We start from the raw sequence: 131,061 nt of genomic DNA on the forward strand, positions 1-131,061 counted from the left end.
CCTTAGATAGTCTAAAGTAACAACAAAGAAATAAGACACATAAAAAGAAATATATTCTGTGAGTATGCCCACTGTATTCGATAACTGTACACGCCACACCTCTTTTTCTTTTTCAGTGGGGACTCCCTAAAACAGCAGGTCCATGGATGTGAGCGTGGACAAGAACTAGATTAAACATGCATATGCAGGGTATAAAGAGTGCAATGGGTGACAGAGTTCACAAGGCCAGCCTGCAGAGCGTAGCAATGCCATTGCTGAAGCTGGTCCTCCTGCTTCTTCTGATCAGGAGGGTGACTCCTGTGTGCCGGCTGCAGGGAAGGGGACAACCACCTGAGCTGAGCAAGGCTGGAGACTTCATCTTAGGTGGCATTTTCACCTTTCGCACTGGGTACAGAGGCAAGGTGCCCACGTTTCAATCATTACCCAATCCTCCAACATGCCTGCAGTAAGTATGTGATTATGTGGTTTTACTTTGATTTTGTTCAATTATGTGCTTTTTTTAAATAATTTGTGCAAATTAATTAATTTCATATACTTTTTTTTTTCTAGCATCAATGTAAGAGAATTCAAATTTGCCCAGACCATGATCTTTGCAATTGAGGAAATAAATCAAAATCCTGCAATTCTCACAAACCACAAGCTTGGCTACAAGATATACAATTCCTGTGGAATGACAAACATTATGAAGTCTGCTATAGATTTAGCCACTGGGCAGAGGGAGATCGTAGACGAGAAAAACTGTACAAAGGCTGATACTGCCCAGGCTGTACTAGGCCACTCTGGCTCCGCACCCACGATGGCATTTGCTCGGATTATAGGAAGATTTCAGATACCAGTGGTGAATATTTTACTTTTGTTCCACATTTACATAAGTAGTCCACATGAGTATTTTTCTATTTGATTTCAAAGAGCTTCTCTATTAACTTGTCTTATAATATAGTAATAATTACTTAATTTGGGCTATTTCTTGACGATTAATGTGTAATAAACAAATATCTGTTTTGTTAAACTTCTTTGCCACAGCTCAGCCACTTTGCAACCTGTGCATGCCTGAGTGACAGAGAGGAGTTTCCATCCTTCTTCCGAACCATTCCTAGTGATCTCCACCAGAGCAGAGCCTTGGCCAAACTGGTCAAGCTCTTTGGCTGGACCTGGGTTGGGGCAATAAGTAATAAAAATGACTATGGCATCAACGGTATCGCCACATTTATACAAGCTGCACTGGAAGAGGGAGTGTGCATTGAGTATTACCAGGCATTTGAGCAAACAGGTCCTCTTCGTGAGTTAACAAAAGTAGTTGAAACTGTGAAGTACTCCACTTCTAAAGTCATTGTGGCCTTCATGTCCCACAGAGAGGTTAATGTTCTGGCGACTGAGTTGTACAGACAGAACGTTACAGGACTGCAGTGGGTTGGCAGTGATGCCTGGATCACAGATCACTCTCTGACTGACAGCGAGGGACACAGCATCCTGGTGGGCTCCCTGGGCTTCGCTGTCAGCCGAGCTCACATCCCGGGGCTGGAGGAGCACCTGAGGCTGCTCCACCCCTCGCAGTTCCCTGACAGTCCGTTTGTCAGAGATTTCTGGGAGGACACATTCGACTGCTCTCTGAGTGACACCAGGGACGCACAGAGAAAGTCATGCAGCGGCTTTGAGAGCTTACAGGATGCAAAATCGTATTTTACAGATGTTTCAGAGCTGAGATTCACAAACAATGTGTACAAGTCAGTTTATGCAGTGGCTCATGCTCTCCACAATCTGTTCACATGTGAGGAGAAGAAGGGCCCTTTTTATAATGGGAGCTGTGCTGATACCGAACACATTCAACCATGGCAGGTGAGATATTTAAAGAAAAAAAGGGGGTTTATATCCCATAAAACTCAGTTGTAAATTTAAACTGTACAAGATTACAAAGAAAAAAGGCGATCTGCTTTCCTCTCTCCTCTTCTCTACAGGTGCTACATTATTTACAGAATGTCAACTTCACAACAAATCAGGGGGAGAGAGTGACTTTTGATCAGAATGGAGATTCACCTGCAAGATATGAGCTCATAAATTTACAACATGTAACTTCAGGGACAATGCAAGTTGCCACAGTCGGTGTCTATGATGCCACTCTGCCCCGTGAACGTCAATTTACAATGAATGGCATGAAAATAGTTTGGGGTGGAGAAGGTCATACGGTACATGTTCACATTGCTTTGTTCTCACATTTCTGGGTTGTCAGTCACAGTGCCATACTGCATAATATTTCATAATCTACTCGAATAAAATGTGAGGGGAAAAATAATTTCAGTTAATGTCTCTAAATGAAATTTAATTGACATATCAACACCAGTAAAATGAAAAACTGTACACACTGTAGGTCACATACAACTCCTTCACATATTCATGCAGCAGGTGCCTGTGTCAGTGTGCAGTGAGAGTTGCCCCCAAGGAAAACGCAAAGTCCTGCAGAAAGGGAAACCTGTTTGCTGTTATGACTGCATACCGTGTGCAGACGGAGAATTCAGCAACATCACAGGTTTGATTTAGAAACACATACATTTTGCATGTTAAAGTACAAAAATTACCAAAAGATCTACTCATCTTCATTGTCTTTTTCCAAAACAGACTCTATGGAGTGCCTCAAATGTCCCATTGATTATTGGCCAAATACCAGAGGAGACACATGCATCTTGAAGGAAGTTGAATTTCTGTCCTATGCAGAGATCATGGGGATCATTTTAACATTCTTTTGTTTGATGGGAGCAGTTTTGACAACCATGATAGCATTAGTGTTCTTCCACTTCCAGGAAACTCCTATTGTCAGGGCCAACAACTCTGAGCTGAGCTTCCTGCTGCTCTTCTCCTTGACCCTGTGTTTCCTGTGTTCTCTGACCTTCATCGGCCGGCCCTCTGAGTGGTCCTGCATGCTGCGACACACTGCGTTCGGTATCACCTTTGTCCTCTGTATCTCTTGTATTCTTGGGAAAACTATAGTGGTGTTGATGGCCTTCAGAGCTACACTTCCAGGCAGTAATATGATGAAGTGGTTTGGGCCTGCACAGCAGAGACTCAGCGTTGTGGCTTTCACTCTCATACAGGTTTTAATTTGTATACTTTGGCTGACAATCAACCCTCCATTTCCCTTCAAAAATATGAGCCACTATAAGGAGAAGATTATACTCGAGTGTGCTTTAGGCTCAGCTGTAGGCTTCTGGGCTGTGTTGGGATACATAGGGCTCTTAGCTATGTTATGTTTTGTGCTCGCTTTTCTGGCTCGAAAGCTGCCTGACAATTTCAATGAAGCTAAATTTATCACCTTCAGCATGTTGATATTCTGTGCAGTCTGGATCACCTTCATCCCAGCGTATGTCAGCTCTCCTGGGAAGTTCACTGTGGCTGTGGAGATATTTGCTATTCTGGCCTCCAGCTATGGAACGCTGTTTTGTATTTTTTTGCCCAAATGTTATGTTATTTTACTGAGACCAGAACGAAATACCAAAAAGCATGTAATGAGCAAAACGAAAGAGATTCAATATTAACTTTACATTTATATGATTCCTTTCCCTTTAAATGTTCCCTATTTTTTGTATTAGTTATTAAATACCATGTGTCTATTAAAGTTCTGAAGTCATGTTTTGTTTCCATTATGTCAAGGAACCTACCACTCTGAAATACTATAATACCCAATATTAAAAATGTTGTATATTATATGTATTCAATAATCAATGTATGATCTCAATTTGCATTGCATATTTATTTGAGAATTCCTGAACTGTTTCTATCCTTATTAAATCAGTTTGTCAGGAAAATAAAGTTTTCTGTACCTTTTGACTGTCTCACTTTGGCTAATTTCTGCCGCCATACCTCTTAGCATTTATTCTATCTTCCAATAGCTACTTCCGACATGATGATGCACCATGCCACAAAGTAAAAGTCATTTCAAACTGGCTTCATGACCATGACAATGAGTTCAGTGAACTTGGCCTCCCCACTCACCAGATTTGAATCCAGTACAAACACCTTTGGGATGTGGTAGAACGGGAGATTGGCGACGCGAATGTGTGGCTGACCAATCTGCAGAAACGAAGTGATGCAGTCATGTCAACAAGGCACAGAAACTCCAAGGAAAGTTTCAAACAAGCTGTGAAATCAATTCAGTGAAGAACTGAGGCTGTTTTGGAAGCAAAGGGAGGCCAACGTGTTCAATGAGGGTATATGCTTGGTGATTACTGTATTTTTGACTTACATGACTTACATGACTTACATGACTTACATGACTTACATGACAGTAAAATACATGATTTCTTTCAAAGTTATTCAATACTTATTTGCACTGAACAGTTATACACACACACTCACTATTTAGTGCTGGTTTACGGAATCAGCTGTACAAACCTAAAGGCCTTAATAAGCCATGTAAACAGTAATAATTGATAATCAATGGAAACGGGGCTCATGGGTATTCTTGTCAGATTTATTCTGCATGCTTGACATCCTTCAGGTCTTACACAAACAAAAAAATTTGCATGGACCTCTGAGAATGGCCCACTAAGTTGCCTCCTACACCTGGGAAGTATAAAACACATCCTTCCAAGAAACGTGACCGTGCCAAAGGCGAAGCTCTGAGATGACAACAGTCACATTTGTCTTCTTAACACTGTTCACTTGGATGGTGTCCTCTGGCTCATGGCTCAGCCGGGACCAGTGTACTGAGCTCAGTCAGTATGGGCATGATGCAGAGACTAAGGGCTTCAGCTCAAATGCATCATATAAAAATGCTATTATTCATGGCAAAACAAAACTGACACTGACACGTGGAAGGTGAGTGAATTGTTTGTAAATTATGGTGTTTTACCTTTTCCCCATTTCCTCCACTTGAATGTTACTGATTAACTTGCCTTTTTTTTGTCAAGGATACCCCCAGTGTGGTTTACCACAGATTCAGCAGCAATTAGCTTGTAATTTAATGATTTCCTCAGCAGGGACCCTGCCTGAATTACATGGGGGCCTAAACACCATATTGATAGACCCCTCAAAAGACAATTAGACGATCTCTTGAGGAGCTTTTATGAGGCCATTGCAATTTGAAGTCATCTTACTGTAATTATAGGCAAAAATATCAGTCGCACCACTGGGTTCTTATACTTTTCATGTTGCATTGTTAGATTTGAAGACGTTGTTTTACCAGCATTTCACATTGAAATGTCAGTTTAGCTAATGTACAGCTTATAATGGTGAGCAGTTGGGAAAAACTACATTGTATGACAGTAATCCGGTGTTATGAATATGTCACAGTTTGCTTAACAATGTAATCGTGCCCTGGTATTTATAACTTTTTTTCTGTCCTGTTTAGATCTTATGAAATGCGTGCAGCCTCAGAGAGGATTTTAACGCAGGACAGGATCAGAGACTGTATTCTCTTTCCTCATGTGCCTTTGAACTTAATGTTCTTTAATGGTTGTGTGGACCCTTTTGAAAGCATGAAGGAGACTATGAATGGAGAGGAGCAAAACAAGTCTGTCTGCAAATGTAAAATTCAGCAGTTGCTGGTGCATTTCTGCTTCAGGACCAGCTGTAGGCCTAATCTACTTACAACACATGTGAGCAGTAGTCATATTCACCATGCATGTGAAATTGAATCTGAATTTAGTGCAGTGCACTCAGCAATTTTTGCCATTTTTGTGTAGAAAGTCTATTTCTGTTCATGCCAATTTATTATGAAATGTATTAATGAGTCTGTAAATTTCTTCATACAGATGAAGACTGGTTATCACAGCACATATTTGAACTACAGAAGTATCTGTCCTTCATCTGTTCTCCTGAAATATGCAGCACACTGCTCTCACGTCATTGTTCTAGTGGACCACTGGGAAACAATGGATTGTATCTGCATCTGTAAGATACACAACCTTAAGGTTGAACTTCTGCGAGGTGTTTTGTACAGAGAAGTTGATCCTGCATTTCCAGAATCCCTTATCTTCATACTGTCTGAGAGCCAAGTGAGTCTGATGTCCTCTGAAGAGCCAAGAGAGGCTTACATTAGGATCTGTGCACAATGCACTATGGATAAAATCTCACTGTATTAAATACTTCGATATAATTATATTAATATATTGTGATGTAGTACATCTGTCGGAAATTCACTTGAGAATCCCTTTACAGATAAAACAACAAGGTAGGAATGTCTATTTGGCTAATGCTAATTTTTATATCATCAGATGCCGTCAAAGTACTATGCAAAACAGCGTCCAAGAGAAGCATTTCCAACACAAGCAGGTAACATAAAAAAGCAACACAGATGTGTCCTTCAGTACAAAAAGAGCGTACTTAAACTTTTTTTTTCCTGCTGATGGCATCAAATTCACTGTCTACACAGGCGGGGTGGAGAGTGTGCAGCCTGACACCAGAAGATGGGCTGGAAGATTTTTTCTGGCAGCGGTGCTACTGCTTGGAATCTACATGACGAGAATAAAAATATCACAGCACAATGTAAGACCTGCTCATGACAGTAACTCCACGATGGTGATGTTGTTTACCCTGACATTGCAATGCTTTTCACCATTACTCACTGTGCACCAGACCTCTGATTGGTCCAACATTGCTGTTGGGATCTCTTGTGTGGTCTACCTCTCTTGTGCTCTGGGTAGAACTGTACATGTGTTACTTGCCTGCAGGGCTGCTCATACTGTCATGAAGGTGTTTCATCCGACATATCAGCAATTTAGGGCTCTGCCTTTTACCGTGTTGTTTCTCTGGCTGACTTTCAGTCCTCCTTTACCAAATAAGAACATGGAACACTGGTTTGAAGACATACTTGTTGAGGGTAGTGTGGGATCATCACTAAGATCTTGGGCTGTGTTAGGGCAGATAGATCTACTGGCTGCTTTGTACTTCCTGTTTGTCTCACTTCCTGCTTTGCTACAATCCATCCTGACTAAAGTAAATGTTTTGAGTGTCCTCTTACATGTGCAAATGGTAACTTCACTGCAGAATTCAAGGGTACCAACAAAGTATGTACTGGTTATCAAGATCAACAGGTTAATTTAAAGTTACCTTTCAAGCATCTTTCTTTACCATCAAAGCTGTCATACCATATGCAAATTTGAATATGAAGTGAAAAAATGTTGATTGAAAAAAAATCTAAAATATAATCCGTCAATGTCACCCCCACCCCCCTTTTTTTTGTTCCTTGTGATATTAAACATCTAAGCTCCCTGCTTTAATAACCCAGTTTCTTTAAACTTATTTAAAAGTCCTTATCAAATATAAAAGACAAATGAAATAGGAAGCAGAAATATAAATGTGTACCAGTCCCATTAACATCCTCAGTGGCTGAGGTGATGGTACTCTTTATGAATAATTTATTCATTTTTTCTGACACAAAATAGCAGGCAATGATTGAAGTTCATGACAGTTTGATACAGGATGTATTAAGCATCTGTAGCTATGTTTTCATCAGCTCTGCTACATGTTTACACATATTATGCCTGCAAAGAACACTTGTACAAAGTTCTTTATAAGATTATTCAAATTTTTGTTAAATAAATGTCTCCTGTGTGTTCATTTAGGGTCATCTCTTATCATGGTGTGGTAATGTAAAACTTGACAGTAAGCACGCTGTGGGTGACTGTATCTGAAAGTGAAATTTCAAATTCAATTCAAATGTTTGGAAATTCATATAGAATTCTTATATCCCACTAAAACATTAAATCAATGTACACCAGACCCAATTCAACTATGTAAATAAATAAAAAAGAAGATAGTCACTTCTAGGCTCCCCTATAATGCTGAGAATTAGCTTTTATCATGCAAAGGAAAGCTGTTCCACAGTGCTTCTTTGTTTGACATTATGGTTGCAGGAAATTAGATTTGTGACAACTTTGTTTGTCACAAGTGTTTAAAAGCCTTATTAAAACTATTTAGTACTATATGATCAATGTTTTTTTCCTGTGATTAATTACAATCCCTTAATAAAACAATCTTTTACAAGTTGTAAATTTGAACTTTAATGATTAAGTTTAAAAAACTGATTCAGATTGAATGTGTAGATCGATTCGCTTTTACTCTCTATGTCATCAAACAATGACTAAGTGTCTGCATAGATGAGTTGATGTGTCTTTCAATTGCGTTACACCTTACAATGCATTCTCTCTTGTAGCTTAAATATTTGTGATTGAAGTTAAACAATTGAATTTTCTGTTCTGTTTATGTGCATTAATTAAATCAGCCCCCTTTAATTAAGACAAACATGGGACCAATTAATTAAGTGTAAAGCAGTTGCTGCTGTTACATCTCTGTGTTTGACACACTAGCTGCATGATGATAAAAGTGAACCATATTTAAATTAGCAGTTACAAATTAGAAATTATAATGAAGAGGAGGAGAATGAATGGAATAGATAAAAAATAAGAAATAAAAGCCCTGGCCTTAGATTAGGCAAATTTTTTAATTGTTTTTTCAACCATTTTAAAATTTAAATAATAATAGAAAATGAATAATTAATTATAACAATTAATTATGTTTTTATTTAATTGTAATCTACCACTGCAGACCCCATGCATACTGACAACAAACTTATGAAAAACTTAATGTCTTTAATGTCACCATACCTGAAAGGAGCTGTTTGTCATCATGAGATATGACGGCTGTTATAGTGGTTGTTATATTTACAAGCGGAACAGATTCACCCTGTGTTTCAAGTTTATTGGTTAACTTTTACAATGAATCAACCCTGTAGTAGATCATGTCTTTGTCAAGCTTATAATGACACAGACTGAAAGGTTTGGACAAAGTTTGTGATGTATTAAACTACATGAACACAACAACAACAAAGACAAAATGGTTCAGTGGACTAGTAGAGTGGATGTGTTATTAACATATGAAAAGCAGATAGGTACATTAGAATCACTACAGTGTATGTGAAATAACAAAATCAAGTGTGACCAGGACACAAGGCAGTCATGGATTCACTGTAGTTGCTTATACAATTTCATGTCAATGGAAAGTCGTGTATTGTTAGTTGCAGAATTCTTATTTAAGTACATCTGACTCATTATAGATCATTTCTTCCAGCAGTTCTGTGTCTGTCTTGTTGGAATGTCTTTTCATCAGCTAGTCATAGCAATGAAAGTGATTACCTACAATTATCTACCCTAAAAGTGAAGCATGACCAATAGCAATATTCTTCTGAATATTATGTATTGCATGATAATGATAATGCATGAGACTTGCTCTTGAATCGTGTTTCAAGAGCTATTTTACATCAAGAGATGCAGGGAAACTTTGGAAAACTCACATACTTATGGCAGCTGTGAGTGTGACATCCAGTGATCAAAGGATTGGCTAATCGATCCCCAGTGATCACAAGCTGCTTTGTCTAAGTCTCCCTGAACAAGACACTTAACGATTAGGTCAGCTCCTTGCATTGTAGCTTCCTGCCAAAGGTGCGTGAGAGTGTGTGTGTGTTTTGTCACAAACAAACAAAAGTTATGTTTACATTCAGTGTTAATCACCAAAACACATTGTGTGTATCCCTGAGTTCTGATAAACTTCATAAATGCATTTACTTCCAAATAAAAACATGTGCAAAGCTGATTTTCCTTGAAAGCTTGAAACCTGTGTGTTAATTAGCTTGCAGTCCTCTTCCCTGCTTTACTGGCCAGTGGAATAGATCAATGTGTGTCCTCATGCACGAGACAAATGAAACAGACCCTGCGCTGCTCCACAGTGCTATAAGACTTCAAAACCAACCCTGTGTCGTAGCAACAGTATATATGTTTTGAAGTTAACACACTGCTGACCAGATCACGTTTGACATAATGAATAAATGTTGACAAATAATGTCTTTTAGCAAGCTGCAAATATGTAGATGAATGTATAAAATATTGATTGACAGTGTATTATTTTCTGGCAAAAGTACAGTACAGCATCGAATGGAGGAAGTCAGCATTATTAAACATTTTTAGTAATGTTTAGGCACTCACAGCACATGGTTAAGTTTAGAGAGATTGCAGATCTTTAATGCAAAAAAAGTCTGTAGTAACTTTGTTATGTTTAACCAAAGCCACAAACTTACCCTAAGCTTATCCAAAGTGGTTTTGTTGCCTAAACTTAATGATAGAATGACAAACCCTAATGACAAACCCTGTGTCTGGTGTGACAATCCAACACGCTGTAGGCCTGTCATCCACCATAACCATCTCCTGGTGACTCCACCCCAGTTTAACAATGGGAAATCAAAAGTCCAAGATCACTTTCCCATTCACTTGAATCTAGCCAGCAATTTTGCCTGTCATCACAACATAACTGGGAAAACTATTTAGTATATATACAAGGTAATTTTAGAGTGTACCTTTAATCATCAGAGATTGAGACTGAAAACATTTTTTTTCATTTTACCTCAGTTTAAATATGAATAAAGCAGTTTTTAGGAATAATAACCACAAAAATGACTTCCTTGAGTGACTGTAAAGTCTAACAGTTACTGTACAATGCAGCATGTCTCCAAAATGCATTCAATACTTTAGTAGCTTAAAAGTGTGTAGAAAAGTGAAATCAAGCCTTCTTTCTTCCACGTGTCAATCAGCAGGATCAATTTCTTAGAAGTGCAGCGACATAGAAGAAAAACAAAATAATCTTCAGAGAATTGGGAGTATGCTCACATTGGCTGGTGATGTTTCTCTAATGGCACAAAAAAACAATAAAAGTCAGCTCCCAGGTCGGAGTTGCTTTAGTATAGGGTGGAGTGGCTCGTGATGGGTTGGATCACTATTATCTTACTCACTCTGGTGGCAGGGATAAAGTCAGAAAACCAAACATGCAAAATGATCGGGCAGACAGGGTTCGTGGAATTTTCTAAAGATGGTGATCTTATTATAGGAGGAATTTTCTCTATGACTAGTACACGCAAATTGGTTGATAAGGGCTACCAGGCACTTCCATATGCATACTGCAAAAAGTAAGTGAATATGCTTAGAATATGTAAGAACTTTATAAACTTATATAATAGGAAATGTTTTATGTGTGTTATCTGATGTGTTGCAAAATGATTAGCTGTAATGACTTATTTATTAGTCAGCACAAGAATCAACACTTACCACTGTTTGCAGGTTGAATGACAGGGAATTGAAGTTTGCCAGGACAGTGATTTTTACTGTGGAGGAGATCAACAGAGATGCTAAGCTTCTTCCCGGAGTCAGACTGGGCTATAAGCTGTACAATGGCTGTGGGAGTGAAAACCTGATTCGAGCAGCTGTAGAAGCTGTAAATGGAGAGCCTTCAAATGGCTGCAGTGGTCAGGTACAGGCTATCTTGGGCCATTCATCCTCTGGAGTGAGTGAGGACATAAACATCATACTAAGCTCACTATCCATTCCACAGGTTAGAAGACACCATTGGGAAATAACTGGAAACTGTGACAAGATTTATTCATATTTCCATCCTTGAAAAATATACTGCCTTGTTGTGTTTAACATGCTCTCTTTCTTTGAAGGTGAGCTACCTCTCTACCTGTGCTTGTTTGAGTGACAAAAGAATATACCCCACGTTCTTCAGAACTGTGCCAAGTGACCGCTTCCAAATCATCGGTCTGGTGCAGCTTATGAAATACTTTGACTGGCGCTGGGTGGGGATTATTCATTCTGAAGGCTTGTACTCAGCGGAGGGTACAAATGAGTTTGTTAAGGAAGCAAAGAAAGAGGGCATATGTGTTGAATACAGATTGCCTTACTCAAAGACATCTCAAATCCAATTGGATACTATTGTGGAGACACTGAGGGAGTCCTCGTCAAAGGTGGTCCTGCTGTTTGTGTCCTTGTCTTACACCAAATCATTCTTGTCAAAAATAGAGAGTTACAACATAACTGGAAAACAGTGGGTTGGCAGTGAGTCTTGGATCACACAAGCAGAACTGGCCTCTGATGAGAGGAAGAACATTTTACAGGGGGCAATCGGATTTGCTCTCCCTCAGGCATCCATACCAGGTCTTCGTGAGTTCTTACTCAGCTTGAAACCGTCTGATGAACCACAGAGTGATGTAATTAAAGCTTTCTGGGAGAAGTTCTTTGACTGCAGCTTCTCTCCATCAAATACCTCTACCATGTGTAATGGCACAGAAGATCTCCGGACGGTCTCCAGTGACTACACAGACGTGACATATTTCAGGGCTGAGAATAATGTGTACAAAGCTGTATACTTGGTGGCATATGCCCTTCATGCACTGTTGCAATGTCGAAATGGCTCAAATCCCATCACAGGAAAATCCTGTGTGACCAGGAATGACGTTCGGCCTGATCTAGTAAGTTCTGTTTTTTCTAAACAGGGATAGAATACTTATTGTTTGACATTTCTATTCTTGGCAGCTGATGCAAAAGGTAAAATGGTAGGCATTCATTTAGGATACCATTTAAATACTAAATATAATGATTGCTTCTCTTTTGCTTGCACGTTGTATGTATGCTATGATGTTCTGATTGTCTCTTTATAGGTGTTGGAGTACATTAAGTATGTGAATTTCACAACACAGAATGGGGCAAAGGTTTTCTTTGATGAAAATGGTGACTCGGTTGCCCAGTATGACTTGGTAAACTGGCAGATGAAAGAAGATGGCTCTGTCGAGATTGTAAATATTGGTCAATATGATACTTCTGTTCCAGAGGGGGAAAAATTCAAACTAAAAGAAAACACCGAAATAGTTTGGGGAGGAAACAGCATTCAGGTGAAGTGAATGTCATTTCAATTAACTTAACTTTCACAGCTGAATTACAGTCTTTTGCATTATTGAGTTTTTTACATGTTGTGTTTTGCCTAATCAGGTGCCGAGATCTGTCTGCAGAGAACCGTGCCCACCGGGGAGTCGAAAGGCGATAAACAAGCGTAAGCCTGTGTGCTGCTTCGACTGCTTTGAGTGCCCCGAGGGAACAATTAGTAATCAGACAAGTGAGTGGAATTCATTCATGTGCATTGGAGTAAGGAAAAATTAAGAGCGTGACAGAATGAAAAAAATTTTTTTTTCATTTTGATTTCATCTTATGTTTGTATTTTTGTATAATTTCAACAGATTCTCCAGAATGTTTCGTCTGTCCGCCTGAATTTTGGCCAAATGAAAAGAAAGACCAGTGTTTTCCAAAACCTACTGAATACCTTTCCTACAAAGAGATCATGGGGGCACTTTTAACTGGATTTGGCTGTGTTGGCATATTTTTATCTCTCCTGACCTCAATAATCTTTTTGACCCATAAAGAGACACCCATTGTTAAAGCCAACAACTCTGAGCTGAGCTTCCTGCTGCTCTTCTCTTTAAAACTGTGTTTCCTGTGTTCTCTGACCTTCATCGGCCGGCCCTCTGAGTGGTCCTGCATGCTGCGACACACTGCGTTCGGTATCACCTTTGTCCTCTGTATCTCTTGTGTTCTGGGGAAAACTATAGTGGTGTTAATGGCCTTCAGAGCTACACTTCCAGGCAGTAATGTGATGAAGTGGTTTGGGCCTGCACAGCAGAGACTCAGTGTTCTCACTTTCACCCTCATCCAGGTTGTAATTTGTATATTTTGGCTGACAATCAACCCTCCATTCCCAAAAATGAACATGAAGTACTATAAAGAAAAGATCATCTTAGAGTGTGCCCTGGGCTCAGCTGTTGGATTCTGGGCTGTGCTTGGTTATATTGGACTTCTTGCTTTCTTATGTTTTATACTTGCTTTTCTTGCCAGGAAGTTGCCAGACAGCTTCAATGAAGCCAAGCTGATCACCTTCAGCATGTTGATATTCTGTGCAGTCTGGATCACATTCATCCCAGCATATGTCAGCTCTCCTGGGAAGTTCACTGTGGCTGTGGAGATATTTGCCATTCTGGCTTCAAGTTTTGGTTTGTTGGCATGTATTTTTTTCCCGAAATGCTATATTATAATCTTCAGGCCAGAACAAAACTCAAAAAAACATTTGATGGGGAAAATACCACCAAGAACTCTTTAATATATAACTCAAAAGTGTCCCCTGAAGCAAATGTCCCAGGTGTGACCACAAATAAAACAAGTTTACTGTGCAGTCTGACAGATGTTGTAGATGCACAAGCCACCTGTTGACTTGTTGTGATGTGCTGAATAAAGTGAATCCACTGAATCAGGTCTCGTCCATTTTTATTAAAAACATTCTATAAAGTATAAGCAGGTTTACTTTGAATGAGTTCATTATATTCATGTTGGACATAACATTTTGTTTATGAAGGCACATGATCATTACAAACACATTCAACAGAAATCTTCATACCTGCAATAGTTTATTGAGGCTTCCACAGTGTAGAACAGGCAACATAATACTGTAAAGAAGAAAAAACAGCTGCTGTTAAAATATCCTTTAGAAAGGAAGCATAAATAAACTCAGTGGCTCCTAAAAGATTTGTTTTTAAGATTGTACATAGACGTAGACATTACCTTTCCCATTGAGTGCAGCATCCATAAGGTACCTCAATCAATATTGTTTCTGTATTCGTCTTTACAGAGGCACCCCTTCATTACCATGGACTTCAACAAGATCGCCGTGTAATCTTATCACCACTCATGGTCACACATTTGAGTTAAACTTTTTCTAGATGTTTTTTTCTGGATTTATGCGTTGACGTTGCCATTAAATCTTTTTATAATTTTATGTTATTGACTAACATATCAAAGACAACAGGGGTGAGGTGATTTATATTTTGAATCACTGTTTCGCAAGGTGTCTGAATTAATCCTCTCATAAATGTACAATCAAATGTTGCCCAGCAGATGTCACCATGTTAACTGTATCAAGGATGTCAAAACAATGAACCTGTTTCAGTAGAGTTCCTTCAAAACGATACAGAGATCTGGAAATCTTTGCTCTGCCATCACTGCTGTGCACATGTACAGGTAGCTAGAATAGCCTATAACCTGCATGGGAAGAGGAATCAGATGAAGTGGTGCCATGTGCAGCTCTTGAGATATAAATAATGTTACTGCTGATCAATCAGACACTCTGGTCAGATGAGTAGCAGTAAGAAATGTTTTCTTTATATGTACCTAACAATGATTAATATGTTCATTAATGCTTATAAAGCCAGGTATCAGCCACTTTAGCATAGATCCCTCCGAATGTATTATGTTTTATGGATGAGTTAGATTTGAATCATTTCATTATCCTAAGTTTCACTGTTCACACACTCCCCATCCTCAGGCCTCTTCTTTATCACCTATAATACAGATTCATAAATATCATTGTCATTATGCCATTATTGTCTCTAATAACTATATTGATAATCACATTTACATACAATGTGCTTTCAGATGACACTTTTCTGCTCTGTGGCTGCTCTGCTGAGTTTCATGCTGGCATTTGTGTGTGTTGCCAACTGGGTGATGATATTGTCCCATTCTATTCACCAAAACCAAATTTTCATTTGTTCCACAAGCCATTAAATGTAATGCCTGACCAGACCTCTCTGGTGCAAGGTGCAAAATTAAACTCATCAACATAATCAATTCTCAACAAGTACAAATGCACTCCTGAACCAGAATCTCCATATTTTAGAAGTAAACCTATGTGTGCAGCTTTTGGTGGGATTTACCAGTACTATCTACGTTGCCAAATAATTTGTACATAAGATTGTTCATGGCCTTTGTTTATGCCATAAATTAATGACAAGCACCTAAAAGTCAATGACATCATTTTTATTTCATGTAATTTATTATAACTATATTGGGCCAAATTTACCCATTTGCATTGGATGGGACAAAGCTTTCTTGGCCCTGCACCTAAAAATCCTCCAAGTTGCGGCTGTTTTAGCACATTTTTCCAAAAAGACAACATGAAAGAAAGAAAGAAAGAAAGAAAGAAAGAAGAAAGAAAGAAAATAACTTGTACTGTAGCACATATTTTTACTGTTACATGTTTTTGTTTTAGAGGGATTTAGTCCCAATTTTGTATATGTAGCTCTTGCTAGTGACTTATAACATCACCAAAAGTAGTTTTAGGTACTATACTCAATACATTGCTCACATTAACACTATAATATGTATGAGTGGGTTTGCCAAATTATACAATTTGTGAGAGATCGTGTGTGTATCTGCATTTTAGAAAACATATTGCTGATGCCATGAATATGGCAATATTTCCCTTCCCTGCTTTACTAGTCCTACCAATCTAAGATTGCTGTGTCCTGCGGGAAATAAATCAACCTTTTATGAAGAGACCATGTCTACCTGTATTTGACGCAGCTGTTATAATAGCTGCGTCCTCGTTCCTTTGAAAAAAAAAAAAAAAAAACTGCAGAGCAAACATGCAGAGAGCTATTCTCTTATCTTTGTCTGTTCTCTCCATGAACACAGTTTCTGGCTGTGAACTATTCAGCAGCTTTGAAATGCCAAGTTTGTTCAAGCAGGGAGAAATAATGATCGGGGGGATTTTCCCAGTTTTCAACAAAGAGATCAGCAGCACTTCTACGTTCAAAAGGGAGCCACCTGGAGTGAAGTGTGCAGGGTAAGTTTTAACACAGCTGCTTTTTCCATCCTTAACACTTGCTTCTTCACTCTTGTAAACTTGCCTTTGCATGTACATGCACAGCAACAGCTCTTTGATTTAAGACCTGTTTCAATCTCCCAATTTTTTTTAGTTTTGACCTGCGGGCTTTTCGATGGACCCAAGTGATGATTTTTGCGATTGAAGAAATCAACAAAGAGTCTGCTCTGCTGCCAAACATATCTCTTGGCTACAGGATCCTTAACTCTTGTGCATCTCCAACAAACACTTTACGAGCTGCACTAACACTGGCTAGTGGACCAGAGGAGATAAAATCAACTTCACCTTGTCCTCCAGCTATATCTGCCCTCATAGCAGAGTCAGGTTCGTCTCAGTCGTTAGCTGTGGCTGGAGCTCTTGGACCATTTCAAGTGCCAGTAGTAAGAGATTAAATGATGTTTTATTGCATTTGTGATTTACAATATCTGGTGCTTATGCTGAGTTTGCTTGTAGTATTCTTTCAGATTTCTTGTGATGATCTCTTTCTAGGTAAGTTACTTCTCAACATGTGCCTGCCTGAGTGACAAAGCTAAATACCCTACTTTCTTTCGGACAATCCCCAGTGACTACTTCCAGGCAAAGGCTTTGGCAGCACTGGTCAAACGTTTTGGCTGGCAGTGGATCGGGACCCTACAGTCAGACAATGACTATGGTCGAAATGGGATCCAGGCTTTCAGTGACGAGGTGAAAAAGCTCGGGGTTTGTATTGCATTTGTCGGGACAATTCTACGCACGTACCCTATGGATAAAATTCTGGATGTTGTGGAAATGATCAAGCAGTCAACTGTCAAAGTCATTCTTGCTTTTGTTCCTGAGGGTGACTTTTATCCCCTGATGAAAGAGATAGTAAAACAGAACATTACTGGAATTCAGTGGATTGCTAGTGAGGCCTGGATAACAGCACCACGGCCCTCCACACCTGAAATCTACCAAGCTTTTGGTGGAGCCTTAGGATTTGTGGTGCAGAAGATGGCTATCCCAAATCTAAAACCTTTCCTCACAGGCATTAGCCCATACACAGATCCAGGTGCAGCCTTTGTGAGGGATTTCTGGGAAGTTATGGTGGGCTGTAGACCAGTTTTACCTGGGGAGCGCACAGGTACTGAGGCAACGAATGACAAATGCACAGGCAATGAGACATTACTAAATTCCCAGGATGTGTTCTTCAATGTCACAGAGCTCAGAGTGTCCTACAATGTGTATACAGCAGTTTATGCCACTGCACATGCCCTACACCAGCTGGTATTCTGCCAACCAGCTGGAGAAAAACCAGTGAGGCCATGTTTGAATATATCAGAAATTCAGCCAGAACAGGTAAGAAATAAATCAAATAACTGTCTGCAAATACTCAAAGAGAAGTTAATATGAACACTTCATCTTTTTCTTTTGCTCAGGTCACTGCTCACTTGCAAAAGGTACATTTCAGAAATCAGTTTGGGGATAATGTGTTCTTTGATGAGAATGGTGACCCTCCTGCTTCTTATGACATTATTAACTGGCAGCTGAGAGATGGGCAGGTGCAACATGTGACACTGGGTCATTTTGCTTCTGCTGCTAATGGTGATTATAAACTCAGCATCCGGGAGGAAGAGATAGTGTGGAGGACAGGGAAAATGGTAATCATGAAGACTTTTTTTTTCCTGTAATGATATTTTAATTAATATCTTCTCAACTATGTGTCCCGTTGAATTATAAGAGACTGAATATGGCTGCTCTAAACTTCTTTTCCTCAGGTTCCGTCATCAGTGTGCTCCAATGTTTGTCCAGTTGGAACTAGGAAAGCTCAAATCAAAGGAAAACCCACCTGTTGTTTTGACTGTATCCCATGTGCTGATGGAACTATAGCCAACTCAACAGGTAGACAGACGTGTGTCAAAAGCATGTATACCATACTAAACCAAACATACAGAATCCAGTATCATGTATATAGTGTTTGCATATATTTTATGTTTACAATATAAGGGTCAGTGTTACTGCATCATGGTGAATTTGCTTGCTTTAAAATTCATCGCATTTATTCACTATTTAATAATGTAATTTCCTGCAAGCATGAAATCAAGATGCATAACTCATACTTTCTATTTACTCTCAACAGGTGCAGCAGACTGCACACCATGTCCACAGGAACACTGGTCCAGTGAGAGGAAAGACGAGTGCATTCCCAAAACAATTGAATTCCTGACCTATCGTGAGCCAATGGGAATAGCGATCACAGTTGTTTCCCTGCTAGGGGCCTCCTTGTCACTGGCCACGATGATGGTTTTTATCCAGTACAGAGAAACCCCAGTGGTAAAGGCCAGCAACTCTGAGCTTAGCTGTTTCCTGTTGTTTTCTCTTTTTTTGTGTTTTCTCTGTCCCCTCACTTTCATCGGCAGACCCACAGTCTGGACATGCATGCTACGCCACACAGCTTTTGGTGTGACATTTGCACTTTGTATTTCCTGTGTCTTAGGAAAAACTATTGTTGTTGTTACAGCTTTCAAAGCCACGTTTCCTGGCAACAAAGTTGCAGGAAAGTTTGGTCCTGCACAGCAAAGAATTATAGTTTGCTCCTGCACTTTAATTCAAATTGTGATATGTATATTGTGGCTTAAATTAAATCCCCCTTTCCCAGACATGGTTTTCAGACACAGCAATAAAAAGATTGTTTTAGAATGTAACACAGGCTCTGAGGCTGCTTTCTATGCAGTGCTGGGGTATATAGGGATCCTTGCAATAATTTGTCTGGTCCTGGCATTTCTCGCTAGAAAGTTGCCTGATAACTTTAATGAAGCCAAATTTATCACCTTCAGCATGTTGATATTCTGTGCAGTCTGGATCACCTTTATCCCAGCGTATGTCAGCTCTCCTGGAAAGTTCACAGTAGCAGTGGAAACATTTGCAATTTTGTCTTCAGCATTTGGCTTATTAATTTGTATTTTTGCACCTAAATGCTACATAATATTGATCAAGCCAGAGAAAAATACCAAGAAATATGTCATGACAAAAAAAAATATGATTTCTTGATTTTAAAAGATGATGCTATAGTTACTTCCAACTTTTATATGAAGTAGAAACAGTACTATGAGTAAAACAAGATTTTCTTTAGCACTTCAAGAGGACGTTGTAGAATCCACAAGATGTTCTGTACCATCTGCAAAAACCATGGATGGAAATGATTTCTATGATCTTCACCAGTTTTCACTGAATTCATAATTTATCAGTTATTGATGAATGCAACTTAATTATTAAATCCTAATTTTAATTGCCAGGATAATTAAATGTGTATTATGCATTGTTTATAACACTGACTTTCATCGTGTGTACAGTATATAAGTGTTTTGTTAAACTAAGTTGTAACTGGTAATTATGTTTGTTTACAGAGAAAAAACCCTTGTGTGAGGAGAATATGAATTATAATATCTGGTGACATGCTTTAATGAAATACATGCATATATGCATTTACCATACAAATGTTTAATAATTCACCAAAGACTAGTGTCACATACAGTTATAAAAACAGGTCATTGTTTTGATTAAAGAAGAGTTTTCACATTAACACATTATACCACTAAATAAGACTCCATTGCACTTTTCACTTGAATATTTTTTGGAAATACTTTTGAAGCTATTTCTCTTCCTGTTATCATCCATAACATTTTCATAATCAAAAAAAAAAAACTTCTGTGTTTCTATATTGTTTAGATATTCTGTGATGCAAAATGACAGTCATCACAATGAAAATAAAAATAAATAAAACTCTGTCACTGTCTCTGAATTTTTATGATTTTATCATTTACTGTAACTGATACATTTTAAACTTCAATACTAACCATGGATGGATGGATGGATTAATATTGTATGCAATATAGTTTTGGATGTATTATAGTTTAAAAAGAGGTTAAATTTAAAAATGAAACAAATTATTTTTAATTTCAACTGTTCAGTTGTAACATACTCTCAATAGTTAAATCAGTAGAGGAAACTCTTTTAAAGTGAGATTTTTTTTCAAAACTTTTTATCTTATTTCCAGCCTGAATCTTTAATAGTTCATATGAAAACACATACAGCGCATTCAGAAAGTGTTCAGACCCCTTCGATTTCTCGTCCAATCAATTGAATTTACCTCAAGCCAATCAAAATGGAGAAACATCTCAAAGATGATCAAGAGAAATGGGAGGCACCTGAGTGTCATAGCAAACGGTCTGAATATTTATGTCAATGGAATATTTCAGGTTTTCTTTTGTAATAAATCTGCAAAAAGAAATCTAAAATTCTGTTTTAAATTTGCCATTATGGGTTATTGAGTGTATTGATGAGAGAAAAAATGTTGACAGCAATATAACAAAATGATAAAAAATTGACTTTCCAAATGCACAGGATGTAACCTCATTATCAGTACATGCAATGTTTTCACCTTTGCATCATGTTTTTCTTGCTGTTTTTTTCTGGTTTCAGCATTATGATATAGCACTTTGGAGCAAAAATGCAAAAAAGAAGTCCAAACGCTGAAGCCAAAATAGCAAAAATATGAACAGCCACTGTGTATTTTCCAGCTGTGCTCACATAAACTGGGATAAAAGTAATCCACACTGCAAAGAATATCAACATGCTGAAGCTGATGAACTTTGCCTCATTGAAATTATCAGGGAGCTTCCGAGCCAGAAAAGCCATTAGGAAGCACATGCAGGCCAGGATGCCAATGTATCCAAGAACACACCAGAAGCCAACTTCTGAACCAGTGACACACTCGATGATGATGATAGCACTGTGGTAATCTGTGTTGTTGTTGGCATGAGGTGGGCTGGTGAGCAGCCAGATAAGACATATGATTACCTGAGCAGAGGGAAAAACAACAGGATCTTAATTGACACAGTTGAAAAGATACTTCTAGAAAGCGAACTTTTGGAAAGATTTTCTACCTGTACAGCTGTTCCTAAAAGTACACTGGCTCTCTGCTGACTGGGTCCAAACCACTTCATGACATTACTTCCTGGCAATGTGGACCTGAAAGCCATTAGGACCACTACTGTCTTAGCCAGGAGGCATGAAATGCAGAGGGCAAAACTGATCCCGAATGCGGGGTACCTGATACGGCAAAGCCAGTCTGAAGGCTCACCAATGAACAGCAGGCCAACAAGGAAACAGACAGAAAGGAACACCATGAGGAGAAAGCTCAGTTCCATGTTGTTGGCCCGAACCAGGGGTGTGTCTCTATATGTGAAGAATATGGCAAGGATGGAGAGGGAAATACAAGCTCCGAGGACACATACAACACAAAGCACCATACCCATTAACTCATGGTAGGATAGGTACTCAATAGTCTTTGGGATGCAGTGGTCTCTGACTTCATTGGGCCATGTGTCGTCTGAGCAGCGGGAGCACTCTAAAGAATCTGCAGATAGAGAGAGAAGACAATTTTCTTTCATTTAGTGAAGCCACATTTAGATTATCAGCCCAGTTTACACTTGGATTATGCAAGAGAAAGGGTGACAAAAGACTGAACACACCAGTCTTATTACTGACTTCTCCCTCAGCACAGGGGACACAGTCGAAACAGCAGATGGGTTCCCCTTTTCTCCTAGCGATGCGTGAACCTGGAGGACAGCTATCACTGCATACAGACCGGGAAGCCTGAGAGGCAAAGTTCAGCCACTCAGAGAATATCACTATACAGTTCTGTCTCTGCTACAGTGTACAGGTCTCTGTAGCCTCTACTTTAGATACAAACTAGAAGCTGAAAATAGCCTTTAAAACTAAATCCAATGTGACCCAAAAGTGTGTTACAGCTAAAGCTGAATACAATTCTTAATAAATCATTAACAGGATTAGAATAGGATATTAGTGTTATAGATGAATAGATGATCAACAAAGAAATGCTAATGCCTTTCTCAGATGTAACACCATAGTTAACATTAAACATAATTAATGCATTTTTGAGCTGTAATCAGATTTTTTGTTGTTGTATAAATTCTTATGAAATTTAGATCTGTACTACAAATGTAATTTTCATTAATACATTAATAAATTATATTTGTAAAATACAGATTCACTCTGTAATCACCTTCAGGTACTAACCATTTATTTATCTCTAAGAGGGGAAAATATGCGAATTGCTATCACAATATTGTGTCATTATGGGATTTATATTTAAAATATTCATATTCAATGCATATCTACTGAAGCCGAGAATGGCCATGCCCCTTTTTTCTTTTTTTTGGCACTGTTTTCTCGTTATAACGGCTTATTATTTCTTTATCTCGATATAACAAAGATCGTTTTCTCGTGATAACGAATTAATTATTTCGTTATCAAGATATAACAAAGATTGTTTTCCCGAGATAACGAATTAATTATTTCATTATCTCGATATAACGAAGGTCAGGTGTGATGATTGTGTGCTGGATTGGACTGGACCATCCTCATTTCAGCCCACGAGCTGCCACCGGCTGCTTCAGCTAAGGTAACATTAACGTTAACAACATTTATTTAACCTGAAACAGCCGGTGGAAGCCGGTGGCAGCTCGTGGGCTGAAATGAGGATGGTCCGATCCAATCCAGCACACAATCATCACACCTGACCTTCGTTATATCGAGATAACGAAATAATGAATTCGTTATCGCGAGAAAACAATCTTTGTTATATCGCGATAACGAAATAATAAGTCGTTATAACGAGAAAACAGTGCAAAAAAAAAAAAGGGGCATGGCCGTTCTCGGCTTCCATACATATCAGTTTGAAACTGTTATATTTGAAAGAGACATTCTTTTGTGCTCGTTTAACAATAAAGTATATTGCACACTAATAAGAACAAACTAGCTGATGTGTTGATCAACAGTACATACAACAGTCTGAGAGGTGAACATGGTCTCAAGCCTGTTTGCAGAGAACACACCTGCTTCCCAACAGGCCACTGAATCATTGAATCGTTTATGACCAGGCTGTATCCAGCAGGCGATGAGGCATCATAGAAACCTACTTTAACTAAAGCTAGTGAGCCGTCAGGACTCCTCTGCCAGTTCATTAGATCATAATAAGCAATGGGGTCACCGTTTTGATCAAAGTTGACTTTCGCCCCCAGTGCAGAGAAATTAGCACGCTTCATGTAGTGGATGAGCTGAGGGAAGAAGAGAAGCAGGTTATCTAAACACAGAGTACGGTGCATTTGCTTTCTCTTTTTCGTTTATAAAACTTTGACTTAAAAATAATATTTCACCTGGAATTTGTCTCACCTGCCATGGTTTAAAATGTTTCGGGTCTGCACAGGTGCTATTAAGGAAAGGGCCCTTTCCAACTTTGCAGTAACTCATATCTTGCAAGGCATGGGCCACCAGATACACAGCCTTGTAGACATTATAGGACACCCGTAGCTGTGTCACATCAGAATACGGAGAGTAAACATCCTCTAAATTCTCTGTGCCTTTACATGGCAATCTGTCATAGTAGTTGTCGCCCCCGTGGGAGTGGCTGTTCACTGACCCGTTCAGTCGACAGTTAAAGGTCTCCTCCCAAAATTCTGCCAAGAAAGCGGATTCATGAATATTGGACGGTCTGAGACTGGTGAGATGTTGCTCCAGCCCTGGAATCACATCAGCTCTCCGGATGGCAAATCCTAGTGTTCCCATCAGGAGATCGCCAAACTTTTCCCAGAGCAACGTGGCAGTGGCCCAGGCCTCACTGGCGATCCACTGCAGGCCGGTTATATTCCGATGTCTTATCTCTCTCAGAATGCCCTGCATCTCTGACTCACCAGAAAAGTTGATGATGACCTTTGATGACGCCATCTAAAAAGGTGAAAATGTAGGTATAGTTTATAAAGTTTAAACAGCTTGAAGACCTTTAGGGATGGTGTGTTGCACCTCGTTTACTTTATGTGAAATATGGTTCATACTCAAGCACCCATAATAATGTAGATTCTGCCACATGAACAGGTGAAAAATGAATAAAACACAATAATAGGAACATTCTACATGATAATGCAGTCAAATGCCTCCATTTGAAAATTAAGTTGACAAACTGTAAGAGAGGGGGTGACTTAACTGTATGGTAACTTTTTAAGTTTTGGTGCTCCAGCACTAAGCTCAGTGTGCCTAAACTAAAGTCTCATTGATGATGTGACTACTTTAAACACTACAGCCCATAATAGCAACAAAGCAACAAAGGGCAGTGTTCCTGAGACAAGAATAGATAGTCTGCACTCTCTATGTCTACCCCTTGTATGAGAAGTTTATAGTGACAAAGAGGTACCTGAACAACATCCAGAAGCTCATCTAGAGCCGGCTGACTCAGGGCTACAGGGTAGAAGTGAGTGTAGGCAGCACAAACACCGTACTGCACTGACTCCTGGAGGAAGAGCTGGATGGCAAAGCGAGCGTAATCAGATTCCACGCCAGTGAGTCCCACCCAGGTCCAGCCAAAATAGCTAACCAGCCGGGCCAGGGCTCTGATCTGGAAGGCATCACTAGGCATTGTGCGCATGAAGGTGGGGAACTCCCTTTGGTTACTCAGACAGCTGCAGGATGCGAAATAGCTCACCTGGTATTACAACAAACAACGGTTCACTTTGTGCACACTTCAAAATATAGACATTTGAAATGTTAAAATATGGGCATTTACAAATATGGGCATTTGAAATGTTTTATTCTAAAAATATAATTTTCTTATTCAATAGCAACAAATACTTAATTTAGAATTTTCTAAAAGAATTTAAAATTTTCATGTTTTGATACGGATTGAGAGAATTCACATTTCTGAAATATATAAATATTAGTAAAGAATTAGATTTTTGATCATGTTAATAACAATTGGGTTATCTAAAACAAATGCTTTAATCACAAATCTGAAATGGAGCTGTTTTTTTTCACTCATCAAAAGTTGACATTTTGGAGAGAACACCGACAGCTTTGCAACCATGTGACACTTTACCGACATTAATATAAGGAAACCACAAAAGACTGATTTAAGATGGTAAATATACATATTATTAATAACAAAAGTGCTAAGACAATCAGGCGGTCTCACCAGTGGGATGTGGAAAGAACCAAGGCTTCTTAGCAGAGCCATAGAAACCCCAGAGCCAGCATCTCCTATGATAACTGGGGACACAGTCCTGTGTACGGCAGCACAGATTAAATTAGAACCATTAATGTTTCTTTCTACACCTTTGTCCCTGTTCACACTCTCAGCTTCGGGGCCTCTTTCTGGCTGGCCGTTCACCAACAGCAACAATGCTCTCAGAGACACGGGTATGTTATCACAGCTGTCACGGATATGGAAACCCAGCTTGAGCTGTGGCAGGAGGTCACTGCGTTGGTTAATCTCCTTGATTGCAAAAATCATGGTCTGAATCCATCGCAAGGCACGAGCACTGAAACTGCACAGAAGTGAAAAGCAGTGCATTACCAAGCACAAATATATACATATATTAAAATAACATAAACGCATATCCAATTAAATAAAATCTGTGTGTTCTACACAAGTCATCTACAATCACATACATTGAAATAACCACTTACTACTTATACATATTAGGGGTCGGTTGTGTTTCGTATGTTGGAAGAGAATACACAGGGCTGTAGTGTAGAGGGAATAAGCCCCCTATAACTACATCTCCATCTTCATACACACTGTTTTCCTCCTCTTCCCCCAAGAAAACACAATTAGCCAGAGCAGCAGTTGATCTAGATGTGCCACTAAAGAGAAACAGAAACATGAGAAGATGTGCAGCCCACAATGCCATGGTTGGCCTAGGTTTGAAGGAAAGCTCCAACTCCGTAATGTCAAGGTTGAATATACAAGAGTAGCTTCCCCTTCTGATTACATGCAAATGATTATGATATTTCAGGACACAGCTGATTTATACTGTAGTTAGGGCACATAAATTTGAGGGGACCGCCCAGATACAGTATCTGTGACATCATTAAAGGTACCTTATGATCTCATGTGAGGTGAATACTGTATACATTAAGAGTATTGCTTCTTACTGACATACTGTGTGATTTATATTTCTTTTCTGAGTTCAGTTTTTTTTTTTTTTTGGATGAGTTTATTAGGTTGTACTAAACAAAACGTAAAATTGTAATGATTGAAGCAAATTAAGTAGTCACAGGAAACTATTGTAACTATGGCATTATTCCTATTCTTCAGCAGTACAGCAGCTTTGGTCCTCCATCACTGTCACTGCTACTGCCAATTCTATCTTTCTACATAAAATTTGCAGGGTACTCAAAAGTTGGAATTGTTTTCATTAGAAATTAATTTCAGATTTATTTTTGAGAGACAATGTTACTAAAATGCCATTGTCTCCTCATGCAGCTGCTAAAATGCTTTAAAAAAGATAGATGAGACGCCTAATCGCTCTAACCCGTTAACAAGGGCGACGAAATGAAAAGCAAGACGTCCTGCAGCCGCAACGCACTGCCATTGTGTTCCTGGCCTAATGCTGCATGGTCATCCATATTTGACAGTGCTCACAGCCCAATCACTGTAGTTATGCATATAAAAGGGACAAAACATGACTTGAAGCCCAATTAAGAAGCTTCAGATTGTACCAATTGTGAAAAGTGAGCCATTATACAAACACTGTGAAGCTAACTGTCTTTGTTTTGTTAGAGGTTAGTGGAATTGATGACGTAACATCCTGTGCAGACAGAGTGTCAGTTACATTTTTTTTTTTGTGGTTTATATTTTTTTGTTAGAATTTCCTGATTGAGTGAGGCCAGGTCTGCTTCACTAGCTATCTTGATTTTAACACTCCAAAAATACCATTAAATTGGATCGCATGAGTTTCATTTAATGCTAAACATTACTGTTACATCATTTACTTTTTTCATTCTGTTTGCATTAACCCACTTAAATTAGGCAGGACTGCTGGCGTCCAATCCATAGGCACTCTGTCATTAATAAGATGCAAAAATTAGAAGATCAAATACTCTATATAACTTGCCTAATTATTTGCTCTCTCTCCCTCTCTCTCTCCCTCTATGTCTTTGGTGATGTGTGACATTATGACTCCACTTGCCTTATTTCCCTTGCTTTACTCTGTCAGTGTCTTCCCTTTGACTTATACTGTAGTTTCCAGCATCACCACTCCAGCCCTGTTGGTAGCCAAAGTGTGCACTCTTCAAAACAGCTTTCAGCCCAGCTTTGTGGCAGATGGTGACTATGTCATTGGGGGGATCTTTCCCCTTCACTATAATCAGGAGATGCCAGACCTTAACTCTACCTACAGACCACCACCAGTGAAGTGCAATGGGTGAGTTTAATAGATGTGGATTGAAAATGATAGCAGGAGTATTTAACGTATTGTTTCCAGTTGAGTTATGTCTATTTCTGTTGCACATGCATAGAAAACGTTGTTATATAGAATGGATTATGCAGCATTTATTTATATTTATCAGTATTTAAAATGTAGTAATAATTTAACATGATAGTTTAGAAATATACAGCGATGTCCTGACCTGGCCTATGGACAATATGGACAAAGAAAAAAAGAACACTCTACCACTGGTACATTGTAGAAGATAAATGCAAAAATGCAGTTCAGACTAATTTCAAATCATCATCTCCGTTTCTGATTTTATCCTTTCTCCACTCTTGCTGTGTTGAATGTATGTGTGCATCTGTGTCTACTGGGCTACAGATTTGATCCCAGGGCTTTCCGCTGGGCTCAGACTATGAGGCTGGCAGTGGAGGAGATAAACCAGAGTCCCCGGCTATTACCCAACTACACTCTTGGGTATAAAATCTTTGATTCATGTGCGTATCCGCTGACCGGCCAGAGGGCTGCTCTGGCTGTGTTGAATGGGCTGAGTGAGGGTAACTCTCCCATGTGCAGCAGTGTCTCTCCACTCCTCGCTGTGATTGGGGAGTCTGGATCTGCTCAGTCGATTGTGGTGTCAAGAATCCTGCAGCCATTCAGAATCCCAATGGTAATGGTGACTCTTTTTGTCTGTGATCACCCTAAAACATGTTCCTCTACGATCTGTTTTACTGTGCTCTGTTCTGTATTTTTACACAGATCAGCTACTTTTCTTCGTGTGCATGTTTGACTGACAGAAGAAAATATCCTACCTTCTTCAGGGTAATCCCTAATGATGACTATCAGGTAAAAGTCTGCTGTCAGATTAGAAAGGGTTTTATAACCATTCAGTTGTGTAGCAGTAAAAAGACATTTTACATGTTACATATGTCTGTGTTGTCTGGCGTTGTCCAGGGAAAACCTTGTATCTTCTAACTTCATATTAAAGCACATTCTACTAAGACCATTTGCTTTGTTTATTTAAATTACCAAGCAATAAAGTTTATGCTGTAGTTTTGAGTAGTTTTAATAAGGTACAAAATTGTCTCTACCAAAAAAACAGCTAATGACCACGACTACAGTTTTAAATAGCAATGACAGAAGTATTTTACCTGCTCATATTACCTTGAAGACTATACAGAATCAGGAGTTGAACATGTCATTCATTTTGTGTCTGTGTTATGAGACCAAGCAAGTTGTCTGTCTGTTGAACCCAGGTAAAGGCCATTGCACAGATGCTAGTGCGTTTTAACTGGACTTGGGTGGGGCTGGTGCGAGGGGACCATGAATATGGCCGCTTTGCTGTACAAGGTTTAATGAAAGAGCTACAGGGTACCAAGGTGTGTGTAGCGTACCAAGAAATGATTCCTCTGCTCTACAATCACCAGAGGGCGCTGGAGATCATGCAGGTAGATACGCTGAATTACATTTTACAGCTTTAGAGAGTTTTATTTCACCTCAAGACCCTCTATAGTAGGTGCTGAAGACACATCAGTGACATTAAAATTAGGCAATCAGGAGAAAATTGTTTCAGTCCATGTGTTGCTGTCAGACCATTTATCTTACTGTCGCAGGGCTGCAGCTATAGAGGGGGGGAGAAGGGAGTATTGTCTGTCAATATTACCATGAGGTTTCACTAGACTGTGAAATATCAAAATCCTGCATATAGGGACTATAAGAACCTAGTTATTTCACATTTTGTACCTCTGAGTCTTTCTTATTGTCATAGTTGTATCCTGCTTTCCTTTTGCATCCTCTCCTCGTTGTAAATCCCTCTCCTCCATCATCTGCAACTCTGTAAAGGTGATGCGTAGCTCCTCTGCAAAAGTGGTGGTGGTATTTTCAGCTGAGGGGGAGATGACTCCTTTCTTGAGAGACTACATGGTGCAGAACATCACTGGAATCCAATGGGTGGCCAGTGAGGCCTGGGTCACAGCATCTGTCTTCACAGGGAACGAGTATTACCCCTACCTGGGGGGAACCATTGGGTTTGGCATCAGAAAAGGTCATATCTCCAAACTCAGCGACTACCTGCAGACAGTAAACCCTAAGAGGTATCCTGATAATCTTCTGGTGCAAGAGCTGTGGGAGGCTCTGTATGGTTGCAGTCCATCTTCATCCTCTGGCTCCCACATGCCTCCCTGCTCAGGACAGGAGTCCCTGTTGGAGCAGCATTCAGCCTATATGAATACATCCAGCCCTAGAGTGGCCTATAACGTCTATAAGGCTGTATATGCAATCGCTCATTCCCTGCACAACCTCCTTCTCTGTCAACCGGGCAGTGGGCCTTTCCAAAACAACTCATGTGCTCAAAGCAATGACATACACCCCTGGCAGGTATAATGCACTTTACTTACTGTTAGAGTATTATACTGAAAATCTTTTTATATGGTATTTTATAGATTTTTCATATTATCTATTGGTTTTAAAGCTCCAATACTACCTCCAGGAAGTGACATTTAACATTGACGGGGAGGAGGTGGACTTTGACCTGAAGGGTGACTCCATACCCTATTATGATATCATCAACTGGCAGAGAGGCACAGGCGGGAACATTGAATTTGTCAACGTGGGGTTGTTTGACGGAACCAAGCCTGTCGGCGAGGAGCTGGTGATCCAGGAGGACAGGATAATGTGGGCGGGGCATCAGAGTGAGGCAAGCTGCTCACACTGTGTTTTTACCTTCATCAGATGCCAACTGTTGAAGTTCTGTAGGTTGAGGTGGAGGTAAGTCAGGTGGGGCAGGATAAGCTGGATCTGACATGAGTTTGCTTGCATTTATACAGTCAACAACAGGGATTCAAAGCCTGCCATACAGTATGACATACTAGGTGATTTAATACCTGCCATTGTATTGTTAAATAGCATCGGACTGTAATGGAGTCCTCAGTGTGCAAAAATATAGCTTATCCTCTTAACCGTCAGAGTCACCTCAGGATTACTCGCTTACATTTTGTGATTAATTATGATCTTTTTTAATTAATAAAAAGATCAATAATTGTTAATTATAAGTGATATCTGCAAATTGCTTATGTCCAACCAACATTAAAAAATACGAAAACATTCAATTTAAAGTGATGCTAAACAGAGAAAAGCAGCAAATCCTAACATTTGAGGAGCTGAAACCAGCAAATATTGGCATTTTACTTGATTAATGGCTCAATCAAAATTTGCCTTTTTCCTGTTCATGGACCAATGAAATAACTCACGACAGAGTATGATACGATACGAAATGATACAAGACATGATAAAGCATATGATATACTTTATTGTCCCCTTAGTGAAATTTTTCTCAGGCTGGTGTTACTGCAATGTCATTCTACGTTTTACATACAGTTTACAGAGACATGTGAAAATTCAACCACATGCTAGTATTCATACATAGCTACATACACTCAATTGCCATTAGTAACAACCTGTCAATTTATTGCTGGACTTCAGGGCCTCTGTGGCTAATAACTTCAGCACAATCATTTCAGACTGTAGAGCTGAAAACCATCTCTGTGCTCCCTAGGTGCCGGTGTCTGTATGCAGTGCCAGCTGTTTTCCAGGGTCCAGGAAGGCTGTCCGTCGTGGGGAGCCTGTCTGCTGCTTTGACTGTGTACCATGTGACAATGGCAAAATTAGCAATCAGACAAGTAAGCTTGAACCCAACAATAAAATTGCAATAATTCAAACCTAATATTCTGTTATATATATATATTTTTTTTTACCCTCTTCCCTTTAGACTCAATAGAGTGCACATTTTGTCCTGAGGACTTCTGGTCAAACAAAGACAGAACAGCCTGCATCCCAAAGAAAGTAGAGTACTTGACCTTTGACTCCTTGGGTATAGCCCTGACCGTGATATCTGTGCTGGGTGCCTGCCTCACCCTCGCTGTCTTTGCAGTCTTCTTCTATCACAGAAATACAGCCATCGTTCGTGTGAATAACTCTGAGCTCAGCTTCTTCATCCTGTTTGCGCTGACTCTGTGTTTCCTGTGTTCTCTGGTTTTCATTGGAAAGCCAACATCTTGGTCCTGCATGCTGCGCCACACTGCCTTTAGCATCACATTTTCACTTTGCATCTCCTGCATCCTGGGGAAGACACTGGTGGTGTTGGCTGCTTTCACTGCTACCAGGCCAGGGGCCAACATCATGAAATGGCTGGGGATCAAGCAGCAGAGGGGCATTATCTTCAGCTGCACTCTGGTTCAGTTGGTTATCTGTGCTGCCTGGCTCATTGATGCGCCCCCTTCTCCCTCCCGAAATACAAAATACGAACGCTCAAAGATCATCCTGGAGTGTAGCGTGGGCTCTAGCCTGGCATTCTGGTGCGTTCTGGGATATATTGGTCTACAGGCCTGTCTGTGCTTTATACTGGCTTTTCTGGCCCGCAAGTTGCCGGGCAACTTCAACGAGGCCAAGTTCATCACGTTTAGCATGCTGATCTTCTGTGCTGTGTGGCTGGCATTCATCCCTGCTTATATCAGCGCCCCTGGAAATTATGCAGATGCAGTGGAGTCATTTGCCATTCTGGCTTCCAGCTTTGGCTTGTTGTTCTGCCTGTTTGCACCAAAGTGTTACATTATTGTACTGAAGCCAGAAAAGAACACAAAACAGCACCTTATGGGAAAAGAAAAGAAGTGATATGCCATAAGTTATGGAAGCTATGGTAACATGCACAACTCCAAAGTACTTGAGCAATGTATCGGGTGCATGGTCGGCCTTTGCCTCACATTTAACAAGAAGACTATTTATCTGTTTGTTCTATGCCATAGGTTAACATTAAAAAAAATATATATATTCAATGTTTAATGATAAAAAAGTAATCCACACAAATGTTGATGTATTTCACATTTGTATTGACTGGGCAGTGACAGTTATATATTGTAACATTGCAAATGCGGTACAGTGTACAAGGAAATAAATAGGTATAATTACATGAAGGGTTTCACTTTAATGTATATTTTTAAGAAATAAAGATGTTGATGATGAGGTCAGTGTCCTTTGAAGTTTCTGAGCCTCAGTTTTTGTATTCTGCTGATCTTCTACCCTGCCACACCCTTGAACCTGAGTTTTAGCTGATCCACGGTCAGTGGGTTCACGATTGTCCCAAAGGACTTTCACATCTACAAAATACTGTGTGTTAATGTGTTGTAACATGGTCAGGCCTTAGGGAACTAATGACAAATATGTGTGGTGATTTTCACTTATTATTTTTTGCAGAGAAAAACAGATTTCAATAAGTAAATAAAGAAATAAACAATGCTCTTAGACCATGATCTGGGATGAAATGCACAGGGACGACCAGGGGGCATGACACAGGGATACAGACACCAAGAACCAGAAACAAAAAAGTGCACAACTGTGCATCAACATCAGGTCAGACTACATACGGATCAGTTCAGCTATGACATATCTTTTACAAGAGGTTTAAAGGGGTAAATGTGGCCACCTCTGTGTGCAATGATTTGAGGTTTGGGTCAAAGTATCATTGCAGTTACAATGTGTATGACTGATGTGATTATTGATGTTTTATGAGGTGGAAGGTGTTGAAGCAGGTCCCAGAAAAAATAAAGCTTACATGCCCAACAAGTGAATCAGAGCAGGTAATTATACCCCATTTTTAAATATGCAGTGCTGTAAATAAGATCACAAAGATCATACTTTTGTTCAGATTATTATCTTATTCTTAACCCCATGTCCCTCCCTGCAACCCTCATGGATAAGTGGATATAGTTAATGGATGAAATAGATTCACTTTACTCATATTGTTCGCATTGTAGTACAGTTTCTAAGTCCCAATTCAGGACGCGGCCATCATAGACTGCGAAGGCCAAAACCAAAATGAGACGGTCTGGTATACGTAGGATTTTTGCTTTGCCTCACCAACTGTGCTGTTGTGTCACAAAGTGCGGTTCCTGTTGCCTAGTAACCTTGACAGCATGTGACAAAAACTTGACGTTTTAAGGCCTTTGGTTTTAACACTTGCACATTTAGCTGTTGAACTGAGCTGAAACCCAATGCTTGTGTTGTTTGCTTTCGTTACCAGTGCGCAATGAATGGGATAAGTTGGGCCACAAAGAACCCACCTGGGAAAAGAAGGCCGCATTTAAAGGAACCTTTCAAATGGGACAGGCTAGTTGCAGCGCAGTGACATAATCGGTCTTAAAATACAGCATCTGAAGAATGTGACCCATGAATTGGGACACAGTGTGTCAAGTGTTTACAGAAATGAGGCAGATTTACAGTCAGTCCCTACTTGAAACATATTATTAACATTAACACATGGAAACACGTTTCATATGGCATTTTATTTTGTTTCACTTTCAAATATTCAAATTCAAAAAATCACTATGAGAATGTATTTTCATGATTTCAAATTAAAAAGCAAGAGTTTCTGTTTGCTTAATGGGTATTTAAAATGACTACTTGCAACATACATGTGTGTGAAGTTCATCTGGGATATTTTCCAGTCATGCCTTTCTTAATGTTTCTTTCAGGCCGCAGTAAGATTATGTAACATTTGGGCACAAAAATACACAATAACAGTCCAAAACTGGAGGCTAATATTGCAAATATTTCCACAGCCACAGTGAACTTCCCAGGGGAGCTGACATGAGCTGGGATGAAAGAGATCCACACGGCCCAAAAGATCAGCATGCTGAAGGTGATGAGCTTCGCCTCATTGAACGTATCAGGTAGCTTGCGTCCGAGGAAAGCCAGGAGGAGGCAGAGGAAGGCCAGTAGGCCGATGTAGCCCAGGACCAGGTAAAATCCAGGAGGCCATGGCTCCTTACACTCCACAACAATCTAATTATGTCCAACAGCAGATCAATTAATATTAAAACATAATTAAAACATATTAAAAGACATATAGCACAATTTCACAGTGAGTGTGAAATAACAAATTTCATTTGAATAGTTATTTTCTGTCTGAATTCACTAATAAACCTGAAAGCCCCTATGTGTAGGATTTGAGCATTTTTTGGCAGCATAGGCACCAAAGACTAAGGTGCCATTAAAGCATGTATTCCTTACTTTTCCAGTTGTGGCTTGATAGGTCGGGTTCCTGAATGGGAAGGGAGGTGCGCCCAACAACCAACCAGCACAGAGACAAACCTGAAGGCAACATAAGAAGATAGGCATTTCTTAAAGAAAACCCATTAAACTTTTCAATGGTCACAAATTGAGAATAAGATTAGTTGTGCTTTTATAACCCTCCGACCTGAGGAGCTGTAGTGCAGAGGATGAGAGTCCTCTGCTGAGACGGCCCAAACAACTTCAGAGCCCTGGAACCAGGTACATTTGACTGGAAAGCCAAGAGAACTACAATGGTCTTAACAAGGAGGCAGGACAGACAGAGGACAAAGCTGATCCCAAATGCTGCCTGGCGGAGCCTGCATGTCCACGCAGACGGCCGGCCAATGAACACCAGGGAACACAAGAAGCAGAGTTTGAGTGACAGGAGAAGTAAGAAACTTATTTCTGAGTTGTTGGCCTTGACAATGGGCGTAAAGCGGAAACGGTGAAAGACGGTCGTGATGATGGTTGTCAGGACAACACCCAGCAGGGTGAGTATGACCAGGATGATGCCCATGGTGTCGAAGAAAGACAGGAATTCCTCAACGCCGGCAATACACTTCACCTTGTCTTTGTCTGACCAGTAAAATTCAGGACATTTAGTGCACTCAGTGGAACCTTTGGGGACACATAGTAAGACACATACTGTGTAAGCCGACACAGATGCTTTCCTACACAACAACAACTGTTTGCATCCAATCAGTATGCCTCCATGCTTTTCCGGTTTTGCAACATTTCTATGGCTGTAAGGCCTTCTGCTTCTGGCATAAGTTGTAAAATGCATGAATAAAGAAAGCATAAAGGGGCTACCAGTCTGGTTGCTGATCTCTCCATCGGCGCAGGGCAAACAATCAAAGCAGCAGTGAGGCTCTCGTCGACGTCTGGCCTGCCTGCTACCAGAGGGGCATGGAGCACTGCACTGAGATACAGGCACCTGGACAAAGACCAGATAATGGTGTAGAATTTCTTTCTGCACAAAAGACACTTATCGAATCTAAGTCATTTTTATAGAAGAAAAATGACAAATAAATTTTGTATCCCGTAAAGAAACGTAAATCATTTTTAAGATGTATATAAAATCCTTGTAGGGGACATATGACCCACCTGTGACTGGCCTTTTGTCCATACAATGGTGCTCTGTTCCATCTGCAACTGCTGTTCCAGTGGAGCCGAACCATCATAGCTTCCCACTTTGATAAATCTAAACGCAGTGAAAATGCAGTTTCTAATCATAACTCAGCTGAATGCTGACAGCCACAATAAACATAAATAAAGCTTTTTGATCATGATTACAGACAATTGTGTTCTTATAGGTATAATATTCCACCTAATTTCACCCTTGCTGTCCTTCTGCCAGTTAATGATGTCATACAGAGGGACCGGCTCTCCGTTGGAGTCAAAATATACCTTCTCCCCAAACTGGTTAGTGAAATTTACTGTCTTTAGATGATCCAGCAACTGAATGAATGGAGGAAGCAGAGAACAACAGGCCAAAAGAATGATACATAAACACATGAACATTGATTCGTATGTTTTTTGTAGTGTTTAACTCACCTGCCTAGAAGTGAATGATTTCTGTTTCTCACAGATTCCCTTCTTAAGTTCTGCAGATTCACAGTTCAGTAAATCGTGCAGAGCATGGGCGATGGCATATACAGCTTTGTACACATTGTAGGATATTCTGACCTGAGATACATCAGTAAAACTGCTGTCAGTGTACCTCAGATCCTCTGAACCTGTGCATACAGGCTTTTCACTGTCTGACCCTTTAAATGTGCTCTTTTGTCCTGCAAAACGCCCAACCAAGGACCAAGAATTATTTTGAGAGTCTGGGCTGTAACCAAAATCATCCAATCCCATCAAGTTATCCACAGTATGTGCTTCATTTTCTTTGGACCTGTTTCCTCCAAAGTCTAGCCTACAGTCAAACAGCTCTTCCCAGAACATGTTCACAAATTCCATCCCTGGTTCGGGAGAGGGGCGCACATTCAACAAGAACTCTTTCAAGCCAGGGATTCTGACTCCAGGGAAGGAGAAGCCCAGCGTGCCCTCTAAGAGAGGTTGGAAGCCCGGTGAGGTCAGCAGGCTGGCGGTCACCCAAGCTTCACTCGCTACCCACTGGATCCCTGTCACATTTCTATGAGCCAGCTGGAAAGGCAATTTGAAAGAAATTTGATGGTGATTAAAATGAGCACAAACAATTTTTTATTTTTTTTGACATTCCTAATTATCAGGTTAAATACTGCAAAATATGTCATATTTTATGCCTATATACATTAACTGAGATCCAGAGTGCTTACCTCTAAGAGCAGATCCAGGAGCTGTCCCTCTGTGGCAAAGACCACCATGACCTGTGCAGTTGAACTCTGCAGCCTGTCTGCCATTTCTTGTACCTGAGCTGCTGTGGGTGATTTGGGGATAGTCAGATGAAATGCCACACACCCACCTTGCTGTCTAAACTGATTAGAGAAAGCTTGGATGCCATACTGACTGTAGTCATCCTGAAATATAGAGAGAAATTGTTTTTTTATATACATATATATAAATAATTATGTTGGTGTGTTTAACTTACTAATGTTGGGGTTGAAAAAATTAAAAATTATCTCACTGTGGTCCCTATTGTTCCCACCCAGAGCCAGTCTAAGAAAGTGACCAACTGCACCAGGCCTCTAACTTGAAAGAGATCACTCGGCACAGTCCGCAAGAATGATGGGTACACATGTTTGTCAGTCAGACAGGTACAAGTGGCAAAATAACTCACCTAGACGGAGAGAAAATTTAACTTCACTTTTACTGAGATGAAACAGAGGCCAGAACAAAACATCACTGAACATTTTTAAATGTAGCTGTGTGATTTCTTACAAAAACCAAGTGGTGGAAGGAAGGAATGTAAAAATAAAGGACTGTGCATGATCCTGCCTTTTCATTCCTGTCTTACCAGTGGGATGTTGAAAGGGCCAAGAGTGTGAGCTACAGCTCTTGTAGGGGAAGAGGATGCAAGGCCAATCACAGCAGGCACAGGAGAACCAGTCAGACATGAGGGCAAAGTCTCACATTGTATACTCGTATCCATTCTCTCCTCTGTCACATTTTCTATGATGTAATTTCCATTATTTTCCAGATAGTGAGACATCACTGCGCTACCCTCAGCACTTCTATTTGTCACTGTGGTCAGCATCCTTTTCTTTCTTGTTTTTTCTACTGTCTTTACTATCTCCATTCTAGTGCCTTTGTCCTTTGCCATATTTAATCTGTTTCCAGTTTCCTCTCTTTGTTTCACCGGAGCTGTCACACCTTTTGAGTGGCTGATTAAGGAAAAAAGAGCTTGCATGCTGGTGTGGACATGGTCACAGCTGTCCATGATCCGGTAGCCCAGTTTAACACCTGGTAACAGGCTTGAATCACGATTAATTTCCTCCACTGCAAACACCATGGTCATCATCCAGCGGAAGGCTCTGTGGTCAAAGCTACAATTCATCATGAGTCAGAAAACACAGCATCATAACACACTATAGAAATTAGAACATGCAAATAGTGTAGTGCATCTAATCAAGGCGAGAGAAAATGATTTTTGCCATTTATTTGTATCCTCACACTCACCCGCTGCAAGGTGTGAGCTGAGGTTTGCTGGAGTAGCTGTGCTGTGGCTTAGGGGCCACATAATGCAGAGGGAAAAACCCACCAATCACAAAATCCCCTTCTGCCTGCAGGGCCACAGACTCACTGTCTATCAGTTTCACACATGGAGGTAAATGAGAATCAAAAGCACTCGCTCCCTGTATCCCCAAACCATTCAGTCTTTCTGTGATACTCTCTTGTTCTCTCACCACACCTCCCTCCAAACTTAGTTCTTTCTTTTTCTTCACACTTTTAGGAACATCAGAAAACACTGGAAAAAGGAGGCTAAATAAGGTCCAAACAAGCAGCCACAGAGAAGCCCCAGTCAGGGTTGAATGCAATGTCCATACTGACCCCATAAAGACTGTGTGTCTGCTGGAGACAATGGTTCTCCAAATACAGCCTCTGGAAGGCTAATGGAGTAGACTATATAAACTGTAACACTTGCTTCATTTCATTGGTCATGTGAGTCATCACGTCATGACAATGCAAAGCAAAGGCACAGGAGAGAAGACAAGATGTGGCGCATGTGCACATCTCATATTCAAGTGTGTTGGTGTCTGTCTTTCTTGACAGGACGGCTGTAAAATAAGGAAAGTCGTGCTCTTTACCCTCTCTGTTTTTTGTTTTTTTTGTTTTCTTTTAATGACCACAGTTTTATCCCAAACTTATAATAAAAACAAAAAGTAAAAGAATGAGCAAGGTGTGATTTGTTAGCTTTTGGGTGTGAGTTCACTTTGTGTGATTTGACCTTGAAATACTAAAATGCAAAGCCAACACTTGAACAACTCCAAGTTACCATGGAGAGTAAAAAAATTACAGGATGATAAGAACTATGAAGAATCATTTCCTGGGAATCTAAATAATTTAAATCAATTTGAACAATTACATTTTCATTCTTCATTTTTGATTGTGAGGAACTCAGAAATGTACTGACTCTTACATCAAACAATCAAGGAAATATTAAATAGTAAGAGGAAATAACGGCGTTTTGGTAATGTTTGAAAAATTAATACCACCATAGTTATACTTATTTTTAAAAAATAGTTGCCACTCATCCTTAAATTTGAGACCTCAGAAAACGTTTTGGTATACTGCTACCATCTAGTGGACATGCTCATGGCAGAATTTACGCTCCAGGTAAGAATGGCTGTCTATAAAAAATAAACTGGATTATTAAGTCGCTGACTGAACTGTCACTGTATGAATCAGTATGTTTTGGCCATTTGAAACATTAGAACATAATTACAACATTTTTAATGTGTCCTTAATATAACATCATATTGTTCATATCATATCATATCATATCATATCATATCATATCATATCATATTATATATATATATATATATACTGTCGCCCATAAAGTTGGAATAATTTTGTTTTCAGGTGCAATGATTTGATTATGTGTCCCAATTACCCAGGTGAAATGAAATAAATCACATTGTCACAATCATTTCATGGAAAAAGGAAAAAAATATTTTATTCCAACTTTATGAGCAACAGTGTGTGTGTATATATATATATATGCTAAAAAAATGTGACATTTTGGCTATTTAATGAGTATTAGGGCCTCCATGTCTCGACATCACTTGCCACAATGGGTGGTGTAAATGATTAAACAAACAATGACGTAAATGGGTGAAGGAGATGACATAGTTCTGTGTATAAAATGAAGTGACTGTGCAAAAGGTTTAGAAACAGGGGTGAAAGGAGGAGGGCAGTTATGGGGGCAGTTGTTGACACACACCTGCTTTTGTGTGTCTTGATTTTGTTCTCCTCCTCTTTCTTACTGCCTGTGCTTTCCTCCCTCTCCTCGTCTTGTAAATTACGGAGGAAGTTTCATCTTAATGGGATGCACAAGACTGGCGATGTGGTTCTGGGTGGGCTGTTTGAAGTCCACTACACATCTGTCTTCCCTGAGCTTTCCTTCACCTCAGAGCCAAATCAACCACGTTGCGAGGGGTGAGTTTCGCACACATACAGCTGGAAAGAGTGGTGATTACTTTTACTCAGCTCAGAATGTTTAAAATCACATGACAGTGCTGTGCTGACATAAATATTTGTACTGTATAACTGTTGATATATTAAAACAAGATTTCTGGAGAGATGATTTATGTGTAACAAAGGCCTGGGTAATTTGTACATTTAGGCCATGCTGTTGATACTTTGTTGGTTGTTAATGGAGACATTTTGGTGCCAGCTTCGACCCTCCAGGGTTCAGACATGCCTTGACCATGGCCTTTGCTGTTGATGAGATCAACAAAAACTCAAACCTGCTACCTAATGTGACTCTGGGATACAGTCTGTATGATAACTGTGCCTCACTTGGAATTGGATTCCGTGCTTCATTGTCACTGGCCAGTGGTCAAGAGGAGCAGTTTATTTTGAATGAAATCTGTGTGGGGGCCCCTCCAGTCCTGGGGATCGTGGGTGATGTATATTCAACATTTACAATTGCCATGTCAAGTGTGACAGGTTTATACAAACTGCCCATTGTAAGTTTCTCATTTTCAATGTTGTTCCTCTTTCCATCAGAGAATGGTTTTGATGTGTTGTATTTTAGTGAATTTCCCTGATTAATGGGTCAACTACACTGCAAGAAATGAACCCCCCTCATGTTTCTCACAGGTGAGTTACTTTGCCACATGTTCGTGCCTGAGTGATCGGCAACGCTTTCCATCCTTCTTCAGGACAATACCAAGCGATACTTTCCAGGTAAACTCAAGCAGCAAACAAGAACTTGAAATATATACCGGCATGCATTATATGCTACCACAAGGAGTGTGGTTTCACTCACTCTCCTCTGAAAGGAGCTGATTAACTTACATGTATCAAAATATGTTTTTAATGTGTCATTAGTAAAGCTGGACTTAATGATTCCACTGAATGACAGTAATAGTTTCCACTGAAACAGCTACAGAGACAGATTTTCTGTGCAAGAATATTCCAGTATGCACACAATTCTTTAAATTCTCTATTCACTTATAGGTGCGTGCTATGATTCAGATTCTAAAACACTTTGGCTGGACTTGGGCAGGTCTGCTGATCAGTGATGATGATTATGGACTCCACGCTGCTCGATCCTTTCAAACTGACCTGGGTCCATCTGGTGGAGGTTGTCTGGCTTACTTAGAGGTTTTGCCCTGGGGTGACAACCCAGCTGAACTAAGGAGGATTGTGGATGTGATGAAGAAATCCACAGCTCGTGTGGTCATTGTGTTTGCACATGAGAGCCACATGATTGATCTCATGGAAGAGGTTGGGCTTGAAACACAAGTTGATTATACCATAATATGATAAAATCACTTAATGTTTTATCAAACACACACCAAATAGTAATCAGTTGAATGAGTTAACTTTGAGATCACTTTAAATTATACTGAACTACACTTATGATCATCTGATGATATGATCTTGCTTATTATACTTTGTAAACACAGGATTGCACCTGTGTATGACATCAACTGTGTAAACTAGGTACTACTTTTATCTCATGGCAGTATGAATTTATGTACTTGCATTGTACAGGTGGTGAGGCAGAATGTGACAGGCCTGCAGTGGATGGCCAGTGAAGCATGGACAACAGTTGCTGTGCTCCAGACCCCCCACCTCATGCCGTACCTGGGTGGAACACTGAGCATTGCCATCCGTCGAGGAGAAATACCAGGACTCAGGGAATTCATGTTACAAATACGTCCTGACCTACACCACAACAACAGCCATGGAAATAACATGGTGCGAGTTTAACCTTGCAATCTGATTTGATATTTGCAAGAATAATATATTGTCATTGTTTATACCACAAAGTTTTGAATATATTTCAGGTCAACCAGTTTTGGGAATTCACATTTCAGTGTAGATTTGCTCCACCTCCAGCAGGTTGGGTGGAAGCTGGAGGAGCATTATGCACTGGACAGGAAGATCTACATAAAGTGGATAGTGAGTTGTTGAATGTGGCAGAATTCAGGCCTGAGTACAATGTGTATAAGGCTGTGTATGCTCTGGCATATGCCCTCGATAACATGCTGCGCTGTGAGCCAGGGAGAGGGCCTTTCAGCGGGAACAGCTGTGCCCATTTCCAAAGACTGGAGCCCTGGCAGGTGTGAACAAGTTACACTCCACCTGTTTTTGCATTACATCGTCAAGTACCATGAACTCACAGAAAATTAGCTCATAAAAATGATCAACTACTACATTATTATGTATGACATCAATGCACTTGCTAAAAACATCATGCACTAATTTCATAGATGGTGGACATGCAAGTTTTCAACTGCTTTGATCAAATTTATAACATTAGATGCTTATTTTTTTGCTTCAACATCATGTGAATGGTATTACAAGTTTATCACCACACTTTTTTAATAGTCTGTCATGTCCCTTCTGTATTTCTGTGTCTTCTCTCGTCCATTTATAGCTTTTGCATTATTTGCAAAAAGTCAACTTCACTACATCATTTGGTGACCAAGTGTCATTTGATGAGAATGGTAATGCCTTACCAATATACGATGTCATGAACTGGCAGTGGTTACCTGATGGACAAATTAAAGTTCAAAGTGTGGGTGAAGTTAAGAAATCAGCCTCAAAAGGTGAAGAGCTAACACTTGACGAAAATAAAATCTTCTGGAATTTTGAGGCAAAAAAGGTTCTGCTTCTTTTTTCATAACCCTTAACCTTGTTTAGCCAGTTGATAACTGATTATTGCAATGTAAAAATTACACAATATGAGATCGTTATTTCTCTGCTTACAGCCTCCCCAGTCAGTGTGCAGTGAGAGCTGTCTTCCTGGTACCCGCATGGCCAGAAAGAAGGGGGAACCTGAGTGTTGTTTTGACTGTATCCCCTGTTCTGAGGGAAAGATCAGCAATAAGACTGGTTGGTAATCATTTTAAACTGTTATATGCTGGAGACAAAAGATACATAGTATCTCAAAATCTATCCTGTTTTTCAGACTCCATGGAGTGCATCAGTTGCCCAGAGGATTTCTGGTCCAGCCCCCAGCGTGACCACTGTGTCCCTAAGAAAACAGAGTTCCTCTCCTATCATGAGCCTCTGGGAATCTGCTTGATGACAACTTCATTGCTGGGCACATTTATCTGTGCTGTTGTCCTGGGGATCTTCACTCATCATCGCAGCACACCCATTGTGCGTGCCAACAATTCAGAACTCAGTTTCCTGCTCTTGGTGTCTCTTAAACTATGTTTCCTATGTTCACTGCTGTTTATCGGCCGACCCAAACTGTGGACATGTCAGCTGAGACATGCAGCATTTGGCATCAGCTTTGTACTTTGTGTTTCATGCATCCTGGTTAAAACCATGGTGGTTCTGGCTGTGTTCAAGGCCTCCAAGCCAGGAGGTGGAGCCAGTCTGAAGTGGTTTGGTGCTGTGCAGCAGAGAGGGACAGTTCTGGTTCTTACATGTATTCAAGCAGCAATCTGTACTGCCTGGCTTGTCTCTGCTTCACCAGCTCCTCATAAAAATACCGAATACCACAATGACAAAATCATTTATGAATGTGTAGTGGGTTCCACAGTTGGTTTTGCAGTGTTACTGGGTTATATTGGCTTACTGGCTATCCTCAGCTTCCTGTTAGCATTTCTAGCAAGGAATCTTCCAGACAACTTCAATGAGGCCAAATTCATCACTTTCAGCATGTTGATCTTCTGTGCTGTGTGGGTGGCCTTTGTCCCTGCTTATATCAACTCTCCAGGCAAATATGCAGATGCAGTGGAGGTATTTGCCATCCTGGCCTCCAGTTTTGGCCTCTTGGTGGCGCTGTTTGGACCCAAATGTTACATAATCCTCCTTAGACCAGAGAGAAACACAAAGAAAGCTATTATGGGTCGAGGAACTACAAAGTGATAAAGCATCACTTCAATGCTTCACCCCTCTTTTACCCGTCTGTCACCTAGCAACACTTAAATGAGCTATTTGTAAGTTTTGCTATTGCTACATAGTCAATGTTAGCACTAACAGCTATATGCTAACTTACCAGTCTTACAGTAAGACCAGTCTTACAGACCACAGTGACTCGGAGAGTGACAAGACAATCCAACCAGGCTGAGCATGCTAACTTCAGTAGAAAAACAGAAGTAGTAGGAATAGAAGCAAAAAAAGAGGGTCGTGTCCACCGCTTGCAAGTAACAAACTGAAGTTCAATGCTGAACTCGCAACGTTTCTTCTAAACTGGCAAGTGAACAGCTGTTAATGCTAACACTGGCTATATAGGAGTAGCAAAACTTACAAATAGCTCCTTTAAATGACCCTGACCAGGCCTCATGGGAGTAGGCCTGACCAAGTTTCCCTCCCAGGGTTTCCTAAAAAGTATCTGACCTTTAAGCATTTCTAAAAACAATGGGGAAATAACCACTGGCCAGACAGCTTGAACTGATGAAAAACACCAATCCACACCCATGTAACACTCACTTACATTTATATCCCTCTCATGTGGCTGCAGGTACAGATCCTGAGGATGCATTAATGCTCTCTCTGTGCCATGAATAGCTAGTTCAAGAGTATTTTAACATAACTCATAACTCATCTGTTTACTAGAACTGTTAAGCTTCTTTTTTTTGTTTCTCCTGTTTTTTTTTCATTATTCATTTATCTTTCCTGTCAAGACTATTGTCTGCTGTTTTCATGTACGCACTGTAAAGGCTTTTACATGAATTGTAACTGAAAAATGTGACAGTACATCTTACTAAAAAATTAAATTATACAAATATTTTGCCGCTGGTGTTTTAAAATGATTTCCTTAATATGATAGCATGCACATAACATGCACTTTTTTTTTTTTTTTTTTCAAATGTTGAGACAGAACTCATGTTTTTATAATGAATTTGACTTTATTTAATATTAAATAAAACAAAGACATTCACATAATTACATTAAAGTTTTTAAAAACAAAAAAATGTAAATATTCAAATAAACTTGGTGAAGAACTTTAGAACTGTGTTAAATGTGCACAGACTAATTTTTGTTCATTAAATGTTTCTTGGTGTTCTTCTCTGGCTGAAACAATATGATGAAACACTTCGGAGCAAATATACACAAAATTAGTCCAAAACTTGAAGCCAGAATGGCAAATATTTCCACAGCCACAGTAAATTTCCCAGGAGAGCTGACATATGCTGGGATAAAGGTGATCCAGACTGCACAGAATATCAACATGCTGAAGGTGATGAACTTGGCTTCATTAAAATTATCAGGTAGTTTCCGAGCTAGAACAGCTAACACGAAGCAAAAGACAGCCAGTAGGCCTATGTACCCGAGCACAGCCCAGAACCCGATAGCTGAGCCTAATGCACACTCCAGGATGATTTTCTCTTTGTATATCGTTAGGTTTTTCATTGGAAAAGGGGGACTAAGAACCAACCAAATAATACATATTAAAACTTGTATAAATGTGAAGGACACTACGGTCATTCTTTGCTGTGGAGGACCAAACCATTTCATGACATCACTACCAGGAAGTGTGGCTTTGAAGGCCATTAACACCACTATAGTTTTCCCAAGAACACAAGAGATGCAGAGGACGAAAGTGATGCCAAACGCTGTGTGGCGCAGCATGCAGGACCACTCAGAGGGCGCTCCCATGAAAGTTAATGAACATAAGAAACATAGAGTCAATGATAAGAGCAGCAGGAAACTCAGCTCAGAGTTGTTGGCCCTGACAATCGGGGACGTCCTGTGACGAAAGAACACAGCCGCTGTTATCATGGCGAGACAGGCACCACCAACTGAGAAAGCAGCCAGGATGATTCCCAGGACCTCATCGAAGGAAAGAAACTCTACAGGCTTGGGGAAACATTTGTTTCTCTCTGCATTAGGCCAGAACTCCTTGGGGCAAGGGAAACAATCAGGGGAATCTGAAAAAATAGATCAAAAATTAATTTTAGCAGTCATATATTTGAGGTTGTAGATATGCTTCAGAAAACATCAACCTATTTTACCTGTGGCATTGCTAATCTCTCCCTCAGGACATGGTATACAATCATAACAGCAGATGGGTTTTCCTCTCTGCAGCACTTTTCGGGTTCCTGGAGGACAGCTGTCAGTACACACTGACACAGGCACCTGTCACATAGACACAGACAGACTCACACAGATATGGATTATTGCTACACAGCTGTTAGATGTTACGTTATTGCTCCTCACTTGTGTGCTACCCTCCACCCAGGTGAGGTTTCTGTTGATACGGAATTCCTGGCCCACTGGCAGTGATGCATCGTAGTGCCCTACTGTCACAAACTCAATGCTGCCACTCTTACTTTTTTGCCAGTTGACCAGTTCATATGTGGCCACAGGATCCCCGTTGGCATCAAATGACACATCATAACCATTTTGGGAAAAATTTACTTTCTTCAGCTGAGTCAGAACCTGTGAGGATAAAGTAAGATAGTGAAGAACAAAATATATATATTATAAAAGGTAAACTGTGACTAAAAATGTATTGTGCCTGCTGCTTAGGAGGCCGAGCATATCGTCTACTTATCGGAAGGTCAGCAGTTTGATTCTCATCTCCTCCAGTTGACATGTCCAAGTGTTTATGGGCAAGATACTGAACTGAATGTATCAGCAGCGTGTAATAGAAAAAAAAACGCTGTATGAATGTATGAGTGAATGTGTGAATGTGGCTTGGAGTGTAAAGCGCTTTGATTGGTTGACAAGCTGAGAAAAGCACTACACAAGTGCTGTCCTGTACCTGTTTGGACTCTATCCTGGTGTGTTTGTCACACTGAGTTGTAGAGTTTGTTTTCTGGCATGCTGCATTATGAATGGCATGTGCTATTGCATAAACAGCCTTGTACACCATGTTAGTGATTCGGAGCTGAGATGTGTCAGTGTACGGGCTCTTGAGTGTTTGTATGTCTTCAGTTCCATCACACACACTCTCCTCTGTGGCTGCACCTAAAAACAAAGGAAAGAGGCAGGTGTTTTTTTTTTTTTTGCCTTGACAATGATATTGCATTATTATTCCATCTCATGTGTTTCTGTTTCACTTATGGTTTGTTGGACCTACATATATTGTAACTGATACATGTGAAGAATTATACATTTTGATCTTTAAACCAATACAGCGTAGAGATGGGCCTCAGGACTCCACCTCACAAAAGATTTCCATTTTCATAAAAATCAGAGCTTTGGTCTTGAAGCATCTGTGGACTTTTTTAACACACAAAGCTCCACAATCACAACCAACAAAAGAACACAACCCAACCACAAGGAACCAACTGTGGGTATCACCTATGTTAAAAATCAACACAACTTTCTCACTTTTGCCCAGCCTGCAGTTGAATGCATCCTCCCAGAACTCAGTCAGCACCGGGAATGCAGCCACTTTAGTGTTGGGCAGATCCAGCAGGAAGTCTCTCAGACCTGGGATGACTGATTGCTGAATACTAAATCCGATGGCTCCAGCACAGAAGGTGAACCTCAGCATGTCTGGGTTTGTTACCCATGACTCAGTGCCTATCCACTGGCGAGGTGGGGAAGGCTCCCGTGACATCTCCTCCAACAAGATCTTCATGTCTCCAGAGGCTGCAAATGCCACAACAACCATAGCTGTTGACCTAGAGAGACAGACACACAAAACGTTCTGAAATATGCATCAAGATTATTAACAAAAAACTATCATCATAAACTGTTTTTGGTGTGTTTCTAAGATAATAAAAATAATGTTCTGATCTTTTAATTTCATGTTTGGTGGAATAGTTTTGTTATTCTGTGTGCAGAAAGTCAGAGTTAACACAAGGAACACAAGCACAATCAGTGATGCAGAAACCTGCGGATAACATCAGCCACTCTCTGGATCTTGCTACGTGGGTGGGTCCGATAGAAAGATTCTGAGTATTCCACACAGATCCCTTCTTTTTGCGCTGCGTCTAGGAAAGACGCCATGCCATTATTGCCATAGTCCGAATCCGAGCGGACAGCACCAATCCAAGTCCAGCCGAAGTGTTTGACCAGTTTGGCCAGCGCATCAGCCTGGAACTGGTCACTGGGGATTGTTCTGAAGAAACTCGGATACTGCTCCTTATTGGATAAGCATGCACAAGTTGCGAAATGGCTCACCTGAAGCAACATAAAATAGTGTTCAGCGGTACAATATAAACACTAATAAAGGAAAATAAGATGAGAAATTGCAAAAACACAGTTTACCAGAAATATATTTACTTGAGGAATGTTAAAGGAGCCGATGACGCGCGACATGCTGATGGATGGCGTGGACCCAGACTCCCCAACGATACCCATCACCATACCAGATTGCGAACAGTTGTTGCCGGTGTAAAACACTGGCTCGAGGCCATTTGAAAGCTGGAATGCCACACGCACCGCCATGGGCACCGAGCCGCACGAGTCATGGATCTGATAACCGAGAGTGATGCCCGGCAGCAGCTTACTGCTGTTGTTGATCTCCTGGATAGCGAACACCATTGCTCGTGAGAAGCGCAATTCACGCGAGTCGATCCTGCACACAGACACTCATGTCACTGCTGGAATTCACATATGATGAGGACAATTCACAATTTTTAAAGTAAACATGCAGTTAATAACTGCACTTCATACTTATGGACAATAACTGATGATGCATTGCATCTGTGAAACCTAGGCCTAGACAGTATATCCAAGAGTTGCCTGACCACCACTAATATATATAGATATATATGTATATATTTATAGGGAGAGAGGGAGAGAGAGAGAGAGAGTCCAAAATTCACAGGAATTGTGATGCACAGATTAACTAAAGTCAAGTAAACTCTTAATTTGTTAAAACAGTAATCAGTCAGTAAATCAGTTGTTAAACACATTTATGTTTTCAGTTAAGAGGAACATGCAGCAACAACATTACTACTTTTGTGGATATAATATATGATGCAAATACTGATTTGGCCCTAATATTTTTTTTTAAGTTTTCAATACTACACAAAAGCCTTGCAACAACTTTGTAAGCACATTATAGAAATTAAGACATTTCTTTCCCCACACAGTCAAACATCCTTTTATCCCCAACGTCCTCTTCTCACTAACCTCCCTGTGCACCTTAGTGGCTCAGGCATGGTGGTGTAGTTATGCTTCACTGTGTGCATGTAGTTGTGTATGGAGAAAACACCCCCAATAACGTAGTCTCCATCCATTGAGAATGCAGGTAGACGAGCAGCACCCTGCAGCTTACATTTCACAGATGAAGCCTCAGCACTGACCCCAGCACCAGACTTCGCCTCTGTAAGCCCAGCCCTTTGTTTCAGACCTGTCCAAGAAAGATTCAGTGCAAGAGTCGAGTTCAGCTCCAACAAACTCAGAGCCAAGATCAGGCCAATAAAGAGAGCTGAGATCTCCATCCCTGAAGTGTCTGCATGTGGACACAAGTGTGTTTTCACAGGTTAATATAGATTTTCAGACAAAAGCTTCCCTCCTACTGTGCGTCATCTCACTGTACATCAGAGAGAGGATGCCCCTTATCCAGTGATGTGTGTTTAACCTCCACTAAGTGCCCCAGTGTTTTTTTTCTATTATTCTAAAGTTACCATTGTAAACACCACATATCTCCATAATTTTGTCCTACGCTTATGTCTTTTTTTTGCTTGGTTTTATCTTATATTACAACCTTAAAATGCACACCTAATGGGTGTTTGGGTTTGTAAAGTTCAATTTAGTTTTAAATAAATCACACAATTTATTGCTCCACTATACCTTAAAAAAAATAAGATAAGATAAATGATAATGATGCTATATTGAAACTACCCTGCGAGTTCCCCTTTAAAGTGCACCTGCTTTATAATGAGACTGCAAATAACTGGAGTTTCAGATTGCATTCTACTAGTGTGAACCTCAGGGTAAGCATTAAATATGTAGCCTGACACTCTGTAGCGTATATCAGAATTTTAAAAAGACACTGTAATGAACTGTCTGCTAAATGTTAACCTAAACAGTGACAAGCCAGAGCTTGCCAGAGCAGTGACAAAGCGATATAGTTTAAATGGATGATAGAAAACCCCAATGTGAAGCCAACCAAGAGCCGAGTCTAACAAGCTTAGTCAGAAATAACTTGAAAGGTCATATTTTCTGTTTATTTGAAAAGTTGGTGATCCAACATTTTCTTTCAGTATCATTGTCACAGCCTGCACTTCCTGGTTCAGTTCATTTATTAACTCTGCCACGCCCCTGCTCCACTCTGCTCCACTGCAATCAGGACAATCACACACACCTGCTACTTACCTGCACACACACCTGATTGCCATTGACTCTGCCACTATTTAATCTCCAGTTTTCCACACACTCACTGCCAGATTGTTCTTTGCTGTTTCCCATGAAAGACTTTGGATCGCCTGTTTCAGACGCAGCCTGTCTTTGCCTCGCCTTCATTGCCTGTCCCCCAGTAAAAGACCTAGCCTTCTGAACCTGACCTTGAGACTTTGCCCTGCGTTTTTTGGTTTCTGTCTGGCTTTTTGGTCGTTGTACTGCTGCAGTGCTTTGAAAGTGAGTTTCTGTATACTGCTGTTTCCCTGTGGAGAAACATTGAGTTTTTGCCTGTGCCATTTTGTGCAATTGATTCCTGCCTGTCTGTATCATTGCCTGTTGTGTATGTTTAAGGATATTTAGAACTGAATCCTGAGAATTGTGTGCTACAGCTGAGTCTACCCCCGGTCTGTTACAATCCTTTGACTTGAAATTCATAAAATGTATTTTGTGCAGTTTTTTGTCAGTGTATTTGACACCCTGTCAAAAATTTTTATTTTTATGTAGTTTTGTTAAGCAACACACTACATTTTAGTGGGTAACTAGCATTGCTGCTGTCTACCAAATTTCCAAATGCAAAGAGTCACCCAGATATAATGTACATCTACAGACAACATTTAAAGGATCCCTGAAGTGTCTGCATGTGGACACAAGTGTGTTTTCACAGGTTAATATAGATTTTCAGACAAAAGCTTCCCTCCTGCTGTGCGTCATCTCACTATGCATCAGAGATAGGATGCCCCTTATCCAGTGATGTGTGTTTAACCTCCACTAAGTGCCGCAGTGTTTTTTTTTTTTTCTACTATTGTAAAGTTACCATTGTAAACACCACATATCTCCATAATTTTGTCCTTCCCTTATGTCTTTTTGCTTGGTTTTATCTTATATTACAACCTTAAAAATGCACACCAAATCAGTGCTTGGGTTTGTAAAGATCAATTTAGTTTTAAATAAATCACATGATTTATTGCTCCACTATAATATCGGCAAAAATAGTTTCTGGTAAAATTTATAATAACAGTTGAGAATACTTATATATATATATATATATATATATATATATAATTAATTGTTTTTTAGTGTACAGTAGTGAATTCTGTAGGATGCTAACCTAAACCAGCTCCCGCACTCCCAAGAAGAAAGACAGCATCATTTGTTTCAGAAAGGGCCCCAAAACAACATATGTTTTCATCCAAGTGCCAAAGCTCTCTAGCAGCCATAGTTAAAGGTGCATTAAACCCAGGAATAAGTTAGCATTTCTGCATTGCCTCATCCTAAAATTGATGGGATTTTTTGAATAGGATTTTGGTTAGATGCCTGAATTAAGGTCTCTGGTTAACACAACACACATTTTCATGTTTTACTGAAAGGCATAAAATAAGTCAGTAAGTACGCCACTCAAGATTTTGTTTAAGCTTTTGATGTTTCATACAAATAAACAAATTGAATCTACGATACACTCACCGGCCACTTTATTATATACACCTGTTCACCTGCTCATTAATGCAAATATCTAATATGTCAATCTCATGGCAGCAACTCGATGCTTTTAGGCATGTAGACATAGTCAAGACGATCTGCTGAAGTTCAAATTGAGCATCAGAATGGGGAAGAAAGGTGATTTAAGTGACTTTGAACGTGGCATGGTTGGTTATTCCAGAAACTGCTCATCTACTGGGATTGTCATGCACCACCATCTCTAGCGTAACGGAGAATAGTCCGAAAAAGAGAAAAATATCCAGTGAGGTGCAGTTTTCTCTGTGAAAAAGCCTTGTTGATGTCAGAGGACAATGGCCAGACTGGTTTGAGCTGATAGAAAGGCAACAGTAACTCAATTAACCACTGGTTAAAACCGAGGTATGCAGAAGAGTATCTCTGTAAGCAGAAGACCACACCGGGTGCCTCTCCTGTTAGCTAAGAACCGCAAACTGAGACTCACCAAAATTGGACAATAGAAGATTGGAAAAAGTTTGCCTGGTCTGATGAGTCTCGATTAGTGCTGCGACGTTCGGATGGTAGGGTCAGAATTTGGCATAAACATCATGAAAGCATGGATCCATCCTGCCTTGTATCAACAGCTCAGGCTGGTGGTGGTGGTGCAATGGTGGGGGATATTTTCTTGGCACACTTTGGGCCCCTTAGTACCAACTGAGCATCGTTTAAACACCACAGCCTACCTGAGTATTGTTGCTGACCATGTCCATCCCTTTATGACCACAGTGTACCCATCTTCTGATGGCTATTACCAGCAGGATAACGCACCATATCACAAAGTTCAAATCATCTCAAACTGGTTTCTTGAATATGCCAATGAGTTCACTGTAATCAAATGGCCTCCACAGTCACCAGTTCTCAATCCAATAGAGCACCTTTGGGATGTGGTGGAACGGAAGATTTGCATCATGGATGTGCAGATGACAAATCTGCAGCAACTGCGTTAAGCTATCAATGTTGTCAATATGGACCAAAACCTCTGAGGAATGTTTCCAGCACCTTGTTGAATCTATGCCATGAAGAATTAAAGCAGTTCTGAAGGCAAAAGGGGGTCCAACCCGGTACTAGTGAGGTGTACCTAATAAAGTGGTCGGTGAGTGTATGTAATTATGTAATCTTGACACTGCACCTCTACTGACATGATATTCTGTCAATTATGTCCTGCCCACACTACTGGTCGTGCCCTGGTGGGTACTAGCCATGCCCTGATGGGTGGTATGAAAGATTAAACAATAAGGATGCAAAGAGGATGACATAGGTCTGCATATAAAAATAAGTAACAGTGCATGAAGACTAAAAAACCGGGGTGAAGGGAGGAGGAGGCAGTTATGGGGGCATTTTTTGACATATACTTACTCTTCTGTGTCTCCATGATCATGGTTTTGTTCTCTTCTTTTTTCTTCTCAGTGTCTTCCTCTCTTTCTTCCTCTTGTAAATTACGGCGAGAGTTTCATCTCAATGGGTTGCACAGGGCCGGGGATGTTATTCTGGGTGGGTTGTTTGAGGTCCATTACACCTCCGTCTTCAGTGAATGGACATTTACTTCAGAACCACGTCAACCCACCTGCACAGGGTAAGTCTTACATATATATAGGAAAAAGCTTAGATCTTTGCAGATTTTTCTTGTCTTGTCAGAGTCTTCAAGCTATTAAGAAATAACATGTAAGAGTTGTGCTGAGATGTCTTTGAAGTATTGTAATATACATCTTAATCAGATATTGAGATATTTCCACAAGTTAAAATGCAGCTCTAAAAAGTAACATATATTAATACAGAATGTTTTGATAATGTGGTGATTTGGGTAAATCTGTTGTCATTTCTGCTCATTTTTAATCATTAATAGTAACATTCTGTGTTTTAGCTTTGACACTCAAGGATTCAGACAGGCCATGATGATGGTCTTTGCTGTTGATGAGATCAACAGAAACTCCAACCTGCTACCAAATATAACTCTGGGATACAGTCTGTATGACAACTGTGGTGCACTTTTTATCGGATTTCGTGCTGCTTTGGTGCTGGCCAGTGGTCAAGAGGAGCAGTTTCTGCTTCAGGAGAACTGTTTAGGGACCCCTCCAGTTGTGGGGATTGTGGGTGATTCCTACTCAACATTTTCTATTGCCACCTCCAATGTGTTAGGTTTATTCAGATTGCCTATGGTGAGCTTAAATTTCTTCTGTGCGTTTAATGGACTGTATACAAATCTGTTTCAAATGTGTTGATAACTTGTTGAAAAGTGTGTAATATTTCAAATGGGTCAAACAACTTACATGAGATATTGTACACAACCTGTGCTCACACTGTACTGTATGTCTCTTTTCAGGTGAGTCATTTTGCCACATGTTCCTGCCTGAGTGATCGGCAACGGTTTCCATCCTTCTTTAGAACAATTCCAAGTGATGCTTTTCAGGTGAAACTATAAGTTTGGGGTATGAGGAAATACAGTATGTGCTTTGTGCATCAATAATAGACTGAAATCACAATTCTGAATGATCTCTGATTCTGCTGTGAATCTTACAATAACTGAAACCATGTTTTCTATTCACTTAGGTGCGTGCTATGATTCAGATTCTAAAACGCTTTGGCTGGACTTGGGTAGGTCTGCTGATCAGTGATGACGATTATGGAGTACATGTTGGCCGATCCTTCCAGTCTGACTTGACTAACTCAGGTGGAGGTTGTCTCGCCTACACAGAGATTTTGCCTTGGAGCAATGACCCAGCTGAACTTAGGAGAATTGTGGATGTGATGAAGAAATCAACAGCTCGTGTGGTCATGGTGTTTGCACATGAAATCCACATTTATAAACTAGTGGAGGAGGTGGGTTTCAAAATACCATGTCATTTATGAATCTATGTTCCCTGTTATAGGCTTTCTAGCTCACAAAAGATGGCATTATATCAATTATTATCCTCCTGCTGTAGGAAAAGAAAAATGAAGGGAAGCTTTTCATATGTTATCATGGCATAATTGTACACAACTGGGTTCATATGCAAAAAAAAACGACTATATTTGTCTGAAAAAATATTTATTTTATAATACAATATATAGGTGGTGAGGCAGAATGTGACAGGCCTGCAGTGGCTGGCCAGTGAAGCCTGGACATCAGTTGATGTGCTCCAGACGCCCGACTTCATGCCGTACCTGGCTGGAACACTGGGCATTGCCATCCGTCGGGGAGAAATAGCAGGATACAAGGACTTCCTCTTAAGAATACACCCCGACCAACACCACAACAACTATGGAAATAGTATTGTGAGAGTTTAATTGTACAATCTGATCTGTAATTGCAGCAGTAATATGCATTTTTTTGTTAACACTGAATATTTTTTTTTACATTTCAGGTAAATCAGTTTTGGGAAGATATATTTCAGTGTAGATTTTCTCCACCTCCAGTAGATTGGGTGGAAGCTGGAGGAGCATTATGCACTGGACAGGAAGATCTACATAAAGTGGATAGTGAGCTGTTTGATGTTTCTAATCTCAGACCGGAGTACAATATTTACAAGGCTGTGTATGCTCTGGCGTACGCCCTTGATGACATGCTGCACTGTGAGCCAGGGAGAGGGCCTTTCAGTGGCCACAGCTGTACGAGTTTACAAAGACTGGAGCTATGGCAGGTGAGATATCAATTTACATGCTACCTGTTCATTTCAAAAAACAGCTGCTACACCTAGATAAAGAAAAGAGTGCTGCCGCATTGAGCCCTAAAACCCAGAAATAAGTTACCATTTTTGCACTTTCAGTTCCCTTGTACTGAAGTTGATGGTTTTATTTGAATAAGATATTGTTAGATACTTGAAATAAGGTCTGTGGTTTAACACAAGCTCAAAACATTTTCATGTTTTATTTTATGACATAAAATACATATTCTTAAGTAAATACCCCACTTGTGATTTCTTTAAGATTTTACATGTCTTTAAAAAGGCGGTTGGTAACAAGTGGTTAGTGCTACAGAGGTAGTTGGGAACATTAAAAGTCATCACGCTGGATGTGAAAAATGATCTGCTCAACGGTCTTTACAGTCTTGTTTTGTTTATACTCATGCTCTTGCATATTACTAACTTTCTAGGAGGCAAGAAGAAGAAGAGGCAAGCACACTAAATCAAATTACAGGTTGGAAGCTTAGTGGTGGTTAAGTCATGCAACCATGGTGTAGTTTGTTTATAGCCTAACATTCAACATATCATTTTTACTTCTGGCATTGTATTTGGTCTTCAAAAGTCATAGCAGTGGTATCCATTTGTGAAATTAGTGTATCATAAACGTTTGTCAACCACAGAGATTATTTTCTGCAATAATCCAAAAGCCAATTGAAAATGTTGAGCTGTAACTTCCAGGTTGACCTATAAAATTCATCATTCCTTCATCACTCTATATAAGAATTAAAAACAATATCTTACTATGACATCAAATAGCAATCCTCATAAAATGAAAATATTTTTTTCAAATCAGATTCCCATGAGGATGAGTGACAGTCACAATAAATCTATGGTAATCAAGCAATTTATTATATTTTGGAGAGGTAATTTAAACTCTCAGTGATTTATCTTTTGATGTGGCTGCTGTGAAGTACAGTTTGGGCTCCAGGACACTGGGACATTAGTGTTGATTTGAAACTAACTGCTCTTAGCCAGGAGCAAAGTTACACTTTAAACTTGAAAATTCCAGCATAAAACAAATAAAATGATTGATAGCTACAGCTGATCAGATACATATTTGGATGGAGTCATTTGCATTCTGTGTTAACATTCTTCTTGTGTTGTTTTCTCTCACCCACTTGAAGCTGGTGTATTATTTGGATAGAGTAAACTTCACCACACCAGTTGGGGATCAAGTGTCATTTGATGCAAATGGCGATGCCTTGCCAATATATGATGTCATGAACTGGCTGTGGCTCCCAGATGGCACACCAAAGATTCAGAATGTGGGTGAAGTTAAAGAGTCGCCCAAAGGTGAAGAACTCACACTTCATGAGGACAAAATTTTCTGGAACTTTGAATCTAAACAGGTTACTCCTGCTTATTGATTTTACTGTTTTATGCCTGATGATAACTCAAATAACAACATCGAATACTGTAGAACATGAGAGATGTTTAACTATCATTTTTTCCTTCCCAATCCTGATACCTGAACTTGTTTATTGGCCGATACTGAGTGCTGGTTCGATAACATTAGATCGACAAAAAAATGTTAACAGTTGTATATAATCAATCCCTATAGCCACCCAGGTCAATCTGCAGTGAGAGCTGCCCACCAGGTACTCGGATGGCCAGAAAGAAGGGGCAACCTGTGTGCTGTTTTGACTGCATCCAATGTTCTGAGGGAAAGATCAGCAATGAAACAGGTTGGTGTATAAATAAAAGCCCCTCACTGTTTGGTAGAAAAAAAGCAACTGGCAGGATTCCATGTGTGTTGCAGGTGAAACTGTATCCCCTAATAGTAGAGGAGGATGTAATCTGGCAAGGAAAAGGACTGAACAGCATAGAAAATTGTCCATTCCAAATAGGAAAAATAGCAAATATACATAAGATAAAATAAAATCCATGTATTTACATGTGAACAAATAAAATAAATACTTTTGACATTTCACATTTTCCCTCTTTTTGTCAGACTCCATGGAGTGCACAAGTTGTCCAGAGGATTTCTGGTCCAACCCCCAACATGACCAATGTGTTCCCAAGAAAACAGAGTTCCTCTCCTACCATGAGCCTCTGGGAATCTGCTTGACAGCCACCTCATTGCTGGGCACATTTATCTGTGCTGTTATCCTGGGCGTCTTCATCTATCATCGCAGCACACCCATGGTGCGTGCCAACAATTCAGAACTCAGTTTCCTTCTTTTGGTGTCACTTAAACTATGTTTCCTGTGTTCACTGCTGTTCATTGGACGACCCAGACTGTGGACATGTCAGCTGAGACATGCAGCATTCGGCATTAGCTTTGTTCTTTGTGTTTCATGCATCCTGGTTAAAACCATGGTGGTTCTGGCTGTGTTCAAGGCCTCTAAGCCAGGAGGTGGAGCCAGTCTGAAGTGGTTTGGTGCTGTGCAGCAGAGAGGGACAGTTCTGGTTCTTACTTCTGTTCAAGCAGCAATCTGTACTGCCTGGCTTGTCTCTGCCTCACCAGCGCCTAATAAAAACACTCAATACCACAATGACAAGATAGTTTATGAGTGTGTAGTTGGGTCCACAATTGGTTTTGCAGTGTTATTGGGCTACATTGGCTTACTGGCTATCCTCAGCTTCCTGTTAGCTTTTCTAGCAAGGAATCTTCCAGACAACTTCAATGAGGCCAAATTCATCACTTTCAGCATGCTGATCTTCTGTGCTGTGTGGGTGGCCTTTATCCCTGCTTATGTCAATTCCCCAGGCAAATATGCAGATGCAGTGGAGGTATTTGCCATCCTGGCCTCCAGTTTTGGCCTCTTGGTGGCGCTGTTTGGACCCAAATGTTACATAATCCTCCTGAGACCAGAGAGGAATACAAAGAAAGCTATTATGGGTCGAGGAACTACAAAGTGATAAAGCATCACTTCAATGCTTCACCCCTCTTTTACACGTCTGTCACCTAGCAACACTTAAATGAGCTATTTGTAAGTTTTGCTATCGCTACATAGTCAATGTTAGCACTAACAGCTATATGCTAACTTACCAGTCTTACAGTAAGACCAGTCTTACAGACCACAGTGACTCGGAGAGTGACAAGACAATCCGACCAGGCTGAGCATGCTAACTTCAGTAGAAAAACAGAAGTAGTAGGAATAGAAGCAAAACAAGAGGGTCGTGTCCACCGCTTGCAAGTAACAAACTGAAGTTCAATGCTGAACTCGCACGATTCCTCTAAACTGGCAAGTGAACAGCTGTTAATGCTAACACTGGCTATATAGGAGTAGCAAAACTTACAAATAGCTCCTTTAAATGACCCTGACCAGGCCTCATGGGAGTAGGCCTGACCAAGTTTCCCTCCCAGGGTTTCCTAAAAAGTATCTGACCTTTAAGCATTTATAAAAACAATGGGGAAATAACCACTGGCCAGACAGCTTGAACTGATGAAAAACACCAATCCACACCCATGTAACACTCACTTACATTTATATCCCTCTCATGTGGCTGCAGGTACAGATCCTGAGGATGCATTAACATTTATTTTAACATAACTCATAACTCATCTGTTTACTAGAACTGTTAAGCTTCTTTTTTTTGTTTCTCCTGTTTTTTTTTCATTATTCATTTATCTTTCCTGTCAAGACTATTGTCTGCTGTTTTCATGTACGCACTGTAAAGGCTTTTACATGAATTGTAACTGAAAAATGTGACAGTACATCTTACTAAAAAATTAAATTATACAAATATTTTGCCGCTGGTGTTTTAAAATGATCTCTTTAATATGATAGCATGCACATAACATGCACTTTTTTTTTTCTTTTTATTTCAAATGTTGAGACAGAACTCATGTTTTTATAATGAATTTGACTTTATTTAATATTAAATAAAACAAAGACATTCACATAATTACATTAAAGTTTTTAAAAACAAAAAAATGTAAATATTCAAATAAACTTGGTGAAGAACTTTAGAACTGTGTTAAATGTGCACAGACTAATTTTTGTTCATTAAATGTTTCTTGGTGTTCTTCTCTGGCTGAAACAATATGATGAAACACTTCGGAGCAAATATACACAAAATTAGTCCAAAACTTGAAGCCAGAATGGCAAATATTTCCACAGCCACAGTAAATTTCCCAGGAGAGCTGACATATGCTGGGATAAAGGTGATCCAGACTGCACAGAATATCAACATGCTGAAGGTGATGAACTTGGCTTCATTAAAATTATCAGGTAGTTTCCGAGCTAGAACAGCTAACACGAAGCAAAAGACAGCCAGTAGGCCTATGTACCCGAGCACAGCCCAGAACCCGATAGCTGAGCCTAATGCACACTCCAGGATGATTTTCTCTTTGTATATCGTTAGGTTTTTCATTGGAAAAGGGGGACTAAGAACCAACCAAATAATACATATTAAAACTTGTATAAATGTGAAGGACACTACGGTCATTCTTTGCTGTGGAGGACCAAACCATTTCATGACATCACTACCAGGAAGTGTGGCTTTGAAGGCCATTAACACCACTATAGTTTTCCCAAGAACACAAGAGATGCAGAGGACGAAAGTGATGCCAAACGCTGTGTGGCGCAGCATGCAGGACCACTCAGAGGGCGCTCCCATGAAAGTTAATGAACATAAGAAACATAGAGTCAATGATAAGAGCAGCAGGAAACTCAGCTCAGAGTTGTTGGCCCTGACAATCGGGGACGTCCTGTGACGAAAGAACACAGCCGCTGTTATCATGGCGAGACAGGCACCACCAACTGAGAAAGCAGCCAGGATGATTCCCAGGACCTCATCGAAGGAAAGAAACTCTACAGGCTTGGGGAAACATTTGTTTCTCTCTGCATTAGGCCAGAACTCCTTGGGGCAAGGGAAACAATCAGGGGAATCTGAAAAAATAGATCAAAAATTAATTTTAGCAGTCATATATTTGAGGTTGTAGATATGCTTCAGAAAACATCAACCTATTTTACCTGTGGCATTGCTAATCTCTCCCTCAGGACATGGTATACAATCATAACAGCAGATGGGTTTTCCTCTCTGCAGCACTTTTCGGGTTCCTGGAGGACAGCTGTCAGTACACACTGACACAGGCACCTGTCACATAGACACAGACAGACTCACACAGATATGGATTATTGCTACACAGCTGTTAGATGTTACGTTATTGCTCCTCACTTGTGTGCTACCCTCCACCCAGGTGAGGTTTCTGTTGATACGGAATTCCTGGCCCACTGGCAGTGATGCATCGTAGTGCCCTACTGTCACAAACTCAATGCTGCCACTCTTACTTTTTTGCCAGTTGACCAGTTCATATGTGGCCACAGGATCCCCGTTGGCATCAAATGACACATCATAACCATTTTGGGAAAAATTTACTTTCTTCAGCTCAGTAAAAACCTGAGGATAAAATCAAATAAAATAAGACAGAGAAAGGAAATGATACAAAATAAAATTAATTTTTCATCTTATACAGTACATTATAGCTCAAAAAAAAGTATTGCAGTGTTTCGACTGACCTGTTTGGACTCTATCCTGGTGTGTTTGTCACACTGAGTTGTAGAGTTTGTTTTCTGGCATGCTGCATTATGAATGGCATGTGCTATTGCATAAACAGCCTTGTACACCATGTTAGTGATTCGGAGCTGAGATGTGTCAGTGTACGGGCTCTTGAGTGTTTGTATGTCTTCAGTTCCATCACACACACTCTCCTCTGTGGCTGCACCTAAAAACACAGTGAAGACGCAGGTGTTTTTTTTTTAGCCCTGACTATAATATTACAATGTTATTACATCTCATGTGTTTCTGTTTCACTTATGGTTTGTTGGACCTACATATATTGTAACTGATACATGTGAAGAATTATACATTTTGATCTTTAAACCACTACAGTGTAGAGATGGGCCTCAGGACTCCACCTCACAAAAGATTTCCATTTTCATAAAAATCAGAGCTTTGGTCTTGAAGCAACTGTGGACTTCTTTGTAACACATAAAGCTCCACTATCACAACCAGCGAAACAACACAGCACAACAAAGAGCCAACAGTGGGTATCACCTATGTTAAAGATCAACACAACTCTCACTTTTGCCCAGCCTGCAGTTGAATGCATCCTCCCAGAACTCAGTCAGCACCGGGGAAGCAGCCACTTTGGTTGGGGACAGATCCAGCAGGAAGTCTCTCAGACCTGGGATGACTGATTGCTGAATGCCAAATCCGATGGCTCCAGCACAGAAGGTGAATCTCAACAAGTCTGGGTCAGTTACCCATGACTCAGTGCCTATCCACTGGCGAGGTGGGGAAGGCTCCCGTGACAGCTCCTCCAACAAGATCTTCATGTCTCCAGAGGCTGCAAATGCCACAACAACCATAGCTGTTGACCTAGAGAGACAGACACACAAAACGTTCTGAAATATGCATCAAGATTATTAACAAAAAACTAACATCATAAACTGTTTTTGGTGTGTTTCTAAGATAATAAAAATAATGTTCTGATCTTTTAATTTCATGTTTGGTGGAATAGTTTTGTTATTCTGTGTGCAGAAAGTCAGAGTTAACACAAGCAACACAAGCACAATCAGTGATGCAGAAACCTGCGGATCACATCAGCCACTCTCTGGATCTTGCTACGTGGGTGGGTCCGATAGAAAGATTCTGAGTATTCCACACAGATCCCTTCTTTTTGCGCTGCGTCTAGGAAAGACGCCATGCCATTATTGCCATAGTCCGAATCCGAGCGGACAGCACCAATCCAAGTCCAGCCGAAGTGTTTGACCAGTTTGGCCAGCGCATCAGCCTGGAACTGGTCACTGGGGATTGTTCTGAAGAAACTCGGATACTGCTCCTTATTGGATAAGCATGCACAAGTGGCATAGTGGCTCACCTGAAGAAAAATGAAACAGTGTCATTCATTAAAATGTCATTCAGTTGCCCATTATAAAACACACATTTTACCAGAAATACAAAATATTTACTTGAGGGATGTTAAATGAGCCGATGACGCGCGACATGCTGATGGATGGCGTGGACCCAGACTCACCAATGATAGCCATCATTATACCCGATCGCGTGCAGTGGTCGCCGGTGTAAAACACTGGGTCCAGGCCATTTGAAAGCTGGAATGCCACACGCACAGTCATGGGCACTGATGCGCACGAATCATGGATCTGATATCCGAGCCTGATGCTTGGCAGCAGCTTACTGCTTTTGTTAATCTCCTCGATGGCAAAAACCATTGCGCGTGAGAAGCGCAATTCACGCGAGTCGATCCTGCACACAGACACTCATGTCACTGCTGGAATTCACATATAATAAGGACAATTCACAATTTTTACTATACATCCACAATTAATAACTGCACTTCATACTTAGGGACAATAATTGATTCTGCGCTGCTGCACACAATGAGCATATTTCAAAAGACATATAGGCCTTTATGTATTCATACGGTTTTAATGCAAGGAGTAACAATAGTTAAAGTTTGTTAAATCAATATAAATCAGTTACACATCTGTGTTTTCAGTTAAGACAAAAAGATTTATCTTTTACCGATGGCCACACTCTACTATTGGTTAATACCTGTAATTTAGAAGTGCAAATACTGTTTTGGGCAAAAATTCAACGTTTTCCAGTCTAAAACTTAACAACAATAAAAGCCTTGCAACAACTTTTTTAAGCACATTATAGAAATTAAAACATATCTTTCCCCACACAGTCAAACATCCTTTTATCCCCAACGTCCTCTTCTCACTAACCTCCCTGTGCACCTTAGTGGCTCAGGCATGGTGGTGTAGTTATGCTTCACTGTGTGCATGTAGTTGTGTATGGAGAAAACACCCCCAATAACGTAGTCTCCATCCATTGAGAATGCAGGTAGACGAGCAGCACCCTGCAGCTTACATTTCACAGATGAAGCCTCAGCACTGACCCCAGCACCAGACTTCGCCTCTGTAAGCCCAGCCCTTTGTTTCAGACCTGTCCAAGAAAGATTCAGTGCAAGAGTCGAGTTCAGCTCCAACAAACTCAGAGCCAAGATCAGGCCAATAAAGAGAGCTGAGATCTCCATCCCTGAAGTGTCTGCATGTGGACACAAGTGTGTTTTCACAGGTTAATATAGATTTTCAGACAAAAGCTTCCCTCCTGCTGTGCGTCATCTCACTGTACATCAGAGAGAGGATGCCCCTTATCCAGTGATGTGTGTTTAACCTCCACTAAGTGCCCCAGTGGTTTTTTTTCTATTATTCTAAAGTTACCATTGTAAACACCACATATCTCCATAATTTTGTCCTACGCTTATGTCTTTTTTTTGCTTGGTTTTATCTTATATTGTAATTTTGGTACTTTATTTGTAAAGTTCAATTTAGTTTTAAATAAATCACATGATTTATTGCTCCACTATAAAATCGGAAAAATTGTTTCTGGTAAAATTTATAATAATAACAGTTGAGAATACTTTGTTGATATAATTGTTTTTTAGTATACAGTAGTGAATTCTGTAGGATGCTAACCTAAACCATGACATGACGTAAGTCATACAATTTAAATGAAGGATAGAAAAGTCTAATGAAAAGCCAACAAAGCAGAGCTGACCCTGACGAGCTAAGTCAGAGACGTCTTCACAGGCCAACATTCTGGTTTTTTGAAAAGTTGGTGATTCAATATTTTATATCACTATCCTTTGATTTGTGTTCACAAAATACTTTTTGCGTATTTTTTTGTAAGCAGTTAACAAAGCAACACACCAAGTTTTAATGCGGTAACCTGCTTTGCTGCAATGTATCAAATGTACCAAATATAAGGTGCCTCCCCTGTATACTGCACATCTACAACTAACAGTTAAATGAAAAAACTGGACGACAGATACTTGTGTAAAGGCTCACTCTGCTACTACCACCTAGAGGACATTATAGTCAAATTCAGAGAATGTATGACAGTGATTTAGATATGCTTGGAGATGATTTATGGTCCTGTGGTTAGTTTTAATGGATATAATAATATAATGTGAAGTATCCACGTAGCATAAAGTAGTAAGAAACCAAAAAAACAAACTAAATTGTTTGCATCAAAAATATATTTACTAGTGAATGTAATTAAAAAGACCCACATGCGCATCACAAATTTGTGGGACATTTGTATTTTCTAAAACATTTTAAGTGTAGTGGAAGGAATCAACAGGGGCAGCTGTCACCCAGTAAAGATCCCTCACTGGCTTCCCAGCTGTTTGTTCGAGGTTGTAAATAAGTGAGTCATTAAACCCAGGAATAAGTTAGCATTTCTGCATTGCCTCATCCTGAAATTGATGGGATTTTTTGAATAGGATTTTGGTTAGATGCCTGAATTAAGGTCTTTGGTTAACACAACACACATTTTCATGTTTTATTGAACGACATATATCAGTAAGTACGCCACTCAAGATTTTGTTTAAGCTTTTGATGTTTCATACAAATAAACAAATTAAATCTACTATACACTCACTGGCCACTTTATTAGATACACCTGTTCACCTGCACATTAATGCAAATATCTGATACGTCAATCTCATGGCAGCAACTCAATGCATTTAGGCATGTAGACATAGTCAAGACGATCTGCTGAAGTTCAAATTGAGCATCAGAATGGGGAAGAAAGGTGATTTAAGTGACTTTGAACGTGGCATGGTTGGTTATTCCAGAAACTGCTCATCTACTGGGATTGTCATGCACCACCATCTCTAGCGTAACGGAGAATAGTCCGAAAAAGACAAAATATCCAGTGAGGTGCAGTTTTCTCTGTGAAAAAGCCTTGTTGATGTCAGAAGACAATGGCCAGACTGGTTCGAGCTGATAGAAAGGCGACAGTAGCAGCCTCTCCTGTTAGCTAAGAACCGCAAACTGAGACTCACCAAAATTGGACAATAGAAGATTGGAAAAAGTTTGCCTGGTCTGATGAGTCTCGATTAGTGCTGCGACATTCAGATGTTAGGGTCAGAATTTGGCATAAACATTATGAAAGCATGGATCCATCCTGCCTTGTATCAACAGTTCAGGCTGGTGGTGGTGGTGCAATGGTGGGGGATATTGTTGCTGACCATGTCCATCCCTTTATGACCACAGTGTACCCATCTTCTGATGGCTATTACCAGCAGGATAACGCACCATATCACAAAGCTCAAATCATCTCAAACTGGTTTCTTGAATATGCCAATGAGTTCACTGTAATCACATGGCCTCCACAGTCACCAGTTCTCAATCCAATAGAGCACCTTTGTGGTTGTGGTGGAACGGGAGATTTGCATCATGGATGTGCAGCCGACAAATCTGCAGCAACTGCGTGAAGCTATCAATGTTGTCAATATGGACCAAAACCTCTGAGGAATGTTTCCAGCACCTTGTTGAATCTATGCCATGAAGAATTAAAGCAGTTCTGAAGGCAAAAGGGGGTCCAACCCGGTACTAGTGAGGTGTACCTAATAAAGTGGTCGGTGAGTGTATGTAATTATGTAATCTTGACACTGCATCTCTACTGACATGATATTCTGTCAATTATGTCCTGCCCACACTACTGGTCGTGCCCTGGTGGGTACTAGCCATGCCCTGATGGGTGGTATGAAAGATTAAACAATAAGGATGCAAAGAGGATGACATAGGTCTGCATATAAAAATAAGTAACAGTGCATGAAGACTAAAAAACCGGGGTGAAGGGAGGAGGAGGCAGTTATGGGGGCATTTTTTGACATATACTTACTCTTCTGTGTCTCCATGATCATGGTTTTGTTCTCTTCTTTTTTCTTCTCAGTGTCTTCCTCTCTTTCTTCCTCTTGTAAATTACGGCGAGAGTTTCATCTCAATGGGTTGCACAGGGCCGGGGATGTTATTCTGGGTGGGTTGTTTGAGGTCCATTACACCTCCGTCTTCAGTGAATGGACATTTACTTCAGAACCACGTCAACCCACCTGCACAGGGTAAGTCTTACATATATATAGGAAAAAGCTTAGATCTTTGCAGATTTTTCTTGTCTTGTCAGAGTCTTCAAGCTATTAAGAAATAACATGTAAGAATTGTGCTGAGATGTCTTTGAAGTATTGTAATATACATCTTAATCAGATATTGAGATATTTCCACAAGTTAAAATGCAGCTCTAAAAAGTAACATATATTAATACAGAATGTTTTGATAATGTGGTGATTTGGGTAAATCTATTGTCATTTCTGCTCATTTTTAATCGTTAATAGTAACATTCTGTGTTTTAGCTTTGACACTCAAGGATTCAGACAGGCCATGACGATGGTTTTTGCTGTTGATGAGATCAACAGAAACTCCAACCTGCTACCAAATATAACTCTGGGATACAGTCTGTATGACAACTGTGGTGCACTTGTTATCGGATTTCGTGCTGCTTTGGTGCTGGCCAGTGGTCAAGAGGAGCAGTTTCTGCTTCAGGAGAACTGTTTAGGGACCCCTCCAGTTGTGGGGATTGTGGGTGATTCCTACTCAACATTTTCTATTGCCACCTCCAATGTGTTAGGTTTATTCAGATTGCCTATGGTGAGCTTAAATTTCTTCTGTGCGTTTAATGGACTGTATACAAATCTGTTTCAAATGTGTTGATAACTTGTTGAAAAGTGTGTAATATTTTAAATGGGTCAAACAACTTACATGAGATATTGTACACAACCTGTGCTCACACTGTACTGTATGTCTCTTTTCAGGTGAGTCATTTTGCCACATGTTCCTGCCTGAGTGATCGGCAACGGTTTCCATCCTTCTTTAGAACAATTCCAAGTGATGCTTTTCAGGTGAAACTATAAGTGTGGGGTATGAGGAAATACAGTATGTGCTTTGTGCATCAATAATGAAACTTATAGACTGAAATCACAATTCTGAATGATCTCTGATTCTGCTGTGAATCTTACAATAACTGAAACCATGTTTTCTATTCACTTAGGTGCGTGCTATGATTCAGATTCTAAAACGCTTTGGCTGGACTTGGGTAGGTCTGCTGATCAGTGATGACGATTATGGAGTACATGTTGCCCGATCCTTCCAGTCTGACTTGACTAACTCAGGTGGAGGTTGTCTCGCCTACACAGAGATTTTGCCTTGGAGCAATGACCCAGCTGAACTTAGGAGAATTGTGGATGTGATGAAGAAATCAACAGCTCGTGTGGTCATGGTGTTTGCACATGAAATCCACATTTATCAACTAGTGGAGGAGGTGGGTTTCAAAATACCATGTCATTTATGAATCTATGTTCCGTGTTATAGGCTTTCTAGCTCACAAAAGATGGCATTATATCAATTATTGACAGCATATTTTTTTGTGTCAACATTTGTTCTCAGAGTTAGATCATAGCAGGTGAAGCATGAAACATAAATGATAATTAACATAACAGTTATGCCTTTTTCTTCCTCCTGCTGTAGGAAAAGAAAAATTAAGGGAAGCTCTTCATATGTTATCATGGCATAATTGTACACAACTGGGTTCATATGCAAAAAAAAACGACTATATTTGTCTGAAAAAATATTTATTTTATAATACAATATATAGGTGGTGAGGCAGAATGTGACAGGCCTGCAGTGGCTGGCCAGTGAAGCCTGGACATCAGTTGATGTGCTCCAGACGCCCGACTTCATGCCGTACCTGGCTGGAACACTGGGCATTGCCATCCGTCGGGGAGAAATAGCAGGATACAAGGACTTCCTCTTAAGAATACACCCCGACCAACACCACAACAACTATGGAAATAGTATTGTGAGAGTTTAATTGTACAATCTGATCTGTAATTGCAGCAGTAATATGCATTTTTTTGTTAACACTTAATATTTTTTTTTACATTTCAGGTAAATCAGTTTTGGGAAGATATATTTCAGTGTAGATTTTCTCCACCTCCAGTAGATTGGGTGGAAGCTGGAGGAGCATTATGCACTGGACAGGAAGATCTACATAAAGTGGATAGTGAGCTGTTTGATGTTTCTAATCTCAGACCGGAGTACAATATTTACAAGGCTGTGTATGCTCTGGCGTACGCCCTTGATGACATGCTGCACTGTGAGCCAGGGAGAGGGCCTTTCAGTGGCCACAGCTGTACGAGTTTACAAAGACTGGAGCTATGGCAGGTGAGATATCAATTTACATGCTACCTGTTCATTTCAAAAAACAGCTGCTACACCTAGATATAGAAAAGAGTGATGCCGCATTGAGCCCTAAAACTCAGAAATAAGTTACCATTTTTGCACTTTCAGTTCCCTTGTACTGAAGTTGATGGGGTTTTTTTGAATAGGATATTGTTAGATACTTGAAATAAGGTCTGTGGTTTAACACAAGCTCAAAACATTTTCATGTTTTATTTTATGACATAAAATACATATTCTTAAGTAAATACCCCACTTGTGATTTCTTTAAGATTTTACATGTCTTTAAAAAGGCGGTTGGTAACAAGTGGTTAGTGCTACAGAGGTAGTTGGGAACATTAAAAGTCATCACGCTGGATGTGAAAAATGATCTGCTCAACGGTCTTTACAGTCTTGTTTTGTTCTTGCATATTACTAACTTTCTAGGAGGAAAGAAGAAGAAGAGGCAAGCACACTAAATCAAATTACAGGTTGGAAGCTTAGTGGTGGTTAAGTCATGCAACCATGGTGTAGTTTGTTTATAGCCTAACATTCAACATATCATTTTTACTTCTGGCATCGTATTTGGTCTTCAAAAATCATAGCAGTGGTATCCATTTGTGAAATTAGTGTATCATAAACGTTTGTCAACCACAGAGATTATTTTCTGCAATAATCCAAAAGCCTATTGAAAATGTTGAGCTGTAACTTCCAGGTTGACCTATAAAATTCATCATTCCTTCATCACTCTATATAAGAATTAAAAACAATATCTTACTATGACATCAAATAGCAATCCTCATAAAATGAAAATATTTTTTTCAAATCAGATTCCCATGAGGATGAGTGACAGTCATAATAAATCTATGGTAATCAAGCAATTTATTATATTTTGGAGAGGTAATTTAAACTCTCAGTGATTTATCTTGTGATGTGGCTGCTGTGAAGTACAGTTTGGGCTCCAGGACACTGGGACATTAGTGTTGATTTGAAACTAACTGCTCTTAGCCAGGAGCAAAGTTACACTTTAAACATGACAATTCCAGCATAAAACAAATAAAATGATTGATAGCTACAGCTGATCAGATACATATTTGGATGGAGTCATTTGCATTCTGTGTTAACATTCTTCTTGTGTTGTTTTCTCTCACCCACTTGAAGCTGGTGTATTATTTGGATAGAGTAAACTTCACCACACCATTTGGGGATCAAGTGTCATTTGATGCAAATGGCGATGCCTTGCCAATATATGATGTCATGAACTGGCTGTGGCTCCCAGATGGCACACCAAAGATTCAGAATGTGGGTGAAGTTAAAGAGTCGCCCCAAGGTGAAGAACTCACAGTTCATGAGGACAGAATTTTCTGGAACTTTGAATCTAAACAGGTTACTCCTGCTTATTGATTTTACTGTTTTATGCCTGATGATAACTCAAATAACAACATCGAATACTGTAGAACATGAGAGATGTTTAACTATCATTTTTTCCTTCCCAATCCTGATACCTGAACTTGTTTATTGGCCGATACTGAGTGCTGGTTCGATAACATTAGATTGACAAAAAAAATGTAACAGTTGTATATATATAATCAATCCCTATAGCCACCCAGGTCAATCTGCAGTGAGAGCTGCCCACCAGGTACTCGGATGGCCAGAAAGAAGGGGCAACCTGTGTGCTGTTTTGACTGCATCCAATGTTCTGAGGGAAAGATCAGCAATGAAACAGGTTGGTGTATAAATAAAAGCCCCTCACTGTTTGGTAGAAAAAAAGCAACTGGCAGGATTCCATGTGTGTTGCAGGTGAAACTGTATCCCCTAATAGTAGAGGAGGATGTAATCTGGCAAGGAAAAGGACTGAACAGCATAGAAAATTGTCCATTCCAAATAGGAAAAATAGCAAATATACATAAGATAAAATAAAATCCATGTATTTACATGTGAACAAATAAAATAAATACTTTTGACATTTCACATTTTCCCTCTTTTTGTCAGACTCCATGGAGTGCACAAGTTGTCCAGAGGATTTCTGGTCCAACCCCCAACATGACCAATGTGTTCCCAAGAAAACAGAGTTCCTCTCCTACCATGAGCCTCTGGGAATCTGCTTGACAGCCACCTCATTGCTGGGCACATTTATCTGTGCTGTTGTTCTGGGCATCTTCATCTATCATCGCAGCACACCCATGGTGCGTGCCAACAATTCAGAACTCAGTTTCCTTCTTTTGGTGTCACTTAAACTATGTTTCCTGTGTTCACTGCTGTTTATCGGTCGTCCCAGACTGTGGACATGTCAGCTGAGACATGCAGCATTCGGCATTAGCTTTGTTCTTTGTGTTTCATGCATCCTGGTTAAAACCATGGTGGTTCTGGCTGTGTTCAAGGCCTCTAAGCCAGGAGGTGGAGCCAGTCTGAAGTGGTTTGGTGCTGTGCAGCAGAGAGGGACAGTTCTGGTTCTTACTTCTGTTCAAGCAGCAATCTGTACTGCCTGGCTTGTCTCTGCCTCACCAGTGCCTAATAAAAACACTCAATACCACAATGACAAGATAGTTTATGAATGTGTAGTTGGGTCCACAATTGGTTTTGCAGTGTTACTGGGCTACATTGGCTTACTGGCTGTCCTCAGCTTCCTGTTAGCTTTTCTAGCAAGAAATCTTCCAGACAACTTCAATGAGGCCAAATTCATCACTTTCAGCATGCTGATCTTCTGTGCTGTGTGGGTGGCCTTTATCCCTGCTTATGTCAATTCCCCTGGCAAATATGCAGATGCAGTGGAGGTATTTGCCATCCTGGCCTCCAGTTTTGGCCTCTTGGTGGCGCTGTTTGGACCCAAATGTTACATAATTTTGTTGAGACCAGAGAGGAACACAAAGAAAGCTATCATGGGCCGAGCCACCCCAAACACATAAAGTAGCACTCATGATATTGTCTGTATTATATTAATGTTTGCATGATCTGCTCATACCTGAGCCACATTAAAGAAAACTTCTACATAAAAGAAAGGAGATCAAAACAAGAAGGAATAAAGCTGTTGATCAAAAATGGAGTCCTCAACATTATTGCTATATTGCCTGATCATTACCTTTTTCCTGATATATGATGGACATGAAAATGTGACTCTGTGAGGTAGTTATTCTACCATTAAAAATGTTTTTATAATTTTATTCCACCTGCCATAGGCTTGGCACTAGTAGTGCACTTACTCTTCATCTTGGCCTTCCGGTGCATTACTATAACCCCAGAGGGCAAATGAAAATTGTAGTCAAACTACAAGAGTAGAAAAGGCTAGAAATTCCTGTAAGAACCACAACATGCCAGTTGTAGGACACACAAAAAACAAATATCATCACGCTTTACATCATTTAATGATCATGTGGACACTTTCACCGGAGTTGTTACCTCACTCCGATTAGCACTGGAAAAATGAGGCTGAGCAGAGGGAACCTGTGCAACAATATGTCTGGCCATGAACAAGCTAATATGTTCATTACCAGCACAGCATACTCATTTCTCAATGAGTAAAGCAGAGGTTTGTCTAATGCAAAGAGATCTTCAAAGGCCCATCCAAATCTCCTCCACTCTCGATGGAGTGTATACAAGGAGATAAAAGGAAAACATTATGATTTAAAAGACATTGTTGGTTAGTATAAAGAAGATTATTGATGACAATGTGTTGACGCAGGGTCAGCAGATCTTGATACACAACTACCATTATTGAGCTTGCTGGAATTATGCTGGTAAAACACTGCCTGCGTGGAGTTTGTGTTGCGGCTGTTTCGCTACCCTGCTGTAGCTCGCACTTGAATGTCGGATTTCTTTTCACTATAACTTAATTTCTGAAACTAAAATAGTTTTAAAAAATATATTCGTATTTTTTTTTATGTCTGAGTCACATTCAGATTCAGCCTAGACATTGAAACTAGTGAAAGGTCACAATTTTATCTAAAGGCACTGATTTTGGTGCACAACAAACTCTTCTGATTTTTACATTAGCTTTTGGATGATTGGAGAAAATAAGCTTTGACAAACAAAAGTTTGTCACACATTTTGTTCAGCAAGATAATCTTCACAAATGAACTAATGAGCACAAATGCCTCAGGTAAAATGTTAATGTTAGTCACCACTACTACATTTTTTGCAAAAGCAGGACGAGGCTGTCAAAGCGGACTGCTGGGTAGATCACTTTTTGTGTTCAGCGTAATGTTATAAAGTTTATAGTCTCATTTAGCTATTTGTTAGCAAACAGACTTTTGAGAGACATAAAAGCTTAAGGAAATCACTACTGGGGCATTTACTGACGTATTTTGTGACATAGAATTACACATGAAAATGTCTGGAGCTTGTTAACCACGTGTAACGGGGATACCTTTAGGACCTTGAGGAACATTATTTAGGGGAAAACGGAAGCAGCGCTCTCTTTCTCTCACTCTCTCTCCTACCTGTCATTGGCCGGCGAAGTGCTGCGTGGTGCAGACAACAGCACGAAGGACGCCAAACAATTTGTTTTGCGGTAGGCAAATATTATCGTAATACCATACGCCATCAATCACCTCAATCGGGCTATGAAAGAAAACACTCAAATCATCAATGTGGTTTTTATTTCTATCATAGTTCCCAGTCATCTGATCAATCTGCTCGTTACACATAAATTGCAAACCCGAAGTGGAGGGTGTGATTGTAAGTCACGGTTACACAGTTTGATAAATATCAGAATATCTGTTAGTCAAACAAGGTGTTCAGTGTATATTCTTTTTTTCCTTTAGTATTGGTCGTCGTGATTCTAAGCAGGTTGCAGCACTGGGCACTAAAAGGAGTTAAAGGTAGGCCTACACCATATTGAGTTGATAATTAAATGAAAACATGTTCCTAAAATATGCCTGGCCACAGTTTGATATTATATTTATTTTTAATAGGATTGTCTGAGAGTGTAACATTGACTCACTGTTTTTTCCCATGTGAAGGATTCGCTGGGGTTATGGGCCTTTTGCTGTAATCTAATTTTTTTTGTTGTTTTCTTTTTTTCAATTTCTATTTAAACTGAGCATTGTGCAATATTTGATGACGGCCACTGTGCAATCCTTGAGCCATAGCTTAAATAATTGTGATTGATTGAGGCTTCATATAAATTCAGAGACCCCCTATTTGTTGCCCATAGTTTGATGTGATTGCAGTGTTTTTCTACCTGTTGTCCTGGGTGTGAGAGTGTGTGTGATTTTTAGTGGCAGTGTATTTTTATGAACCCTATTTTGCTCTCATGGGAGGGTAGTTGGGGTCCTGCAACTGTTTAACTTTCACTGTGTAATTTTGCTATTTATATCAAGTCAGTATCAGTTTCCATTTGGCTATTCTACCTTAATGTTGGCCAGTTATTGTACAATTTTTATAGCTACTGTGCAGCTCTAGCGTGCTGTAGTACCTTCTTTTTAATATCTGTCTTACATTGTGCAAGGCATTGAATAAAGTCTCTATTCAATTTTGAAGTTCCGGCCTCCTGTTCTGTTTATCCTGGACACTTGTTTGCGTGGCTTGGTGGCTTGGTGGCTGAAGAAATAATTATATTAATCACTACACTCGTGCTTATTTCAGGCATCTACCAAGAAAAAACCAATTCAAAAAACAAACATGACTGCCCGGTATAAAATGCTAACTTATTTCCTGGTTTCAGGACTCATTCCTGCAACACTCTATAGTTGTGTCCCAAATCAAGACTGGTTGCATCACTGTAGCTCGACTAAGCTGTTCCATTACGAAGGCTCCCTCAAATGCGGACAAGAAATGCAGCCTTCCCTATCCTGGGCCATGAAGACTCCAACAGGTGGATCCTTCCCTGCCCATACTATCCCAAGATTTGTTGCGCGATGGTAAGGATTACACTTTTAAATACACTGCTCAAAAAAATTGATGGAACATTTATCATCACAGTATAAGACCAAGCGAGTTAAACTTCAGGGACATCAATCTGTCCATTTAGGAAGCACAAGTGATTATGAATCAGTTTCAACTGCTTTAGTGCAAATGAAAGTGACATCAGTTGCAATGTAGAGGCAAAAACAAGACAACCCCCATTGTACATGTGGTGGCCACAGACAATTGCTCTCTCCTTATCCTTCCTGACTGATTCTTCTCTAGTTTTTTTATTTTGCTACAGTCCTTGTCACGACTGCTCCGTTATGGTAGGAGGAACAGGATGAGCACTGCCAGAGTCCTACAAAATGACCTCCATTAGGCTACTGGTCATGATTCTCACCAAACTGTCAGAAACACACTCCATGAGGGTGGCATGAGGGCCTGACATCCTCTAGAGGGACCTGTGCTCATAGCCCAGCACCGTGCAGCTTGATTGACATTCGCCAGAGAACACTCTGGAGGTCTGCCATTGGTGCCCTGTTCTCTTCACAGATGAGAGCAGGTTCACAATGAGCACATGTGACAGGTGTGAAACTGGTGAACTTTATGCTGCCTGTAACATAATCCAGCATGACCAGTTTGGCGGAGGGTCAGTGATGGTCTGGGGTGGCATGTCCTTGCAGAGTCGCACCGACCTCCATGTCGTAGCCAACGGTGCACTGACAGCTGTTAGGTCCTGGGATGAAATCCTCAGAGCGATTGTCAGTCCTTACGCTGGTGCAGTGGACCCTGGGTTCCTCCTGGTGCAGGACAATGCCTGGCCTCATGTGGCCAGAGTGTGCAGGCAGTTCCTGGATGATGAAGGCATTGATGGCATTGACTGGCCCTCACATTCCCCTGACCTAAATCCAATTGAGGACCTATGGGACGCTATGTATCGGTGCATCCGACGCCGTCAACTACCGCCACAGACTGTCCACAAGCTCACTGATGCCCTGATCAAGGTCTGGGAGGAGATCCCACAGGACACCATCCGCCAACTCATCAGGGGCATGCCCAGACGTTGTTGGGAGTGCATACAGGCGCGCAGGGGCCATACACACTGCTGAGTCACATAATGAGTTGCTGTGATGAATTTCATGCAAGTTGGATCAGCCTGTGATTTCAGTTTTTTACTTAGATTTTCGGTGTGATTGTGAATCCAGCCCTCAATGGGTTGATGATTTTGGTTTCCATTGACCGTTGTTATGTAATTTTGTTCTCAACAAATTAGACAATGTACATCAGTATAGATTTTCAACTTGAATAATTCGTTCATCAAGATCCGATGTGTGATTTGAATGTTCCTTAATTTTTTTGAGCAGTGTATTACGCTTCAGCTCAGTTTGAACAGCTAACAATATGACTATTAAAAAAAAAAAAAAAAAAAAACAAGGGCCTTAAAAACTGCCAGTTCTTTGTGAAGAAAAAAAAAGTCACATGATCGCGTCAAGATATCTAGGCAACAGGAGCGCCGCTTTGTGATGCAACAGTGATGGTGAGGCTACTGACACAATGAGAAAATCCGTCGTAGGCCAGACTGTCATGTTTCAGTTCGAACTTTTGGGTCTATGCTGCTATAAAGACGCGACTGCGTCTTCGATAGTATGCGCCACCTGATTTGGGACTTATTTCTCAATGAGGAAGTTGGTGTAAATGTTCTTCCTTTTCAGAGTTGTTGTTGATGTTTTATGTGGGAGAAAGAAAATATTAATCATAGCAGAGTATTTTTACATAGTTTAAAATGTGTCAGGAGGGGAACTTTACAAACTGTACTCTTAGTGTTGACAAAATGTTATCTTTGCTGTATTTTGTTTTTCTCTAGCTTTGATCTCTGCTGTGCTTTCAGAGTTTTTTCCTTTGTGTATTTGGTGCAAAAGAAATGATTCAGTCATTCAATTCAACATAATTCTTTGTTTGAGAGGCAGAAACTCCAGAGGAGGTCCAACTTCAAAATAGCAAAAGCATTAAGACTTCAAACATTACAATGATTAACAGGAAATACAGTACATACATGATGGCATCATGAAATACTGTGTCAGATAATTTGATATGTATCTGCCCTCCCCCCACATAGCTGCCCACGCCTTGATGGGCGGTGTGGAAGTATGATGAAAATCACCGAAGGACATGACATTACCCTGCATATAAAATCAAGTAACCCGTGCATGAAGATGAGAAACGGGTGCTGGAAGGATGGCAGTGATGGGGGCAAATCTAAACACGTTTTCTTTATTGTATGTCTACTTGATGTTGATTTTGTTCTCTTCTACCTTTTTCACATCTGAGTCCTCCTCTCTTTTCTCAACTTGTAAATTAAGGAGACAATTTTATCTGAATGGGATGCACAAGCCTGGCGATGTGATTCTGGGTGGGTTGTTTGAAGTGCACTACACCTCTGTCTTCCCTGAGCTGACATTCACCTCTGAGCCAAATCAGCTCAGCTGCCGAGGGTAAGTCTGTACTCTTGTAGCATAAAAATCTTATATCAAGCATATTACTCCTCAATGGTTAATAGTGACATATTTTGTGCCAGCTTTGACCCTCCAGGGTTCAGACATGCCATGACCATGGCCTTTGCTATTGATGAGATCAACAAAAACTCCAACCTGCTACCTAATGTGACTCTGGGATACAGTCTCTATGATAACTGTGCCACACTTGTAATTGGATTCAGTGCTGCATTGTCATTGGCCAGTGGTCGAGAGGAGCAGTTTCTGTTTCAGGAGACCTGTTTGGGGACCCCTCCAGTCCTGGGGATCGTGGGTGATTCCTTCTCAACGTTTTCTATTGCCACCTCTGATGTGATAGGTTTATTCAGATTGCCCATTGTGAGTTTCCTCTCTTCAGTCTTAGCTGTGCTTTTGATGTGCTTTATCTAACTGAATTTCAAATGTTAAAGTGGTAGGATATGTACATTGCATCTCAGCTTGAGCTTCTCCAACAAGCCTTTATTTGGTAAGCAGTGACCTTTTTATTTTAGATTTTAAAATGATGAATTGTTAAAATAGGTTAAATCTTTTGAATGATCCTACTGACTTGCATGAGAAGCAAAACCTCTGTGCAAACTGTATGTTTCTTCATAGGTGAGTTATTTTGCCACGTGTTCCTGCCTGAGTGATCGCCAAAGGTTTCCATCCTTCTTTAGAACAATACCAAGTGATGCTTTTCAGGTGAAACTCCCCTCTATTATCATATATGTTGTAAGGAAGTCTAGTGAGCTACAAAAATTTCTCCTATCAAACAAAAGTAGTGTATTTGCTTTGTGCATTATTAATGAAACATGGATTTAGAAGAGAGAGCACAATGGGAACAATTGATTGTTATTTTACTGTGAGAGATGAATAGGTAAGATTATTCCAACATGTGCAATAATCCCTCCTCTCTGTGTTCACTTAGGTGCGTGCTATGATTCAGATTTTAAAACGCTTTGGCTGGACTTGGGCAGGTCTGCTGGTCAGCGATGATGATTATGGACTCCACGTTTCTCGATCCTTTCAATCTGACTTGGCTCAGTCTGGTGGAGGTTGTCTGGCCTACACAGAGATTTTGCCTTGGGGTGACAACCCAGCTGAACTTAGGAGGATTGTGAATGTGATGAAGAAGTCCACAGCTCGTGTGGTCATTGTGTTTGCACATCAGATACATATGATCCAACTGATGGAAGAGGTATCTATCTATCTGCCTATTATCTACCTACTGCCTTCATCATAGATTTAATTATGTTAAGTTTTTTAAAGTAATAACACTGGAGAAAAATATTGTAATCTCCACAGTGAAAAAGAATTGACTCAGTTTATGAGCTGGTGTAGCACATCTGTGAATATTTCGCAAACCAAAGTCAAAATAAGCCAAAATCTTTGGTCATGGTCTCATGAGCTGTATGTGTATATAATAAAATGCATTGTATAGGTGGTGAGGCAGAATGTGACAGGCCTGCAGTGGATGGCCAGTGAAGCCTGGACAGCAGCTGCTGTGCTCCAGACCCCCCACCTCATGCCGTACCTGGGTGGGACACTGGGAATTGCCATCCGTCGAGGAGAAATACCAGGACTCAGGGATTTTCTGTCAGGAATACGTCCTGACTTCCATGACAACAATAACAATGGAAATAGCTTAGTAAGATTATAATCATACAATCAGAATTAGACTTACAAATTATAAAATATTGTTATTTCTGCTAAGACTTCCAATACATTTCAGGTGATGCAGTTTTGGGAATACACATTTCAGTGTAGATTTGCTCCAGCTCCAGCAGGCTGGATAGAAGCTGGAGGAGCATTATGTACTGGAAATGAAGACTTAGAGAATGTGGAGACTGAGTTTTTGGATGTTTCTAATCTCAGACCAGAGTACAATATTTACAAGGCTGTGTATGCTCTGGCGTATGCCCTTGATGACATGCTGCTGTGTGAGGCAGGGAGAGGGCCTTTCAGCGGCCACAGCTGTGCCACTTTGAAAACACTGGAGCCATGGCAGGTGAGATATAAATTTACACTCCACCTGTTTAGCTTTTGAAAACTGCTTTACCACTTGAGGTGTTTCCTGGAATAGATTTTGGGAAAAGAATACATCATTAACTGAGGTATCAGTAGCCCCAGTACGTTTAAATCTCATTATTTTAGAGTAAAGCACCAAACCTTTAATCCCAGAAGTTGCAATACAACATTGATCTGTTGTAAAAGACTTAAAGGCAACGGTGGCTGATCAAATTTTCATGTTTTAAGTGCAATATATTTGATCACTAACATAGCTAAATCCAGCATATCTATCACACGAATATCTGAAATGATATAATCAATCAAGGACAGTACGTTTTTCCACAGTCTCATATTATTTGTCTTTTGTTTAATTTATCTCACCCCATTGTAGCTTATGTATTACTTGGAAAAGGTCAACTTCACCACACCATTTGGTGATGAAGTGTCATTTGATGGGAACGGCGATGCCTTACCGATATATGATATCATGAACTGGCTGTGGCTCCCTGACGGACGAACAAAGGTTCAGAATGTGGGGGTCGTTAAGAAGTCTCCCTTCAAAGGTGAAGAACTCACACTTCATGAAGACAAAATCTTCTGGAACTTTGACTCTAAACAGGTTACGTATGTTTATTTTTGTTTGTGCCTTAGTATTATATGACACATGATATCAGCATCAAGTGGTTTACAATAACTGTTATATAACTCTTACAATCCCTACAGCCCCCCCGGTCAGCATGCAGTGAGAGCTGTCCTCCTGGCACCCGAATGGCCAGAAAGAAGGGGGAGCCTGTTTGCTGTTTTGACTGTGTCCCTTGTTCTGAGGGAAAGATCAGCAATGAAACAGGTTGGTGTCAGGCTAATGTTATTATATTCCATGATATGATCGAATATCAATTTGCATTCAGGAATCTTCCCCTTCTTGGTGAGCAGCGATGTAGACATATGCGCCCCACTGTAGGATCATGGGTACAATTCCTGGCGGGGATATTCAAGTATAAAGTGTGTGTGTGTGTGTGTGTGTGTGTGTGTGTGTGTGTGTGTGTGTGTGTGTGTGTTATGCCCGTTATGCCCATCTAAAGTAGACAGCAGCAGATTGTAGGGACAATGGCCATAAAAAATAATAGCTTAAAATTGGCATCAAAAGGTAAAAACTGTAAATAAGAAAATTGGAGAAAAAAAAGAGAATTTTTCCTTTTTCATAGACTCCATGGAGTGCATCAGTTGTCCAGAGGATTTCTGGTCCAGCCCCCAGCATGACCACTGTGTTCCCAAGAAAACAGAGTTCCTCTCCTACCATGAGCCTCTGGGTATCTGCTTGACAGTCACCTCATTGCTGGGCACATTTATCTGTGCTGTTGTCCTGGGCATCTTCATCTATCATCGCAGCACACCCATGGTGCGTGCCAACAATTCAGAACTCAGTTTCCTTCTTTTGGTGTCACTTAAACTATGTTTCCTGTGTTCACTGCTGTTTATTGGTCGTCCCAGACTGTGGACATGTCAGCTGAGACATGCAGCATTTGGCATCAGCTTTGTGCTTTGTGTCTCATGCATCCTGGTGAAAACCATGGTGGTTCTGGCTGTGTTCAAGGCCTCTAAGCCAGGAGGTGGAGCCAGTCTGAAGTGGTTTGGTGCTGTGCAGCAGAGAGGGACAGTTCTGGTTCTTACTTCTGTTCAAGCAGCAATCTGCATTGCCTGGCTTGTCTCTTCCTCACCAGCACCTCATAAAAACACCCAATACCACAATGACAAGATAGTTTATGAATGTGTCATCGGGTCCACAATTGGTTTTGCAGTGTTACTTGGTTATATTGGTTTACTGGCTATCCTCAGCTTCCTGTTAGCTTTTCTGGCAAGGAATCTTCCAGACAACTTCAATGAGGCCAAACTCATCACTTTCAGCATGCTGATCTTCTGTGCTGTGTGGGTGGCCTTTGTCCCTGCTTATGTCAACTCCCCAGGCAAATATGCAGATGCAGTGGAGGTATTTGCCATCCTGGCCTCCAGTTTTGGCCTCTTGGTGGCGCTGTTTGGACCCAAATGTTACATAATCCTCCTGAGACCAGAGAGAAACACAAAGAAAGCTATTATGGGTAGAGGAACCAGTAAAACATAAAAAAGTAAATATCAATTAGTTCCATTCAGCCTTTATTTTAAAATATATTCATCTGCTAATGAAATGACACAATAAGTAACTCCCCTGACATAATTACAAAATGACTTATGAGAGATAAATAAACTTTTAAAAGCTGAGTTTTCTAGTGTTTGTGTCATTTCATTGCCTGTTCTGCCTGATTTCATTAATGGGAGTTTTTCAAATACATAAGGACACTGTAAGACACTAAAGCTGTTAATAAATCAAGTCAATAAATAAATTAAAACACAATCTTTATGTTCATTTTTTCATTAATTTATTTGGTTACTTTGAGTACACATTTGTAGATCTTCAGCTTAATTGAGAAAGAGTTGTACTGTTTGACATTTGAACATTTTTCTTTTATTTAGATTGAATTTCAGTGCCCCCAAAATTGAAGTCACAGCCCATTCACAAAAAGACTTGGTAAACAGGGCAACCTTGGTGAATACCATTGTTAATAACTATTCTTGCAAGAAGTTGAAGAGCAGTATGTCAGGATCATTTTGAAATATATCTTTGTAATAAAACAACTCAATAACAGCATGGAAGTTATTTGATTCATTGCATCCCTTTGTGAACAACATTCAGACCAAATTATCATTTGAATTGCTTTCAAGGTGCCATCTGTAGTAAAAAGTATATGAATGTAACTGGATAGCACGTCTTTGCTTTTGCTTCTGCTGAACATCTAGCATCTAGCTCATCTAGATTTACCAGGATGCTACACATGACTTTTCATCTCTCCATTTGTTCCCCTAAAATAACTGGAAATTGTCTTATTTCCATTTTAACACTACCCAATACTTACCAAATTACAAGTTTAGGCCTCCAGTTTTCACTGAATAAGAATTTCAACTCATACTCAAAAAGGAGAGTTTTTTTTCTTTAGTTTCAAGTAGCATGCATTACCATTTCCATCTGACTGCTATGGTCCACTGCTTAGCCTATTGCTTTCTTTGCTGTTATGGCCTTGTGATTGTTTATTTTTCAGTTCCACTAATTGGTTGCCTGACACTCCTGTGGGTCTGAGCTATGAAGCACAGTTGTCATCTTAACAAACATCACCAGAAGAAAGAAAGATTTCTAACCTGATTCTAGTATTTTAGAGACAGAAAGTCAAAATAGGCTTTTGATTCTCGAAGCAAATGTTTATGAACATTAAAGTGATTTAAAATATTTACAACATGGTATATATTTGTGCTGATGCGGCATACACCAATCATCCACTACATTAAAACCAATTACTAGTTTTAATGTTGATGTGCTTAGTATTTTGAAATGTGTATTAAGCCCATCCCCCACCACTGCCAATGCCTTGATGGGTGGTGAACAATTAAACAATGACGAAAGAGGATTACATATCCCTGCATATAAAATTAAGTACCCTGTGCATAAAGATTAGATACAGGGGTGAAGGAAGGAGGGCAGTTATGAGGGCCTTTCTTGTCAGACACTTGCTTTTGTGTGTCTCTCGGATTTTCATTTCTACCTCTTTGTTCTTCTCTGAATCTTTCTTTCTTTCTCCATCTTGTAAATTACGGAGGCAATTTAATCTTAATGGGCTTCACAGGGCTGGCAATGTAATTCTGGGCGGGCTGTTTGAAGTCCACTACAGCTCTGTCTTTCCAGAGCTGACATTCACCTCAGAGCCACATCAGCCCAGCTGCCAAGGGTAAGTTTAACACACATAAGAGATTATTATTGATACTTTATAAGATTTAATTAAGAGTGACATTTTGTGTATTAGTTTTGACCCTCCAGGGTTCAGACATGCCATGACCATGGCCTTTGCTATTGATGAAATCAACAAAAACTCCACTCTGCTACCTAATGTGACTCTGGGATACAGTCTTTATGACAACTGTGCTACACTTGGTATTGGGTTCAGTGCTGCATTATCATTGGCTAGTGGTCGAGAGGAGCAGTTTCTGCTTCAGGAGAACTGTTTAGGGAGCCCTCCAGTCCTGGGGATCGTGGGTGATCCCTTCTCAACATTTTCTATTGCCACCTCCAATGTTCTGGGCTTATTCAAACTTCCTATTGTAAGTCTCCTGTCTTTAATTGTCTTTAATATTAAGTATTTTCATCGAATATAAATGGTCAAAATAGGTCAAATATGCTGAATATCTCTACTAACTTGCACAAGATGTGCATGACCTGTGTGCATGATATGTGTCTCATTGTAGGTGAGTTATTTTGCCACTTGTTCCTGCCTGAGTGATCGTCGAAGGTTTCCATCCTTCTTCAGAACAATCCCAAGTGATGCTTTCCAGGTGAAACACTATTCGTAAAATAAGAACTGCATATATGTCTCCAGTAAGGTAAAGCAAACTTAAAAAACAAGTATTGCCAGTTAAATACATCTTGTGTGCATAGAATGTAATTACTTTGTACATAATTAATGAAACTACCAAACAAAGCAACAAATGTCAAGTAAAAGAATATTCAAGCCTATAAACTGATCCCACCTCTCTCTATTCATTTAGGTGCGTGCAATGATTCAGATTCTAAAACGCTTTGGCTGGACTTGGGCAGGTCTTCTGGTCAGTGATGATGATTATGGACACCATGTTTCCAGATCCTTCCAGTCTGACTTGGCTCAGTCTGGTGGAGGTTGTCTAGCCTACTCAGAGATTTTGCCTTGGGGCACTGATCCGAATGAATATAAGAGGATTGTGGATGTGATGAGAAAATCAACAGCTCGTGTGGTCATTGTGTTTGCACATCAGATGCACATGATTCAACTCATGGAAGAGGTGGGTAGATGAAAATACATTTATATTCATAAATCCAAAGCCTGACTATAAAATGTTTTCATCTTCCCTTGAAACTAAATTTACTTGTGAATTTCTAATTAACACATTTGGTTAATTAGAAATTGATTAGTACTTCTGTGACGCATTTGGAATTGGGATTTGGGAACCTTGGTGTGGCAAGACTATGTATTTTTACCCATCATAAACCCATGCAACATTTAGTCTTATATTTATGCTTTTCTGTAGACCTACTGTATGTTCAACATTTACTAATCCTATATGCTATTTATGCTTTACTTTTTTTACTTTAACTGTTGTTTTGGAGCATAGATCAAAATACCCAGATTTAAATTAACTAATCAATTATTATAAGGTTTTGATGTAATTTAGTGTATTATACAATGTAGACTGTAATTGTTTCAGACATCTGAAAAATACTGGTGTTATACAATGCACAGGTTGTGAGGAAGAATGTTACGGGCCTGCAGTGGATTGCCAGTGAAGCTTGGACATTAGTTGATGGACTTCATACTCCTGCTTTCATGCCATATTTGGGTGGCACACTTGGCATTGCTATCCGTCGTGGAAAGATACCAGGGCTCAGGGAGTTCCTATTGAGGATTAATCCTGAACAACATCACAGCAATGACTATGAAAATAGCATGGTGAGAGTTTAATCTTCCAGTCTTTTGACAAATTACAAGAATGATATATTGTTATAACCTCTTAATGTCATTTTTTTTTTTTTACGTATTTCAGGTGAAGCAGTTTTGGGAAAACACTTTTCATTGTAGATTTGCTCCACCTCCAGCAGGTTGGGTGCAGGCTGATGGAGCACTATGCACTGGACAGGAAGATCTAGAGAATGTGGAGACTGAGTTCTTGGATGTGTCAGAACTCAGGCCAGAGTACAACATTTACAAGGCTGTGTATGCTCTGGCATACGCCCTTGATGACATGCTGCGCTGTGAGCCAGGGAGAGGGCCTTTCAGCAGCCACAGCTGTGCCACTTTGCAAACACTGGAGCCATGGCAGGTGTGATATCAATTTACACTCCATCTGTATATTTTTTTTAATCAGATGCTACATGTTGAGGGAACCTGCTAATTGCAGTTTTGTGAGAGTAAAATAATGTGAGAAAAGACATTACATTAAGTGGATATCAGTATTTCCTCTATTAACTTAATGTTTTTTTTTCTAAAGAGTATGAAAGAAAATATTGAATCCTTGAAATAGCAGGAAATATGCCACAGATAAACTGACAGAAATCACTTGGGAAATAAATTACTAACTGTTTTATGTTATGACAATGCTATGGTAAAGGTTTGGTTAGGTGTGACACAAAAAAAACTTGGCTAGGTTTAGGGAAAGGTGTTGGATTAAAATAAGTCCTTTTTTTTTACAATTACAGCACCTTTGACGTCATGGTTTCAATACAAAACATGTGGATAAGGTTGTGGAACAGTCATTGGTACAAGAAACAGCGGCCTCCTATGCTTAAGTCCGATGTTTTCAACACCCATCCATCCCCCTCCCTATACAGACTTTGTTGCTCCATAACACCACCACCTGACTTCCCCCTTTGCTCTGTTCAGCAGCCACTAGAGGACTCACTTCAGTCACTTAGGTCTTTTTGGGTCACATTACGCGACGCTAGATGTTGCTTGACAATTAAACACAACTATTGGTAATAATAAGGCGAAAGTCTTTCAGATTTGGAAACTTAAAATTTTCTACACCCCTAATTTGAAGACTAGAATGACTAAATACAGAAAGCCTTGCACGTAGAACTTTTACCCAACCAAGAACAAAGTACATTATGAGCCTGTTAACTTTATCTCTCCAATTTGTAGCTTATGTATTACTTGGAAAAGGTCAACTTCACCACACCATTTGGTGATCAAGTGTCATTTGATGAGAATGGTGATGCCTTACCAATATATGATATCATGAATTGGCTGTGGCTCTCTGATGGAAGGACAAAGGTTCAAAGTGTGGGTGAAGTTAAGAAGTCTCGCTTCAAAGGTGAAGAACTCACATTACATGAAGACAAAATCTTCTGGAACTTTGAATCCAAAGAGGTTACTTCTCCTTATTGTTGCACTTGCTTTAGAATTACATACATTAAAAGCATCACATGATGTAAAATAACAGATATTTTACTATTGTTCCCCTACAGCCACCAAAGTCAGTTTGCAGTGAAACCTGCCCCCCAGGTACCCGTATGGCAAGGAAAAGGGGACAACCTGTGTGCTGTTTTGACTGCATCCCTTGTTCTGAGGGAAAGATCAGCAACAAAACTGGTTGGTATCCATTACAGAATTTTTGATTTGTTGTGAAGTATTAACTTGTGTTAAGTAACCCCTGTGGATGTCCAGTTGGTGTTCAGGAAAACATATGCCCATTACTGTAGTTAACCAGAGGGCATGTTTGGCAGTGGCGCCCAATTACAAATAACAGGTGGGAGGGACGATATCTTTGATGCTGCAATAGCAACTCTTAAGAGTTGAAAAGAAGTGGGAAAATGCAAAATGAAAATTATACTCTTCCCTATTTTCATAGACTCCATGGAGTGCACAAGTTGTCCAGAGGATTTCTGGTCCAGCCCCCAGCGTGACCACTGTGTCCTGAAGAAAACAGAGTTCCTCTCCTACCATGAGCCTCTGGGAATCTGTTTGACAGGTGCCTCATTGCTGGGCACATTTATCTGTGCTGTTGTTCTGGGCATCTTCATCTATCATCGCAGCACACCAATGGTGCGTGCCAACAATTCAGAACTCAGTTTCTTGCTTTTGGTGTCACTTAAACTATGTTTCTTGTGTTCACTGCTGTTTATCGGCCAACCAAGACTATGGACATGCCAGCTGAGACATGCAGCATTTGGGATCAGCTTTGTGCTTTGTGTCTCATGCATCCTGGTGAAAACCATGGTGGTTCTGGCTGTGTTCAAGGCCTCCAAGCCAGGAGGTGGAGCCAAACTCAAGTGGTTTGGTGCTGTGCAGCAGAGAGGGACAGTTCTGGTGCTGACATGCATTCAGGCAGCAATCTGCACTTGTTGGATTGTTTCTGCCTCACCAGCACCTCATAAAAACACTGAATACCACAATGACAAGATAGTTTATGAGTGTGTAGTTGGGTCCACAATTGGTTTTGCAGTGTTACTGGGCTATATAGGGTTACTGGCTATCCTCAGCTTCCTGTTAGCTTTTCTGGCAAGGAATCTTCCAGACAACTTCAATGAGGCCAAATTCATCACTTTCAGCATGCTGATCTTCTGTGCTGTGTGGGTGGCCTTTGTCCCTGCTTATGTCAACTCCCCTGGCAAATATGCAGATGCAGTGGAGGTATTTGCCATCCTGGCCTCCAGTTTTGGCCTCTTGGTGGCGTTGTTTGGACCCAAATGTTACATAATTTTGCTGAGACCAGAGAGAAACACTAAGAAAGCTATCATGGGTCGAGGAAACACAAAGTCATAAAAAAGCAAATATCATCCAGTTTCTATCCAGCCTATGTTTTAAATTCATTCATCTGCTCCCAAAATGACACACAATAAATAACCTCTTTAGATATTAATATTCCCTGACATAATGGTAAAACAACCCCCATGATATATTAATAAAGTTTTAAAAAATTAGTTTTTGTATTCTTTGTGTCTTTACTATTTTTTTTGTGTGTATTTGTCAGCAGCGTTAAGCAAAAAGTACTGAACCAATTTGTACCACATCCATTCAATTTTGGAGTCAAACCTGGACCATTTACAATGAGTTAGAATATCTTTTCTCTATATTCTGGTGTATCTTGTTTGACATTGGCTTTGGCAGATGTCTGCACGCTTTGAGCGTCATTTTTAGTGCTGCATTCATTGAGTTGTGATCTGCCCTTGAAATAGCCAAACTATAACTTATTTTTAAACCTGAGAAACATTCTACTCCAGCTTTCTGGGGTACATTGTAGAGATTGGGCAGATTAAGACAGGCCCAGAGAAGATATAGAAGATATAAACTGTGTCAGAGTGGCCACAGCCCACCACCAGGAAAGGACTTCTTCTGCGCCACTTGCTAAAGTAACATCCTCCTCCATTCCATGGGTACCGATACTTGGGTTGGGTTGGCCTTTCAGAAGCTGAAGTGAAGAGGAACTTCAGTTGCAGTGCTGGTGCAACCTGATCCCTCATGACAATTTATTGTTGAGGTGGTCACATCCGATACTTGGGTTGGGTCTGTTCTCTCTCAGCACTTGGATCAAAAGCTTCGTCCCTGTGCCTTCTTTTCATGTCGTCTCTCTCCTGCTAGAAGGAATCATGATGTTGGCAATCCTGAGCTGCTGGCAACGAAACTCGCTTGGAGGCATTGGCACAGAACAGCCTTTTGTGGTTTGGACTGCTCATAACAATCTAGCCTATATCCAAACTGCCAAACAAACTCCTTTCAAGCCTGCTGGGCCTCATGTTTAACAGATTTAATTTCATACTCACCTATCCTCCAGGGGCCCAGAATGTTAAGCCTGATGCCCTATCTCGCCAGTGTGACAAGGAAGCAGAGCCCAGCCCAGACACTATTATCCCTCCAACCTGTGTGGTAGCAGATGCGACCTGGAATATTTAATCTGCGTTATGAGATTCTCAGCAACATCAGCCAGACCTTGGTAACCATCTGTTTGTCCCAGATTCTTTTCGCTCCCATCCAGGAATGAAATGAACTCTGGCGCTGCTTAAGAGACACTTATGGTGGCCCACTACGTAGATGGACACTCTGGCCTTGTTGCAATGTAGTCATCTCATCGCCCTCCTCCTGGTCTACAATGTCCGCTGCCTTTCCCAAGGGCATTGGGAGTCGGCTCTTGAATCTGTCATGGCCTCCAACGCCTCTGCTTGGACTATTCATCTGCCATTGATAGAATACACTCATAATTCCCCAACCTGCCCTGTGAAAGGGATGTGCCCATTAACAGCATCTTTGGGATATCAAACACCTCTATTCCATTTCCAGAAGAATAAGTTGGCGGCACCCATACTGCAGCACCTTCTTCGCTGCTGTCAGAAACTCTGGAGGGGATACCCGCTCAGCTTTTCTCTGCTCAGTTGAGAACAATAAGCGTATAACACATGGATATTGGATTGTATGCACCCACCTGCATACACAGAAGATCACCAAGTGCAACTTTTACACGTTGGGATTGAAACATAGTTAGATACATAGTTAGATAGATAGATAGTTCCATAGCTTTGCCATACCATAGCTACAAAAATTGCCATAGTGGCACCATTCCTGTCCAAAACGTCGTAGAGTATGATCCACACTTTACAAAAAGACATTGTGGAACTACCGCACAAGCATAAATAAACCAAGTTTTATTGACAAAATAGAATTACATGAATGTGTAATACCAAAGCAATGAAAATAAGAGTAAAAAACAAGAGGATGAAACTTGCTTAACTGAGAAAAGGATTAAAACAACAGACTCATGCTATGTAATTGATTACGATCCCCAGATATTTGAAAAATGTCTTCAAATACTTAAGACTCTAAATCATTCATTTTCATGGGATAAACATCAAAGTAATTTACAAAATTTAAAATTTGAGTTATGCCTTATATTTGTCAAAACTTTCTGATATGTTTTAGATGTTATACTAACATAATTAAGTTGATATGTGTGTGTGCGTGTGTGTGTTGTGTCCTGCCCTCATAGCGCATGCCCTGATGGGTGTTGTGAAAGATTAAACAATGACAGAATACATGCAAACGGGATGACATAGCCCTGCATATAAAACCAAGAACCCTTACATGCATAATAGAAACAAGTGTGAAGAGAGGAGGGACGTTATGGGGGGTTTTCTTGACATTTATTTGCTTTTGTGTGTCTACCGTATCTTGTTTTTTTGCTTGTCCTCCTCTTTATGCTCCGTGTCTTCCTCTCTACTTTCATCTTGTAAATTACGGAGAAAGTTTCATCTGAATGGAATGCACAAACCTGGTGATGTGGTTCTGGGTGGGCTGTTTGAGGTCCACTACACCTCTGTCTTCCCTGAATGGACATTTACCTCAGAGCCACAACAGCCCAGCTGCAAAGGGTAAGTTTCAAGCACATGCAGCAGACAGCATGAGCATGTGGAAATTCTGTTTTGTGTATTCATGATAAGGAAGAAAATGTCACTATGATGAAATGCTAATAAAGTGAGTAATGTAACATTTGGTGACAGTTATGGTGATACTTTTAAAATAATTGATACAAGTGAGTAATATGTTGTCAATATAGGTAAAATTCTCTCTCTCTCTCTCTCGATATATATATATATATATATATATATATATATATCATTTTTCCGAGTGAAATAATGTTTTAGTGATTACCATTTTATTTTATATTTTAGCTTTGACATTCTAGGGTTCAGACATGCCATGACCATGGCCTTTGCTATTGATGAGATCAACAAGGACTCCAATCTTCTACATAATGTGACTCTTGGATACAGTCTCTATGATAACTGTGCCACACTTGTAATTGGATTCAGTGGTGCCCTATCACTGGCCAGTGGTCGAGAGGAGCAGTTTCTGCTTCAGGAGAACTGTTTAGGGAGCCCTCCGGTTCTGGGAATTGTGGGTGATTCCTACTCAACATTTACTATTGCAATCTCCAATGTGCTAGGTTTATTCAAGCTGCCAATTGTGAGTTTCCTATCTTCTATCTTTTGATTTTTTTTTTATTCTTAAATTCTTTAATTAAATCATTGTCACATTTTATTGTGATAGATAAATATTTTGTCTGGGTTTGACTTACATGAGAAAAGTAATGAGTGCATTCTGCATGTTTCTTTATAGGTGAGTTATTATGCCACGTGTTCCTGTCTTACTGATCGGCAAAGATTTCCTTCCTTCTTTAGAACAATTCCAAGTGATGCTTTTCAGGTGAAACACTATTACCAAGTTATCCCTGATGACACAAACCTTTTCCTGATGAGATAAATTAATGTGATTCTATTAATAAATGTATTTGTCATAATTTATACAGGTTACATTAGTTGAAGTTAGTCTTACATTTTATTTTAAAAGAATATACAAGTGTGTGCACTAAATCCTTTCTCACCATTGTATCCACATACTGTAGGTGCGTGCTATGATTCAGATTCTAAAACACTTTGGCTGGACATGGGTTGGTCTGCTGGTCAGTGATGATGATTATGGACTCCATGTTGCCCAGTCCTTGCAGTCTGACCTGGCTCAGTCTGGTGGAGGTTGTCTGGCCTACCTAGAAGTGTTGCCCTGGGACAGTGACCCAAGTGAACTCAAGAGGATTGTATATTTGATAAAGACATCAACAGCTCGTGTAGTCATGGTGTTTGCACACGACATGCACCTGATTCCACTAATGGAAGAGGTTGGAATTCAAATATAATTTGAAAATGCATGATTTTAGGAAATGTAACATGACTTATTTTTCTTCTTTATTTGTTTGTCGAAGCCAAAATTCACAAACCAAACTCCTCTCAATTATAGTCAGTGTCAAACAAACACAGTTTTCTACAACAGCAAATTTCAGATCCAGTTGAATCTTCATCAGGTCAAAATGTTTGAAAATGTCTGGTAATGTTACCTGAAGTTTCAGCTGGATGAAAACATTGCTTGAGATATTTGAAATTAATTATAAATGATTCTAGTAATTGCATTAAATGATTTATATTAAAAAGAGAAGCGTACAACAAACAGCTTTTTGTGACTGTTTGAAGCTTTACGAAGGTACTGTTTTGCATTTTCAACCCACCCACGATGCTTAAAAAAATGTTGCTACTTTAATTCACTTAATAATTTTTTTTTTTTTTTAAATCTAGGTTGCAATATGCAGAACCCATGTTAAACTGTGCATGTTGGACATCATACTGTGCACTGTTTTAAGTCCGAAATAATTAAATTCATATAATACAATGCACAGGTGGTGAGGCAGGATGTGACAGGCCGGCAGTGGATAGCCAGTGAAGCCTGGACAGCAGCTGCTGTGCTCCAGACCCCCCACCTCATGCCATATTTGGGTGGAACACTGGGAATTGCCATCCGTCGAGGAGAAATACCAGGACTCAGAGACTTCATGTTACAAATACGTCCTGACCAATATGACAATGACAGCTATGGAAATAACTTTGTAAGAATTAGATTAGAAACTAAGTTTGTTATAAAATACATAATAAATAACAATAGTATATGCTGAATTTTCTGTTAATGATGGGATTTTAATATACTGTATTTCAGGTGAGGCAGTTTTGGGAATACACATTTCAGTGTAGATTTGCACCACCTCCAGCAGGTTGGATGGAAGCTGGAGGAGCATTATGCACTGGAGATGAAGATCTAGAGAATGTGGAGACTGAGCTCTTGGATCTTAATAACCTCAGGCCAGAGTACAATATTTACAAGGCTGTGTATGCTCTGGCATATGCTCTTGATAACATACTTCAGTGTGAGCCGGGGAGAGGGCCTTTCAGCGAGAACAGGTGTGCTACTTTGCAAACACTGGAGCCATGGCAGGTGAGATATGAATTTACACTCCACTTCTTTTTTTTCTTTTTTTTTGTAAAGCTGCTATACCATTAAGTACTTAAATGAGTACACTTTTGTGAAGTGGAATTAAAACAGTTAGGCCAAACAACATTCTGAATTTCAGGATGTCTCAGTACTTAAAACAAACAAAAAAAATTAAATGTAGAGAGATGAAAATGGTATCATTTTGTTGCAAAGAGGGATAAATCTCTGTCAGAGTCTGTCACCTGCCAAACTGTCTTTTTTATTTCTGTCATCCATGTTTAGCTTGTACATTATTTGCAAATGGTCAACTTCACCACATCATTTGGTGATCAAGTGTCATTTGATGAGAATGGTGATGTCTTACCAATCTATGATATCATGAACTGGCTGTGGCTCCCAGATGGACGAACTAAAGTTCAGAATGTGGGTGAAGTTAAGAAATCAGCCTTCAAAGGTGAAGAACTCACACTTGATGAAGATAAAATCTTCTGGAACTTTGAAATCAAAGAGGTTACTTCTAATATTTCCAACACCTATCTTTTTTGGACTGTAATTCCTACAAGTGTAAAATAACACATAATGACATATTTATTTTTGTCCTGACAGCCCCCCCGGTCAGTGTGCAGTGAGAGCTGTCCTCCTGGTACCCGCATGGCCAGAAAGAAGGGGGAACCTGAGTGTTGTTTTGACTGCATCCCTTGTTCTGAGGGAAAGATCAGCAATAAAAGTGGTGAGTGTTCATGTTTTAATATTTTTATTTTACTCAAAGGATTTTATATACTTCATAGCATGAATGTATTTCACCATTTCCTCTGTATTTAAGACTCCATGGAGTGCACAAGTTGCCCAGAGGATTTCTGGTCCAACCCCCAGCATGACCACTGTGTTCCCAAGAAAGCAGAGTTCCTCTCCTACCATGAGCCTCTGGGTATTTGTTTGACAACAACTTCATTGCTGGGCACATTTATCTGTGCTGTTGTTCTGGGCATCTTCATCTATCATCGCAGCACACCAATGGTGCGTGCCAACAATTCAGAACTCAGTTTCTTGCTGTTGGTGTCACTTAAACTATGTTTCCTGTGCTCACTGCTGTTTATCGGCCGACCCAGACTGTGGACATGCCAGCTGAGACATGCAGCATTTGGGATCAGCTTTGTGCTTTGTGTCTCATGCATCCTGGTTAAAACCATGGTGGTTCTGGCTGTGTTCAAGGCCTCTAAGCCAGGAGGTGGAGCCAGTCTGAAGTGGTTTGGTGCTGTGCAGCAGAGAGGGACGGTTCTGGCACTTACATGCATTCAAGCAGCAATCTGCACTTGTTGGATTGTCTCTTCCTCACCAGCACCTCATAAAAACTCTCAATACCACAATGACAAGATAGTTTATGAGTGTGTAGTTGGCTCCACGATCGGTTTTGCAGTGTTACTTGGTTATATTGGCTTACTGGCTATCCTCAGCTTCCTGTTAGCTTTTCTGGCAAGAAATCTTCCAGACAACTTCAATGAGGCCAAATTCATCACTTTCAGCATGCTGATCTTCGGTGCTGTGTGGGTCGCCTTTGTCCCTGCTTATGTCAACTCCCCAGGCAAATATGCAGATGCAGTGGAGGTATTTGCCATCCTGGCCTCTAGTTTTGGCCTCTTGGTGGCGCTGTTTGGACCCAAATGTTACATCATCCTACTAAGACCAGAGAGAAACACAAAGAACGCCATTATGGGTAGAGGAACCCCTAAGTCATAAAATCACCAGATACAGTTAAATGATCAACTGGTCTGAACCAACATCTATTTTGCATTAATTCATTAGTGATCTGCCCTTGAAATGATCAATATATAACAAATAACAAAAATTATTTTTAACTTCAGAAATGTTTCTCTGTAAAGAATAAGCTTAGATGAATCTGCAAGCAATAAAGAAATGTTCATGCATAAAACCGATTATTTATTATTGTCAATTTATTGCCTGATAACATTCCATAAGATTTAATAAACTTAAAGGTCTTTGCCTCAATTCCCACCTGACTAAAACTCAAAGCTGAAATGAAACTGACTCAAACTACTTCTACTAATTCTTGTTTTTAGAAGGCTACTTGTCCTTTAGCATTTAGAATAGCTACCAAAAAATAAATAAATAACTTAATTTATTAATTTAAAAAAACTGAAAAGCCTGCCACCAATTCTGAAAATATTGGATATGCTACTAGGATGTACTTGCATTACCACGCAAGGGCGTAGGTTTGCATATGGACAGTAGGGACATGTCCTTACCAATATTTTGAGAAGACAGAATTGTCCCTACCAATATTTGAGTGAACTTGTTTGCACTATGTTTGGAGTGTAGTCATATTAGATCATTCCTTTGCGACCTTGGCTCTAGGCACTCTAGGCTAACCGATAATCAGTAAAATAAATACATTTTTGAAATGCGGTACTTTGGCTCTGATGCAGCTGCCTGTCTCTGATCTAGGTTCCTGTCTCTCTGTAGTTTCCACTCTGTAATCTAGAGCAATGTGCCACCCACAGCACCATCTGATTGGTAAGAAGTCATGAGTAATAGCCTATCACGCTGAAGGCTGCTGTGAGAGAGCATCTCCGGTTAACGAGCGGAGCTGTGTGTTCAAATAAGAGCAGACATCACTGAAGATGTAATAAACATCACAGTCCTCCACACTGAAGTTACAACAACACCGCACTCTGATGAACAAGTTCATCTGTTAGTTTAAGACCCACCGAGCAAGAGAAAGGGAGAGAAGCTATCGCTAACTGCTAAGCTAAAGTAACTAGCATCTAAATAGCATGTAAACAACTGCTGAATTAGTGAAAGTTGCTAACAGGAGCAGAGAGCTCTGCGTGTTGAAGCAGAACTAGTTTAAGTTTAAATGCACAGCAGATATTTAGGCACTCAATTATTCATTTATTGTTCAGACAGAGCAGCAATAGACTCTACCAATAACAGAAACTCCAGAGACTGGACATGAGACACTACACTTAACGGCCACTAACTACTGTTGCTGAAAAGACATTTCATTGTAAATTACTAACTTATATTCAACATAACCATAGTTCACCTATTCTGATGTTAACTTGTAAGTTCTTATAACACATGATAATATCCTAAAGTTGCAGTCTTTGATTTGATACTGTATAGTTTTATTTAGATATAAATACATGTCTGAATGTAAATTCAGATCTTATATGTTATTATCCCATTTCCTTGACAGCATTCAAAAGTTCTCTTTGTTTTGGAGGGGTGGCAGGTTTGTTGCATCCCTACCAATGTTGCGACCAAACCTCTATGCCCTTGTTACCACATAAATCCGTAGTTTTTTTTCTTTATCAAGAGCCTATCGTTGCTCTGCAGTGGGATCGACCTTATTGATCCCTTTGGTCAGGTTGGACTTCAGGAGAACATTGAAGAGGCCCGTAAGCAGCCATTCCATTGGCTATATGTTGGCTTTTGCAGTCGTCTCCAAACAATGAGCTGAGACAGTCGTGGTGCTATTATTGGTTAATGTACCGTATGTTGCTACTGAGTTGTCAAGCTCAGCCCGATGTTGACAATTCTGATGTTGGATAGTAGCCTATAGGGCTGAAAAATTTGGGAAAATTTTGCGATTTTTTTTTTACCAATATTACAATTGCAATTTAATATGCAATTCATTTTTAGTTCCTTATCTTCTGTATTATTGAACAAACACAAGTAATAAATCATTCCATAATATGACTAAATTAATATTAGATAGATTAAACATAAACAGTTCTTTCCTGTAGGCCAGTCCTATATGTCATGATGAAATTAGATGATGCATGAATTGATAAGAATGACATATTTTTATTTCTTATAAAAATGTAAAACTGCACAATACCTGAAGCTGTGAGCATCTTCTTCTTTTTTAAAGCCAAAATAGTTCCATACAACCGACGTACTGCTCTTCTTTGACACTAAAGTTTCTGCAGTGCCAGGTTCTGTTGAGCCTGGGGCCATTGTACAACAGGTCAAAGTGTAGCGTGCCAAGTTGTTGCTCCCTGTTTTAGCCGACTGCTCTACTCTTGTTTGCATATCACGTGACCAGAGTGTAATCAGTGCCTTTGCGGTTAGAAAATCTTGTTTTATCATATTGCGATATTATCCCAAATGCGATTAATCATTCAGCCCTAGTAGCCTATGCTTAACATGATCACAATCGACCACAGACGACCACTCTCATAAAATGGAGATTCTAGCACAAGAACAAAATTATGTTGAAAAAAAGTTATGTGTTTTGCTTCATCTCAGCTGTCCACAATAAACAGCACAGTTGTGATTTTGTACTAGCGTTAGGTTACAGTAGAAAATGCAGTTGGACTGAAAAGAGTATTGCAGGGCAGGAAACCAATATTTGATGTTACAATGTGAAAAGGAAAATGTATACTTTATGATCTGCCACAATATGCAAGCCTCTATGCAGGTATATCTCCATGATCCAGTGTGGAAGACTAAAACGTTCAGGGCAAAGTAGATGTCTCTTGACAAGAAAAGTAGTGTCTGTATGTTTTTTTTTTTTTTGTTTTTTGTTTTTAGATAATGCTGCTAGTTCCGGGGCCAAAGGACAACATGTTATTTCTGGTTAATCCTTGTTACACTCAAGTTCTTACTATGTAAGGAGATTATTATAACAGAGTGATTATGAAGATTTGAGAAACTGAAACAAACAATTTGAAACACTGTATGGAAAGCAAAAGGTGTCATTGAATTCATGTGTATGTCTTCATTTCCCTGAATCTCTTAAGATTGGGGACCTTTTGTGGGTACATTCAGAATATATTTTTGAGTCATTTAATAGAGAAATGTTTCATAGCAGTCAGTGTTCCTGTACAGATAGTGAAATAATTCACATGTAAGTATTGCAAGTTTTGCCTCTTTTGGGAAATGATGCAATGAGAAAAGCTCTGCCTGATGCTTAATGGAAACAGATTTGAGGTGACAATGCGATTAATCCGAGTTGCAAATTGATAGTTCTTTCAGACTGAATCAGTGAATTGGCTATCCTTTCATATTTTACATGGGTACCCCAAGGAACTTGAATATCAATTAACGTTATTATATGATATTGATTTCTGATAATCAATAACTGATAAGCTGTTGCACTTTCAAAATGCCCAACAGTATATCAAGTTTTATTGACAAAATGCAATACGAAAGGAATGAAAATAAAAGTGAAATAGGAGAGAAAATGAATCTTGCTAACCTGAGAGAAGGGGACTAAAATGACAAATAATCCCCTTATAATGTATTTGATTAATTAAAAAAAATATTTCCAATGGAAAAACAAAAGAAGATAAACATCAAAATAATTTACAAAATATATGATTTAGTTCATGCCTTATACTTTTTGAATAACTTTATGATATGGCAAAACATTTACATTATGTAAACATATTTTACAAACATAAGTAAGTTTATGTGTGTGCTGTGCCCTGTCCTCATAGCGCATGCCCTGATTGGTGTTATGAAAGATTAAACAATGACAGAAAGCATGCAAACGGGATGACATAGACCCTGCATATAAAACCAAGAACCCTTGCATGAAGATTAGAAAGGTGTAAAGGGAGGAGAGAAGTTATGGGGGGGGTTCCTGACTCATATTTGCTCTTGTGTGTCTACCTTATCATGTTTTTTTGCTCCTCTCCCTCTTTATGCTCCGTGTCTTCCTCTCCTCCCTCATCTTGTAAATTATGGAGAAAGTTTCATCTGAATGGAATGCACAAGCCTGGCGATGTGGTTCTGGGTGGGTTGTTTGAGGTCCACTACACCTCTATCTTCCCTGAGTTGACATTTACCTCAGAGCCACAACAGCCCAGCTGCAAAGGGTGAGTTTCACACACTTCTGCTGATAGTATTTATAGTGAAGAAGAAAATGTCTGTTTTGAAATGCTTATGAAGTAAGTGTAATGTTACATTTGGTGACAATTATGCTGATACTTTTAAAAATGTCTAAAATGTTATAAGCATTGGTCCAATTTATAAATGTGTACATATATATATATATATCACAGTTCACAAAGTAAAATATACATTTTAGTGATTAACAGTTATATCTTGTATGTTAGCTTTGACATTCTAGGGTTCAGACATGCCATGACCATGGCCTTTGCTATTGATGAAATCAACAAGAACTCCAATCTTCTACATAATGTGACTCTTGGATACAGTCTCTATGATAACTGTGGTGCACTTATTATTGGATTCAGTGGTGCCCTATCACTGGCCAGTGGTCGAGAGGAGCAGTTTCTGCTTCAGGAGAACTGTTTAGGGAGCCCTCCAGTTCTGGGCATTGTGGGTGATTCCTTCTCAACATTTTCTATTGCAATCTCCAATGTGCTAGGTTTATTCAAGCTGCCAATTGTGAGTTTCCTATCTTCTATCTTGTGAATTGTTGTACTTTTAGATTCTGTATTTGAATAAGTGTCGTAGTTCATGTGATACATTGATGAAATATGAAAATATTTTGACTGGGTTTCACTTGCATGAGAAAAGTAATATAAATTCATTCTGCATGTTTCTTTATAGGTGAGTTATTTTGCCACATGTTCCTGTCTTACTGATCGGCAAAGATTTCCTTCCTTCTTTAGAACAATTCCAAGTGATGCTTTTCAGGTGAAACACTATTACCAAGTTATCCCTGACGACACAAACCTTTTCCTGATGAGATAAACTAATGTGATTCTATTATTAAATGTATTTGTCATATAATTTATACAGGTTACATTAATTGAAGTTAGTCTTACATTTTATTTTAAAAGAATATACAAGTGTGTGCACTAAATCCTTTCTCACCATTGTATCCACATACTGTAGGTGCGTGCTATGATTCAGATTCTAAAACACTTTGGCTGGACATGGGTTGGTCTGCTGGTCAGTGATGATGATTATGGACTCCATGTTGCCCAGTCCTTGCAGTCTGACCTGGCTCAGTCTGGTGGAGGTTGTCTGGCCTACCTAGAAGTGTTGCCCTGGGACAGTGACCCAAGTGAACTCAAGAGGATTGTATATTTGATAAAGACATCAACAGCTCGTGTAGTCATGGTGTTTGCACATGAGATGCACATGATTCAACTAATGGAAGAGGTTGGAATTCAAATAGCCTGTAATTTATAAAATGCACTGATTGTTTGATTTCTTGATTTAAGAAATGTAACATGATGATTTAATTTGTTTGTTTCTTTATTTGTTTGTCTGAGTCAACATTCGCTAACCAAAATCCTCTAATTTATAATCAGTGTCAAACAAACACAGTTTTCTACAACAGCAAATTTCAGATCCAGTTGAATCTTCATCAGGTCAAAATGTTTGAAAATGTCTGGTAATGTTACCTGAAGTTTCAGCTGGATGAAAACATTGCTTGAACTATTTCAATCATTTATGGGTGCAAGCACAAAAGCACCAGTTACCTTACAACAAAATGAAATTTGTTGTGACGTACTGTTTTGCACTTTGAGAAAATTCAACCCACCCATGATGCATGAAAAAAATTGTGTTGCTTCTTTGACTCGCTTCAAAATTGAAATTGTGGTGGACAAATTAATATTTTCAACAAAACAGTGAAATGTACTGCAGAAGTCTGAAAAATATATTTCATATAATACAATGCACAGGTGGTGCGGCAGGATGTGACAGGCCATCAGTGGATTGCAAGTGAAGCCTGGACAGCAGCTGCTGTGCTCCAGACCCCCCGTCTCATGCCGTACCTGAGCGGGACACTGGGCATTGCCATCCGTCGAGGAGAAATACCAGGCATCAGGGAATTCCTCTTACAAATACATCCCGACCAATATGACAGCGACAGCTATGGAAATAACATCGTAAGAGTTGAATCTTTCAATTAGATCTAAAATAAATAATAATAATAATGATCAAAATTACACCGTAATTTCTTTTTAACAATGAGTTTTTAATGCATTTCAGGTGAGGCAGTTTTGGGAATACATATTTCAGTGTAGATTTGCACCACCTCCAGCAGGTTGGATAGAAGCTGGAGGAGCATTATGCACTGGAGATGAAGATCTAGAGAATGTGGAGACTGAGTTCATGGATCTTTCCAACCTCAGGCCAGAGTACAATGTGTATAAGGCTGTGTATGCTCTGGCGTATGCCCTTGATAACATACTTAAGTGTGAGCCAGGGAGAGGGCCTTTCAGCGGGCACAGCTGTGCTACATTGCAAACACTGGAGCCATGGCAGGTGAGATATAAATGTACACTCCACTTCTTTGGAGTACTTAACTGAATACACTGAATACATTTTGTGAGTTTAGGTTAGTAAAATACACATTATGTAATAATGGTATTGACACACTAGCTATTCATTTAATTATTTTTCTTTCAAATGTGAAATGTTTATTATATAATATTTGATACTAAAAGTAGCAGAATTAACACGTTCCAATTTTGTTTTCTGACAGTGATGACTGAGAAGTATCATTAAACCAGTCAGACAAAACAATAACCTGAATTTCAGGGTGTCTCAATACTTAACAACAAAAACAAAAACAAAAAAAAAAAAAAAATTTAGAAAGATGAAAGTGCTATGATTTTGGTGCAAAGTGGGACAAACTTCTGTTTGAAAGGAGTCTGTCACCTGCCTTACTGCCTTTTATTTCTGTCATCCATGTTTAGCTTGTACATTATTTGCAAATGGTCAACTTCACCACATCATTTGGTGATCAAGTGTCATTTGATGAGAATGGTGATGCCTCTCCAATCTATGATATCATGAACTGGCAGTGGCTCCCCGATGGACGAATTACAGTTCAGAATGTGGGAGAGGTTAAAAAATCCGCCTTCAAAGGTGAAGAACTCACACTTGATGAAGATAAAATCTTCTGGAACTTTGACTCAAAAGAGGTTACTTCTAATTTTTCAGACATCTCTCTTTTTTGGACTGTAATTCTTACCAGTGTAAAATAACACTGAATGACATCCTACAGCCCCCCCGGTCAGTGTGCAGTGAGAGTTGTCCTCCTGGTACCCGCATGGCCAGAAAGAAGGGGGAACCTGAGTGTTGTTTTGACTGCATCCCTTGTTCTGAGGGAAAGATCAGCAATAAAAGTGGTGAGTGTTCATGTTTTAATATTTTTAGTTTACTCAGGGGAGTTTATATACTTCATAGCAGGAATGTATTTCTCCATCTTCTCCTCTTTTTCAGACTCCATGAAGTGCACCAGTTGTCCAGAGGATTTCTGGTCCAACCCCCAGCGTGACCACTGTGTCCCCAAGAAAGCAGAGTTCCTCTCCTACCATGAGCCTCTGGGAATTTGTTTGACAACAACTTCATTGCTGGGCACATTTATCTGTGCTGTTGTTCTGGGCATCTTCATCTATCATCGCAGCACACCCATGGTGCGTGCCAACAATTCAGAACTCAGTTTCCTGCTCTTGGTGTCTCTTAAACTATGTTTCCTGTGTTCACTGCTGTTTATCGGCCGACCAAGACTGTGGACATGCCAGCTGAGACATGCAGCATTTGGGATCAGCTTTGTGCTTTGTGTCTCATGCATCCTGGTTAAAACCATGGTGGTTCTGGCTGTGTTCAAGGCCTCTAAGCCAGGAGGTGGAGCCAGTCTGAAGTGGTTTGGTGCTGTGCAGCAGAGAGGGACAGTTCTGGTGCTGACATGCATTCAAGCAGCAATCTGCACTTGTTGGATTGTTTCTGCCTCACCAGCACCTCATAAAAACACTGAATACCACAATGACAAGATAGTTTATGAGTGTGTAGTTGGCTCCACGATCGGTTTTGCAGTGTTACTTGGTTATATTGGTTTACTGGCTATACTTAGTTTCTTGCTAGCTTTTCTGGCAAGAAATCTTCCAGACAACTTCAATGAGGCCAAATTCATCACTTTCAGCATGCTGATCTTCTGTGCTGTGTGGGTGGCCTTTGTCCCTGCTTATGTCAACTCCCCAGGTAAATATGCAGATGCAGTGGAGGTATTTGCCATCCTGGCCTCTAGTTTTGGCCTCTTGGTGGCGCTGTTTGGACCCAAATGTTACATAATCCTACTGAGACCAGAGAGAAACACAAAGAAAGCTATTATGGGTCGAGGAACTACTAAGTCATAAAAGCACAAGATGCAGTAAAATGATGAACTGGTCTGAACTTGTATATTTTGCATTAATTTATTTGTGATCTGCCCTTGAAATGATCATTGTATAAAAAGTGAGTATATTTCTTTATGCTTTCTGACTTTTTTCCCTCTAAAGAATAAACTTAGATGAAACTGCAAGAAATAAAGAAATGTTTGGACAAAACAGATTCTTTATTATTGACAATATTATAATATATATAATATAGATTTAACACATTTAAAGACCTTTTCCTAAGTTCCCACCTGACTATTTATGTGACTGTTTTAGTTCTTCAAAATGATTCCTGACAAATTCCCCAAAGTAAGAGAAACAGCCGCAGGCAGCAACAGAAAAGTCCATGCTTTTAACAAAAATATTTATTTGAATTGGATTTGGAGGACAGTTTTAATCACCATAATATACAAAGTAGCTTCATTTTTTAAGTTGAGCTTACATTACCACCTGAAAAAATCAGCTTAACATTGCACCCTCTTTGTGATAACTTGTAATACGTTTTGGTTTTTAGAGAAACAGCAACATATCATCTGCATTTCATGCAAGTTTTGGAATATTTGACCGCAGATCGGTAGTAATATTGTGAGTTCCAGCTTCTGAAAGTGGCACTTCTATATGAACATATAGTAACAGAGAGATGGGACAGGCTTGTTAGGTTTTTCTCTCCGTGCAGAAAACCTTTGAGGATGTCCCACTTACAACGAGCTTCACTTTTGATGTACTCTGAAGTACCTAATAAAATCATATAAAAGTTGCTAAGCATTTGAAATAATTATCTTTACACAATACTATCAAATATCTGAAAAAAAGAAAGAATATTGGCATAGGTCTAGGTTGGTGGTTTTAAGGGTCTCGTAAATCAATAACCTTTGATTCCTAAAGCCCATTTGGTCTCGATTAACAAATTGAGTAAGCATGCTGTCCAGTAGGTGCCAAAGGTATATGTCAGCCACAACTATTTTTCAAAATTTCCAAATAGTAAAGTGTCTCTTGAAATTATGCAATTTGTCTGAATTCATTATAGCTACACTGTACCATACCATAGTTACAGGAAATGCTCTATTGGCAGAATTATACCAGTCCTGACATATTTAAATCATGGGATGTGTCATATCAAGAAAAATAAATAATCAAAAAGATGGGCTTTAATTTTCTAATAGGAAACAACAAAAGACAACAAAAGATAAACATAGAAATTTGTTAAATATATATGTTTTGGTTCACGGCTTATATTTGCTTAAACACTGGCAAAACATTTATATTATTTTCTTATATGTTATACAAACATAATTGTTGATGTGTGTGTTGTGTCTTGCCCTCATAGAGCATGCCCGGATGGGTGGAAAGATTTAACAATGACAGAAAGCATGCAAAGGGGTGGCATAGTCCTGCACATAAAACCAAGAACCCTTGCGTGAAGAATAGAAAAAGGTGTGAAGGGAGGAGAGAAGTTATGGGGGGTTTTCTGGACTCATATTTGCTCTTGTGTGTCTGCCTTACGTTGGTCTTTTGCTGTTCTCCCTCTTTATGCTCTGTGTCTTCCTCTCCTCCCTCATCTTGTAAATTACGGAGAAAGTTTCATCTGAATGGAATGCACAAACCTGGCGATGTGGTTCTGGGTGGGCTTTTTGAGGTCCACTACACCTCTGTCTTCCCTGAGTGGACATTTACCTCAGAGCCACAACAGCCCAGCTGCAAAGGGTAAGTTTCACATACATGCAACAGACAGTATGAGCATGTGGAAATTATTCTTTCTGCTGATAGTATTCAGGCCGGGAAGAAAATGTCACTGTGCTGAAATGCTTATGAAATGTGAGCAATGTAAAATTCAGTAATACTGTGATACTTTTAAAATATTAAAAGAGAGCTGTAAAAAGAATATAATTTGACTGTGTAAAATGTTATTAACATAGGCCCATTTCTGTATATGTATCTCACAGTTCTCACAATGATAAATTACTTTCTAGTGATTAACAGTGATATCTTGTATGTTAGCTTTGACACTCTAGGGTTCAGACATGCCATGACCATGGCCTTTGCTATTGATGAGATCAACAAGAACTCCAACCTGCTACCTAATCTGACTCTTGGATACAGTCTTTATGATAACTGTGGTGCACTTATTATTGGATTCAGTGGTGCACTATCATTGGCCAGTGGTCAAGTAGACCAGTTTCTGCTTCAGGACAATTGTTTGGGGACCCCCCCAGTTCTGGGGATTGTGGGTGATCACTATTCAACATTCTCAATCGCCATTTCCAATGTGCTAGGTTTATACAAAATACCAACTGTAAGTTTCCTATCCTCTATGTTTTGAATTGTTGTATTTTTAATGTACATTTGAATTGATTTAGTCTTTAAAAGTGATATCATTTTGTCATATGAAAATATTTTGACTGGGTCTGATGAGTATGAAATGAGTGACTTAAATGCATTCTGTATTTTTCTTTATAGGTGAGTTATTTTGCCACATGTTCCTGCCTGAGTGATCGGCAAAGGTTTCCATCTTTCTTTAGAACAATTCCAAGTGATGCTTTTCAGGTGAAACTCCATTTGCAAAATTAAGCACTTCAAAATGTGTTTCACAAGCAGTTCAGCAAGCTGGTGAAAAATTTCCCTAATGAAAGAAAATGTCTGAACTGTAATGGAAGTAATTAACTGTGATTCAATTGTGAAACTTAAATAAGTAATACAGTTTATACAAATTACAATAACTGAAGTAAGACGTATATTATGGCAGTACAAGAGTGTCAAAGAATTAGTTATAAAGCATTTAATTAATTAAAACTAATTGTGCAATAATAATACTCTAATAAATTAATTTGCAAAGAAATGTATTAATCTATATAGTTTAAATTACAAAGTAATTCATGTTTTGATATTTTAATGAGCATTATGTAAAGAAGTTACAAATGAAATATTAAGCAGTAAATAGTTCAAATTCAGAGGGGGTTTACAAAACACTTTGGGCCTTGCGCTGGTAAAACAAGGTAAAACAAGGTAAAACAATACAAATTAGCCATGGGATGTAACACGCCATCTGACTGGTTAGAGAGCCACACCTGCCTCATACCCTTGCTATCTTTTCATTTAGGCACCAAGACCCTTTTAGGAAGTGTATGTGTTTGCACCAGGACATTTTACTTCACTTTCACTTCCTCAAAATGTCCAACACTGATATATCAAGAATTTTAAGTGACATTGCCAGTGAAATGGAGAGTGTTGCACCAGTAGTACACCCTCAACTTTGGCACCCACCTTGATTGTTCCCTTCCCACATCCATGTCATATGTCTGTAGATGGCTTGAAAGGTGATGGCCAATCAGAGAGCTTGTTACAGCCTGAATTTGTATTGTTTTACCTAATTTCACCCGTGCAAAGAAAAATGTGTCATGGAGAGGCTAAAAGGAGAAGTTAAATAACTAAACAAATTTAATAGGTTATAGGGAAAATGGGAATGTAAATTGGAAAGGAAATTGTCCTTTTAAATGCCTGATTAAAATCTATATTCATGATTTAATTTATAAATCCAGTTCATGATTTCTCATTTTAAAATGCATTTTCAAATAGATTTTAAATTCCATAATTTATTTATGAATTAATTAATTTTTTAAAGTATATACTTATTGACTGTTTTATGTTATTATTGTAAACCCCTTCTTAATTCCGACTATTTATTGATGGATTAATATTCGATTTGTAAATTATTTTTATACTTATACTACTACTTAGTTGTAGATTAAAAGTTTAATGTGTAAGCAAATTTATTAGTGCCCATTTTTATTGTACAATATCAGTTATCAATTAATGAAATGCTTTATTACTATTTCTGTAACACATGGTTCCCCATATAATATGTAATCTTAAAAGAATTTACTAATCTGTCTTCCAATCTCTCCACTATCACATATCCATACAGGTGTATGCTATGATTCAGATTCTAAAACACTTTGGCTGGACATGGGTTGGTCTGCTGGTCAGTGATGATGATTATGGACTCCATGTTGCCCAGTCCTTGCAGTCTGACCTGGCTCAGTCTGGTGGAGGTTGTCTGGCCTACCTAGAAGTGTTGCCCTGGGACAGTGACCCAAGTGAACTCAAGAGGATTGTATATTTGATAAAGACATCAACAGCACGGGTTGTCATTGTGTTTGCACACGAGATACACATGATTCAACTAATGGAAGAGGTTGGAATTCAAATATAATATAATTTCAGAAATCCATGATAATATTGATTTTTTTTTTCTTTGTTTGTTTGTTGGTGTAAACTGAATCTTAAACTAATCAAATCCAGCTGATAATGTTGAAAATGTATAGAGTGTGTCAAACGTTTCAACTTGTTGATAATTCTTTAAATATTTCAATACACTTGTTGGTTACAAGAATGAACAAGCATGAATGGACCAGTCAAGACAATTAAAAGGATATTAAATTATTCTAATAATTGGATTTAATTGGTTATGTTACACAGTGAAGCTTACAAAAAACTGAAGCTTGTTTAAACTGAGCGTATTGCACTTCATATTTGGCCAACATTTGACAGTCAAACAATGAAATCTTGGTAGACAATATTTTCTATAAAGTATATTGCACTGTTTTAACAAAAGTCTGAATTATATAATGCATAGGTGGTGCGGCAGAATGTGACAGGCCTGCAGTGGATTGCAAGTGAAGCCTGGACATCTGCTGCTGTGCTCCAGACCCCCCACCTCATGCCGTACCTGAGTGGGACACTGGGCATTGCCATCCGCCGAGGAGAAATACCAGGACTCAGGGCATTTCTGTTACAAATACGTCCTGACCTACACCACAACAACAGCTATGGAAATAGTATGGTAAGGATTTAATGACACCATCTGATTTAAATATGCAATAACAATATACTATAATGTCAATGTGAATATGTTGATACTAATGTTAATACCCATGTTAATACTTTAATATATTTCAGGTGAGGCAGTTTTGGGAATACACATTTCAGTGTAGATTTGCACCACCTCCAGCAGGTTGGATAGAAGTTGGAGGAACATCATGCACTGGAGATGAAGATATTGGAAATGTTGAGACTGAGTTTTTGGATCTTTCTAACCTCAGGCCAGAGTACAATGTTTATAAGGCTGTGTATGCTCTGGCATATGCCCTTGATAACATACTTCAGTGTGAGCCAGGGAGAGGGCCTTTCAGCGAGCACAGCTGTGCTACACTGAAAACACTGGAGCCATGGCAGGTGAGATATAAATTTACACTCAACCTGTTTATGTATTCAAAACAGCTACCACATCATGAGGAACTAAATATGGTTTTGTGAGTATAGAACATCATGAAGAAGACATGTTACATTCATCCACTGGCTATTAATTTATATTAATTATTATACTGTATTTAATACTAGACATAGCTGGACAAAATGCGATTTCATATTTCAGTTATGACTTTCACACATTTTTCTTCTTGATGTTGTTTGTTTTGTTTCTATTATCCATATGTAGCTTCTACATTATTTGCAAATGGTCAACTTCACCACACCATTTGGTGATCAAGTGTCATTTGATGAGAATGGTGATGCCTCTCCAATCTATGATATCATGAACTGGCTGTGGCTCCCTGATGGAAGAATTAAAGTTCAGAATGTGGGTGAGGTTAAGAAATCAGTCTTCAAAGGTGAAGAACTCACACTTGATGAAGATAAAATCTTCTGGAACTTTGAATCAAAAGAGGTTACTTTTGATTTTTCTCTCCTTTTTTGGACTGTAGATTTTAGCTGAATGTAATGATATAGATCAACATATTTTTCTCTGTACAGCCCCCCCGGTCAGTGTGCAGTGAGAGCTGTCCTCCTGGTACCCGCATGGCCAGAAAGAAGGGGGAACCTGAGTGTTGTTTTGACTGCATCCCTTGTTCTGAGGGAAAGATCAGCAATAGCACTGGTGGGTGTTCATGTTTCAATGTTTTTACTTTATTTTAAGGATATCATATACAGTAAGTATGTATCTCACCATCTTCTCCTGTTTTTCAGACTCCATGAAGTGCACCAGTTGTCCAGAGGATTTCTGGTCCAGCCCCCAGCGTGACCACTGTGTTCCTAAGAAAACAGAGTTCCTCTCCTACCATGAGCCTCTGGGAATTTGTTTGACAACAACTTCATTGCTGGGCACATTTATCTGTGCTGTTGTTCTGGGCATCTTCATCTATCATCGCAGCACACCCATGGTGCGTGCCAACAATTCAGAACTCAGTTTCCTGCTCTTGGTGTCTCTTAAACTATGTTTCCTGTGTTCACTGCTGTTTATCGGTCGTCCCAGACTGTGGACATGCCAGCTGAGACATGCAGCATTTGGGATCAGTTTTGTGCTTTGTGTCTCATGCATCCTCGTGAAAACCATGGTGGTTCTGGCTGTGTTCAAGGCCTCCAAGCCAGGAGGTGGAGCCAGTCTGAGGTGGTTTGGTGCTGTGCAGCAGAGAGGGACGGTTCTGGTGCTTACATGCATTCAAGCAGCAATCTGTACTGCCTGGCTTGTCTCTGCCTCAACAGCTCCTCATAAAAACACTGAATACCACAATGACAAGATAGTTTATGAGTGTGTAGTTGGCTCCACAATTGGTTTTGCAGTGTTACTTGGGTATATTGGCTTCCTGGCTATCCTCAGCTTCCTGTTAGCTTTTCTGGCAAGGAATCTTCCAGACAACTTCAATGAGGCCAAATTCATCACTTTCAGCATGCTGATCTTCTGTGCTGTGTGGGTGGCCTTTGTCCCTGCTTATGTCAATTCTCCAGGAAAGTATGCAGATGCAGTGGAAGTATTTGCCATCCTGGCCTCCAGTTTTGGCCTCTTGGTGGCGCTGTTTGGACCCAAATGTTACATTATACTCCTGAGACCAGAGAAAAATACAAAGAAAGCTATTATGGGTCGAGAAAAAAGGAAGTCATAAAATTAGCGCTAAGAATAAATCTATCAGAAATTATGATCCTCTGTATTTTGCAATCAACAGTTATTATCACCACATGAAACTAAAGGTAATAAAGAAGTGTTAATAACTGACTTTTATCATTGTATATTTTATCAATGTATTATTACTATTTTGTTACTAACTGTTTGAACAATTTGCTCGTGAATGTCTTGCTAGTAGTGATAAACTTAAACATCTTATAGGCTATACTCGCGTTGTATTTGTCTTTAGTATGCATCTTTCCATCCCTCAGTGATACAAAAGTATTACTCCTAACACTGTTACTGATACTTAGAAAGGACTATAACAGAGGAAGCTACATTCACCAGATATGACAAACTGCAGAGGGAGCAGTAGCAGGAACTATTCAAGTTATCCTTGGCTGGAATTCACTCTAGAGGATTATATAAGCACTATTAACTTTTGGACCTCTTAATATCAAAACAATATATTTTTTGTGGCTAGTTTGGTGCCACCAGAATCACTCGTTCTCTGTCCTCATTCTCTGCAAGAACGGTGGAAAAAGGCTGAAAGGGGGAAAACATCTAGCTGGCCTGGAGACCAGAGATATGCCAGTGCATCTACCCTGAGATCATCTCTCCCCAGGGTAACAAGCAAAAGGGAGTTGGTCTTGTCTTTGGAGGCAAAAGGGTGTGCTTCAAAAAATCTGAAGCAACTACAGATCTCCACCACACTGGAGTGAAGCCTCCACGCCCAAGGGTTCAGTCTGGATAGCTGATCTGTCACTGTATTGTACATCCACAGAGCACATGGACATAAACCTGGCCAGTGTCCACAGCTTGTGTGTGGTGTGACCTAGGCAGGGAGAGCTTAGACTGTCTTGTCTGATGATTTAATCTGCAGACACCATACTGTTGGTCCGTATCAGGATGTCATGCCTCAGGAGGTGGGGCAGAAACTGCCTCAATGCCAGGCAGACAGCCTTCAGCAATAGACTATTGAGATGGTGCCACAACCATGGGCCTGACCAGCAGCTACTCACACACCAAACTTCAACCCCAACCCTCCAGGGATGCATCTGTGGAGATCAGGTGGCAATGAACCACCAAACCCAGTGCAAACCCAAGGGTGTGGTCTTCCTGGTTCTCCTAAAGTCCACAATCAACTCCTTGTTTGTTGTTGTGTTTAGGGCCAAATTGTTGTCTGCACACCACTTCACCAGATGTTGGACCTCCTTTCTGTAGAGTGTCTCCTTATTGTTGAATAGGAGTCCCACTATAGTGGTGTTATCAGTAAACTTCACTATAGTGTTAGTGGAGGGGATGGGAGTGCAGTCATGGGTGAAGACAATGAAGAGGACTGGGCTAAGCACAAAGCCCTGTGGTGCACCTGTGTTCAAGGTGAGGATCAAGGATGTGTGGTTGCCCATTCTGACGTTTTGTGGTCTGTTGGCAAGGATAATGCCAGGTTGCTGAGTTTATAAATTTTGGTGGGATTATAGTATTGAAAGCGGAGCTAAATAGCATCCTGGCATATGTGTTTGGATGCTTCAGGTGGGAGGGCTTTATGAAGTGCAATTGAGACTGTGTCTTCAACAGATGCGTTTGCTTGATAAGCAAACTGATGGCTGTGGAGATCAGTGGGGGTGATGGCCTTGATGTGAGATAGTACAAGCCTCTCAAAGCACTTAATAATAAGTAGGGCAAGTGGGTGGTAGTCAATGAGACTTTTAATTGCTGTATTTTTGGGCACAGGGACAACGGTGGTGGATTTAAGACTGGTGTGGACTATAGCCTGTTGAAGGTAGAGGCCCATAGGACTTCCACCCAGTCTTTGCGGCAGGCAAATGGATACTCACTCAGAAATAACACAATCTTCTAGAGCTCATATGAACTGCACCTAACACGCAGTGTAGATCAGATAAGCAAAGATAAACACCCGCAAGAGTCCCTTATAGGGTTGCGGTATGGCTGGTACATGGCTTGTGGCTGATGAGTAAATTCTCATACATATGTGACATGTATAGTATAGAGATAGTCTTGATGCGCTACAGAACCTGCTGTCAACAACAGTGCAATGTAAAAACATCAGAAGATGTACTATTTCATCAAAAGTCTTTTGCAAGTATATTGCTGCTACCATCTAGTGGACATTTACCTTAATTCTGTTATTGTGTTAGAGAATTACAGATACTTTGGGCTGATTTTTGCATTTAGAATGCCACATACAAATTTAAGATTAGACTCAGTATAAAGTGAAACTTCTGATGTATCATCTCAGGAATTAAACTGTAGAGAGGATCGGAGGGAACTTTGTATTTTATACCAAGGCGAGTAGTTTTCCTGGAAGGTGAAAAGATCTATCTGCTTTATCTACAACCTAACATACATATCATCCACTTAACTGCTTAAAGTCCACTTGATATGACATTTAATACATAATATGCCTGTCATGCAAATTTTTCTGTGGACCCCAATCATTGTCAATCATTCAGAAATTAATTTTTGGTTGGAAAGGTTGATAACATGGCTTTGACACCTGTCAGATATTATCAAAAGTCCATGCATTAATTCTCCATCAATACAAATCAATCTCAAATGAAATACATTTTAGGCCCTGCCCATACTCCTTTTTCTGTCGTTATGGGTGGTGTAAAAGATTAAACAATACTGGAAGTCAATAAAAGGGGGTGACATAGTGATAAAACTTAATGACTGGGCTCAGAAAAAACATAAACCAGAGGAAAGTCATGTGGACATTGTTAGACACCTACTTGCTCATGTTGTTGTATTCCTGTTTTTCCTCTGCTGTGCCCTCCCCCCTCTATTCCTCCTCTTGTCGATTACAGGGACAGTTTCATCTCAATGGAATGCACAAGGCTGGAGATGTGGTTCTAGGTGGTCTATTTGAAATGAACTTCTTCTCTACCTATTCTGAACTGTCTTATACCTCAGAGCCACAACAGCCTATCTGCCATGGGTGAGTCTACCAAGTAAACAACAAAGAGTAGAAACCCCCGGAAAATCAGTAACTTTATTAGAATGTATTTGTAATAATTTCATATTACTGAGAGAGATTGACATTGTTTATATATAACATTTTGACCACATTGTCTTTTTTGCTGAGTCACCTCTATTTTTGTGGTTGTTGCCATCATCTGTTTTCATTGTTGCAAAATCTGTAGTTGTACAACATATATATATATATATATATATTTGTTACTTGGTTATCATGTTGTATTTTTCAATAGTAAACAGTAATATTTTATTTGTTAGGTTTGATGTTCTAGGATTCAAACAGGCCCAGACCATGGCTTTTGCTATTGATGAGATCAACAGAAACTCTAACCTGCTACCTAATGTGACTCTGGGATACAATCTGTATGATAACTGCAACAAACTAGGAATTGGATTCCGTGCAGCATTGTCATTAACCAGTGGTCTAGAGGAGCAAGTTATATTACATGAGACCTGTGTAGGAACCCCTCCAGTCCTCGGGATTGTGGGTGATGATTCCTCTACACGTTCTATTGCAATCTCCACTGTCTTAGGTTTGTACAGAGTGCCCATGGTAAGTTTTTCTGCCTTGACATCTATTATTTCTTTTGGATCATTTTGATTTTATGTCAAATTTAAAGTTGGTTTAAACATGAAGCAGTCAACCTCACAAAGTTAAAAGAGCCGGTGAAGGCATTGAATGGTTTCAGGATGTACAGTCTGTGTTTTTCGCAGGTGAGTTATTTTTCTACATGTTCCTGCCTGAGTGACCGGCAAAAATTTCCATCCTTCTTTAGGACGATCCCAAGTGATGCTTTCCAGGTAAAAATCTATAAGCATGGTGAAAATATACTAAATAAAGATTGTGCAGTTATTGCAATTGATCAGGAAGAACATACCTATACTGCAAATATATTCCTTTTGTTTCATCATTAACATTATTTGTCCCATTGAGGGAGTTGTAAGGTGTCAGATAACAACACTGAAAGGCCAGGATTAAACATGATCCATTGTGGAACCTGTTTAACAGGATTTCCAGTGAAACATTATTCCAGCATTTGCACTAATCCTTCTTCTCTGTATTATTAGGTGCGTGCTATGATTCAGATTCTAAAACACTTTGGCTGGACTTGGGCAGGTCTGCTGATCAGTGATAATGATTATGGACTCCACGCTGCCCGATCCTTTCAAACTGACCTGGGTCCATCTGGTGGAGGTTGCCTGGCTTACTTAGAGATTTTGCCCGAGGGCGATGATCCAGCTGAACTAAGGAGGATTGTGAATGTGATGAAGAAATCCACAGCTCATGTGGTCATTGTGTTTGCACATGAAGGTCACATTATTAACCTGATGGAAGAGGTTGGGCTTGAAATACAACTTGATTATTGCCGAACATAGTTATACAACAAGATATGAAACAATATTTGACCTAAACAAACCAAATAATAATAATTAATATGTTACACCTCTGTTTTGTTATACACACCGCTAGCAGGTTTGTTCTAGTTATGATGATATCATTTTGCTCATACTACTGTGTAAAATACAGGATGGCACCTGTGAGTGACGCTGTGGAAACTACTTTAGTGGTATGGCAATATGAATTTATATAACTTCGTACGATGCATTTTACAGGTGGTGAGGCAGAATGTGACAGGCCTGCAGTGGATGGCCAGTGAAGCCTGGTCATCATCTGCTATGCTCCAGACCCCCCGCCTCATGCCGTACCTGGGTGGAACACTGGGCATTGCCATCCGTCGAGGAGAAATACCAGGACTCAGGGAATTCATGTTACAAATACGTCCTGAACTACACCACAACAGCAATAGAAATAAAATGGTGAGAGTTTAACCTCGCAATCTGATTTGGTATTTGGAAGAATAATATATTGTCATTGTTTATGATACAAATTTTTGATTATGTTAGGTAAATCAGTTTTGGGAATACACATTTCAGTGTAGATTTGCTCCACCTCCAGAAGGTTGGGTGGAAGCTGGAGGAGCATTATGCACTGGACATGAAGATCTAGAGAATGTGGAGACTGAGTTTTTGGACATTTTAAATCTCAGGCCAGAGTACAATGTGTATAAGGCTGTGTATGCTCTGGCATATGCTCTTGATGACATGCTACACTGCGAACCAGGGAGAGGGCCTTTCAACAGGAACAGCTGTGGTAATTTACAAAGACTGGAGCCCTGGCAGGTGAGATATCAATTTACACTCCACTTGTTTATGTCCAATCCTGTGCTTATAATATTTTTTGCACAGTAAAAAATAAGACATTATCAGTTGTAAAATGCTAGATAGATATCTGAAATGATTTTACCTACTATTAGTGGCTAGTATTCAGGTTAGCGAGAATAATCTCGTCACTAGGTACATGGTATTATGGGTAATGTGACACTACTTTAAACAAAATGCAAGAATTTTTTAAAACTTCATATGTTCCTAAGTGAAGTAAGCAGTTGGATTTTTGAATATTAGCTCATGCTGTGTTAATCATGGTCAATAACAAGAGAATTCTTTTTTTTTCATCTATCCTGTTTGGTTTTTCCTCTATCTCTTATTCTGATTTTCACAGCTTGTCTATTACTTGGAAAAGGTTAACTTCACCACACCATTTGGTGATCAAGTGTCATTTGATGAGAATGGTGATGTCTTACCAATCTATGATATCATGAACTGGCTGTGGCTCCCTGACAGAAGAATTAAAATTCAGAATGTGGGTGAAGTTAAGAAATCAGCCTTCAAAGGTGAAGAACTCACACTTGATGAAGATAAAATCTTCTGGAACTTTGAATCCAAAGAGGTTACTTCCGATTTTTCAGACTACAATTTTTTGGCTCATGGATAACTAATTCTAGCTGTGTTTAGTAGTGTAGAATAACATATATTTATTTTTCTCCCTACAGCCCCCCCAGTCAGTGTGCAGTGAGAGCTGTCCACCTGGTACCCGCATGGCCAGAAAGAAGGGGGAACCTGAGTGTTGTTTTGACTGCATCCCTTGTTCTGAGGGAAAGATCAGCAATAAGACTGGTGAGTGTTCAGTTTTCAACATTGCAGTTTCGAAAGAAAGCATTGTGTATCTCCCTTTTTTTGTTTTTTCATAGATTCCATGGAGTGCACAAGTTGTCCAGTGGATTTCTGGTCCAGCCCCCAGCGTGACCATTGTCTTCCTAAGAAAATAGACTTCCTCTCCTACCATGAGCCTCTGGGAATCTGCTTGACAGTCACTTCATTGCTGGGCACATTTATCTGTGCTGTTGTCCTAGGGATCTTTATCTATCATCGCAGAACACCTATAGTACGTGCCAACAATTCTGAACTCAGTTTCCAGTTGTTGTTGTCACTTAAACTATGTTTCCTGTGCTCACTGCTGTTTATTGGCCATCCCAGACAATGGACATGCCAGCTGAGACATGCAGCATTTGGGATCAGCTTTGTGCTTTGTGTTTCATGCATCCTGGTGAAAACCATGGTGGTTCTGGCTGTGTTCAAGGCCTCTAAGCCAGGAGGAGAAGCCAGTCTGAAGTGGTTTGGTGCTGTGCAGCAGAGAGGGACAGTTCTGGTTCTTACTTCTATTCAAGCCACAATCTGTACTGCTTGGCTTGTCTCTTTGTCACCAGCACCTCATAAAAACACCCAATACCACAACGACAAGATAGTTTATGAGTGTGTAGTTGGGTCCACAATTGGTTTTGCAGTGTTACTGGGCTATATAGGGTTACTGGCTGTCCTCAGCTTCCTGTTAGCTTTTCTGGCAAGAAATCTTCCAGACAACTTCAATGAGGCCAAACTCATCACTTTCAGCATGCTGATCTTCTGTGCTGTGTGGGTGGCCTTTGTCCCTGCTTATATCAGCTCACCAGGCAAATATGCAGATGCAGTGGAGGTATTTGCCATTCTGGCTTCCAGTTTTGGCCTCTTGGTGGCGTTGTTTGGACCCAAATGTTACATAATTTTGCTGAGACCAGAGAGAAACACTAAGAAAGCTATCATGGGTCGAGGAAACACAAAGTCATGAAATTAGCTAACAATAGGTTTGTTTATCTCTACTCTCTGATATGACCCATTGGAGCCCACTGGCGAAGGGGGATATGCCTTGATAAAATGTTAAACATCACTTTTGAAAATATATCCCCCTGTCATGATGTGACAATGCTATTGCAATTGTTTGGTTAATGTTTAGATAGATAGATAGATAGATAGATAGATAGATAGATAGATAGATAGATAGATAGATAGATAGATAGATAGATAGATAGATAGATAGATAGATACTCTATTTATCCCCTAAGGGAAATTCATGTTTAGACACAAAACCAACCTAGCCAGCCAAATTGATCATTTAATTTAGAAGACCTCATCTTGGCCAATTTTTTGTTTTGCTTACTCATCCACCCACACTTAGGGAAAAAATTTAATTTATATGTTATCCCTTCATTAATCTGGTGTAAGAATAATTGGAAAAAGTAAAATTTACAAATGCCCCCTCAAGTTACAACAATTCGGAAAGTCTGCACAAATTTTGGTACGCATGTTGGGTTGTTGTCATATACGTAGATTATCATCAATTAATGGTCCAAATTCATGCATTACATTATCCTTTCTTGCTAAAATTTAATTTGGAATATGGTATTAACTGTTATTTATTCATGTAACAGTTATTTATTAGCAGAAACCGTGATAATAAGTTAACAAATACTGGAAACAGCTATCCAAATGTTGTTTTAATTTTGAGCAATAAAGTAGAGCACAACTTTCTAGTGTCTGTTATTTATCTGCGTTTCTGTTCTCTGTGTATTCATGTGACTTAAATGCACATGAATACACATAAGTCAGAAGAACAACTTGCCAACTTTGGAAATGGGACCATCCAAGGAGCACATAAATGCAGCATACTTGTGTAATCCTGAGAGGCATGATCTTGCCGCTCACATTCTAAAAACCTAAAACCTAAATGAGTATATATCTCTAATTTCTTGTCAAAATATCAAATTATACCTAATATACAGTAACATATAACATTTCAGTTAGATAAAGGGACTTGTTTTTAGACAATGCATCTTGAATGTCTTGTTAAACATCTTGTTTAGAGTTGTATCTCAAATGACAAAAGCTTTTTTGTCATAAGATGTTTAAGCTGCTGTGTTATTTGTAAAAGATCATCTTGTCTCAAGTAATTGACTTGATTTAGGAAAATACAAATATTAATTTCTTATAAAATCTCAAGGACAACATCAGCAAAACCTCTCACAAATGGCTTTTAGTATGAGGCTAGCCATACAAAGCTCTGAACCTCCGTCTGATTTTTAGGGACAGGCCACTCTGTAACTGCTTCCACCTTGGCGGGATCTGGCATCAACCCCCTCAGCAGAGATAACATGCCCAGTAATGGACTTGGGTGGAAAACAGATTACACCCGGATGGCTAAACTTTAAGATTGGCCTGCTGGAGCTTTCCAAGTACACCATCCAGGTGCGTCAGGTTTTCCTGAAGTCAATGATGTCATCTCAGTAAACCAAGCAAGTGGTCCAATGCAAATCTGCAAGAATCAAGTCCACTAACCTCCGTAATGTGCTGCATGCGTTGCAAAGCCCAAAACTCAGATCATTAAACTCGGATAGCCCCTGGCGCATGATGAACTTGTGGTGATCCACTTCCACCAATAGCCACTCGCCAAATCAAGAGTGGAAAACCAACAAGCATGACAGGCTATTGAGGGCATCATCAATCTTCCATTGTGAGTTTCCTATAGTTAATACAGAACCGAAACCCACCCAGCTTCTTTTTCACAAGTACTACAGGTGCTGCCCAGGGACTACAGTCAATATCAGTGTCCCCCGACTAAACACAGAGATTTCCCCAGGAGAGAACCCCTTTTCTTCCACCCCAAACTGGCTCATAAGTGTCTCAACTTTCCAACACTGCAAGACGGCTCCTCCCTCACTGTTGCCACACAGCTCCACTTCCTCCCCCACCTCAATGTCAGTGAACAGCATACCCACTTCCATCCCACTCTTTAACATAAGTGCATCATTTTTCAAATTGATAACTCGCATGACAGTAAGCCCTGCTTAACTCTACAAGCCACCTGAGCTACCAATATGTAACAGTATTTTGAGAAGGAGGTGGAGGGTTCCAACATGCCCTCTGCGTAATCCCCCCACCCAGTCTGAACCTGGCCCCAAATTATGGTTTCATTGCGCAGGGGTACTACGGTATTGGACTGGACAGAGAACACCTGGGGCTCAAAGGATGAGTTCAGATCAACCAGGGGAAAAGTCTTCCCATTATCTGGCAGGTCTTCTTCCCAAGGTCAACTACAGTGCCATACTGAGATAGAAAATCAAACCCAAGCAGAATCTCCTCAGAAGGTATATCAGAGACTAAAAACTTGGCGACGAGAGCAAGAGAATCAAATTGACATACTGTCTGCCTGCACCCTACAACATGCATCCCCACCATTAGCTGTTGTAGCCCTGCCCGCATAGTCTTCCAAATCACACCCCCCTTTTGTAGCAGAAAGCCGCAGCTGTTTGGGGATGACAGTGTCAGAGGGCAGAAATGTGTTTGTTTTTCATTTTGGATTTGATTCTTGATTTCCTTATGGGTTGATTATTTTGAGTTATCTGTTTGTTGCATGATTTGTTTATGGCATGAGTTATTTCATTGATATTTTATTAATAGTGTTTTGTGTTCCTATTGATGTGTGTTTCTTTTGACATTTCTGCCACTGCGCCCCCTGGACTGGACATTAAAAGTGGGTCAAATCAACGTAAAGACAATCCACCTGGATAATTGGACAGCTTGGCTCTCCTCCAATCAGAGGAGAGTAACGTCATAGACAATGGGTTGGCATAAAGGCAGGTAGACAGCGTTTTCCAGGAGTTGTTGTTTTTGTATCGAGACGCCATCAGATACCGACACAACGGAGGAGATCAGCCGCGGGGAACGGAGAGGGAAACAGCCGTGCAGACCAGATCGTTCGACCCCAGCAGGAAGCCGCCAGTGCCGTGTGATCAACAACTGCAGTGGAGGAGAGTCAAATCTCCTCCTTCGCGGTGAGTAACCCAACGAACAGGCACTGTAAACGGCACCAACAGAGACCGTGCGTAATTTGGGTAGAGAACAAGTTATCTGGCCGCTCTTATCCCCCGCAGGGCCCGTGGAGGAAGAAGGCGGCGCGTTGGATGATCGGCCCAGGCGTGGCTGCTCCTGTTCCCCCTGCATCTCTCCCTGCGTTGTATACATTGTTTTATTTTGTTTTATTTTTGATCGTGGTTGTTTGTGATACACTGTGATTGGTTGTTCTATTGCTTGGCTGGACTAATTGCTGCTCTGGTCCTTAATTATTTATTAAAAGAAAACCTAACAGAACACCCCCCGCAGTTTCATGACCTTGCTCTTCTTACTTTGTAGCGATCCTTTTTATCCGTCTTTGGTTTTTATTGAGAGGACCCTTACCTCTTTAAAACAAAGGGTGGCGTTGTCACTTTTATTCTAATTTATTACATTGTTGCATTTTAGTCTTTTTTAAGTTAAGTCATAAAGGGCCACAACAGAGCACGAGGCTCCTGTGTCGACAAGAACATAACAATCAAACCCACCTATTTTAGCTTTGAGATAGCCAGAACCGCCCTTTAAGCCATCAGGGGCCATAGTGAATGGAGAAGACGGGGCGGATATTTGGCCCTCTGTGAGTGCCCCCTCTAGATTGAAGTGGATTATTTTCAGGCTCTGACATTTTGATTTTATCCCACCGCTGTCACCAGTGTAATCAATGTGGGGTTACAAAAAGGCTTGCAGGAATTCACTGCCACCAAGTCAGAGCTGCCAAATAACCACAGAATGCGCCTTTAGAAAAATACCATGACAATCTTTATTTCCATGGACAAATTCACAGTTCATAAAAATAGGGGGGGCAAGATTACAACCAGGGATTTCCACTCTGCCGAGACACCAAAAGGGTTCCTACTATTATCCACTGTAAACAATAAAACACAGGGCTAGCCTTCTAGCTTAAGGCACACTATTGAACACAGCAAGCTGACACCCTCTACTGGTGGCACTGCAAACTACACAGTTCGTATTGCACTGCAACTCACACATGACATCACCACTCGAAGTAAAAACCCTTTGGCTATTCTTCACAGGAATGGATTAATTCCCCGCTGCGCTCCCACCCCGCACTAGCAAAGGATTAACACACAAGTAGCATCTGACAATCATGCAGTATATGGACCAGATTCAGGAACCAGGCGTAAACTGGGCCAGCAGAAAACAAACATGTGGCCCAAGTATGGGACAGATTTATTTTGCTATCTGGGAATTGACACACAAGGAATGCTACTTCAAAATAAAATATTAAATCAACAAAAGTCCAAACATAATGCCTTCAAAGAGTCCCTTCAGAGCAGACCATGACAATTAAATGACGTAGGTTCGGTTTTATCTTTGATGAGAACAATTATTGGTAATATGTAATATAGTATAAAGAGAGATGTAGTGGTAGTACAAAAATATAAGGTATAGTACAGTATAGCATATACTATTATTAATAGCATCAAGTGAATTCCACATACTCAGGGCTGATTTGTCCATTTGAGGAGCTTAATTTGTACATTTTTCATACAGACAAGTTATGGATTGTACTTATTATTCGTCTGTAAAAAGTGATTCTTCTGATACATATATCTATAAGCTCAGATTTTAAACAGCAGAGCACAGCAAGTGAGAAGGAAAATTATAATTTATCAAAAGGCAAGTAACTGGAACAGTCAAGTCAGTTTTATTTATATAGCACATGTCATACGGCAGGCGTAAATTCAATCCCCAAAACGTCAATTTAATATGACATTCAAAAAAACCTAATATACACTTAATATAACTGTCATGCAATTTTCACTGGACCATTGCAGTCATCCACAACTTAAAGTTGGATTGGAATGGATTTCAACATGGCCTTGGAGAGAATGAAATGGCACACATTAATTTTGCCTCATTAAAAATTAATCTAAAATTAAATGCATTGTACGCCCTGCCCATACTACTTCATCTGCCCTGATGGGTGGTGTGCAAGATTAAACAATTCTGCAAGTCAATAAAAGGGGACATTGTGATGAAACTCACTGACAGGGCTCAGAAAAGGCATAAACCAGAAGTCATGAGGGCACTTTTAGACACCACTTTGGTCTTGCCCATGTTGTTGTACTCTTGCTTATCCTCTGCTGCGTCCTCTCCTCTTTATTCCTCCTCTTGTCGTTTACAGAGAAGGTTTCATCTAAATGGGATGCGCAAGCCTGGAGATGTGGTTCTAGGTGGGCTGTTTGAAATGCACTTTGGTCCGATTTATCCTGATCTGTCTTTTACTTCAGAGCCACAACAGCCTGACTGTCATGGGTGAGTCTGACAGGGAAACAACAAAAAACAGAAACTGATTAACTGATATTACTGAGAAAGAAATACATTGTGTATTTTTGCCATTTTAACCATGTTGCTTTTTGTTCCATTGTCTACTATTTCATTCAAGAATTATTATGCTTGTTCTTCAACTATTTTCATTGTTCATACAATCTTTATTTGTGTAGCATGTGCATATTTGCACAGTTAGTGTTTCATTTTTACATGTAGTCAACAGTGATATTTTATGTGTTAGATTTGATGTTCTAGGATTCAGACAGGCCCAGACCATGGCTTTTGCTATTGATGAGATCAACAGAAACTCCAACCTGCTACCTAATGTGACTCTGGGATACAGTCTTTATGATAATTGCAACCAACTAGGAATTGGATTTCATGCAGCGTTGTCATTAACCAGTGGTCAAGACGAGCAAGTTACATTACATGAGACCTGTGCAGGAACCCCTCTAGTCCTAGGAATCGTGGGTGAAGATTCCTCTACACGTTCTATTGCAATCTCCACTGTTTTAGGTTTGTACAGAGTGCCTATGGTAAGTTTTTCTGACTTAACATCTATTAACTCTTTTTGCATCATTTTGATTTGACTTTGAAAATATAAGTCATTTGTAAATATGAAGCAGTCAGCCTTGCAAAGTTGAAAAAGCTGGTAAAGACATTCAATGTTTTAAGGATACACACAGTCTGTGTTTTTTGCAGGTGAGTTATTTTGCCACATGTTCCTGCCTGAGTGACCGGCAAAAGTTTCCATCCTTCTTTAGGATGATCCCAAGTGATGCTTTCCAGGTGAAAATCTGTCAGCAAAATTAAAATATGTAAGATAAGGATGTACCGTTAAAAACAACCCTACTCGATGAGTATTTTCCTTGTGTGTATCACCAGTAACATTATTTGTTTCATTGATGGAGTTGTGAGTTGTACGTTGTAAGATAACAACACCAAAAAGGCAATAATTAATGGTCCATTGTGGAACCGATTTATCAGGATTTCCAGTGAAACATTATTCCAGCCTGTGCACTAATCCCTCCTCTCTGTATTCTTAGGTGCGTGCTATGATTCAGATTCTAAAACACTTTGGCTGGACTTGGGCAGGTCTGCTCAGCAGTGATGATGATTATGGACTCCACGCTGCCCGATCTTTCCGAACTGACCTGAGTCCATCTGGTGGAGGTTGCCTGGCCTACACAGAGATTTTGACGGAGGGCAATGATCCAGCTGAACTTAGAAGGATTGTGGATGTGATGAAGAAATCCACAGCTCGTGTGGTCATTTCATTTGTACATGACAATCAAATGATTAATCTAATGGAAGAGGTTAGGCTTGAAATAGAACTCAATTAAAGCTGAAATAATTATACAACTCAGTATTTTGTCAAACAGTAAACTTTAATTGACTAATTTACAACAATATTTGGCCTAAAAAAAAATGGTACTTATAATAAATGCTAAATTACACCAGTGCTATCAAGTTTTGCAAACCAATTATACTCTACTTCAGTTATGATGATATGATGATATCACTTTGCTCATACTACTGTGTAAAACAGGATTTCACTTATGAATGACACTAGCTGTTATAGACATCAATATTTTCTAGAAAGAAAAATGCACTCTTTTAAGTCTGAAATAATTAATTTCATATAATACAATGCACAGGTGGTGAAGCAGAATGTGACAGGCCTGCAGTGGATAGCCAGTGAAGCCTGGACATTAGCTTCTGTTCTCCAGACCCCCCACCTCATGCCGTACCTGGGTGGAACACTGGGCATTGCCATCCGTCGAGGAGAAATACCAGGACTCAGGGAATTCCTCTTACAAATACGTCCTGACCTACACCACAACAACAGCTATGGAAATGATGTGGTGAGAGTTTAACCTCACAATCTGATATTTACAAGAATGGTATATTATCAGAGTTTTAAATACACAGTTTTGAATATGTTTCAGGTAAACCAGTTTTGGGAATTCACATTTCAGTGTAGATTTGCTCCACCTCCAGCAGGTTGGGTGGAAGCTGGAGGAGCATTATGCACTGGACATGAAGATCTAGAAAATGTGGAGACTGAGTTTTTGGACACTTTAAATCTAAGACCAGAGTACAATGTGTATAAGGCTGTGTATGCCCTGGCATATGCCATTGATGACATGCTGCACTGTGAGCCAGGGAGAGGGCCTTTCAGCGGGAACAGCTGTGGTAATTTACAAAGACTGGAGCCATGGCAGGTGAGATATCAATTTACACTCCACCTGTTTATCACCTAAATCCTGTGCTTATGCTATTTCTTGCACACTATCATTTGGCGTATAGGACAAAGTACAAAGTTTTGAGATTATCAAGTGTACAATGCTAGATAGATCTCTGGCAGGATGTTTGCTACTTCTGGGTGATAGCTGTGACTAGTATTATCAGGTCAGAGAGATCTCCATCAACATGTTATATGGCATTTTAGGTAATGGGACATTATTAGGAAAAAAAAGAACACCTTGTCTTCATTAGTTTAGTACGTAGTTTGATTATTGAATATTAGGCCCTGCTGAGTTCACCATGGTCAATAACAATAGAATTCTGTTTTATCATCTATCCTCTGGTTTTTCCTTTATCTCTTGTTTTGATTTACATAGCTTCTATATTACTTGGAAAAGGTCAACTTCACCACACCATTTGGTGATCAAGTGTCATTTGATGAGAATGGTGATGTCTTACCAATCTATGATATCATGAACTGGCTGTGGCTCCCTGATGGAAGAATTAAAGTTCAGAATGTGGGTGAGGTTAAGACATCAGCCTTAAAAGGTGAAGAACTCACACTTGATGAAGATAAAATCCTCTGGAACTTTGAATCCAAAGAGGTTATTTCTGCTTTTTCAGACTACTATTTTTTGAGTGCCAGTGGTGTGCCATCAGGACAAGCAAGGCAAGCAGTGCTTGACCAGTTAAAGCTAAAAGTAGACAGAAGGATACCAAAGTTGAAGCACTACCTCTCCGTACATCTCAGAACAGCTTTCTGTCCCATAAAGGATTTTATTTGCCTATTTGCATTCATCTTTTAATTTATTGTTGTCTTGTGGCCAATGTAGGCTAGTTTCTCTGGAAGCTAGGCTTACTACCAGCGGATGCATCTATCATTTCTCTCATTTTCATGGGCATGGTCATGTCTTTTGACAAAGGCTGGTGTTGGTCAGGCACAGGAGGGAGCAGCATTCTTTTAGATCTTTGCACATGTGCATTGTGAATAATCCTGGGACCTTCGATAGGTCACTAGATATCCCTAATAACAGAGAAGGGTGCTGGTCAAGCTGCCCTTGACTCAGTCTCCCCTTTATTGACATCAGTTTTATGATATTACCTGCATTATTATACGTGTGCAGATGCATGTGGAAAATGCACTTAGACACTAGAGAATTGCTTGAACAATCTTTTCTTCCTAAGCTTTCAGATGTATCAACAAATGTAAATTGTCTCACTATTTACCTTGGTCAACGTGTGATGAGGTAGAGTTAGGGTTGAGGCATATTGAGGCAGAAAAATACAGTATTTTGCATTGTCACTGGAATGTGTCACTGTCAGTAAATGGTAAATATTTAGAAGATTACGATAGAAGTGATTTTTTTTTTTATATCTTTCTTACATATTGCGGATGATGATGTGTTTACTATCAAAGGAAGTTCAGACGAGTAATTCTAATACTTCTATAGCCAGGAAGTACAGACAGCACAAAATCATGAGGCTGCTTGCCAATCTGTAAAAGTCACTGCACGCCACTGCTTTTGATCCATGGATAACTCATTATAGCAGTGTTTAGTAAAGTAGAATAAGAGATATTTATGTTTCTCCCTACAGCCCCCCCGGTCAGTGTGCAGTGAGAGCTGTCCTCCTGGTACCCGCATGGCCAGAAAGAAGGGGGAACCTGAGTGTTGTTTTGACTGCATCCCTTGTTCTGAGGGAAAGATCAGCAATAAGACTGGTGAGTGTTCAATTTTAAACACAACAGTTTGGAAACAAAGTATGAACATGTATCTCAACTCTTATTTTCATAGATTCCATGGAGTGCACAAGTTGTCCAAAGGATTTCTGGTCCAGCCCCCAGCGTGACCATTGTCTTCCTAAAAAAATTGACTTCCTCTCCTACCATGAGCCTCTGGGAATCTGCTTGACGGTCACCTCATTGCTGGGAACTTTTGTCTGTGCTGTAGTCTTAGGGATCTTTATCTATCATCACAGAACACCTATAGTACGTGCTAACAATTCTGAACTCAGTTTCCAGTTGTTGTTCTCACTTAAACTATGTTTCCTTTGTTCACTGCTGTTTATTGGCCATCCCAGACATTGGACATGCCAGCTGAGACATGCAGCATTTGGGATTAGCTTTGTGCTTTGTGTCTCATGCATCCTGGTTAAAACCATGGTGGTTCTGGCTGTGTTCAAGGCCTCTAAGCCAGGAGGTGAAGCCAGTCTGAAGTGGTTTGGTGCTGTGCAGCAGAGAGGGACAGTTCTGGTTCTTACTTCTGTTCAAGCAGCAATCTGTACTGCCTGGCTTGTCTCTGCTTCACCAGCACCTCATAAAAACACCCAATACCACAATGACAAGATAGTTTATGAGTGTGTAGTTGGGTCAACAATTGGTTTTGCAGTGTTACTTGGCTATATAGGATTACTTGCAGTCCTCAGCTTCCTGTTAGCTTTTCTGGCAAGGAATCTTCCAGACAACTTTAATGAAGCCAAACTCATCACTTTCAGCATGCTGATCTTCTGTGCTGTGTGGGTGGCCTTTGTCCCTGCTTATATCAGCTCACCAGGCAAATATGCAGATGCAGTGGAGGTATTTGCCATCCTGGCCTCTAGTTTTGGCCTCTTGGTGGCGCTGTTTGGACCCAAATGTTACATAATCCTCCTGAGACCAGAGAGAAACACAAAGAAAGCTATCATGGGTCGAGGAAACACAAAGTCATAAAATTAGCTAACAAGTTTTCTAGCTGACAGTAGGTGTGTTTGTCTCTACTTTCTGATGTGACCCATTGGAGCCCACTGGCGAATGGGGATATGCCTTGATAAAGTGTTAAAAATCCCTTTTGAAAAAAAATACCCCTGTCATGATGTGATAATGCTGTTGCAATTGTTCATTATGTTTAGGCACAAAACCAACTTAGCCAGGTTTAGGGAAATATGTTTTCAATTAAAATAAATTGATAATTTATGTTAGAGGACCTCATCTTGGCCAATGTTTTCAACGACCAACCAAGGCATCTTCCCAAATTTGACTTTGTGGTTCTATAGTAACATTAACACACTTCTTCCTTTGATCCTGTAATCATTGTTACAGTGAGTAGAGTGATGTGTCTCTTGAATGTAAACATATGCCCTTTATGAGCATTTACTGAAATGACTGATGCTGTCTGACAAGACCACTGGAGGTCACCAAACAATAGAAGTTAATTAAGTGTAATTACAATATTTTGCAACAGTGATCAGCATCAGACAAAATGAGAAATCTCAATAAAAACGACTTACAATGTTAAATTATTATGCCATTTTTGTCTGATCTTCTATTTTTATATTCCTGGGGTTTGAGAGATGAAAAAAGTATTGTAAAAGATTTGTGAATGGCTTAGTGAAACAATGAAATTGGTAGGTTATCTCTACATCAATGTGGTGTCAGAATAATTGGAAAAATTAATATTGAACTGGGAAAAGTCACATGCAGTAACCATGGTAATAAGTTAAACAAATACTGGAAAAAGCAATACAAATGTAGTTTTAATTGTCTGAGCAATAAACTAGAGCACAACTTTGTCTATATTGTTTGCATATTCCAACTTAAATGCACATGAACACACATAAGTTGGAAGAACGACTTCCCAACTTGGGAAATAGGACCATCCAAGGAGCACATAAATGCAGCATACTTGTGTAATCCTGAGAGGAAAGTTCTCTCCACCCACACTTAAAAAACTCAAAATCAAAGAAAAAAGTATAACCATCTAATTTCTTGTCAAAATATCTAATTATGTTTAATATACAGTCACACAAAACATTTCAGTTAGATATAGGGACTTGTTTTCAGAAAATTCATCTTGAATGTCTTAAGTAGAAGAGCCTTGAGAAACATCTTATTTAGAGTTGTATCTCAGATGACAAAAGCTTTTTTGTCATAAGATGATTAAGTTGCTGTGTTAATTGTAAAAGATCATCTTGTTTCAAAAATTGGACTTGATTTGGGAAAATACAAATACTAATTTCTTATAAAATCTAAAGGACAACAGTTTTTTCCCAACTCATCATACAGTACATTACATTATATAGGCTACAAGACAGAAGTGCTAGCTATTATTACAGTCCAAATAGTAGTTTGGTGTATAATCAAAAACATTGTTTGCATCCACAAAAACATTGGTTTTCCCTAGGGATCTTCTACCTCTTAAAACCTGGGGGATTTCTGAAAACTTGACATTCACTAAAATCTTCAGCCTCTGAAGCAGATAGAAACCGTTTGAGACCTTAAACCTTTGACATTTATTGTTAATCATTGCCATTGCCTTTGAAACTGGATATGGCAGAAAAAACAAACAATTGGTTACATTCTCAGTTCAGTTCAACTCTTTATAACATTTAGAGATTTCTTTCAATGTTGATGAACTTCAGGCCAAAGGCAATGATTTCCAATTAAATCCAAAGGTTTAGGGTCTGAAATGGCTTTATTTCATGTTTCTAGCTCCTCTCGCTAGCAGTGATACTGGCTTCATGAACAGACAGGACTTCAACTGGTACCCACACAAGAACAGATGAGATGTTGCACAGTCCCACCAACTCAGGAACAAGAGCGACGTTGACTGAGAGGGCAGTTGAAGAAGACTCTGGATAGCTGTACAGCAGAGGCTGAGCAAGCTGGGCAGCTGGAGACCTGGGCCGCTGGAGACCTGGGCCTGTGGCTCAGGCTGGAAGCTGAAGATCTGGGACTGAGGTTCACACTGTTAGCTGGAAGACCTAGGGCTGAGATTTGGGCTGGTAGCTGCTTGTTTAACTGGTGTTTCTGTGATCGGTTCTTCTTTCTATGGTCTCCAACCCATAGATGTCTGCCAGGACAGGCTAGGCAGGTTCCCAAAAAAGGAGACAACTCAAGGTCCTCCAGGTCTGAATCTGACAGGGGGTCAGCAAACATGCAAACTAGAAGCTGAGGATCAGGAACTGACAGGAGATAAGGAACAGGAGATGGCTGGACCAGTGACCGGAAAGCAGGAGCTGATGTCAGCTAACCCACAGTCTAGGGATCAGGAGCTGCCCAGACCATCGACTGGGGATCAGGAGCTGGGGTCTGCGGACTCTAGCTTCACTGCTAGTCGATTGGGAAAATGACTGGTGGCTAGCAGAGGCAGTGTCTGTTGGAGCTGACTGTAGTTGCGGGACCCTGGGGTCCCCATCTGGGAAGAAACTTGGGGGTAGTGGGCTTGTGGTTAGCAGGCTCGATGCTAGCAGGCCGGGGTACAGACTGGGAGCTAGCATGCTGGAAGCTAGCCGACTGGGATGCACACTGGAAAACAGGTTGCTGAGCAGCCTGGACAGCAGGATAGGGACAAGTAGGCTCGATGCTAGCTGACTAGGAGAGTAGCTGGAGATTTGGTGTGTTTACAAAGTCCAAAAGTCATTCAAGCAATGAGCTCTTCAACCAGGGTCTCTTGAACATTTCCCTGTGTGATATCCTCAGAGCTGCCTCTCTTTACTCCCCATAAATATCCCTTAACCACTCACAATAGAAAAGCAGGGTGTATGAGAGTTCTTTAAGCTCTTTATTAAAAGAAGTGCAGACAAAAACAAAAACTTTGCTGGTAGAATTAAATGATTTATTAAACAAAGGAAATCTCAAAAGTCTTACTTAAAGAATTAAACTAATCTAGTAAAGTGGCCGGGAATCCAAAATTCAAAAACAAAATCCAAACTCGCGAACTAACATGGGAGCTTGAGGAAACACTGGGGAATATAGCAGGGACAAAAACAGACAAACTGACAAAGACAACAGGGAGCACAGATACATATGCAAGGGGAGCAGGTAGCCAGACACAGGTGTAACACATTAGGGCAGGGCAGACAATCACCATGGCAGGAAAACAAGACAAAGACTATCAAAGAATATCATAATGAAAGTTCTGGTCCTGCCTTGGTCCTAGGCTTGTGTCTGGTCCATATAAATCCACATTTCGGCAGAGTCCGGCTTTTATCCTCCGGTATTGACTGACTGATTTTCTGTCTGCGTGCCATAATTGGCCCAGATGTGGAAGTAGCATCTGACAGTCATGCAGTATATGGACCATATTCAGGAACCATGCGTAAACTGGGCCAGCAGAAAAAAAACATGTGGCCCAAGTGTGGGGCAGATTTATTTTGCTATCTGGGACCGGACACACAAGGAATGCTACTTCAAAATAAAATAGAAAATCAACAAAACTCCAAACATAATGTCTTCGAAGTCCAAAGAAGCTGGTAATATATTTATAGTATAAAGTGAAATGCGGTAGTAGTACAAAATATAAAGTAAATAACAGTATAGCATATACTATTGCTCAGGGCTGATTTGTCCATTTGAGGAATTCATTTTTGTACATTTCTCATGAACACAAGTTTGGGATTGTATTTATTATTTGTCCGTAAAAAGTGACTCTTCTGATACATATATCTGTGAGCTCAGATATTAAACAGCAGAGCACAGCAAACAAGAAGAAAACTTGTAATTTATCAAAAGGCAAGTAAGTGTAACAGTCTGTGTATTTTATCTACAACTTAAGATAAATATGAAGCCCACAAAAGTCGATTTAATACGATTTTTAAAAAAACCTAATATACACATAATATGACTGTCATGCAATTTTCACTAGACCTCAATCATTGCAATCATTCACGACTTAAAGTTGGATTGAAATGGATTCCAACATGGCCTTGGA

The 131,061-nt window shown here is 39.9% G+C and overlaps 15 protein-coding genes across 16 annotated transcripts; 12 read left to right on the plus strand and 3 right to left on the minus strand.

Moving 5' to 3' along the window:
* The first annotated feature begins 236 nt into the window (after positions 1 to 236).
* LOC130168047 (extracellular calcium-sensing receptor-like) lies at positions 237 to 3,527 on the plus strand. Its single transcript, XM_056374627.1, has 6 exons — positions 237 to 445; positions 550 to 838; positions 1,024 to 1,836; positions 1,956 to 2,183; positions 2,401 to 2,524; positions 2,614 to 3,527. The coding sequence occupies exons 1-6, from the start codon at positions 246 to 248 to the stop codon at positions 3,525 to 3,527; spliced, it is 2,568 nt and encodes an 855-aa protein (XP_056230602.1). The 5' UTR covers positions 237 to 245.
* Positions 3,528 to 10,742: 7,215 nt separating this feature from the next.
* On the plus strand, positions 10,743 to 14,040 carry LOC130167736 (extracellular calcium-sensing receptor-like). Its single transcript, XM_056374216.1, has 6 exons — positions 10,743 to 10,945; positions 11,097 to 11,367; positions 11,480 to 12,283; positions 12,473 to 12,703; positions 12,801 to 12,924; positions 13,046 to 14,040. Exons 1-6 carry the CDS (start codon positions 10,743 to 10,745, stop codon positions 13,957 to 13,959), a joined length of 2,547 nt encoding a protein of 848 aa, XP_056230191.1. The 3' UTR covers positions 13,960 to 14,040.
* Positions 14,041 to 16,300: 2,260 nt separating this feature from the next.
* LOC130168043 (extracellular calcium-sensing receptor) lies at positions 16,301 to 20,259 on the plus strand. Of its 2 annotated transcripts, XM_056374621.1 has the most exons (6): positions 16,301 to 16,479; positions 16,613 to 16,898; positions 17,008 to 17,832; positions 17,913 to 18,134; positions 18,252 to 18,375; positions 18,614 to 20,259. In XM_056374621.1, exons 1-6 carry the CDS (start codon positions 16,319 to 16,321, stop codon positions 19,522 to 19,524), a joined length of 2,529 nt encoding a protein of 842 aa, XP_056230596.1. In that variant the 5' UTR covers positions 16,301 to 16,318; the 3' UTR covers positions 19,525 to 20,259. The 2 variants fall into 2 exon arrangements, with proteins under 2 accessions (XP_056230596.1, XP_056230598.1); XM_056374623.1 differs by lacking the exons at positions 18,252 to 18,375; positions 18,614 to 20,259 and having other exon boundaries at positions 17,008 to 18,028.
* A 321-nt stretch (positions 20,260 to 20,580) lies between these two features.
* Positions 20,581 to 26,039, minus strand: LOC130168070 (extracellular calcium-sensing receptor-like). The gene is made up of 9 exons (XM_056374650.1): positions 26,014 to 26,039; positions 25,660 to 25,871; positions 25,520 to 25,593; positions 24,746 to 25,033; positions 23,731 to 24,282; positions 23,394 to 23,615; positions 22,008 to 22,131; positions 21,420 to 21,892; positions 20,581 to 21,333 (listed from the first exon to the last, which is right to left on the minus strand). Exons 1-9 carry the CDS (start codon positions 26,022 to 26,024, stop codon positions 20,911 to 20,913), a joined length of 2,379 nt encoding a protein of 792 aa, XP_056230625.1. The 5' UTR covers positions 26,025 to 26,039; the 3' UTR covers positions 20,581 to 20,910.
* Positions 26,040 to 27,687: 1,648 nt separating this feature from the next.
* Positions 27,688 to 32,426, plus strand: LOC130168064 (extracellular calcium-sensing receptor-like). Its single transcript, XM_056374644.1, has 8 exons — positions 27,688 to 27,752; positions 28,140 to 28,428; positions 28,518 to 28,604; positions 29,015 to 29,206; positions 29,601 to 30,134; positions 30,229 to 30,453; positions 31,312 to 31,435; positions 31,525 to 32,426. Exons 1-8 carry the CDS (start codon positions 27,703 to 27,705, stop codon positions 32,424 to 32,426), a joined length of 2,403 nt encoding a protein of 800 aa, XP_056230619.1. The 5' UTR covers positions 27,688 to 27,702.
* Positions 32,427 to 34,235: 1,809 nt separating this feature from the next.
* LOC130167738 (extracellular calcium-sensing receptor-like) lies at positions 34,236 to 48,920 on the minus strand. The gene is made up of 18 exons (XM_056374217.1): positions 48,660 to 48,920; positions 48,268 to 48,557; positions 47,760 to 48,055; positions 47,188 to 47,393; positions 46,436 to 46,559; positions 45,454 to 46,351; positions 38,463 to 38,729; positions 38,091 to 38,329; positions 37,801 to 37,943; positions 37,471 to 37,623; positions 37,163 to 37,363; positions 36,417 to 37,010; positions 36,190 to 36,320; positions 35,967 to 36,063; positions 35,673 to 35,796; positions 35,008 to 35,480; positions 34,821 to 34,901; positions 34,236 to 34,592 (listed from the first exon to the last, which is right to left on the minus strand). Exons 1-18 carry the CDS (start codon positions 48,918 to 48,920, stop codon positions 34,236 to 34,238), a joined length of 4,935 nt encoding a protein of 1,644 aa, XP_056230192.1.
* On the plus strand, positions 38,054 to 44,345 carry LOC130168053 (extracellular calcium-sensing receptor-like). Its single transcript, XM_056374633.1, has 10 exons — positions 38,054 to 38,097; positions 40,275 to 40,445; positions 40,684 to 40,978; positions 41,112 to 41,198; positions 41,472 to 41,741; positions 42,012 to 42,218; positions 42,308 to 42,583; positions 42,901 to 43,128; positions 43,235 to 43,358; positions 43,435 to 44,345. The coding sequence occupies exons 2-10, from the start codon at positions 40,336 to 40,338 to the stop codon at positions 44,343 to 44,345; spliced, it is 2,508 nt and encodes an 835-aa protein (XP_056230608.1). The 5' UTR covers positions 38,054 to 38,097; positions 40,275 to 40,335.
* A 5,171-nt stretch (positions 48,921 to 54,091) lies between the features above and the next one.
* LOC130168063 (extracellular calcium-sensing receptor-like) lies at positions 54,092 to 58,738 on the plus strand. Its single transcript, XM_056374643.1, has 8 exons — positions 54,092 to 54,373; positions 54,538 to 54,624; positions 54,765 to 55,034; positions 55,266 to 55,469; positions 55,559 to 55,834; positions 57,001 to 57,225; positions 57,438 to 57,561; positions 57,828 to 58,738. The coding sequence occupies exons 1-8, from the start codon at positions 54,107 to 54,109 to the stop codon at positions 58,736 to 58,738; spliced, it is 2,364 nt and encodes a 787-aa protein (XP_056230618.1). The 5' UTR covers positions 54,092 to 54,106.
* A 584-nt stretch (positions 58,739 to 59,322) lies between these two features.
* On the minus strand, positions 59,323 to 63,072 carry LOC130168069 (extracellular calcium-sensing receptor-like). The gene is made up of 7 exons (XM_056374649.1): positions 62,800 to 63,072; positions 62,419 to 62,708; positions 61,911 to 62,206; positions 61,345 to 61,550; positions 61,004 to 61,225; positions 60,799 to 60,922; positions 59,323 to 60,714 (listed from the first exon to the last, which is right to left on the minus strand). The coding sequence occupies exons 1-7, from the start codon at positions 63,058 to 63,060 to the stop codon at positions 59,816 to 59,818; spliced, it is 2,298 nt and encodes a 765-aa protein (XP_056230624.1). The 5' UTR covers positions 63,061 to 63,072; the 3' UTR covers positions 59,323 to 59,815.
* Positions 63,073 to 66,567: 3,495 nt separating this feature from the next.
* LOC130167739 (uncharacterized) lies at positions 66,568 to 81,957 on the plus strand. The gene is made up of 22 exons (XM_056374218.1): positions 66,568 to 66,764; positions 67,053 to 67,347; positions 67,512 to 67,598; positions 67,748 to 68,017; positions 68,351 to 68,560; positions 68,653 to 68,919; positions 70,075 to 70,299; positions 70,516 to 70,639; positions 70,906 to 71,811; positions 73,292 to 73,420; positions 73,522 to 73,587; positions 73,674 to 73,730; positions 74,576 to 74,771; positions 77,118 to 77,249; positions 77,333 to 77,627; positions 77,883 to 77,969; positions 78,196 to 78,465; positions 78,709 to 78,915; positions 79,000 to 79,275; positions 79,669 to 79,896; positions 80,001 to 80,124; positions 80,483 to 81,957. Exons 1-22 carry the CDS (start codon positions 66,568 to 66,570, stop codon positions 81,394 to 81,396), a joined length of 5,562 nt encoding a protein of 1,853 aa, XP_056230193.1. The 3' UTR covers positions 81,397 to 81,957.
* Positions 81,958 to 82,750: 793 nt separating this feature from the next.
* On the plus strand, positions 82,751 to 87,807 carry LOC130168068 (extracellular calcium-sensing receptor-like). The gene is made up of 9 exons (XM_056374647.1): positions 82,751 to 83,089; positions 83,165 to 83,459; positions 83,604 to 83,690; positions 83,904 to 84,173; positions 84,632 to 84,838; positions 84,933 to 85,208; positions 86,027 to 86,254; positions 86,353 to 86,476; positions 86,736 to 87,807. The coding sequence occupies exons 1-9, from the start codon at positions 82,758 to 82,760 to the stop codon at positions 87,647 to 87,649; spliced, it is 2,733 nt and encodes a 910-aa protein (XP_056230622.1). The 5' UTR covers positions 82,751 to 82,757; the 3' UTR covers positions 87,650 to 87,807.
* A 1,846-nt stretch (positions 87,808 to 89,653) lies between these two features.
* Positions 89,654 to 102,873, plus strand: LOC130167740 (extracellular calcium-sensing receptor-like). The gene is made up of 19 exons (XM_056374219.1): positions 89,654 to 90,246; positions 90,547 to 90,841; positions 90,995 to 91,081; positions 91,281 to 91,550; positions 92,103 to 92,309; positions 92,417 to 92,692; positions 92,972 to 93,199; positions 93,296 to 93,419; positions 93,513 to 94,425; positions 96,047 to 96,108; positions 98,262 to 98,535; positions 98,776 to 99,070; positions 99,236 to 99,322; positions 99,524 to 99,793; positions 100,321 to 100,527; positions 100,631 to 100,906; positions 101,341 to 101,568; positions 101,652 to 101,775; positions 101,870 to 102,873. The coding sequence occupies exons 1-19, from the start codon at positions 89,960 to 89,962 to the stop codon at positions 102,781 to 102,783; spliced, it is 5,424 nt and encodes a 1,807-aa protein (XP_056230194.1). The 5' UTR covers positions 89,654 to 89,959; the 3' UTR covers positions 102,784 to 102,873.
* Positions 102,874 to 104,380: 1,507 nt separating this feature from the next.
* Positions 104,381 to 109,736, plus strand: LOC130168060 (extracellular calcium-sensing receptor-like). The gene is made up of 9 exons (XM_056374640.1): positions 104,381 to 104,505; positions 104,800 to 105,094; positions 105,259 to 105,345; positions 106,724 to 106,993; positions 107,435 to 107,641; positions 107,758 to 108,033; positions 108,296 to 108,523; positions 108,610 to 108,733; positions 108,823 to 109,736. Exons 1-9 carry the CDS (start codon positions 104,396 to 104,398, stop codon positions 109,734 to 109,736), a joined length of 2,511 nt encoding a protein of 836 aa, XP_056230615.1. The 5' UTR covers positions 104,381 to 104,395.
* Positions 109,737 to 112,521: 2,785 nt separating this feature from the next.
* On the plus strand, positions 112,522 to 116,735 carry LOC130168059 (extracellular calcium-sensing receptor-like). The gene is made up of 9 exons (XM_056374639.1): positions 112,522 to 112,694; positions 112,991 to 113,285; positions 113,447 to 113,533; positions 113,801 to 114,070; positions 114,347 to 114,550; positions 114,638 to 114,913; positions 115,293 to 115,520; positions 115,624 to 115,747; positions 115,822 to 116,735. Exons 1-9 carry the CDS (start codon positions 112,585 to 112,587, stop codon positions 116,733 to 116,735), a joined length of 2,508 nt encoding a protein of 835 aa, XP_056230614.1. The 5' UTR covers positions 112,522 to 112,584.
* Positions 116,736 to 121,877: 5,142 nt separating this feature from the next.
* On the plus strand, positions 121,878 to 127,477 carry LOC130168044 (extracellular calcium-sensing receptor-like). Its single transcript, XM_056374624.1, has 9 exons — positions 121,878 to 122,113; positions 122,370 to 122,664; positions 122,831 to 122,917; positions 123,175 to 123,444; positions 123,787 to 123,993; positions 124,078 to 124,353; positions 124,753 to 124,980; positions 125,972 to 126,095; positions 126,169 to 127,477. The coding sequence occupies exons 1-9, from the start codon at positions 121,878 to 121,880 to the stop codon at positions 127,080 to 127,082; spliced, it is 2,637 nt and encodes an 878-aa protein (XP_056230599.1). The 3' UTR covers positions 127,083 to 127,477.
* The last annotated feature ends 3,584 nt before the right edge of the window (positions 127,478 to 131,061 follow it).

Source organism: Seriola aureovittata, chromosome 4 (assembly GCF_021018895.1).
Source record: "Seriola aureovittata isolate HTS-2021-v1 ecotype China chromosome 4, ASM2101889v1, whole genome shotgun sequence".
NCBI lineage: Eukaryota > Metazoa > Chordata > Actinopteri > Carangiformes > Carangidae > Seriola > Seriola aureovittata.

Excerpts from the sequence above, each read along its gene's own strand:
- LOC130168068 (XM_056374647.1), top strand. The coding sequence starts at position 82,758 with ATGACGAAAGAGGATTACATATCCCTGCATATAAAATTAAGTACCCTG. Across the intron at positions 83,460-83,603 it reads GCTTATTCAAACTTCCTATT|GTGAGTTATTTTGCCACTTG; the intron begins GTAAGTCTCCTG and ends GTCTCATTGTAG. Across the intron at positions 84,174-84,631 it reads TGATTCAACTCATGGAAGAG|GTTGTGAGGAAGAATGTTAC; the intron begins GTGGGTAGATGA and ends TACAATGCACAG.
- LOC130168047 (XM_056374627.1), top strand. The coding sequence starts at position 246 with ATGCCATTGCTGAAGCTGGTCCTCCTGCTTCTTCTGATCAGGAGGGTG. Across the intron at positions 2,184-2,400 it reads GGGGTGGAGAAGGTCATACG|GTGCCTGTGTCAGTGTGCAG; the intron begins GTACATGTTCAC and ends TTCATGCAGCAG. Across the intron at positions 2,525-2,613 it reads AGAATTCAGCAACATCACAG|ACTCTATGGAGTGCCTCAAA; the intron begins GTTTGATTTAGA and ends TTTCCAAAACAG.
- LOC130167738 (XM_056374217.1), bottom strand. The coding sequence starts at position 48,920 with ATGGTGTTCGCTATCCAGGAGATCAACAACAGCAGTAAGCTGCTGCCG. Across the intron at positions 38,330-38,462 it reads CAGCTCACACCTTGCAGCGG|CTTTGACCACAGAGCCTTCC; the intron begins GTGAGTGTGAGG and ends GATGAATTGTAG. Across the intron at positions 37,624-37,800 it reads GCCCTTTCAACATCCCACTG|GTGAGTTATTTTGCCACTTG; the intron begins GTAAGACAGGAA and ends CTCTCCGTCTAG.
- LOC130168043 (XM_056374621.1), top strand. The coding sequence starts at position 16,319 with ATGAACACAGTTTCTGGCTGTGAACTATTCAGCAGCTTTGAAATGCCA. Across the intron at positions 17,833-17,912 it reads CAGAAATTCAGCCAGAACAG|GTCACTGCTCACTTGCAAAA; the intron begins GTAAGAAATAAA and ends TCTTTTGCTCAG. Across the intron at positions 18,376-18,613 it reads AACTATAGCCAACTCAACAG|GTGCAGCAGACTGCACACCA; the intron begins GTAGACAGACGT and ends TACTCTCAACAG.
- LOC130168059 (XM_056374639.1), top strand. The coding sequence starts at position 112,585 with ATGCACAAGGCTGGAGATGTGGTTCTAGGTGGTCTATTTGAAATGAAC. Across the intron at positions 113,534-113,800 it reads TCCCAAGTGATGCTTTCCAG|GTGCGTGCTATGATTCAGAT; the intron begins GTAAAAATCTAT and ends CTGTATTATTAG. Across the intron at positions 114,914-115,292 it reads AAAGACTGGAGCCCTGGCAG|CTTGTCTATTACTTGGAAAA; the intron begins GTGAGATATCAA and ends TGATTTTCACAG.
- LOC130167740 (XM_056374219.1), top strand. The coding sequence starts at position 89,960 with ATGCATAATAGAAACAAGTGTGAAGAGAGGAGGGACGTTATGGGGGGT. Across the intron at positions 98,536-98,775 it reads CAACAGCCCAGCTGCAAAGG|CTTTGACATTCTAGGGTTCA; the intron begins GTGAGTTTCACA and ends CTTGTATGTTAG. Across the intron at positions 100,907-101,340 it reads AAACACTGGAGCCATGGCAG|CTTGTACATTATTTGCAAAT; the intron begins GTGAGATATAAA and ends ATCCATGTTTAG.
- LOC130168053 (XM_056374633.1), top strand. The coding sequence starts at position 40,336 with ATGCACAAGACTGGCGATGTGGTTCTGGGTGGGCTGTTTGAAGTCCAC. Across the intron at positions 41,742-42,011 it reads TGATTGATCTCATGGAAGAG|GTGGTGAGGCAGAATGTGAC; the intron begins GTTGGGCTTGAA and ends TGCATTGTACAG. Across the intron at positions 42,219-42,307 it reads ACAGCCATGGAAATAACATG|GTCAACCAGTTTTGGGAATT; the intron begins GTGCGAGTTTAA and ends AATATATTTCAG.
- LOC130168069 (XM_056374649.1), bottom strand. The coding sequence starts at position 63,060 with ATGGTTTTTGCCATCGAGGAGATTAACAAAAGCAGTAAGCTGCTGCCA. Across the intron at positions 60,923-61,003 it reads GGGTGGAGGGTAGCACACAA|GTGCCTGTGTCAGTGTGTAC; the intron begins GTGAGGAGCAAT and ends TCTATGTGACAG. Across the intron at positions 60,715-60,798 it reads AGAGATTAGCAATGCCACAG|ATTCCCCTGATTGTTTCCCT; the intron begins GTAAAATAGGTT and ends CTATTTTTTCAG.
- LOC130167739 (XM_056374218.1), top strand. The coding sequence starts at position 66,568 with ATGGTTTTGTTCTCTTCTTTTTTCTTCTCAGTGTCTTCCTCTCTTTCT. Across the intron at positions 77,970-78,195 it reads TACCAAGTGATGCTTTTCAG|GTGCGTGCTATGATTCAGAT; the intron begins GTGAAACTCCCC and ends GTGTTCACTTAG. Across the intron at positions 78,916-78,999 it reads ATAACAATGGAAATAGCTTA|GTGATGCAGTTTTGGGAATA; the intron begins GTAAGATTATAA and ends AATACATTTCAG.
- LOC130168063 (XM_056374643.1), top strand. The coding sequence starts at position 54,107 with ATGATGATGGTCTTTGCTGTTGATGAGATCAACAGAAACTCCAACCTG. Across the intron at positions 55,835-57,000 it reads AAAGACTGGAGCTATGGCAG|CTGGTGTATTATTTGGATAG; the intron begins GTGAGATATCAA and ends ACCCACTTGAAG. Across the intron at positions 57,226-57,437 it reads GGAACTTTGAATCTAAACAG|CCACCCAGGTCAATCTGCAG; the intron begins GTTACTCCTGCT and ends CAATCCCTATAG.
- LOC130168060 (XM_056374640.1), top strand. The coding sequence starts at position 104,396 with ATGCACAAACCTGGCGATGTGGTTCTGGGTGGGCTTTTTGAGGTCCAC. Across the intron at positions 104,506-104,799 it reads CAACAGCCCAGCTGCAAAGG|CTTTGACACTCTAGGGTTCA; the intron begins GTAAGTTTCACA and ends CTTGTATGTTAG. Across the intron at positions 105,346-106,723 it reads TTCCAAGTGATGCTTTTCAG|GTGTATGCTATGATTCAGAT; the intron begins GTGAAACTCCAT and ends ATATCCATACAG.
- LOC130168070 (XM_056374650.1), bottom strand. Across the intron at positions 25,594-25,659 it reads GAGTGTGAACAGGGACAAAG|TTATCATAGGAGATGCTGGC; the intron begins GTGTAGAAAGAA and ends CTGTGTCCCCAG. Across the intron at positions 22,132-23,393 it reads AGTGGCCTGTTGGGAAGCAG|GCTTCCCGGTCTGTATGCAG; the intron begins GTGTGTTCTCTG and ends TTTGCCTCTCAG.
- LOC130168064 (XM_056374644.1), top strand. The coding sequence starts at position 27,703 with ATGCCAGACCTTAACTCTACCTACAGACCACCACCAGTGAAGTGCAAT. Across the intron at positions 29,207-29,600 it reads GGGCGCTGGAGATCATGCAG|GTGATGCGTAGCTCCTCTGC; the intron begins GTAGATACGCTG and ends AACTCTGTAAAG. Across the intron at positions 30,454-31,311 it reads GGGCGGGGCATCAGAGTGAG|GTGCCGGTGTCTGTATGCAG; the intron begins GCAAGCTGCTCA and ends TGTGCTCCCTAG.
- LOC130168044 (XM_056374624.1), top strand. The coding sequence starts at position 121,878 with ATGAGGGCACTTTTAGACACCACTTTGGTCTTGCCCATGTTGTTGTAC. Across the intron at positions 123,994-124,077 it reads ACAGCTATGGAAATGATGTG|GTAAACCAGTTTTGGGAATT; the intron begins GTGAGAGTTTAA and ends AATATGTTTCAG. Across the intron at positions 124,354-124,752 it reads AAAGACTGGAGCCATGGCAG|CTTCTATATTACTTGGAAAA; the intron begins GTGAGATATCAA and ends TGATTTACATAG.
- LOC130167736 (XM_056374216.1), top strand. The coding sequence starts at position 10,743 with ATGGGTTGGATCACTATTATCTTACTCACTCTGGTGGCAGGGATAAAG. Across the intron at positions 11,368-11,479 it reads GCTCACTATCCATTCCACAG|GTGAGCTACCTCTCTACCTG; the intron begins GTTAGAAGACAC and ends CTTTCTTTGAAG. Across the intron at positions 12,925-13,045 it reads AACAATTAGTAATCAGACAA|ATTCTCCAGAATGTTTCGTC; the intron begins GTGAGTGGAATT and ends TAATTTCAACAG.